Raw genomic sequence first — 144179 nt, 5'->3', positions numbered from 1 at the left:
ATTCGCTTACTCTTTCGGTGCCTTCCTGTCCTGCATTCATCACGTCCATTGCTAGTAGAGGGGACACTAGGTCACATCATCATAGCAAGCAGAGAACGATTGGGTGTTCATCAGTGAACAAGGATTCGATTACTGACCCTTTTCCACGATAGGATCCTCCGAAGATGAACACCATAATTAATGAGTTGGCTTGGACTAGTATCCCGTAATTGCTTCATGTTTCCAACTCGGATAGAGGAAAGTGGAAAGGCAATAAGTAGATTCTTATATTTTGTTTAAGCTTAACAATATGAATTTTCTAGAAATAGTAAATTCTTAAAAAGTCGGATAGAATAGAGTAATCATAAGGAAAATTCTCCCTTGAAGGCTTTGTATTTCACTACATAATAGAGCAAGGGGTTTAACTTACACATATACTCTAATTAACATATTACAAGGCTAATTTATTATAATGTAACATAGATATAATCATGTTAAACACTATGAAAATTTTACACCATGACAAAAGGTTTGATTACTTCTAAATAAACTAGTCAGAGCACAACTTACAATTTATGGTTTCCATGTTTTATTTCTATAAGAAGTCAACAGAATATCCATGTATTATTTATATTTCCTGACCAAATTTAATTAGGAAACTAAACATAAGCCAAAATGGTAACATTACTTAACTACATTTCAAAAGCTCTTCTTCTAATGTTTCATCATTTCTTATCATTATTTATGATTTCTCCTATTGCAGCCTCAAAGTTAAATCATGTTTCACATATATGTATTCATGACACAGGTAATTACACACAAAATAGCCGATACGAAAACAATCTCAACACCCTCATCAAAGGTCTCGTAGCCCATGCCTCCAAAACTAAATACTTTAACACCACTAGTGGGGAAAGCCCGGACAAAGTATACAGTTTATTCTTTTGTAGAAGTGATATCAGTACTCATCTCTGCAATGAGTGTGTACAATTGACAGCGAAGAATATTACACAATCATGTCCTAAAATAAAAACTTCGTTTATCTTTTACATGGAATGTACACTGCGATATGCAAACAACTATTTTGACAACAAGCCGGAAAGTTATGACGCTTGGATGAGCTGGAAAATTGGAAACACATCTGATTCGGCTAAAATAGAGGAGGTACTTCCAAGTACCATGGACAACATTATTATGAAAGCATCTTACAACCCTAATCATCACGGCTATGCTACGACATAGGCTAACCTCTCTCTTGGTGGGAAATTATTTTGTCTCGCGCAATGTACTCCTGATATACTTGGTTTACAGTGTGAAAGATGCTTGCATTTTGCTTATGGAGATATGTGGGATAATTGTTGTAGAAGCCAAGCATTGGCTATACTTCGGCCTAGTTGCATGCTGATTTATGATACTTCACCTTTTTATCCATTGTTGCCTCCAGCTCAGCCCTCTTCACCACTTCCACTAGGTACTAATTGTCAATAATGAATATAGACCTATTATTTAATGGATCAATTAAGGTAGTTTTGAATATATGATTGATTAGTTATGCACATAAGGCCGTCAAAATTACTACTCCATCCCTTCATCCCAAATAAAATGCAAATTGTGACATTGTAGTCTACAAGCTAAGTTTACTTCAAAAAATTTGATGATTATGTAATAATTATATTTGTAAAAAATTGATGTTTTGAAAATTTGCCTACAAACAAATCTTACAAGATTTCTCATTGCTTGAAGCTCAGAAATAAGTTTTATACTCTATCAAAAATGTCGCTCAAAGTTAACAACAATAATTATTTACCTTGAGGAGTCATATGTACATGTTATTGCAATTATTATGATGAGTTGTAGTATATCTCATCTTAAAACACTCCTTTGCTCCTTCATTTAGAATTCAATGGTGCTGCGAACAAGAGTAACGGTGCTATTTACTATATTATCAAAGCTGAATCCCTGTTGTAGGCTTCATAGCTCTTCTTCTTTGTGCCATTACTGCTTTCTACGTACATAAAAGGAGAAAGACGAAACAACGCTCGGGTAAGTTCCATCTACATTGTGTAGATAGATGGAGTTATTAATTAGCTCGTTTTATAAATAAGAGCTTATGCCATTCCTTAATGCATTACAGAAAATGACAATGCTACCATCGAGTCATTGCAATTTGATCTCAAATCCATCAAGGTCGCAACAAACAATTTTTCAGAAGATAATTGGCTTGGAAGAGGTGGATTTGGCATTGTCTATAAGGTGTTGGACCTTCGTCTATGTAAAATTTCCCATTATAATTCATAGTAAATAATTATTAATACTTCTAATTGAAGAAGTGTATACATGCATATCTTGTTTAATTTTCATTCATTTAGGGAAAACTGTTTGATGGCAAAGAAGTAGCCGTGAAGCGGCATGTTACGAAGGATTTTGGAAGGGGTGGCGATGAACAATTCAAGAATGAAATTCTTATATTGGCTAAGCTCCATCATCGAAACTTAGTGACACTTTTAGGATTCTGCTTAGAAGAGGATGAAATGCTTCTCATTTACGAGTTTTTGCACAACAATAGCCTCGATAATTTTATATTTGGTTAGTCATTAGTGTTTCATCTTTATGTCTAATACGGAGTACTCAATGTTATGTTAAATATATCCTAAAAAAAAAATTTGAACTGCAGATTCATCTAAGAGACATACATTTATACAATGGGAGACATGCTTTAAAATCATCAATGGCATTGTAAGAGGACTTATCTACCTTCATGAACAATCAAGACTTAGAATCATTCATCGAGACCTAAAAGCTGGAAATGTTCTCTTAGATGAGGAATTTAACCCTAAGATATCAGATTTCGAAATGGCAAGACTATTCAATATTGACCAAACTCAATCAGTGGCAAGCAAAATTGTTGGTACTTTGTAAGTATATATACTCCATAATATATTACAACTCTATAGTTAAAGATCATTGTCATTTAATTTCCAACCAAATGATCAATAAAATGTTATCCAATATTGGTGGAGTGGATACATAGCTCCGGAATATGTGCTTCAAGGACAAGTTTCCATGAAGTCGGATGTCTATAGATTTGGTGTTCTAGTATTGGAAATCATAAGCGGGCAAAAAATTAGCTCATTTCGATCTAAAGAAAATCTAGAAACCCTTCTTGAATTTGTAAGTTTTTAATACAATATCTCAACAACATTTACCTTATTTGGTTCCATTCCATGCTAAAGTTAAATTGATAGTAGTACCTAAAAAAAAATTAAGTTAGTCATCTTGATATTCAAAATTATATTGTGGTAGTTTGAAATTTGACTATTATAATGTTTTAATGATTATACATTTCATTTCATGATTGACTTATTTTTCTTAAAGTAATAAAGTACATTTCTTAGACAATTGTTCTTCACTCACACATGGGAAACTACCAATAATCTTGGACTGCTCGATCGAGTAGGTGTGGTACCTGGTTTTTAGTGGACAAAAATTAGTCTATAAAGGTTCCACTTAAGTGTCTGATAAGACTTATAAACAAAACTTAGAGTCGCCACCTTATTTTTATCCGAATAAGGACGGATTTTAAAACAGTCAATTTTAAGAAATAAAACTAAAAAAAAAATCAACTGTTAACTCCATAAAGATAAATAAGGCACAGGGTTCGGGGTTTAGGTTAAGAGAATCGAATGTCTGGAACTCGTCTTCCCTTTCGTTCTAAGGAACGAGCTCTTACTATTGCGTTGTTAAAAATCAAGTTTTAAGACATGTTAATCACAAAAAAAATGATATAATAATTAATATAAGGTAGGTTTGAGCACCAAAGTTGCACTACGTACCGATCATAATGAGATTTTGAATTCACTCACGGATTAAAACCTTCATAGTTCGGACTGATGCCATGTTTTAAGTAACCAATTCCATTGGGTTTTTGATTTGGGTAGTTGACATAAATGTCATTTTTTGTAAGTGGGATTTTTTTGATCTTTGACAGATTCACTCATAAAAGTAAAATGAACCACCTTGGTTGAGGAAAATCACCCCGATTAGTGATCACCAAAAATGTCTTTTGAACAAGACAATTCAACAAATGCGTCCCAATTGACGACTTTTTGGTGGGTCAAGGTATTTTTTGAGTAAAGCTGGAAGGGTTCACTGTATAATCTCACTCAAGGGTGATTTTTGTAAGGTTTTAAGGGTTATGTGTCTAGGCGTAATGGAACTGACCAAATAAAACACGACACCTGTCAAGACCTTACTTCCAAATAAAAGGGAACAATAAACTATTTAATCATATCCGATTGTCAATTAATCCATCGGTAATTATAATGGGATATAAGCTTATTTCTATGGAGATGGATAATTGCTACAACCTTATACAACTAAATAATTAATCTTAAACCTCATGTTTGGAAATGAGGCCATAACCTCATATTAACTATCATTAATTATTAAAACAAACAAGCAAAGTTATGATTCATTCGTGCATCGCGAAAGGGTTTGAAATAAGAAGGTTTACAAAATTAAAAAAAAAAAATTAAAGTTTGTTAAAACTCTTATTTCTGAAGTCATCTTTAGATAAAATTAAAGTTACTTAAAACTCTTAATAATTAAGGTTCTATAAATATAAATACATGATATAGGGTAATATAGGTTCCATGACACCATTAGTTTCTTGAAAATAAATTAATACAATTTTTTTTAAAAAAAAAAAAAATTCTGAGAATAACGTGCCTATTTTATCTCTTTGATAGTTTAAACTAAAAAAATCATTAAAAATCATAGAAAAATCGAAAAAATTATTGTGAGATACGGTCGGAAAGCTCTTGAAAAGTTCTATCACTTGAGCTAAAGAAATAGAACTTATTTTGGACGTAAGGGTTGTTTTATAGGCCATCTTTGGGACGTAGTAAGTAACTCTTCACTCTTGAACATCCTTTACATAAACTCTTAATTCCTTAGGTCTTTAAGCTCACTTTAAGAAGGAAATTTTTAAAAAATATATCTTAGACAAACACATGAATGTATTAACCTTTCATATTTAAAATGCATTAGAAAGAGATGCAATGCAAAATGCAATTAACCCCCCCTCTTTGTAACCTATCACCTCACCAATAGGCTTGGCTTTCTAATGTGGAGTAATGAAAGATTTAGGACTAATTTAGCACCTAATATCGTCATTACCCCTATTAGTATCATCACATGGAAACAAACACATTAGTTAGCATAATAATAACAATTAAGGAAATTAAGAAAAGAATAAAGATAGTACCTTGAGCTAGATGTAGCAATTTTTTGGATAACCTCTTTTGTTTATCAAGGATGAAAAGATGATAACTCCTTAATTAAAATGCAATAAAAAAGACTAAGTGATATTTTTTTGGAATTTTGAGATATTAAAAGAAATTAGTGCAAAATAAAGCTAATGAACGTTTTTTTTTTATTTTTTTATTTTTGATTATAGAAAATAAACTTGAAAAATAAAACTAAATCTTAAGAAATAAACCTTTTTTTTGGTTTTAATATAGAATAGGAATACTTAAATAATTAACTAATTTTTTAACAAAGATGAAAATAACAACAATTCTTGGACTTGAAATATTTTTTTTTTATAGGAATTGAAGATAATAACAATACTTAAATAAAATAACAACTTAATTATATGATACTTTTAATAAGCTAATAACTTAAAAATAAAGCTAAATTAGAGAGATTTTAACTAAAGAAAAATATTAGAGGAGAATTTTTTAGAGAGAATTTTTAGAGAGAGAATTTGTAGGAAATTTTGGTGTCTTAAAATGAGAAAATTAGGGGGTATTTATAGGAAAATAAAGGGGTTAATTTGTAAATAAAAAAAGTAAATAAAATATAATTCAAGGATTATTTTGGTAAATATCAAGATTTTGATAATAATGAGAATCTTAATATTAAATTCTTTCGTTTTATATGTAACAAATTACTTAATCTGTTTTGCAACACTTAAACTGATAAAATAAAGAAAATCGTAATTAAATCAGACTCTAATATTCATATAATAAAAAGGTTCTAAAATGCCATGGTATTAGAAAAAGAAAATATATAACCAAGTCATGTCACAAATCAAAAATACTCACATAGTATACGTATGACAGAGTGCTTAAATTTATTTAGTGATTATTATACTCACCAAGGTACTAAAACAATACTTATAAAATAAACATCTCCCTAAGATGTCAGCTCTAAAAGTTACACAAAGACATTAGGTAACAATACTAGTAGGGTTGGACAAAATATTTTCAGAGTTTAAAATAAAAAAAAATAATAAAATAAAAAATAACCCTTGCCCTTATTAGACAGTACATATAAATTACCAAAGAAACATCTAACCATACAACAAAATCTTATAAATACGAGCATTACAAACAATAACCCTTACTAAAAGTATAAAGTAAGGTAAATCATATAAAATCATAAGATTGACATGGTCAAAGTGAAATTACACATGTAAAATCATACAATATTAAGTCATACGACATAAATTTAAGGTAGTCAAGAGTAAAATATATTCCCTTAACCGAATGACCTTTAAAAAAAAGGGTAAACTCTTATCTTGCCTCACTCTACTAAAACACAAATTTATATTTATCATGGTCGTAAGAAAAAAAAATAATAAAAGATACAAAACTAGATCAAAACAACAAGAAAACGAATAAAACAGAAGACCAAATTCACGTCAGCAAAATAAAAGTAACGGAAAATACTGTTTGAATAGTGTCAAATAGTGTTTTGAATAGTGATATGCAATATGTGACGCGTATGAAATCTAGCTGTCCCAATTAGCGTCAGATAAATATTGATACAGTTGATCCAAATTGAAATTTATTGTATACGATATTAACCGCGGGGGATAAAAAAAAGGTAACGTTATTTCACTATTGACAATGTTCATCAAAATTGACGAAATGATACGAAAACTAGACTGAAATAAACAAGTCATAAAAAAAAAGATAAAAAATAAAAAAAGAAAAAGAAAAAAAAAAAAAAGAAAAAAAAGGAAAACAAAAGAAAACAAAAAACGAAATAACAACCAAAAGGAAGATGTCAGAGCCATGCATGGATCCACTATCAAATGGATGAATAAATGCAGTGAAGGGGTGATAATTCGCAGCAATGAAACACGATCCTAAATTAACGCTAAAAAAAACTATTCATCTAAAGCTACGCACAATTATACACGATTATACATACGTATTTCTCTTTTACTCTCGTCCATACAACACCTAGATAAATTTCGACGGGTTTGGTCCGAACTTGTATTTATCGGAACAAGTATTAACTGTGGAATAAAAAGACAATGACATTTTAACAAGTGTATATAAAAGGAGGTCCCTTTAGCACTACAACATGTAGTACCTATTTAGGTGTGGGAATGTTTGTCATTTCCCTACATTGGTTAGGCATGAGTCTTTAGTAGCGGACTTTATAGGTAAACTGGTTACAAATCGCAAAAATCACTAGATAAAATAAAAAAATAAATAATAAAAAAAAAACTCGAACAGTCTAAGTGAACATACGAATATACTTATTATCCTCTAAAGGAGTAAACAATTCTTGTTTATAAAGAAAATGACATATTCCCCTGGCAAGACAAAATTATTGTACTTTATACTATACGATTTTATACATATACGTATAAAAATACGATATCAAATACCCACTTTTACTATAAAAAGAAAATTACCCTTATCTAAAATCTCCACTCACCACTTAATTCTTATCTTCTTCCATCTCCCTCCTTACCAAAAAAAAAAAAACCAAACAAAAACCACCATTAATTTCGGCCACCATGTTTCGAGACAACCAGGAAGATCAGCATGTCTTACCTTTGAGGAAGACATGAGGATGATACGGGTGTACTTCATGTACATTGTAATGGTTGCATTAATTTACTTGTTAATCCACAAGTAAAGCCCGAAAATTACTTCGGTGGAGTAGGGTAAAAATACATGTGATGTTAGCTGTACTTTAGTATTTTGTAATTTAGTAGCTTAGAAGTACAAATTGTAACATGTATTTTGGAAATTATGAATAAAAGTCATTATTATTACTCGTTTTCTTTGTTTTAAATAATAAAAAAAACGTCATTAAGTTTATAAAAATATTTAGAAAAATATTAATAATTATTTACAAAAACAATAAAAATAATAATAGTAATAATTACAAAAGTAGGATCAAAATTTGGTGTCTACAGTAGGCATGAGTGCTCAATTTCTCTAATTGCTGATCTAGGAACATTTAACTTTCTAGGTGTGGTGAAATTGGATAGAAGGCACATCATGGAATGTTGTGGATCCTGCATTGTCGAACGCTCATAGCATGGAGATTCTAAGATGTATCCATGTTGGCTTACTGTGTGTCCAACAGAACCTAAAAGATAGACCAACTACGCCTTTAGTTGATCTTATGCTAAGAAGTGATCCCATCTCCCTGCTAGTGCCATCGAAACCCACCTTTTTCGACCGTGGCAACATGCTAGACAGTGCTCCATTATAGGGGAGTACTTCAAACCAATCTAGTAATAACAACTTTTTTGGGAATTCAACAAACGAGGTTTCTATAACAGAGCTTCACCCTCGTTAATATTCATGAATATCAAAGTTAATATTACAATGCCATATTTCCTTCTAAATTCTAGGAAAAATATTGTTAATGACACATTTCATTATTAGTACATAGGCTGCAAATTGAACATTGTTCGTCTTCTTCAGAAGATTGTACATGCGGTTACTTTGCTTTTAAAATTTCAATATTAATTTAGGATTTTTTACCGCATATTGGGAAGAATCATCAGCCACACACCATTTTATAGAAACGAGAAAATGGAGAAATATAAAAACGAAAAAATAAATAAAGTCTGCGAGAAACTGCCTAAAAGGCTACGAGTAATAAAAAATGTTGTAATTAACTACTCCACCTATTAAAATGTAAAGTGTTAGTTGTATTGTAGTACTACCTGCCTACCTTCCATCGGATTTCCACCCTTGACTTTTCTTTCCGACTTTGACCACCCCACGTAACCCTCAAGTGACTTTTAATACAGTAAGTCATATCCCCCGTTTTCCCCAAATCAGTTAATTCTATTGTTGATAAAAACGTTATTCTCTTATCTACTCTCCCTCCCTTCATTATCACTCCCTCTACCATTACACTGATGATATAGACTAAATTTGCAAAAGCACTAAAGATCATTAATGGAGCATTGCAGAGGACATTGAAAATTTGCAACAAAAATAAAGCAATTTCGTTTCATAAACCCTAATTTCATGAACACCCAGTTTTGTTGACAAAGAACAACAATTGAAAAAGGGTTTCAATTGAAAACAATAAAAAACATATAAATTGAAGAAATTCTACCTTAATTACAAGCAAGTACAAGGGTGTTGGGTTTTGGTGAGTTCGACCCACTGCGGAAAGAAACCCGAGCCAAGGTCACACTCACAATAATTATAACCATATAGCATAATTAACTTAAACACAAGACTAAGTAAGAGATTAATACCTTTGGAGCGTGCTTCGCTCACTTAATTGAGCTTTTACTTCCAAAGCTCTTAGTAACTCAAAGTTTCTATCACAAGATTTAAACTTTATGATTCCCATCTTTAGTACTTGTGAATCCTTGAAAAATTCCATCTTTAACACTTGTGAATCCTTGAAAAATTATATCTTCCAATATGAAGATAAATGAAATTTCTATCACAAGATTCAAACTTTATGATTCCAATAAACTTAATACATGATTAAATCAAAAGTTCAACCAAAAAATTCTTGGATATTAGTAACTCAAAGTTTCAATCACTTAAAACAATTAAATATTGAATCTTTAGTACTTGGAAGCAACAAAGAACAAACTTTTCACACTTAATGCAATCTGGGTTCGAGGCTGAAATCAACTCTAATATGGGTTTAAAATTAATAAAACCGAGCTACTAATCTAATTAGCAACTTAAAACCAGAAAAATTAAGCCATAAAAACACCTTGAAAAATATAATTATAAAAATAAATGAGCAATGCTCAGATACCGCTGTTGGGTTTCGGTGAGTCCGACCCACCGCGGAAGGAAACCCGAGCCAAGATCACACTCACAATAATTATAACCATAAAGTATAATTAACTTAAACACAAGACTAAGTAAGAGATTAATACCTTTGGAGCGTGCTTCGCTCACTTAATTGAGCTCTTACTGCGAAAGCTCTTAGCCCCGTTCACACGAGGACCTTCAACGAAGTCCACCTGCAACCCGAGCGCCAAAAACGGCCTATTGCTTAGGAGTTAACTAAGCCCGACCTAAAACCCGAGTAATTAATTGTGTTCAAAGGTTTTCACAATGGTGATGCTTTTTTCAACACTTACTCAAGCAATTTTCCCAATACCCCAACTTGGGTATTTATAGGGAAAATCAAGAGTGAGAAAAGCTCACCCATCAATGTGGGAGATTTGATTTTTCCATTTTATTTTAAATAAAAAATAAAATTAATAATCAAGCTACTAATAAATCAACAAGTGTCAAGCTCACATGGGAGGTTAGGTGAGGACCATTTGGAGAAAGGGGGGACCAAACTTGCTCCCCACTCCCTCTCCCAAAACTGGCCAGCACACACACCTAACCCCCATTTAGCTTGCGCCACGTGGCAGCCCCACTTGGGCACCAAGGCACCCCAAGTGGGCTGCCATGGCTGCTGCCACCCTCGGCCAACAGGCCCAACACTTGCGTGTGGGCTTCTGCAGTCGCGGGCTGCTGCTAGCAAGCCGCGCATCAAGTGCGGGCTGCTAGCCGTAGCTTGCTAGCAAGCTCCGCACTTGGTGCGACCTGCTAGCTTGGCCATGCCCCTAGCACTCGACTTTCCGATGCTAGGGGTATTTTGGTCATTATGTTGATTTATTAGTTATTTTCTCGTCTCGTCTTTTTATCATTTTTTTTACTCGACTTCCGGTGCTCGGTTTCGACGCTCCAAGCTTGAATATCCGACGTCTAAATATTAATTACTCGGGCGACTCATTAATTTCTTCCGAATTAATTCGTCGCTTCGGTTCGTTAGTTGCTTGGGTGTGACCCGAAGGGTTCAGTCAGGATTAAGCTGTAATATTAATTATACATTAATATTACTGATCGGAAGCGGCCTCCACCCAGGCATTTCGATCACTTGACCTCACTGAGTAATTATCTTTCTAATAATTCCGAACCCTCTATCGAAATAATACACTTGTTTGAAGACACCATTCCTTTCAATCTCCCACTTGTCCTTCCGGAAAAGTGCGTATTTAGTGTATAGCCTTTTTCCTATGTCACTTAATGACTCTTCATGAACTATAAGGTAAGATTTATTCGTTATCCTTATTATGTCCAGAAGTGTTTCTCGATCCCGAGTCCGACTATCAATAAACATATGATTTCTAAAATCCATCTGAGTACGGCCATGCATTTTACAGTCTCGCTCTTCGAGAGGCCTTGTAAACAACAAAGACATCTTCCCTATTTTTTTACTGGGGGACATTCCCAGTCTTGTAATGTAGCTTCTCTTACTGAGAGGACCTAGTCGCCCGAGTGTTGTCGTTATAATCCCCCATTACGGCAGACGTTTGACAACATCAAAGCGGACTAGTACTCAAACAAGAGAACTCACAATACTCATGGTCGAGGAAATAGGTTCCGATAGCCATAATGAGAAGTATACTTATGACGATTTTTAATCTCTTATAGTAATCTCATAGGTCGATCCAGTATGGTTTTAAACCAATACCTGTGCAAATGATTTATGATAATCATGTCCTTGTAGCACAAGAAATGGTGCTATAAATCAAACTACACACTAATCTCAAGTGGTCATTAACCGTCCATTGTTTAAATGACCTTGATTAGGGATAATTCTCGATTATAATATTCAATGTTCACTTACCAAGACTGATCTTGATACCCTATTTTGAATATTCTCATAATCGAATGGACTCATTATTTAATCTTAAACCACAATTAAATAGCAAATGGAGTGATAAAATATTGCATGAAATTAAATTACTTCCAAAATTTGAATGGTTTTTCTTAGTGTCTTGCATTAAAATGTTCAAATTTAACTAAAACACTAAACATGGAAATCAAAGCCAGTCTCCAACGTGCTTGATTCCCATTGCCTCAACGTGCTTGTTGTGCTTCACTTCAGGCAAAGGTTTAGTAAGTGGATCAGCTACATTGTCATCCGTTCTAACTTTGTAAATTCTGATTTCACCTTCTGATTTCCATTCTCGAATCATGTGAAACTGCCGCTTGACATTTTTGACCTTCTGATGTGCCCTTGGTTCTCTAGCCTGGGCAATAGCTTCATTGTTGTCACAATAGAGGGCTATTGGACCCTTGATTGAGGGTACAACATCAAGTTCACCAACGAACTTACGAATTCAAACAGCCTCCTTAGTCTCTTCAGCAGCTGCCAAGTATTCGGCTTCAGTTGTAGAATCTGCAGTTGTGCTATGCTTGGTACTCTTCCAACTAAACGCTCCTCCATCTAGACAGAACACATATCTAGATTGCGATTTGAAATCATCTCTTTCTGTCTGGAAGCTCGCGTCGGTATAACCTTCAACAACTAATTCCTCTAAACCACCATACACCAGGAATTTATCCTTGTTCCTTTTCAGGTACTTTAGGATGTTCTTGGCCGCAGTCCAATGGGCCTCTCTTGGGTCTAATTGGTAACGGCTCGTAGCACTCAAGGCATACGATACATCTGGCCTAGTACATATCATGGCATACATGATCGATCCAATTAGCGAAGCATATGGAATCTAATTCATCCTTTCCCGCTCATCAGGTGTCTGTGGACAATACTTCTTGCTTAGGGTTATGCCATGTGACATGGGCAGGTGACCTCTCTTGGCCTCCTCCATGCCGAATCGAGCCAGTACCTTATCAATATAAGTACTTTCGCTCAATCCAATCATCCTTTTCGATCTATCCCTATAGATCTTGATGCCTAGTATATACTAAGCCTCTCCTAAGTCTTTCATTGAGAAACACTTTCCAAGCCAGGCCTTTACATACTCTAACAACGGAATGCTGTTTCCAATGAGCAATATGTCATCGACATATAAGACTAGGAAGGCGATGTCACTCCCATTGACCTTCTTGTAAACACAAGATTCATCTGGACTCTTGATAAAACCAAATTTACTGATGGCTTCATCGAATCGCAGATTCCAACTCCTGCTTGCTTGCTTTAGCCCATAAATGGACTTCTTAAGCTTACAAACTTTCCCATCATTGTTTTGGTCGCCAAAACCTTCAGGCTATGTCGTATACACAGTTTCTTCCAAAATATCATTGAGGAAGGCGGTTTTGACGTCCATCTGCCATATTTCATAATTGTAATATGCAGCAATCGCTAGACGGATCCGAACGGATTTAAGCATTGCGACTAGAGAAAAGGTTTCATCGTAATCAATACCATGAACTTGTTTGTAACCTTTTGCTACCAATCTAGCTTGGTAAATGAATACATTTCCATCTTTGTCGGTTTTTAACTTGAAAATCCACTTACATCCGATAGGTGTGTAACCTTCGGGTAAGTCAACCAAGTCCCAGACTTGATTTTCAAACATGAAATCCATTTCAGATCTCATGGCCTCTTGCCATTTAACAGAGTCGGTGCTTGCCATCGCTTGCTTGTAGGTTGCCGGTTCATCTCCACCCATAATCAGGATATCCTGATTCTCGGTTAATACTAAACCAAGATATCTATCAGGTTGAGATCTCGGTCTCTAAGACCTACGTAGGGTAATGGACTGAGCATTTGCATTGTCGGTTTGACTTTGCACATTTCCATTATTTTGACCTGCGTCAACTGATGCTGTTTGATCACTTTGACTGTCATTCTGATATTGTTGTTCATTCTCACGAACTTCGTCGAGTTCGATTTTCCTCCCACTTGTCATTTTAGAAAGGTGCTCCTTCTCCAAAAAGACACCATCGCAAGCAACAAACACTTTGTTCTCCGATTTGTTGTAGAATTAATACCCTTTGGTTTCTTTTGGGTATACCACAAAGTAAACCTTGTCAGATTTGGGATGAAGTTTGTCAGAAATCAATTTCTTGACATATGCTTCGCATTTCCATATCTTTAGAAAAGACAACCTAGGAGGTTTCTTCGTCCATAGCTCGTATGGAGTCTTTTCTACAGCTTTTGATGGAGCACGGTTCAGTGTTAGTGCCGTAGTTAGAAGTGCATGTCCCCAGAAAGAGATAGGAAGATCACTAAGACCCATTGTTAATCGTACCATATCTAACAAGGTTCGATTTCTCCTTTCGGATACTCCGTTCCATTGTGGAGTTCCTGGAGGTGTCAATTCTAAAAGTATACCCTTATCTTTCAGATGGTCATCAAATTCTTGGCTCAAGTATTCACCACCTCGATCCAATCGAAGGGCTTTGATTTTCTTGCCAAGCTGATCCTCAACTTCACTCTGAAATTCTTTGAACTTTTCAAACGATTCAGATTTGTGCGACATGAGGTAGACATAACCATATCTACTATAGTCGTATGTGACGGTGATAAAATATCGATGTCCGTTCCTTGTGGCGGAGCTCATTGGTCCACATACATTGGTGTGTATTAGAACCAATAAGTCTCCTGCCCTTTCTCCCAACTTGGAGAATGGCCGCTTAATCATCTTGTCTAATAAAAATCCTTCGCAATTCTCAAACGATTCTAAATCGAAAGAGTCAAGAACACCTTCCTGTAGAAGTTTTTTGATGCGTTTGTTGTTAATGTGGCCAAGACGACAATGCCACAAGTAAGTCTAATTTGACTCCATGGTCTTAGCTCTTTTGGCGTTATTATTCACATTATAAAATTTTTTGTCCAAAGAAAGCACATAAAGAACATTTTCAGAATGTGAAATACCATATAAAATATTATCGAGAGAAAACGAACATTCATTGTTCTTTACTCGAAATTCAAAACCCTTGGCGTCCAACGCCGAAATTGAAATGATGTTTTTGGTAATGTTGGGAACATAAAAACGGTTTTCAAGTTCCAAAACAAGCCTAGAGGGCAAAGACAAACCGAGAGTTCCTACGGATACGGCTGCAATTCTGGCTCTATTGCCGACCCAAAGTTCGACCTCTCCCTTTGCTAGCTTCCTAATGTTCCTTAGTCCCTAAGGATTGGAACAAAGGTGTGAGCCACATCCGGTATCTAATACCCATGATGTTGAGCTAGTGAAGTTTAAGTCTATAACGAATATACCTGATTCAGAAGCAACGGTTCCGTTCTTCTTATCTTCCTTGAACTTGAGGCAATCTCTTTTCAAATTTCCTTTCTTCTTACAGTAGAAGCATTCAGAATCAGATTTAGAAGACGCTACCTTCTTCTCCTTGTTGTCCTTGGTAGCTTTAGACTTAGGTGGAAAGGTCTTCTTCTTACCCTTCCCCTTAAAGCCTTTCTTCTTCTTGCCTGAGAATTTGAACGACTTGCCCTTTTTTATCATGAGCATGTCATGCTTCCCCTCATCCTTGAGTGTTTTCTCGACTTGCTTTAACATACCATAAAGCTAGGTGAGGGTTTTCTCCATGTTGTGCATGTTATAGTTCATCTTGAACTGATCATAACCTTTGTGCAGCGAGTGGAGAATGATGTCAATTGCCATCTCGGTTGAATACCCCGCATCAAGCCTTTCCATGTTCTCAAACAATCCTATCATTTTGAGTACATGTGGGCTAACTGGCTGTCCTTTCTTGAGGTTGCTCTCAAGGATCTGCCTGTAGGTTTCAAACCTTTCAGTTCGGGCCTGCTCTTGGAACATGTTCTGCAGCTCAGAAATGATCTCAAAAGCTGTCTCCTTTTCAAATAAAGTCTTTTGAAGCTCGGGAGACATTGTGGCCAACATGATGCATTTGACATCCCGATTGGCACTTTGCCATCGGTTTAAGGCAGCCTGAGTCACCTCCTCATTGGGAGTCTCGGGCATTTCCTCATCAAGGACATATTCCTTTTTTTCTTGCATGAGAACTATACGCAAGTTCCTTTGCCAATCAAGAAAGTTTGGCCCACTCAACTTCTCCTTGTCGAGAATTGAGCGCAACGAGAATTGGTTGTTGAGTTATTTGAAGACATGATTCTACAATTGAAAGAATTTGAAATGAAAAACCATTCATAATACTTAAATAAGATTGAAATCATGCATTTTAATCAAACTTATTAAAACATCTTATTCATACATTAAAATTATCTCCGTTTTGGTGAGAATAAGTCGATTCCAAGATCCAAAGAAACAAAGAGTAGTTAAGCATGCTTTGGCTTGTCTTAACACTCAATCTCCTAAGGTAAGCAACGCTTTGCTAATGGCTCTAAGCCACTCTTGGTTGGATAAATCATCGCATCTAATGCTCTCTCAACAGCTTATCCACTTTGCCACGACATGTTAGGACTCCATCACTCATATCATTGAGTATAACCAAAACCAACTTGTATACCCGGTATGCCTTACGTATCCTAGGGAGTAATAGTGATGCCTCGCTTTGGCGTAGTCCATCACTACTCTCAATAGGTCGATAAGTGTTGTTTGGAATGGCAGTTTAACTCAATATTTTAGGGACCTAGGGTTTCTATGTTAGTTGATTTAAGTGAACTTAATTAATCATCACAACATTCGAAATCCTAAACATGCATCTAACATATAATTCATATATAAATATTCATAAATAGATATATTCGAAAACATAAATAAAGACGCATTTGGCAACTAGCATGACTCCTTGAGTCTTCAACTCTTCAAGGGACGACTTTTGCAACTTCATGGCTTCGTCTTCTAAGAACCTCCGTCTTCAAGACATGACCATAATTATGCAAATACTAGTATCTACGATTATGACTAATCTAAATATTAAGGTACAAAAATACTCAACGGTTCGCAGACCGTATTTAGATTTACAAAAATACATCACGGATCGCAGTCCGTATTTTCTATCCTAATCGGGCCCCACTAGTTGCCATTTTATAAAACCTGTGAGAGAATATACATTCCATTCATCCATTCACTATTTGTGAATGACCCATGTATTTTACAACGATAAAACAAGTAACAATGCATAAACACGCGATAACTAGTAACTAATCTAGGTGGTTAATCCGATTAACACGCCTAATTAAAAATAGTCAAAGTTGTTTTAACTGATTATGTAAATAAGCGCAATTAATATTTTAAGCTCCCACTAAATTCCACATCCAACTTAATTAATCCAATTAATTAAGCCGGTAAAACCCAATTATTTGCCAAAATAGAATTTTGCAAATGCCGCTCAAAAACCGAGGCCTAGCCTCCAAAATTATTAAAATAATTAAAACCAAATTAAATTAATAAGATAATTAAAACGGCAAAATAAGCAAACACGAAGCCAACCACACTCAAGTGGCTCACGCACTACATGCGTGCCATATGGACGCCAAGGTCGTCTAGTAACCCCGGACTACGCGGTTTGGCGCATGTGCCTCCACCACCCCACGTAGCACTAGCTAGGTCGAGCCTAGTAGCGTTTGCTACGGGTTACCTAGTGCTAGGCACATGCCCACGACTGCTTGCCCTTTCGAACCAAAGCACCAAGCATCAAGCATGTACTAGCCCACGACACACACATAGCGCACCAAGCCTCTGCCAGCTCACTTGGCATCCACATATGGGCTGCTATAAAGCCCGGCTAGCCAAGTGAGGCACTTGTCTCGGCTTGCGTGCCTTAGCTTCGGGTTTTCAACCCGATTTTTGCGTGACTTTTCCATTAATTCTAAATTAATTTTAGAACTAATTTAATGAGGAAAAAAGAAAAATTAAACAAGTCCAACTTTAATTAAAATTTCATAAAAAAGTGCACACAACCAAAATTATTTTCAAGAACCATTCTTTAATAAAATTGGTTTAACTTGGTGCAACAAAAATAAGAGGGCAATTACTCACTATTAATTTAATTAATTTAAATTAATCTTGAGATTTTGACAAAATAAAAGGGAGTTGGAAAAATGAACACAAGTTCAATAAAAATTCCAACTTTAATACTTGTGAATCCTTGAAAAATTATATCTTCCAATATGAAGATTAAACAAATTTCTATCACAAGTTTCAAACTTTATGATTCCAATCAACTTAAAAAGGATTAAATCAACAAAGTTCAATAAAAATTCATGGAGTTTAGTAACTCAAAGTTTCAATCACTTAACATAATTAAAGATTGAATCTTTAGTACTTAGAAGCCCCAAAGAACAAAGATTTCACACTTAATGAAATTATTTTGCAATTATGTGAAAAAATAAAACCAAACTTTCAAACACAAATTACTACCAAGTAATCATGTCTAAAGAGGTTTAAAATTGCATATAAAATAAGGATTGAACCAATTACATAACCACCATAAATATGCAATTAATTTTCAAGGTTAGAAAGACTTAAAAGTTTTCGTCAAAACAAAAAATCCCTCAAAAACGCCTTTTCCACCCAAAATTCACTATTTGTGGGTCGAAATATGGGTTCGGGAGCTGAACTCAGCTCTAATACGGGATTAAAATTAATAAACCGAGCTACTAATCTAATTAGCAACTTAAAACCAGAAAAATTAAGCAATAAAAACACCTTGAAAAATAATATGATTTTAAAAATAAACGAACGAGGCTCCGATACTGCTGTTGGGGTTTAGTGAGTCCGACTCACCGCGGAAACAAACCCAAAACCAAGACTGCACTCACAATAAATAAAACCATAAACATAATTAACTTAATGACAAGATTGAGATAATAATTATACTTTTGACGCGTGCTTCGCCCGACCTTGAGGGGCTCTTACTTCGAAAACTAGCCTCGAAATTACGACGACCTCCAACGGAAGTCCACCCACAACTCGAATACCGACAAGGGTCCAATGCCTTGGAGTTAGCAAGGCCCGACCTAAACCGGAGTAATTGAGTTCAAAGATTTCACAATGGTGATGCCTTTTTCAATTCTTGAGTTCAAAGGTTTTCACAATGGTGATGCCTTTTTCAACTCTTGAGTTCAAAGGTTTTCACAATGGTGATACTTTTTTCAACTCTTACTCAAGTGAACAATCCCAAGCCATGCCTCGGCTATTTATAAGGAAAGCTTCCTTGTGAATTCCACTCATCTTTCAATGTGTGACTTTTTCATAAAAAAGATCCCACATGGACACTACAAGAAAATAACCTTTTCGTAGCGATTATTTTAACCTTTAGTATCGATTGTAATTGCAACAAAAAGTTTTCCCAACGAATAATCATTCGATACAATATTCCTCGTTGCCTTAGCCTTTAGTAGTGGTTTTCAATATCGCTGGGGTTGGCCTCAATAATCGATATGAAAAACTACATCCAATCGTGGTGATTATTGTAGCGATTACAATCGCTATAAATGTTGAACTCATTTTCTTAAAAAAAAATAACATGCATATGATCTTTACAAGATTCGAACATGCAACCTCAAACTCTTATATTAAATGTTTCACCAATAAGCTATGATATATTTTATGTATTCATTGTCAAACAATATATATATATCTAGTGTAGAAAATGCTTTTCGTATCGATTATTGGGATTTAGTGGCGATTGTAAATGATACGATTTCTCAAAATTATATAAATGTGTAAAAATAGTGTGGATATGTATTATTATGTTTTCCGTATCGATTTTATATGGGAAAACCATGGCGATTGTAAAATGATACGACTTCCTTAATTATTTCACAAACATACTTGCATATTGTAGCGAATGTACAATCGACACAAAATAATCGCTACGAAAAGCCATTTTTCTTGTAGTGGGAAAGATTGATGAATTCAACCCTTAGTTAAATAAACCAAGGAACAAGTAACAAGTGTCACATGGTTAGGTGGGGACCACTTTCTCACTTGGTCTCCAAGGCAACTCACATGCATTGTGAGCTAACCATGTGTCACCCAACTTTGAGCCCCAAGTTGGGTTCGGTTGGGCCACTTCCTTTTGGCCCGTGTCCAGGACCCGTCACCCGGGTCCATTGCCCCCTTTTGCCACATGTCGCTGCCACCTTGGCGCGCTGCCAACGTTCAAAATTAATTTAAATTTAATTAATCATGAGATTTTGACAAAATAAAAAGGAGTTGGAAATATGAACAAAAGTTCAATAAAAATTCCAACTTTAACACTCGTGAATTCTTGAAAAATTATATCTTCCAATATGAAGATAAATAAAATTTCTATCACAAGATTCAAACTTTATGATTCCAATCAACTTAATACATGATTAAATCAAAAGTTCAACCAAAAAATTCATGGAATTTAGTAACTCAAAGTTTCAATCACTTAAAACAAATAAAGATTGAATCTTTAGTACTTGGAAGCAACAAAGATCAAACTTTTCACACTTAATGCAATTAATTTGCAATTATGTGAAAAATAAAACCAAACTTTCAAGCACCAATTACTACCAAGTAACCATGCTTAAAGAGGTTTAAAATTGCATATAAATTAAGGAAAGAACCAAATACATAACCACCATAAATATGCAATAAAATTTCAAGGTTAGAAAGACTTAAAATTTTTCGTCAAAACGAAAATCCCTCGAAAAATGCATTTTTGGTCGTTTTTTGGCTAAAGACACAGCCCAAATATTTTGTCAAACCATTTCCTTAAAATTTTTCGTCTCTGAAAGGGTAAAATCATTTCCAGAACGCCTTTTCCACCCAAAATTCACTATTTTTGGGCAAAAATCTGGGTTTGGGGTTGAAATCAGCTTTAATACGAGTTTAAAATTAATAAAATCGAGCTACTAATCTAAGTAGCAACTTAAAACCAGAAAAATTAAGCCATAATGTAGGGAATATTTCAAGCCATTAACCCCAAGCTTGAACCCCACTGTGATCATACACTTAAGCATGGTGGCGTCCAAAGGGAAGGAAGCTAGAGCTAAAGAGTCGCCAACAAGTTTTAGGAACTTGTAAACCGTTCACAAGGGAAGGTTACACCCCTTAACGATCCAGGAGATCGTCAACTCCAAAAGGTCTTGAACCAAATAAGGTTCGGGGATGAAGGTACAAATCCAACCTAAAAGAGATTGAACCTGCCCTAAAAATAGGCCTCTACTTCATTCTTCTCGTATTTATGTGCACTTTCTGACTAGCATGCAAACAATAGGTTAACCCTAAACCTGTTTATCTATGTTGGTTGAACTTAATGCACAAATAAAACTATTATTGGCGATCACTTGAATTATAATCATATCAGCCCTAAACAAGATTATTAATTATCTTATTAAGCGTGATTACAAGTACAAATTCCCTTTAAACATGCATAAAAGGCGTGATCAAGCAATAATAATGATATATATCAAGCAACATAATAATCATCATAAGCATCATCATAATTGAAATAATCATAATAATCACAATTATCATAATTATCATAATCATGTTAATAATAAAGCTTAAATATAATAGCAAGATCCTAGGCATGATACTAACAAGATTAATAACAAATCCTAGCATGTCACTAAGCAATAAAAATCAAAGCTTTAACCCTAACATGATACTAACATGATATTAGGAAAGAAAATAGGAAGCATCCTAGAAATCATAATTAATATAAGCAAATCACCCTAAATATCATACTAAGGAAAGCATCCTAACATGATACTAGGAACCAAAATAACAATCTTAACATGATTTCTATATCATAAGATCAATTAAACAATTAAAGTACTTACTTCGATGCCTCGTATCTTTTTCTAATGACAAAATACACGCGTTAGTAACTTCAAGGGAAAATAATAAAATCAAACAATCAAATTAAATAATTGAAAGAGAGATTAGGGACCAAACCCTCAGAAATTATAACCTTTCATGTCTAGGGCGAAGACAACTTCGAACTTGGCTAGGTGTTTCTAGATCTCGTGAATGCGGAATTTTGTTTATGAAAAGCTAGAGAGAGAAAGAAAGCTTTTAGCTTTAGAGAGAGAAAAGAAAGATGATTGTAGAGAGTTGATGATTATGATTGATGATTGTTGATGAATAAAAACGGAGGTTCAAGACCCTATTTATAAGAAAACAGCAGTCCGGAAATAGGTAGAATTTGATAAGGAATAAAACTCCACTCTGTTGCTGCAAAACCGACCTTGTCGCCAGGCGACAGGGTCTGTCGCATGGCGACAGGTTTGTCGTCTGGTGACAGCCTGGATTTCTACGCGCTTTCAAACACGGACTCCACTTATGAATCAAAATCAATTTGTAAAGTCCGTATGAAAATCGAAATCATATTTTCCATAAAATAATATTTTATTCCAAATAAAACTCATCAAATTATAATTATTAATTCTAATCTTATTAGGATTAAAGAGAACCTTCTAAAGAATTCTAGAAGACTATAATAAATTCTAATAACTTTAGGAATAATAATTATCATTGGGCCCTCCCCTAGATCATTGGGCCGCATGTAAAGATCAAACCGGGCCCAGTTTAGTATTTTGGTCATAACTTCCTCATTATTCATCGGAATTGGGCTTGTAATATATCGTTGGAAAGCTCTTTGCAAGCCCCATCCAACTACATTATTATTGGACCCTTGTCGTGGACCAAACTAAACTGGATTGGCTGTTTTCATAAAATAGAGTTGTTTTCGAAAACAGAAAGAAGAGATATTTTAATAAAAACATCCTCATCACTAAACCTTTCACACTTTCACCTTGTTTGATAATCATTCGACGCAAAAGGTATTCATCACTGGGTTTGGTTTTGGGGAGACACATTTGGGTGTCTACACATAAAAACACCTTGAAAAATATAATTTTAAAAATAAATGAGCAATGCTCCGATACCGCTATTGGGTTTCGGTGAGTCCAACCCACCGCAGAAGGAAACCCGAGCCAAGATTACACTCACAATAATTATAACCATAAAGCATAATTAACTTAAACACAAGACTAAGTAAGAGATTAATACCTTTGGAACGTGCTTCGCTCACTTAATTGAGTTCTTACTTCGAAAGCTCTTAGCCTCGTTCACACGAGGACCTTCAACGAAGTCCACCCGCAACCCGAGCACCGAAAATGGTCTATTGCTTAGGAGTTAGCTAAGCCCGACCTAAAACCTGAGTAATTAATTGTGTTCAAAGGTTTTCACAATGGTGATTCCTTTTTCAACACTTACTCAAGCAATTTTCCCAATATCCCAACTTGGGTATTTATAGGGAAAATCAAGAGTGAGAAAAGCTCACCCATCAATGTGGGAGATTTGATTTTTCCATTTTATTTTAAATAAAAAATAAAATTAATAATCAAACTACTAATAAATCAACAAGTGGCAAGCTCACATGAGAGGTTAGGTGAGGACCATTTGGAGAAGGGGGGACCAAACTTGCTCCCCACTCCCTCTCCCAAAATCAGCCAACACACACACCCAACCCCCATTTAGCTTGCGCCACATGGCAGCCCCACTTGGGCACCAAGGCACCCCAAGTGGGCTGCCATGGCTGCTGCCACCCTCGGCCAGCAGGCCCACCACTTGCCTGCGGGCTGCTGCAGCCGCGGGCTGCTGCTAGCAAGCTGCACATCAAGTGCGGGTTGCTAGCCGCAGCTTGCTAGCAAGCCTCGTACTTGGTGCGGGTTGCTAGCTCGGCCATGCCCCTAGCACTCGGCTTTCCGATGCTAGGGGTATTTTAGTCATTATGTTGATTTATTAGTTATTTTCTCGTCTCGTCTTTTTATCATTTCTTTTACTCGACTTTCGACGCTCAGTTTCGATGCTCCAAGCTCGAATTTCCGACGTCTAAATATTAATTACTTGGGTGACTCATTAATTTCTTCCAAATTAATTCGACGCTTCGATTCGTTAGTTGCTTGGGTGTGACCCGAGGGGTTCGGTCATGATTAAGTTGTAATATTAATTATACATTAATATTACTGATCGGAAGCGGCCTCCACCCAGGCATTCCGATCACTTGACCTCACTGAATAATTAGCTTTCTAATAATTCCGAACCCTCTATTGGAATAATACACTTGTTCGAAGGACACCATTCCTTTCAAAGGGAATTGGCTGGAAGGAGGGGGAATACAAAGTACAATTAAGGAATTTTGGGGGTTATAAGGGGCTAATCAATATAATTGGATACTGTGGCAAGATAATTTGGGGAAAAAAGGGAGAAAATGACTTACTAAAAGTCATAATACGGGTTTAGGCCGCACCCGCAAACCAAGAAAGAGAGTCCACTTCACAAGACCAAAAGAAGGTTCATCTCAAAACCATATGTCAATAGGAGGAGTAGCCCCCAAACCTTATAAAGTGTTTTACTCTCTCTTCTTTTCTCATTGTGGGACACTTATATGTGTTATTTGGTACGATATAGTTCAACAGAAAATTCGGTGAAAGGTAGTATATTACAACATTTTACATTTTAATAGGTAGTTAATTTTAACATTTTTTTACTCTATAGTTTCTCGCAAAATCTGTACTTTAATAGGTAGTTTTTGCAACAAATTCTTCAGGAGCAGGGGATCCCCGTGGAGGATCCTCTCAATGTAGAAAGAGCAGTCGACTCCTATTTACAACGGAGTACTTTCCCCGTCCGACTTGCATGTGTGTGTTAAGAATCTAGCTAGCGTCGACATCGAGGTGCAACGACAAATAATCTTTTAAATTATTAATTATCGGTAGCTAGCAGTCAATTAACAAACCAGGCTAACGAATTTGATGAAGTTGCTCATTATTAATTCAAAATGTAGCAAGCTTTAAAGTTGATAGAATTGACACAGTTGCATACGTGAAGGTCATGATCTTTACATTGAGTGCATACTGCATATGGTCTTCGCCAAAGTATTGTTTGTCTTCACAAACAATGGTCATAAAGTGAAAGAAAGTCAACCAACAATTAAGCTCACTCACTAATCCATCAGTATCTTCAACTTGGATTTTCATAATTAAGAATATCTCCAAAAAAAAAAAAAAAAAAAAAAAAAAAAAAAAAAAAAGCATTAATTGAGTGACACTTACTAAAAAGGAAATTTCTTCAAAACTTTAAAATTAGAAAGTTGCTACTTTTTGTAATCAAGAAACAACAATTTGTTTGGCGATTGACCCGATTGTCAAAGGACAGAATTTGTAACCGACTAACAAGACCCACTTGTAATTATACGGAAAGAAATAGGGTGTTTATATGACAATTGGTGTTGTCGCGCTAATATATACACTTTCTTTCTTATTTTTCAGCTCTTTTCTAGTTGACACGTTTATTTTATCATATTTGTCAATGCACAATAAAAAAGATTCAAATAAACCTCACATGACTATGTAATTTTGTCATAAATAAAATCACAATCAATAGTTTAAGTATAATTTTTGAATAGCATTATTTTAAATCAAAACATGTCAACTAAAAAAAAAAACTGAAGAGGTAGTAGACAAAAGTTTTGAAAGCGTTCAAGATAGGCTACTTATTTAAAACACATTATCTGAGTCTATTCTTGATCTTTAAATTATCTCTATATTCTCTAATATGCCTTTCATGTCTCAAAAAGTCACAAATTGTAGTCAGCTTAAAGTAAAAGTCAACTTGCTTGACAAATTCCCGCCAAACTTTATCATAATTTAGATAGCTAATCCATTCATTCATCAGTCCACCATATTCCAAAGTATCCAAACCCAAAAAAAAACATTGCCTTGATTTTTTTAATTTTTTTTTTTTAAAAAAACTCTAAATGCCAATTTTTCATTTTCATTCTACAATGATTTCACGTTCATTACCATTTCTAGTCCTCTGGCTATCAATTTCGCTAACCTCGGCTCAACCCACGGGTGAAGATCTTGCTAGGTTCTCTTGTAACAATACCCTAGGCACCTACAACGAAACCAGTGCTTACGCCACGAACCTTGAAAACCTTCTTACTGCCCTAATCACCAACAACTTAGAAAATTGTGGCTTCTTCAACCTCACTGCAGGGGACACTAGCAATGATACGGTCAATGTCATTGCCCTTCGCGGTGACCTTAAATCATCCGATTGCATGGCCTGCCTAGTCAATGCCGCTAGGTGGATCCAGGTAGATTGTCCTAACAAATTTGAAGCAATTGGATGGTACAATGATTGCATGTTTCGATACTCCCCACGTTCGATCTTTGGCACCATGGAGCCATTGCCGGGTGATGGGCTAAATAGTATAGGCAATACGTCTGATCCTGTCAGGTTAGTTCGAACTACGTCTATCGAATACAATATCTATATTCTCATAAGACAAGTATATTTACCTTCAGCTTGTAATTTTAGCTTCTCCATAAATATATATACCCCGTGCATTGTTTTGACTTTTTACAGTATTCATCTATTAATATTGAATATACTTCTTGACGTATATAAAAATAACTAAAATATTATATATTGCTATGTACCCTTTAGATTTAAGGTATTTTGAGAAAATAACGTTTGTAGAATTATAATTTATTATGTTCAACTTTGTGTATTGCATCAGGTCGTCGTTGGAAGATGTTAAAATTATTGTAAACATATTATTGTTAAACGATGTAACGTAATATTAATCTATATATGTTATTACTAACACTTTCTTCAAATCCGATCACAGTTTCCGGGAAACTCTAGGGACATTGCTTCGGAGTTTACAAGCCAATGCTGTGGCAGGGAATTCTTTGAAGAAATATGCTCAAGGGTCTGCAAAATTGAATCCTTTGTACGAGGTTTTCGCCTATGTGCAATGCACGCCAGATTTATCGAATGCTCAAGGTGTATAAAGATTACACTCAATTTTCTTGCGACGTGTTGTGCCGATAACTTATGGGCCATCCTTTTACGGCCAAATTGTATGCTAAGGTTTGGAAATTATGAGTTCTATACCCCTACTTATGATTAATGTTCGTCTCTGCCACCCCCTTCATCGCAACCCTCGTTGGACAATGCATCTTCGCCGTCTCAAGGTAAGTTATGGTCTCATTACCAATGGCTCACTTATAAACTATTAAGCCATTGCAAATGGCGTTATCAAATTTTTTATTTTAGACTTGAAAATGTTTTGATTTAATTACTTCCCCAAATCCTATGTACATGGGCGTCTTAAGATAACATTGATAAAACGAAGAGTTAGAACCCCTTACAAACCCTAACAAAATGTCATTCTAATCTTCTACCTCTGTTTCTTATTAGTTTCAACAAAGGAGTATTATTTGTGAGACATAAAGAAAAAAAATGTTGCAACTAATAAGAAATGGAGGTAGTAAAACTAATTGTCAATACCATATCAACCCTCGACTTCTAACAGGATAGCTCTCATGTGCAAAATACAATGGGATTCGATAAAGAGACCTTGATTACCAGTGGCGGAGCCACATTGTCCTAAGTGGGGTCCTTTGACCCCACATAAATTTGCTAAATAAAAATTTTCAAGTGTAAAATTTTGAATTTTGTCATATTTTCTATCAAAATTTGACCATTTGATCCTAATAGATTTTAAACAAAAGTATTTTGACCCCACTTGATTGTATTTCTAAATTCGCCACTATTGATTACAGATAATTACGACATTTCATTAAAAAAACACTTTGAATTTTCATGGAGCAGATCAAGACAAGGATGCAGTGTACTACTTAATCCGAGCGGGAATTCCGGTCCTTGGCGTCTTATCATTGCTTCTCAGCATTATTACTTTCGACAAGTGTAAGAACAGGAAGTAAAACCAGCATCAAGGTAAAAGTGCACACCCAAATGCTTTAACAGACAAACATAATATTTACTAAACTTGTTATGATATGAGTATATTCTACGTATATTCTCAATCAATAAACAAATAATCATGTGCAGCTACATAATTTTGCGATGTATTTGGGGTAATTCGATTTGCATTATCCTAGCTGATAACCTCTGAAACCTTTCTTCACAGTTGTCCAAGAATCCGATAACGGAGGTGCCTTGCAATTCAGTTTAGAAACAATAAAACAAGCAACACGTAACTTTTCCGATGCTAACAAACTTGGTGAAGGAGGATTTGGTGCTGTTTATTAGGTACGATTTTAAATCAAATTAACCACTCTATGAGAGGGTTTTGAGGGTTATTATTATATACAAAGTACTTCATATATAATTAATTTCTCGGGCATAGGGCGAGCTTTCAAATGGACAACAAGTGGCTGTTAAGAGGCTTTCTAAGGATCGAAAATCTGGACAAGGTCATGACAAATTTTACTAATGAAGTTCACTTATTAGCAAAGCTTCAACACGGAAATCTGGTTAGATTGTTGGGATTTTGCTTAGAAGGCGATGAAAGTTTGCTAGTTTACGAGTTTATGTCCAACACTAGTCTTAAAAAATTCCTGTTTGGTATGTCTTCTTTACACCAACTTTTATTTCATTTCCTTGTCATATTATACTAGTACTACTTCATGTAGTATAGCAAATACATATGAAACTTTAAGTGGTTGTTTGGTTGATATGAAGTGTAACATACTTTTGGAAATCTTAATTGCCTTATATTTGTTTCAATTTTCTAAGTACAAGAATATAAGATATAATGCAACATTGGAAGCTAAATGTTATAGAAAAACTCCCAATAGCTTAAAGTTTATGTGATCTTTTGAACATCTTACATATCAAACTAGGCGCAAATATCTGGATTGGGATACAAGATTAAAGATCATAATGGGAATTGCCAGAGGAATTTTGTACCTTCACGAAGACTCCCGTCTCAAGATCATACACCGAAATCTTAAAGCAAGCAATGTCTTGCTAGATGAGGAGATGAATCCTAAGATAGCAGACTTTGGCATGGCAAGATTAATCAAATTAGACCAAACACACGCCAGTACCATCAAAGTTGTTGGAACCTAGTAAGTCCTTGATCTTCGAAATACTTCTTAATATGTCCCTCTCATATATGCTAGAGTGTTGCGGATCAGACTTCTTAATCAATGTTAACGAATTATGTCTTGTAGTGGATACATCGCACCAAAGTACGCAATGTCCGCCGTGCTATCAGTCAGGTCTGATGTCTATAGCTTTGGGGTGATACTTTTGGAGATTATAAGCGGACAAAGCAACTTATTTAACCAACATCTTGGAGGAGACAACCTTCTAAGTCGCGTAAGATAATTACTACTAATTCTTGCATAGTCCTTTTTCCTTGCAAATAAGAATTCTAATCCTATAGATTCGCTAAATTATTTTAGGCACGGCGACTTTGTAGCACAGGAGCTGTAATGGAATTAGTTGATCCAGAACTAGGCACACTACAAGAAAATCTTTTGGCAACAACAGCTAGTTTTCATCAACGACTTTTCGTCGTTATGAGAAGGTCCGTGACCAAAGGTTTCTGCAACAACAAATTTTTGTTGCTAATAATATATTTTTGACAACGACTTTTTTGTTGCAAAAGTTCGCTCGTTGCCATTTCCACACCGTCTGTCTAAAGTGTATACAATACGTTTTGCAACAAGAATTTTCGTTTCCATTAAATTTATTTTTGCAACAGCAAATGTAGTTGCGAATAATTATTTTTGGTGACAACTTATTTTGTTGTCATAAAAATAATTTTGGTAACAAATTCATACAAGCTAAAAGACAAGAATTTGTGAAAGAATTCATACATGCAAAGATTTGAGCTGCCGAATTTGGGTTTTTGTGACCAAAATCTCCGTTGATTCCTTCGATGCACTTGTACTCTCTGCTCCTAGTTTCTGAAATTTGAAAAACCCACTTCAGTTTGAGGTCCATTTCAACAATATAATCACATAGATACACGAATTAGAGAAGAAATAGGTGAAGAACTTACTCATATGTGAAATGCTATGGCGGGAGGTTAGGGACGAGGGAAAGTTGAGGTGAGGGAAAGTCTAGGAAAATGAAATGTAGATCTAAAGGTAAAACCCTCAAAAAAGTTATTTTGTTTTAATTTTAAAAAAAATATTAGGAACATCTTTGACAACAATAAAAAGTTGTAGCCGTAATTTTTTTATATTACTGTAACAATAAGTCATGTTGCCATTTAAAATATTATTTACCGCAACAGATAGCTTGTTATTAAAAATGGCTCTTTTTTTGGGGTGAACCCGCGTCATGAAACTTGTGGAGGGAAAGTGCAATTTTATCTATGCTAACAACTTTTAGTAACAACCAAAATTTTTTGTTATTAATTATTATTTTTCAGCTACAAAAATTCCTATTGTTGCAAAAAGTTGTTGCCAAAAACCAATTTTCTTGTAGTGGCACAAACTACTCAAAAAACAACGTAATGAGATGCATAGAAGTAGGGTTGCATTGTGTCCAAGAGGATGCTTCGAGCAGACCTAATATGGCTTTAGTTGTTGTGGTGCTTAGCAGCAACTCCACGGATTTCCCATCTTCAACTGCTTCAACGTCGTCTTCAAATATAGACGATGACCAAGATCGTAGTGCACCTTGGAGACGCGGATTTGGTAATCTAGAAAGTGAACCTAACTATGATCAGAACTTCTTACCTATTGGAGAGACACTTGCTCCATCGTTGAACATCCTTAACAAACCAAGTTTTATCGCCCCTACCAATTCATTCTATAAATTCCTATCTGAAAGTGTATATGTACTGCGTTATTCTCACTTGTAAGTTTGTTACATTAGTGGCAATTTCTCAAAGATAAGATAAAAGGCAGAATCAAGTGTGTTCCTGTTGCAAATTTGGTAGTTAGAAACTACTCTAGTCTTTTAGGTCATGTAATGCACAGGTCAATAAAAGTCAAACCAAGAAAAAATATACTTAAATTATACAAAGTATTTTATGAGAAATTAAGAGAAATGGATGAACATTAAAAGATAATGGTAACAGATCAAGTCATAAAGGATACGATATAAACATCACCACTGATGCTTAAAGTATGTCTATGACTGGAGCATTAAAAATTGATATGAAATTTTCTAATGTGTTAGGTTTTAGAAAATTATGTTCAAGTATGTATATGACTGGAGCATTAAAAATTGATTATAAAAGAGAGAGATAGCATAAATCAACGCATAACCGAATTTAGTTTAATAGTTAAGAGATTTAACTGCTACCAAAAACAGAATCATCCATTGTTGATCCTTTCATCCTGAAACAGAGCTTCTTTTACTAAGGAGGCTTAAACACTAACTTCAAGGCCCATGGGAGATCTGCGTGCGAGGAAGGGATAACAGCTCAAGCTTACGCAACGGGAGGGTGAAAGACATCTTGTGAGGTATCAAAAGCAGCTTGAGGCACAAATTGCCAAAAGGGGACACCGGAGTAATTAACCAGGGGCATCAGTTTGCCACCAACTGCTTGACAGGGGATAGCATATGAAGTTGGAACTGAGGTAGGATGGAAATGTAAGCTAGGACAATAACCAACAAACTTAATTCGATGCTCCAGCTTCTCTTTCTCTGACACTAACCTATGCTTTTCAGCGTGAAGGGCTTTCTTCTCCGCCTGCATTAGTACAAAGTGCAGATAATTAAGACTCCAACATCCTTGATAAAGAGCACTAAGAAATTAAGGAATCTAATAATATACGAAGTATTATTTGGTATCAGGGCTGATTTGTGAGATAATTGCTTGGCTAGCAGGCTGATGTATAATCCTTAATTTGTTCAATTACAGATCAAAGCAAATATAAAAGAGTGAACCTTCAATTCATTGATCTTTTCTTTTAATTTTCCATTCTGGCTGGTTAAGTTACTAGTTTCTTCACGTAACAGCTTTACTTGCCGAATAGCATCAGTTAGTATAGCGGCTTTGTCAAGCTTGGGTGGTGTTCCAGACTCCAAAATTTCATTTAACTCAAGGAACCTACCAACAAAATGGTAATAAGTACATTGAGAAAAAGATAGGCAAAATGAGATCAGAATCCCTCAAATAGAACTGTACATGCCTTTCATTTAGATGATCTCTTTGTTGTTTCTCATGGCAAGCTTTGGAGCTGCTTGATGCAGTGACTGATTACACACAGACCCTGGAGTTGAATAGCGAAGAATTGTTAGAAGAAATGAATATTAATAGAAGAATACAATTCTTAAGATGCTTAATGACAAAATGACCAAGTACCTTTTCCTGCAGCAGTCATCAAAACCATACAAACCCTCACTATAATCTTGAGTGGCTGCACTGCATGGACAAAAAGAAAGCAAACTCAAATATATTGTATATGATCAACAAAAATAATTCCCAAGATACCTTACTTGAATCAGACTTTGTGTGGACTAACTCATTTCCACAAAGTATTCTTGCTTTGGCAAAACTAGATTTGATTCGAATAATAGCCCAAGAGGAACAGCTCAATGGTGCAGAAGAACAGAACAACAAGATCTTTAAACTAATACAAAACTATTGCCTAAAATAAGTACATCCAAGGACCAAATAGTTTATCATCTACAAAAGTTCAACTTGCTAATATATGCTAAAACAAAAAATATTGCGATCCAAAGATTCCAAACAGCAACAGTAATTAAATGGATAAAGTGAACAAACCTATGGAAGGTGGAGCTGGGATAAGAATCAAAACGAGCAATAGGCCAAGGAACATCAGGCTGCATGACAGAAGAGTCACAACAGGTGCTTGATATCATCAAGAAGACAGCAAATCCAGTTGAGATCAATGTCCTCTTCAAGAGACTCCTTTCTTTAACCTTACTCTGACTGGGAAACACCAGAATCTCACTACAGCTTTCCGGTGTATTATTGCAGAAAATTATTCTTTTTTTCTTTATTAGTATGTAGTATACAAGTACTAGTCAATACATTGATGCATGGGAAATAGAAAATTTTGTTATTTTGTGGGGCTATATGGAGAAAGGGGAAAGAATACACTATTATCAATCAACAAAAGAATTTTTAAAAAAGAGTGTGTTAGAGACTTTTTTAGAAGGAAAAGGTTTATCTGTTTATGCAGAATCTACGACACAGTCAGAATGACCAACCAGGTAGGCAGGTATGGCATAAACTTTCAGATATGGCACAATTGCAGCACATTATATCAACATAAAATAGATTCTATAGTCCTATTCTGGTAACTGTCTACAAAAGTAAACAGAATAAAAGAAATGTTCTGCCAATGAGCTGTAGGTCAGATATTAGTTGAATGGTCTGTTATTAGATCATTCAATGATCCCTGAGAGTTGCATTTCTACTGGGAGTGTGGAGGCCTTAAGCTTCCACTGAATACTTTATGTGGGATGTCAAAGTCAGCATCAAGAGTTGGTTACTACTAACATATAATGACATCTAATCACCATAACCGACTAAGAAGCCTCTGCAATGGGTCAAGAAAGATAGTTAGCAGAGATGACATCCAAAGCAACCTAATAACCATAACAGACTAATAGGCTTCTGTAAGAAGCCAGGACAGATGACACACCATATGCAAGTGAACTTTGGAGTCCATGCACAATGGCATTTCTTTGTTTCACACTACTATTATATTCAAAGGTAAACTGGACTATGTCAAGATAATTGCAAGTAACCAGGAGGATTCAGGACAAAGGATGTACAAATTGGGTAGAGCCCTTAGGCCTCTTACTCTATATCAAAATAAAAAGGGGAAACTGATACAACACTGTACAGGTATAATTCAGAAAGAAATGTGAAGTACGGTATATTAAAACTTTCAAGCACAATGAGTATGACTTATAAGAAGATTGTCTGATACATTCATATGTTAAAAATGCTGGATGTATCAAAGAACACCAGAAGCAATCAGGATTCAAGAATGCATAAATCCCTCAAGTCAGAACTCAGTAAGAATACATTAGTCAAAATCTCAAAAGATTAGGTTGTGTGGCAAAAATGAAGTTTATAACCTAAGCAGGGCATTTATAGCAGAATCTACACAAGAGAACTTCCAGGAACCAGCTACATGAGACAACCAACATAGATAGATCGAGGATACTTCCTTTGCAGTTGAGGCCATTGCACATATAGTTGATCAGCCATTCTTAGTTTGTAGAGCAACAAGCCACTCAAAGAGAGTCTTTTTACTCTTGCAATACTCTCCACATAGAATATTGATGACCATCTTATCCCTAGTACCTGCAGTAGCGATAGAATCTACTGATAAATCTCAAACTAATTAAAATGACATGACGACATGATGTCATATACTCATATTAGTCACAAATCACAATTTTGATATAGGTCCAGTAAAGAGCTCACCTTAAACATAAAGGCAATTGCACATAATGGTATACAAGTTCCAGGGCCATTACAGAGAATCTAGCAGAAAATATTAAACAATATACCAAATATCAATAAACAACACAGGTTATAATTGCCAAAAAAGTTGAGAGGGTTAAATAGATATATACCACTTGAGGTCTGATTTTAATCATTAACCACAGTGCATGAGCAATGGCAATGAGGGTTGTCCCAACAGAAGTTATATATGACTGACCAACTTCTCGACTTCTATATATCTGCATGTACTGTGCTGTATTCATCCCATTCTGTAATGAATTCAGAATCAGGCAAGAGTCTCCTTCAAATAAAAGGGAAGTTGCAAAGATCGTAGAAGCAACAACATCCATACAGGAAAGAAAGTTAGCCTTAGACAGTGTAAGTAAAGAGCATGCTTGAAGCACTGAGGTGTGATGCAAGAGATATAAATAGGCACTTCCAGAGATCAAAGTGCACCTCAAGAAATCACATTAGGTTAAAGTTGCTTATAGCTTTTAAAAGAAAAAGAAAAAATAAATCTTTACAAATGCTTTTGTTCTGTTTTGTAGCAGGTGGAGCTAAGAAGCATTATTGTGAAAATTCAGTGAGCATGTAACTCACATAGTAATTGTTTAGCCATACAACATATAACCTTCATGTGATTTATGCCTTATTTTAGTACTTTATCTAGTTAAGTGTCTTTTGTCTTGCCTAATACCTAGCCTTTAAGAATCTGTTATTTCACTATGCTACCTACGTTAAAAACAACAATTAATAGTCATGTAGACGGGTGATAAATCTTCATAATTTGATACAAGTATGCGGTCAATTGGTAGACCATCTCAAGGTCTCAAAGAGAGCAGCAGGTGAGACCAACAAGTTTTTTTTTTTTTTAAACTGGCAGACCACCAAGTCTAAAATAGCAATAAAGTGCTAATCGTGAAGCAAGTTATGTACAGTTTATTTAAGGAAAATATGAGAAGAGTGATGCATGCCATTAAGTCAAACATTCATACGGCAGTAAGCAGTATAAAAAATAATTTCTTCCACCAGATCCAAATCAACACATTGTGTCCAACAAAGCACATCAAGGCAGAGAAAAATAACCACATGTACAAGTACACTCCTCACCACAAAATCTACATGTTAGGTTCATAAACTCATACGAAGTATAACTTTATAATTCACAAATCATAAACTCTATAGAGGCAAAAAAAAATCTGAAGACCATAGAATACATGAAGGCTAATATGGACAAACAATTAACAAACCTCAATCAAGAATAATATGGCTTTCCACCCAAAAAAATCACAAGAAAGACATGCTATTGGCTACATCAGTACGTTCATACCCACCATATCTGACTCAACAGTAAATACAGAGTAACAAATATTCAAATGTTCAAAATTCAATATTCAAATGGCATTCACAGTGCAGGAACCACATGCTGATAAGAACACTATTACTACAATAAAAGCTCACTCATAAAGTATTTTCCTAATGTATAATAACATGGCTAACAGTCATACTTCAAGTTTCACAGTGCAGCAGCTGTAAGTTGATAAACACATTACTACTAAAATAAAAGCTCACTAGCACTCTCCAAAATTTAATCTTATTGGCTAACTCTTTAAAATATATGTGAGCTTATGCAATATGCATCTACCTTTTTCCTTGGTAGTTATAAGCCTAATGTATCCTTTCAGTGCTTCAGCAAGCAAGTTAACCCTTATCTCATGAAAACTCTTACAAATTATAAATACTGAGCAGTTCTATATCTTTCTACATCAATAAAACCATCAAAGTTGCTATGCTCATACAATATTCTCCAATGTGCTTAATAGCAAGGATTGAAAAAGAGGTAACCTGCACTATTCCAGTTCCCACATGGTGATTGTCTAAGTATCCTTGCATGATCAATCTATGAAAATGAATGTGAATGAGATGTACTCATGCTTGAGAATTTTGTAACCTCTCACCAAGCAAACAGTCTCAATTCACATTCTAACTTTCTCCAATAAACAATGTAATTTACATAACCTTTAGCAAAGATTTAAACTAACTGATTCCAAATCACTCAATAATCACAAAGCCAAGTGACAGAAAGGAATAGGCCCTAGGAGGTGTCAAGGGTTTAAATTTTCTTGATGCTTAACATTTGCAAAAGGAGAATTAAGCCCAAATCTAGCCCCAAGTCCCAACACCCACAGAGGCACAGAGAACAGGAAAACACAGAATGCTGTGTTTGCAATTCAGCCGTCGGACCTGTTTGCAATGAAAGAAGACACTTCATAAAATCTACAATATGTTTAGTTAAAACCCCAATTAATAAGTCAATCCTGATGTCTAATCCCATCTCTGTTCTACTACACTAATCACAGAAGAAGCCAGCAACATATTATATAACGACATACATGAAAATATGAAATGACCATAAAGGTGGCGTTAGACTTATGTGGGTGCTACTTACAACATCAGGTATACTACAGTAATAAGAGTTCATGAGTGAGACCTTCTAATGGAAAGTATAGCACAAAAGTAAGCTGCAGAAAACAGGAAAAAGTGGCAGCAGAAATATAATTACCTCATTATCCGAGGAGCTCTCGAATATTCGAGCTTTTTGCAGACTCATATCATCAGTAGCAGCAGCTATGTAATATCTAGGCATAAACCTGTCCTTTTGTAATGCCAACAAAAGATTAATCATCTCAGCAGTGTGACCACCTTCAAGCATAACAACAGACACATATAATCAGGTGAAGTATATTACAGATCAATCCCAATAAGTTCAAGCAAAAACTATGTCTTATGCCTTAATTTCAAATACTGTAATAAAAATCTAAATTTTGCCAAATTGATTTGAACCCATTATACCATCATCAGCTAACCATACAATATGAATAAAAAACACAAGCAAAAAATATCAAAAATGCAGATATACATCAGATAAAATACGAAAAGAAATTTAAAAAATTAGCAATTTTAACAAATTTAGATCAATAAGTTAACCTGAACCAAGAACAATGAGAGTACTAAGAGGTTTAATAGTAGTAGGTCGTAATGATTTGCCGCATCGATGAAGAACATACAACAATCGAACTTGAATCAATGTCAAAACAGTCACTACAATAGCTACGATTCCGTTTGATTCCGCCATTGATGTTAACCACTGATTCTCTCTCAACATCGTCAAAATCACCCAACTAAAATCACAAATTGATACGAAATAAACCCTAGAATCACAAGGAAACAATCAAATTGCACCTCAATTTCTGAAATTCAGAACAAAATATGATGAATTTTGCACAATTGGCATCATTTCTCAGTTTTTGATTTAGTTTTTCCAGAATTTTGATGTGTAGAAGAAGATACCTTAGACTGAAGGTTGAAGACTGAATTTCCGGAGCATCGCCGGCGGAAGTCACAGCCGCCGTTGTCAGTCGCCGACGGTGGGAAAGAGAGCGGTTGAGTGGGAGAAGATGAGAGAGTGAGTTTTTGGATACTGCAAATCTGCAATGTAATAGTCCACTAATATTGAAGCCCAATAAGACCACTACTTTTTCGTTTTTGCCTCTGTTTTTCCTATAGAGTATTAATTATTAGAGTGTAAAGAAAGTCGTAAAAGTTAACATTATTGACGTGATCAAATCTTGACTCTTGAGTTTTAACTTGAATTTCTAATCAATAAAACTAAATGTCATTTATGAATTGGTCTCTGGTTCAATCTTGTTTATACGTGTAGATATGATAAATTTGGGGTAAAGAGTTTGTTATATTCCTAATAAGACGAGCTAATAATTAAAATATACTCGTTTTTTGTTTTTTGTTTTTCATATACTTTGTATATATTTTACGAGTTAATACAAATTGAAGGTAATGAAGTTTGACAAAAATTGCACAAAAGGTACTGAAGTTTGAGAAGTTGTATTTAGAGTACTTAACCTATTACAGCAGGTAAAACATCCAAGTGGTAACTTGCTCCAACCAATTTCCCCCTTTTATTTCCTTTTTATTTAAAAAAAAAAAATTAAAAAAAATAATAAATAAAAAAGCTTCATTTCCTTCATCACCATTCACCAACTCTCAACTTTCTCTCTCCTCCATTACTGCAACAAAAATCCTTCATTTCCTCTATTTTCTCTCTCCTTAGAAAACCTTCAATTTAGAAGCAGCAAATAAAAAAATTAAAAAAAAAAAATTCATAAGCAGCAATTAAATTTTTTATTTTTTATTATTTTTTTTTATTGAAATTCTAACATTCCTGAATTAATTGGTAGATTAATTAAAAGTAGCAGAAACAACTAAATATTCAATTCTTTTGAGATTGAATTGAGGTTAAATGATTACTTCTACTACATGAAAAGCAGCACAAGAAATTTCAAACCCATAAATTGAATGAAGATAAGTTAATATGAGAAGTGCAGTGGATTCCATTTGTGGGTTTGTTGATTTGATTTCGCGATGAATTTCTTCAATGGCTTTTGAGAGGAAAGATGAAAGGGGTGTTGATGATTCTGGGGAATGAAGTCGAATTCCTGTGATTAAATCATCTAATGAGCGTTGAAAGAATGAGTCCATTATTGATGAATTCGCCACTGATTAACTGGTTTGAGCTTTTTTATTGATGATTTTGATTTGATGGGGTATTTCAGAATTGTGGGTGTGAAATATCAATCAAGAATATTTGTCTCTCCTTCATTCATGGCTCTTGGCCGAAACATATAGAGCAATACAAGATAAATATAGCAATTATCTTTTGATTATTATCTAGCCTATCTTTGCCAAGTAAATATCCTAACCAAATAATATCAAATCTTTCTAATATATCCTAACACCCCCCCCCCCTCAAGTTGGAGCATGGTGAGGATCGAAAATGCCCAACTTGGACAATAGAAAATTAAACTGTCGCTTGCCAAGAGCCTTCGTAAAGATATCCGCCAACTGAGTATCCGTAGGCACATATGATGGAGCAATAATGCCTTCTATGATGGCATCTCTCACAAAATGACAGTCAACCTCGATGTGTTTGGTTCTTTTATGAAAAACCGGGTTTTTTTGCAATATGGAGAGCCGATTGACTGTCATAAAATAATGGAATAGCTTTGGGATGATGCACTCCAAGATATATAACAAACCTTTTAACCACTTCAATTCACAAGTTGTTGATGTCATAGAACGATATCCGGCCTCTGAAGACGACGTAGAGACTGTTGATTGCTTTTTTGTCTTCCATGAAATAGGAAATTGGCCTAAAAACACTAACCAACATGTCACCGAGTGCCGAGTGAGTGGACAAGTGGCCCTATCTGAGTCACACCACCCTTTAAGTGTCAAGTCGTTGTCTGCTCGAAGCAAAATCCCTTGCCCGGGAGTACCCTTCAAGTATCGTACCATACGCAAGGTCGCGTCCCAATGCTCTATACGCGGACTCTGCATGAACTGAGATAATATGTGCACGGAATAAGTAAGATTTGGCCGTGTCACAGCAAGATAGACCAACCGGCCAACTAGGCGACGGTATGGCTCCGGATTCGCAAGAAAATCACCTGTCGCGTGACCCAATCTGTGATGTTGTTGCATCGGAAAATCACTAGGCTTTGCACCTATCAAACCTGCTTCTGAGATTATGTCTAGCATATATTTACGCTGACAAAAAAATAAACCTGTCGCACTCCGAGCAACCTCAATGCCAAGAAAATATTTCAAGGGCCCCAGATCTTTCATTTTAAAACAATCACCTAAATAGGACTTAAAAGCCAATAATGAAGCAGAATCATTTCCAGAAATAATCAAATCATCAACATAGACCAACACATTAATCTGAACTCGCCCTTGAAAAAATGTAAACAAAGAATAATCAGAGTAGGATTGATGAAACCCATACCCTTTCAGAGCTGCCGTAAGCTTTGCATACCAACAACGGGGAGCCTGCTTCAAACCATATAGTGACTTTTTCAAACGACACACCAACTTGGGATTGTTGCTTTCGAACCCAGGGGGCAACTTCATGTACACCTCTTTGTCAAGATCACCATGTAAAAATGCATTTTGCACATCCATCTGATGTAATTCCCAATTCTTGCAAGCAGCTATAGCCAAGAAAGCTCGAATAGTTGTCATCTTTGCAACTGGAGCAAAAGTCTCATTGTAGTCGATCCCCTCGATTTGATGATTGCCAAAAATCACCAATCTTGATTTCAATCTTTCAACATCACCATTGGACAAATATTTGGTCTTATAGACCCATTGGCTACCAAGTGCACGTTTCCTGGGGGGCAATTCTTCCAATATTCAAGTCCCATTATTTTCTAAGGCTCAGATTTCTTCTTGCATCGATTTCCTCCAACCTTCATGCCCCATTGCTTCCTTAAAGGATTTCGGATCATTACCCGAGATAATAGCTGGCAAAAAATGACGATACTTGACGGAAAAATTATCACAATTAATATAGTGTGCTATAGGATACGGGGTACCTGACTTGTGCTGCGGAATTGGTGTAGGCGAAGATGGACTTTCGGCAACAATAGTATGAGTCACGAAATCTCGTAAAAGAACCGAAGGAGTCTTAACACGCAAAACCCTTCCCAATTCACCTGTAGAATCGATTGACTGCAGATTGCCTTGCTGTTCCGTACTGTTCGGCAGTGGCAGAGCTGGCTGCGGTGGCTGCTGTGGTTGGCCCTGCTGCCTCGGCAGTACGGGCTGCTGCTGAGGGTTTTGCTGCGGTGCCTCAAAAGCACCAACCCCGTATTTTCGTGCTGGGCAGTGGAGTCCGCGGCCTGGTCGCGGCTCACCCCATTCTCCCGCGGCCAGGTCGCGGAGTCTGCTGTTTCTCACTGTTGGGCAGTGTCTTGGGATGTCGTAACCCCTGCACTTGCATCTTCTACAAAGTCATCATCCACTACAACATCATCATACATAGGAACAACTCTCTCTAAGCTAGCTCAATATTCACCACATTGGCATCAAGAAAAGGGTAAACATTCTCAAAAAATTTCACATCTTGGGACACAAAAAATTCTCGCTTTTCAAGATCATACAAGGACTACCCTTTCTTGCCAAATGGATACCCCAAGAACACAAGCAACCAAAAGTGCGGATGACATTATAAGATGGAGGATAGCCAAATAAAATCTCAAAGGGTGTTTTATTTTGTAACAAAGGTGTTGGAGTTCGGTTAATTAAATGTACAGTGGCAAGAACACACTCTCCCCAAAAATAAATCGGTAAGTGAGCTTTAAAGCATAAGGCCCGGACTACATTTAAAATGTGTTTGTGTTTGCGCTCAACTCTACCATTTTGTTGTGGTGTCCCAACACAAGAAGTGTAAAATAAAATACCGGTAGCGGAAAAACACTCACGTAAACAATTAAATTCCGTACCGTTATCACTTTGCACAATTTTTATATTTTGAGAAAATTGACGATCAACCATGGCAATAAAACTCATAAAAGTACGGAAAACTTCCGTTTTATCATCCAACAAATAAATCCATACGGCACGAGAATAATCATCAACTATAGTTAAAAAATAACGAGCTCCACGAGACGAAGGATGTCTATAGGAAACCCACAAATCACAATGTACTTTCTCAAAAATACGACTTGCTCTACTCTCACTAGTCGGAAACTTGTCCCTGGGATGCTTAGCCTTGAAACAGACCTCACAATTTTTATTTAAACGACCATTAAAACCAACTAAAGGAGAAGATTATAAGGTTTTTTTGGGTGGAAAAATGGAGGAAAAGGGGATTTGTAAGTGGTTTTGATTGTTCGAATTGAGGAAGAAGATGATGATTGTGAATTGTGATGATATGAATTCAATCAGTGCAGAAACAGTACCCTCCTTTATTTTGTCAGAATTTTATTTTTCCTTTTTTTTTTTTAAGTAAGTTTACCTGCTGTAGCAAGTTAAGTACTCTAAATGCAACTTCTCAAACTTCAGTACCTTTTATACAACTTTTGCCAAACTTCAGTACCTTCAATTTGTATTAACTCTACATTTTACTAAAGAAAGTAAAAAGGAGTAGTTGATATCGAACTAGTAATATAATTGCCCATGTTTAATAGTTTAACTTCTATTATTTGAAATCCAACTATAACATTGAATTTCGATAAAGGTCTATTGCTATTTTAACTACTTAAGTTTAGAATACGTTTTAAGGTGTTAATCTTTTGTAGTTTGAGGTGTACACTCTTCTAAACTGACATATAAATCACGTTACATCGAATACATGTTCATGTAAAAATTAAATAAGAAAGAAATTGAGGATTGAAAGGAATCATCGATTTAGCTTTTTTTCACATATAAACATTGATTTAACCAACTAAAAAAGATTGATGTTATACTCAACTGCTTCATTCATGTCAAATTCATGGTGTGTTCATGTGTTGCCATTCTACACTGTACTGGTTAATCCCCGCAAAACTAGCAAATATTCATGTGAAAAGAATGATGATGCTAGAAATGAACTTTGTTGCTGAATGCTGATTATATTGGTTGGGCTAACACTTTCTTTTGTAAAGACTACTTAAGATGACTGCCTTTCTACATCCACATTCCAAGCTCCGAAAATGTGCCTTGAAAATTTAGTTTCATGATTAGCAACCATCTTCAAAACTTTGGGTTTTGGAAATAAACACTTCTCTGCGGTATGCTATGGGTATTAAGCATTCATCTTGCAGTGTAGATGTTGAGACTTGAGAGTGAGCTACATGTTGTACTTTTTGTTGAGTGATCAAAGATTCAAGGATTAGCATGGAGATTGACCCTAAAATTTAAATCTCGGAATAGAACTGCAAGAGGCTAGTTTGATATCAAAACTGCTGCTACTGCATTAACTGAAGTCAAAATGCAGGTTTGCATAAGCCTTTGTACTGCACTCAGTTAGTCAGTCAGCGGTGATGATGCACCTTGCATCTTGCAGTGCAGATGTTGAGACTTTAGAGCATCCCATACTCTTTGTTAAGTGATTAAAGATTTGAGGATTAGCATGGAGATTGACCTTATAAGTCAAATCTTGGAATAGAACTGCAAGAGGCTAGTTCAATATCAGAATTGCTGCTACTGCAGTGACTGAAGTCATAATGCAGGTTCGTACTATACACAGTGAGCCAGCAATGAATTGATGTGCTTCTGTTCTTATGATACACTCTAGTGAAGCAAAATATGACAACTATGCTGACTCAATGACTGCAGCAGACACTTCAAGCTAACAGCTTGACAAGAAAATCTTCAATTCAAATATTGTGAACATGCCAAGACATTCAATAATAAAAAATAGAACAGATGAGAAGCGGTCATCAAGCAAAGCATAAAATACATGGAATAATTTACAATCAACCTTTCATACGCGTACTTTCATGTATATGTTTTCACTTGACAATCAGTACCACACCAGATTCGGAATACATTCATACATCAGAAAGCATTGGCATACGCATAAAGCTGTAATAGTTTTCCTATTTGCCAGCACACTGCTATAAGGAAATGAGTACGGTAGCAGAATGCACAACATGAAATACAAGACTAGGCCATATTAGCACCAATAAACTTTTCGACCCTTTTCCTTAACTCATCTTCGTTCGCTCTAACCATCTTGTCAACTACGATGCCATCCTTCAGCACAAGAAATGTTGGCATAGCTTTCACTCCCATCATTGAAGCAACTTCCTGTACAACAAAAGCCACAAGTGCAAACACGATAAGCAAAGAACTACAAAATGATCAACCTATATGAAAGTAGTAATTTTTTGAAATTGACCCGAGATATTATCATACTAATAGCACATTAAACATAAAAATCATATCAACATATCAGATACTCTAGATAAGCATAATTCAAAATCTTGACCAATCAACTGAAAAAAGGGCATTTCTTATGTATGGTGATGCTATAGAGAAGCAAACATAGTAGTGCTTAACATGACATAGGAATCAGATTTGGAAGCAGTCAGCCAGACACTACAATTTCACAAGATAGGACACTAATTATTGGAAAATTTCGCCTTTGCTAACCAGTAACGATCTAGACCGCTTAGTAAATTGTCTCGAACTCTCAACTACAAAATACAAATAACACAAACCCGACTGAAATTGTACCAAACTAACTCAATAGGAACTTACAGCATGTAACATCAACTGATTCTTTCATGATAAACTGATCGACAATAGACCTGATTATACACCATTTGACCCAAATCGAACCAAATTACTCGTTACACACATGACTCTACACAATAACAAAGATGAGCATACTGTAATTGATTGACAGAATCAAAACACAATCCAATAACATATTCATCATATACTACTATGAAATACGAAATCCGAAAGTATATTTTCTTAAGGCCAATTCAACAAAACCAAGTCATTTCAAAGGGAAAGATACTACCTTGACTTCATCAACATCAACGTTGACAAACAATACATCAGCATATTCTGAGGCCAATTCTTCAAAGAATGGATTCATAACAAATGATGTGACACACCATGTTGCTCCAAAGTGAGCCACAATCTGTAAAATAAAATTTGCCATTATAACATGATATAAACAAGTTTCACCAAAATTAACATGATATATCCAAGCTAAGTAATAAGTATCCAACTCTTCCTAAGAAATGACAGATTCATACTCCCCCTATTCCTCTCTACCGGCTTTGTTTGACCTCGTATGACGAGGTTTTCTAAACAAACATGGGCAAGTAAAAAGAGACAGAAATTTTACTATTTCATTACCAATATAACAACATTTTCTTCTGAACTTCCCAAAACACCCTTCATTAATATGATTCCTTCCTCCTCCCATCACCCCCACCCAAACCAAAAAAAAAATAAAAATAAAAATAAAAATAAAAATAAAAATTGAACCCATCAATTTTCATACCTTTTTTTTTCTTTGCTGAGTGGTCAAGGAATTCAATAAATATAATTGAATACATAAAATTTCCCCGAAAATACCATGCAAAAATATGATAAAACCCCAAATTAAGTCATGACCCCACTAGGCCATGCTGATAAAAAAAAAAACATAAGCAAGATTAGATCTTTCGAAATAATTCATATAAAAACCCAAAATCACAACCAAAACCACAACATATATTTGAACAATTTTAAACATTAATAGCATAATTTGAACAAATAATGTGACAACTAAATTTGGATGAAGGGGAGTAATAGAAATGAGCTTATAGGGGTACCCTGTTCCTTGGCTTTTTTGACAAGATCCTCCCATTGATCCTTGGATTCCACAGCTGAAACCTTTGATCTGCTGCTCTCCATCTCCTTCATCTTTGTTAATGTTTTTGAGTTTTGATGAGTTTTTCTTTATATGAAATCGATTTAAATAAAAATTGACAACACTTGAAAATATTCGAATAAGAAGTCCAACAAAGTGGATGTGAACGAACTATATATATCTAGATAAGAGACTGACATGAATCAACTTGAGGTGGACCCACCCTTTAATTTTAATTACAAAAAACAAATAGAATCTTGTTTGATATTTCGTTTACTTTTTGGGTAATTAAGGCAAATCAAATAAAATTGTTGATATTGATTTAATTAATATTTTTAATTTAATGCAATAATAAAGGATGTTTAGTGATTCTGGCCACAATAATACTGTGGGCTTTGACATGTAATTCTAGAACCACCTAAATTAAACCACAACATAATGTTATTTTATTTTTAGTAAAAAAAAAAGAAAAAATCATTTTCTCCCTAACAAAATCAAAATTAATTATGTTCCAAAGCCCTAGTTTGATTTGATTTGATTTGTCTCTAACATAACTATACTAGCTTAGAATTTTATAGACACTATGCTTTATTTAGAAATGTGTAATCACACTTGGGAAGAAAAAATGATGTCATAAATATATTAGGCAGAAAATAAAAACTCATAAAATTAGGAAAAATACACTTTATTAATCCCAACTATTGCCCATTTACCTACAACAATCCTAACTACAGTTTGTTTTTTAACAATCCTAACTATTGACCCATTTTGCCTAGAGCAGTCCATGTTGACTGGCAACCGGCTTCAAAAGTTAACCTTCCCCCAAATTTTTATTTTCGTTTTTTTTAAACTTAGTTGGAGTGTTGACCTGTAGGAAGACTTAAGTGGACCTCCTTATTTCAATTCCCTCCCAAAACCAAAGCCACGTCACCATCTCCCTCAATCACCTTTTGCAAAAATTAAAGCCCGCCATTAAGACTTCATCCCTTCAATGAACACTTTCAACCATAATTGGTAAATTTTGACCCAAAAAGAGTTTCCAGTTATAGAAAAAAAAGGTTAGAGCTCTGATAGGAGACTGTTTGTGACGCCATTGAAGAAGCTAAGTATACCAGCTTCAAGGTAAACCCTAAATCTCTAAATTTTCGCAAAAATTGTTGCTTTATGTTGCTAAATTATGCGTTTAATTGCCAATATTGGGTAGAATTATCTGTTAATGTGTTTAATTATGAAAAATTGTTGCTTTATGTTGCAAAAATTGTTGCTTTATTGTTGATTTGTTTTTTGTCGCATGTAATTGTTTTGGTAATTGGAATTAGGGTTTATTGTTACAGATTTATGTGCTGGGCGTAATTGTGATTAATTGTTGTAGTTTTTAGGTTGAAATGTGTGATAAATTCTGTTTGAAGTTCTGGCATAGTGTGTGGTTCAAGCATCTTAGTAATGGCGATTTGGTTTATGAGGGGGGCAGAGGTAAAACAAAGCAAATTGACCCAGATTTGCTAAGTTACTTTGACATAATAGAGTTAGCTAAGGAGTGTTGTGGTGTGAGTAAAGATGTTGATGGGTTGTATTACTTGTTGCCTGGGTTAAGCATGACAAATGGTTTGAGGAAAGTACATGATGATGCTGATGTTATGGAGGTAGCAAAGTTGGGTGTGAAGTACAGGTGTGTGGAGCTTTATGTGAAGCATAGAGATGACTCACTAGAGCTTGACCCTATGGTAGAACCTGTAGTTCAAAGACACTTCCAACCACTGACACAAGCTTCCCAAGCTTGCCCACAACCATCCAAGTCCAAAAAAAAGAAAAAGACACCTAAAAGGGGCCCACCAACTATGTTGACTCAAGTTAGGACAAGCCCTAGGACTAAAAAAGCACCTGCCCCACCATTAATTCAAAAAGATCAGCAGCTACCCATAAAAGCATCTTCCACCTCATCCAAAGAAACAAATGCCCCAAACTCCCCCCTCCTTACCCAGAGTGCTATTAATACTTCAGATCTAGGTTTTTTGAAGCAAACTACTCCACAAAAAACCACTGCACCTAAAAATACAGCCACTCCTGCTTTCACCTCAGAACCCCTAGCTGATGATGATTATGATTGGCTTGATAACAGGCCTGATAGTCCACTTAGGCTAGACCAGCTGTGTGAGGGTTTCTACAGTGATGAGGATGGCCAGAGAGACCCTTTGTATAACCCTTTAACAGATAAAGGGAAAGGTGTTTTAGTTGAGAGTAGCCAGACAGGGAAGGTTGTGGGAGGTGAAGATTCTTTTTTTGGTGGAGTTTATACTGATGAAGACAGTGCTGAGGCTGATGTTGATTTGGAAGCTGAGCAATATAAAAGTGGATTGGATGGTTTAGATGCAGAACTGGAGGATGAATATAATGAGGCAATTTTTAAAGATAGGGAGCTGTATGAATCTGATGTGAGTGATGAAGAATATGACCAAGCTAGAGAGAGAGTAAAGGCTTGTACCACACAACTAGTTCAAGCTGCTGCTCAGTTGGCTAAAGAAGCAATTGAGGGGAGGAAGACACCTGAGGTTGAGGAAGAACAAGATAAAGGTAGTGAGGATGAAACTGAGTATGAAGAGAGTGATGAGGAAGAAAATACACCACCACCTAGTGATGATGAAGGAGTAGAGGGAAACAAGAGAAAGAGATCAAGCTTGCTAGTGAGTCCAGACACAGATTTCTCACAGTTCAATTGGAGAGTTGGTTTGAGGTTTGCTAAGAGGGATGACTTCAAAGAAGCAGTGGCAAAGTATGCAGTTTATCAGGGAAAAAATTTAGTGATCTGTAACAGCAACAAGAACAGGGGTCAAAGAACTGAGGCAAAGTGCATTAAAGGATGCCCTTTTAGAGTGTATGCTTCTTGGCATACTGGTAAGGCAGCATTGTTGGTGAAAAGTGTGTGTAATAAGCACACTTGTTACAGAAACATGAAGAAGAACAGACAGTTGAAAGCAAAATGGGTTGCTGAACAATTTCTAGAAGTATTCAAAACAAGGCCCCACTGGCCTGCAAAAGAAATAGTGGACTGTATTAAAAGGGCATACAAGATAATAGTGACTACAGTGTTTGCATATAAGGTCAAGTATGCAGCACACAAGTTATTACATGGGTCCATTCATGAGCACTACACTAAAGTGGGAGGTTATTTAGTTGCACTGAAGAAAACTAGCCCAGGTAGTCACACTGAGTTAGTCACTGTGATGCAAAATCTCCCTCCACCAGTCTTCCAAAGGCTGTTTATGTGCTTTGAAGGTCTTGCAAAGGGTTGGATAAAGGGTTGCAGGAAGGTTTTAGCTGTTGATGCTTGCTTCTTGAAGACCTTCCTGGGTGGTTAGCTCCTCTATGCAGTAGGCAGGGATGCTAATGACCAAATGTACCCAGTGGCATGGGCTATAGTGGAAGGGGAGAACAACTTAAGCTGGGAGTGGTTTTTCAAACACATCCAAGCATGTCTCCTGTTGGGTGAAGGTGAAGAGGTTGCTATCATTTCAGATGAGCATCAAGCAAGTTCTGTTCATCTTTTTTCATTGTATGTATGCAGTTTCTGGATTGTGGTTTTACATATTGCTTGTCAATCTACTGATATCTGTTCTCCTTGGTTTACAAGGCAATATTAAATGTTGTCTCCACTGTCTTGCCCAAAGCTGAACATAGGCACTGTGCAAGACATGTCTTTGCACACTGGCATAAAACTTACAGAGGAGATGAACTCAAGTTGCAGTTTTGGAGGATTACAAAGAGTTACAACATGGCTGATTTTGATGAAAGATTGCAGGAGCTGGTTGTAATCAACAGTGATGCTGCTGAAGCATTCAAGCGCTACAATCCATCTTTGTTCTGCAGGGCTTATCTCAACACCTCAGTTAAAACAGATGCTATCACAAGCAACATAGCTGAGACCTTCAATGGATATATAATTTAGGCTAGGACAAAGCATCTTCTACATTGCCTAGAAGACATCAGAGTTGGGCTTATGCAAAGGATAGTTAAGAAAAGAAGTGAAATGATGAAGTGCACAACTGCTCTTTGCCCAAGAATTCAGACTAAGTTGAACAAAGAGAAGAATAAGTCTGCCTATTGTGAAGTCTTTCCATCTTCAGAGACTTCAATGTCTCTCACAATATGGATCAGGTGGTTGTCAATTTGGAAACTAGGAGTTGTTCTTGTAGAAAATGGGATATGCTTGGCATTCCCTGTTGTCATGCATGTGCTTGCATATTCTTCCTTATGAAAGAAGCAGAGCACTATGTGGATCCCTATTACACTAGGGAAAACTATTTGAAAGCTTATGCAGGTAAACTTAGTGATTTAATGTCTTCTCTATTACACTACAATAGCTGTATCTTGAATTGAACACTAAAATTGGCTGTAAACTTGTTTGAATTGTCACAGGTTCTATTCCACCTCTAGAAGGTGAAAGATATTGGCCCAAAGTCTCTTGCCCCCTTGCTCCACCTCCAATTAAGATTGGACCAGGGAGGCCAAGGAAAAATAGGATTAAGGACCCCTATGAGAATCCTAAAAAACCTGGCACTTTAACCAAAACTGGCATACAAATGTCATGTTCTTTGTGTAAGTCCACCCTCCACAACAAAAGAAAGTGTCCTCACAAGGATACTGCAGAGGCCCCACCTGAACCACCCACAAAGAAGCCTAGGGGAAGACCTAAGAAAGATGTCTAGCCACCCCAAGCTAGTGTTGCTAATGCAGAGGTTGCCCCACCACATCATGACATATCTGCCCAACCTACTCAACTTGGGAAAGGGGGAAGGGCAATAAGAGGGGGAATAGGTGCAAGAGGTGGTCAACAAACTCAGCCTGGGAGAGGTCAATCACAGACTACTACTACAGCTACAACACAGTCTGTTGAATTGTCTCAGTCTACAGAGGGAAGGGGTGGCAGAAATGGTGGGAGGGGGCAGACAAGGGGTGGCAGAGGTTCTGGGAGAGGCCATACAAGGGTGGCAGAGGAAGGGGAAAAAGCCAAGTTCCTAGAGGGGTTGGAGTTCTATTTGGTGCAGATGGGTCTGTACTACCTAATGTAAGTAACCCAAACAAACCTCACTCTATGTGCTTTCTTATTCATCACTGTCACATTTCACTAACCATACTTGTATAATTGTCCTCTAGGTTCGAGGAAAATCTGCTAAGGAGCTCTCTGGAAGGCTACCACCATGAGGACTAGATCATCATTGAGTCAGCAAGCCCATAATGTCATGACTGGAGATAGCTCAAGCCAGAAAATAACCAAGCATCATCAAACTCAGTAGCATATGTAGGATGTGTCTGTATGAAACAATGTCCTAGTCATTTTGTGTGTCCTTTTGTGTATGAAACAAGGTTTATTTTGTTGACAGTTCAATCTTGCAGTAACCTATGCATTTTGGTTACTTATTTTGGATATGTATGATTTTAAAATGATGTAATATGATCTACTGCTTTACTCTACCATGAATCCATCTGTGTATGATAAGAAATGAAGCATATATTGTTCAAATGTCAACTTTTATTTCATTGCATAAAAACTGACAAAATACAAAGGAAATCCAAACCAATGCTGATTTAACAACACATCACACACTAAAATACACCCAATTGACATTAGTACATAATGTTTCCACAAAAACTAAGCTACTTAGTTCATTACTAATCAAGAACCAATCTTTAAAATAAAAACCACAATGCCAAAGAACACCCATGAAGAAAACAGAGCCAATATCAAATTGGATTCATTCCTTGAACAACGCATGAGTTCAATCCTAAGTTGGGTAATTTCAGCTTTCATTTCTTGCAGCTCCTCCACGAAATTTCCCTTTTTTCCTTGCAATCTCTTGACTTTGTCTTCTAACATAGCCTTCTGCATCTCCAACTCAGCTATTGTTGTTTCCCTTTCAAAAATCTGAAATCTCAAGTCATCCCCATTGTTACAGTCCACCCACTTCATGAAATTGCAATCAGTATCCTGTACAATGTCAACAAAACCCTAGTTTCAGCATCATTTCAAAATTAAAAAACAACAACAACATCAACATAGCTTAATTGCCCAAAAAAGCAATCACAAAAGGATAAACTAACAACCAATTAACTTACCGGCCATTTTGGGCACCCAAAGAACTTACAACCAACATTTGGTCCTTTCTTCACTGTTCGAACAACAACATCTAGCCCACAATTGCATTTTATGTTAGCATACAACCCTCCCTTAGAGCTTGAAGAAGAAGCAGGAGACCCACCAAGTGAAGTCCTTCCACCAACCATTGATTAATTGAAGGAATCGCAAAAAAAAAAAAAAAAAAAAAAAAAAAAAAAATTAAAGGAATCGAAAAAAAGGAATTGCATAAACAGGGGAGAAGAAGAGAGGAGAGAAGAAAAAATAACGGGCAAATTTTTTTTTGAGACTCAGATTATTTAAAATGCCAACTAAGGTAGGAAGTCAAACTTTGAATTTAAAAAACAAAAAAAGAAATGCCACGTGTGATTTTTACCTCCTAATGTGGGTTAGTGACCTGTTGGGACTGCTCTAGGCAAAATGGGTCAATAGTTAGGATTGTTAAAAAATAAACTATAGTTGGGATTGTTGTAGGTAAATGGAAAATAGTTGGGATTAATAAAGTGTATTTTTCCAAAAAATTAACATGTGCCTGATGTCAATATAACCTATTTTAGTAATACGGAATAGTTAATAGATATGAATTTGTCTTGTCTAAAAATAAATTATTTTAAACTTGCCTTGATGTAAAATGGCACAGTTGAAGTTTAAATGTTTATAGTGAAATACAATAAAAAGACTCGTGTTTGGTAACTCATGTTTCAAACCTGCAAGTAGAGGTAGGCATGGGCCGTGCCGACTCGTGAGCGGCACGAGCCCGGCATGAGATTGCCCCGACATGGCACGACACGGTGACCGAGGAGAGGGCCGTGGGCCGTGTCATGAACACGATTTCGAAAATTCGACACAAGCACGGCACGAACCCGCGGGCGACACTGTAGTTTGGCCCGCTAGCATGGCACGCCCGACACGACCATAAAAATAACATAAATAATAATAAAGTACTTAGGAGTATAATAATAAAAATAAGAATAATAAAAAGAGCAATAATAATACATTTATAAAAAAACAAAACCATGAATTAGTAAAATGATTTAAATAGGAGTATATCCATTTTAAAAGATTATAAAAAAAAAAAATATTGATTTTTTTTTACATAAAAAATTAAAAATATTATGAACGGCCCGACGCCCGGCACGGGGCCGGGCCGTGCCGTGGGCAGGGAATTCCAAATGATGGCCCGGCACGGCACGCCAAGATGTAGGCACATCACGAGTCACCACCAGCGAGGCATACGACTCGGCACGGCACACTGCCCACCTCTACCTACGGATACACATTGTGATTTGAATGACTACAAAATTTTAAAAAAAATTTGATTAATAATTTGTTTTCCCAATCAAATTTCTATCTCTTTTCCAATCGTATTTGTCATTTCTACTTTTCACTATCTATTAAATTTTTCAACATGGATAAACACTTTGTTTTATACTCTCTCCGTCCCTTTTTGATAGTTACTTATGCCATGTTTGGTGACCCAAAATTTTAGTCACATTTGCTTTTTTCAAGTACCATTAATATTATTTTTTTTTTACCAAAATTCTCTCCCATTTGCAAAAATATTTGTGCAAATTTAAGTTTCCCATGTAAATTTTACTTTCCCATGTACTTTAATTACTTTCTCTCTCTACTTTTTTGCATACCCAATGTAAATTTACTATTTCAACATACTTTTGCTACTTCTTATTTATGTTTATTAATTCCCGTAATTTTTTTACCAAAAGTGACTATCAAAAGGGGACGGAGGGAGTACTTTTTTTGTAATGTCAAAACGACTTGTGGGCTATTTTCCACCATGTTGCATACAATTAATTTCTAAGCATTAGTAGATTTGAAATTCTATCCTTCATTCTTATAAATGAAGTAGTAGAAGTAAATTTATGACTATATGGATTTCAAAATTGATCATTATATTTCAATGCAATTATATAAAGACACTCCGTTTCAATACAAAAAATCAAGATCACAAGGCTTTTTTTTTATTAATGAACATATGCATGAGTTCATTTTCATACTAATTAATTACAAACTTACAATGAATCTATAGTAATTTGAATAAATCTCTTCAAATAATTATTGACTACACTGTAATATACTCTGAATTTGCATAAATCAAATTATGATTGATAATGTGAAGAAAGAAGATACATCAAAACGACACAGTAGAAACCCATTCAAATCAGGTATTACAGGCAAGCAGGAAACTTTGCCCTCAGATTCAATATATTACAATACAATCAGAATAAACCAATTAATGCAACCTATAGCTGCTTATACAAATCCAATACAGGCCCGTCATGTAAATATATGTAATACAGATTACAACTCTAGGAACAAATTTCGTACAGGTAACATAACCAACGGGAGATGTGGTTGTGAGATTAGATGTTAAGAAATAAAAAGAGAGAAGGAATCATGTCTTCAGCCTATGCTTAAACAAGAATCAGCCGATCTGATAGCTGTCTGACGGCGAGGAACTCCTATCTGACAAGTATTGACTCTGGCTGCAAACCGGAGGGAGCAAAGTGACTCGTTGACAGATGATGGTTCGGGAGAAAGATTTACAAACATCAACGTCTTGGAGTCTCCACTAAGGCATGGCTGATAACACAACACAGATATATTAATATGAATCCAGTTTCAATAAAAGCAACTGATGGAAATTGAGACGCATGAAACTAAGGACTCCATTCCAGAAGCAATAGAATGTATGCAGATTAAAGACAGGAAATATTCATGTCATTGTAATCAGAATTATGTCAGATAGACTCCATTCCAGACGCAATAGAATGTATGCAGATTAAGGACAGGAAATATTTGATAACATACTTTGTGATATCCGGTTATCAGAATTATGTCACATAACCGGATATTACAAAGTATGTTATCAAATATTATTAGTAAACTGCAAATATTAAAAATAGATCACTTTTCAATTTGCAGGTTTTTGCACATGATATTACTATTAGAAGTGATTTTAGAAAAAACACCAAGATAAGGTAGTTCATTTAAGATGAATAGTTTCATATTGCTACCTGGAGAAGATATGTAAGCTTTGAGTTCCTAAAAGGGACATGGTATTCTTCTTGGCCAAAGCGAATATAACATCAGCCAGGCAGGACAAGCTCTTGTTTATGGCCTGATCATAGCAAAAAGAAGTTAGATTCAGTTCAGTGCCCTGGAATAACAAGCTCAGAAACCCAAACAAATTCCTAAGCAGACATATATACCTGAGTCTCTTTCAATTAATCTCCTGTTGAGCCACTTTTAGAGAGCCGCTCACTTCCAGCAAGATCAATAAGATTCAAAACACCATGCTTTTCAGTGGTCTGGAATAAATCAACCACTCATGTTAGACAAGTCATACTAGGGCTACAAGAATGTAAAAGTGCTTAAATTCGAAGCCTACCGCATTTACTGCAGTTATCCGCAGGGTAAACACAAAGTGACTTCTTGATGATTGCTCATTCATGTGTGTCTTGCCAACCGACCTGGAAGATAAAACAGTAAAGTAAGAAAGCATGAAACAAAAAGGCAGAAAGAAGAATCACGATTAAGATAAACTGGGAAAGAGTGCCAAAGAAATTTCCTTTAATGTGTTTGAGAAAGGAAGAGAAGGCGAATGATAGATCTGTTTTTCTTTATATGCATAGATGTAGATGGGGGAATAAGCCAAACCAACCTGCCCCTCTACCTCCCTTTACCTCTTCCATTACTCATTAATCTCTAAACTTCATTAAGAAGTCAATATCTTAAATCCTACTAAAAATACTGACTAAGCTCGAAAATCATCATCACTGATACATTCAGTTCTACAACCTCTATCTAAGAAAGCTTTAGGGAAATCAGAACCTATTACTAGCCCTCCCACTTTTGATTTTCAGTCCAACTACCTTTTGTACACAGAGAAAGTAAAAGAAAATAACATTTACCGGCATTGACCTGCTTGATGCAGCAGAGAAGCTACCTCTTTTGAGCTGCAGACATCAATAATGGTAAGATCAGAAACATATGTTTCCCCATTTGCGTCATGCTTAATTGCATACTGCTTTCCAGGAATGCCATTTTCAGTATGTGTAGCATCCCAGCTTGTTCGATTAGGTGCCAGGAGATCCCTAATTGTTTCATTGTAAATTTCCAGTACTGATGCCTGATATAAACAGCAAGTTAACAATGACTTCTTCATCACTAAACTTACTACACTTCCATCACTTATGTAAAATATCTATTTGCGTGTGTGACTAAGTAAATATTCCAATTCATTTTACATAAATTGGTAAATATTAAGCATAACATTTACTACACTCTTATTAGAAGTATTTTCAGATAATACATGGAATTGAGAGTCAACCAGCCTACCTGCATTTTATACTTCCAGCCCTGAGCAGAGAGCCTTTGGCTAGTCTCAAAAATCTGCTCCAAAGAGCGGGGTATAAGCCCTTTCTGGTCTATGGACTGAGGCCTGCCCATCATGGTATATGTTTTGCCTGAACCCGTTTGACCATAAGCAAATATACAAACCTGCCCATATATAACACAGAAATTCCAATGGAATTAGATATCTCGAAAAGAATATGAAATAATACCAGATACTCTACCACATAAACATTCTTAAACAATTGAAAACATGATGATTGAATGTTCTGCATTTCTATACTACAATCCTACATGTTCTGTACCACAAACAACAGCTACCATACTAATAAAGAGAAAACTGAACATGAGAAACACTCATGGATCAGAGGATAGGTCATAAGCTTCACAAACTACCTTTTCATTCTTACACAAATCCAAAGGGCAAAAATTCTCTTTAACAAGTTCAAGTTAAGTGATAAAAATGTCTGCAAATGATTGATCTAAGCCACCTTAAAAGAGGCCAAAATTTAGTTACGATACAAGTTTCAACAGATCTCATTTTATTTTAAGTAGGAAATCCAATTGAAGCAACATGTCACCTTATATCCATCAAGTGCACTCTGCACCAACTCTGATATTTCCGAAAACACGAGTCTGTGAGGCCTCATGAGTAAAAACTTTGTCGAAAGTGAAAGCATACTTTTGTCCTGAAAAAAAAGGAGGAAAAGGTATCAGTAACTAGTTCTTACAAATTACAACGCATTGACCTGATATAATGTTGTACCGTGAATCAAAAATGTGAAGTCTATTTTTATTCTGTTCATCGTTTACAATAACGAAAATGTGAAACCAGGCATGCTTGGATAATAATGCAAAAAACGCCTAAAAACTTACCACTTTGTGTAAGATCAATTGCCTGCTCATGTCCTTCATCTGAGGCAGGATATGATATAACTGGTAAATCTGAAGCACAGCCATCCTCAGGTAGTAAAGGCCTCACGCCCTCACTCTGCAGAAGACACGAATGTTTCAAATGAAGGAGAAACATGATTATAAAGAGGCACCAATGGAAAATAGGTCTTCATCATAATACGAATATATTAACCAAATAATATACTATGCGGAGTAAGTCATGTAAAGATTTTCCCATACTTTCCTTCACTTACATTGCCAATCTTAATTGTCCCTTTTCCAATTTTCCTTTTCCCATAGTCCGTTTAAAATACTCTAAAACAATATCAACATATAAAGCTCGTCTATTTCCAGTAAATAATTACCAAAATAGTGTTGTGCAGCTTTCTCCTCAACATCTCCTTTTCATTAATTTGAAGTTCAGCATCTGCCAAACGTTTTCTCAATTGACATATCTCTTGTTTCTGCTCTTCATATTCAGTTTTTGTTTCTGAAACAGATAGATCAGCCATCTGCAAAGAACACCTTTGATATGAACAAAAATGGGCAAGGTACAGGCTAGATGGTGAATGTTGAAGTATACAAATTTGTAAACTAAGTCTTGAATTTCAACCTTAAGTTTCTCGGCTGCAGCAGCAAGCTGATGTTGAAGTATACGCAATTGTTCCCTTTGTGAAGCACAGGTTTCCTATCAGAAGATGTACAGACAATATTTACCTTATTTAGAAATGATTTGGCAGATAGCCTAGAAAAAAAATAATAATAATCAAGGTAATAAACCTCCAAGGAATTTGACTTGATCATCATGTTATCCAACTCTGCCACAGATTTTCCCGTACTCTCTTTAAGCCTTTCAATATCAGGAGTTAGGAGCTTCATTTGTGATTGCAACCGTTCACGATCTTCTCTTACTTGTTTCAACTCCCCACGTAGACGATTAGCTTCATTCATAAACGTCTCTTTTTGCTTTATGGCCTCATCTTGGGAAGCCTAGAGATAGGCAAGGAAACAAAAGCAATTAATAACAAAGCAGACCTTTTATAACCAGTAGCACACATACTCCTGACATTTTCAATTGAATGTCGTAAGATTTTGCATTTTGTGTATCATGTTTCAACCATCTTCATTATACAAATTTGATTCAGAGGAACATAAAATTGATTTTGAGTTCCTTCCATATACAGGACAATAAAATCTGTATCTAAGTTAACCTTTAGGATACCATTTTCACACTCCTTTCCCGCTTAGCTACAAGGAATTCTATACATCAAAAGCCCTATAAACTACTACCATTAAAATTTCCTTATTTCCTTGATATCCAAAACAATACCTTGTCAAAAGAATATAAGACATCGATAAGACACACTGATACATATTATAAAAATTTCTCAATAACTGAAGATCCATTTTGATAAGATACATCACTAATATCAGCAACCAATGCATGCATAAAAAACTATAACAAATGGCACACCACACAAGACAGCTCCATGTTAAATCAGATGATTTGAAAAGAAAAGCATTAAGTAAGCTGCTTGAGGAAGCAGCTTTCATCAAGCAGCTTACCCTCGAAGTTGTCAATTGATCTTGCAAGGAGGCGTAATGTCCCCTTAAGGTACCCAAATTCTCTACAATCGTGGATTTCTCCTTCTCCACCCTTTGAAGTGTTGCATTAGCTGTTGCAAGATCTGTTTGCAGCCTGCTATTATACTGCTGTAAGCTTGTATTGTACTCTTACAAGCGCGTGTACATATCATTGACTGATATTACCTAAACGATTTAATGTTTAAAATAAACATCATAAGAACAAGTACATTGTAAACATGTAGTGGCAGGAATACTTAGCTAATCAATGCAGCTGCAATACCTTTTGGTCAGCAGTCATATTTTCTTGACGGGTTTTCTCGAGCTCCTGAGAAAGGGAAGCATTCAAAGCTTCTGCAGCAACTCTCCCTTCCTTTTCTCGATTATGACATTCAATCGCATCCTACACATACCATGGTTGAAATATTTTAAAAAGGTTAAAGATTAAAAAATAATAGTGATAACAAATTCAAATTTATTATTAATTGAAGTAAGCATACCAGCATTTCTGACTCTTCTTTCGCGAATTTCTCCTCCAAAGCTGCAACATTATGTCTCAACTCTCCAACAATCGCGTTAAGTTCGTCCTCCTTGTTCTTCCTCTCAATCTCTAAACTCATACCACACATAAAAATGAGATATGCTATAATGTCAACATGATCACTCTTATTCTTCCTTGCCTAGCAAAGAACTAAAAACTGATCTCCAGTACGATCTCAAGAATGTAAAGGAACTTGCAATGTACACAGTATTTTACGAGAAAACCTTCCAAGGCCCAACTAGAAGTAAAACCTCGACCTTTCTAGGGGATTTCCAAAACCAAACCATTTCACTATAATAGGGCAAACGAACAAGTTACAACCTATTATACTCATACTTTTACTCACAAGTTCCAGACTGAATTTGCTACTCAGTAGGACCTTATCCTACTCAATCTAAGTCTCACACTTAGGTTCACTCGTACTCCTTGAGTACTACTCTCTCAGCCTCACACTAAAAGCTTACACAACTGTATGCAAAGATGTAAATCACACACTCACCCAAGAACCCAACCAATACAAAATACTTGACTCCTAGTATATGAAAGGCAAGCTAGGTATGAAACCCGAAACTAATATGACAAAGTTATAAGCTTGGCAAACTTACACAAATAAGCACAATTCGATCTCTTCGCACATAAACTCACAGAAAACAATAAAATGAGATTTCTACTATTTATACAAGACTAGCTCGTATAGCAAGTAGGGTTTTCAAAAGATAAGTATGTTAAATTAACAAAATCTCACAACACGGTTTTAAGTAAATCTAGTTTAAAGAAAATCTTTTTGGAAAACTTATTAAAGATAGATTATCAAACGAATTATATCTTTTGATAATCAATTTTTAAGAATTAAAACATTTTAGAAAATCTTTTCTTAAAAACTTACCTTTTTAAACTTTCCTATTTTAAGGAGCTTGCCAAGCCTCTTTGCCACGATCTAATAAGTCTCACGCGTAAACCTACTTAACATATTTACAGCAAATCTAAAAGATAAAATGTTAACTAAATTGCTTCGCCAATATTTTGTATGATAGGATACTTGGGCTCCACACAGACTAGGACTAAGTTCCTGCTGTCACTTGTACTTCAATTCTGAACTGGAACTTTGCAGGCTAAGTTCTTCCAGAACTTGCTGTCTTCAATGCAGACCAAGTCAACACTTCAACTTGCTATCTTCAAGTTCCTGTTAGGGAATGTTCCTGTTAGAGAACTCTTCTTCAATCTTATTTAACCTTTCTTTGGAACTTCTTCATGTCTTCATAGAATAAGTTACTCTTCCACTTCCAAAGTCCACTTCACCTGTTCTAGTCACACACTTAGAAGAACCTTTATAAGTCGAAGTTTGCTTGAGTTTAAGTTCATCATAATCAAAACCTTTAAGCTTCAACATCAACTATATTAGGAATGTCAACACCATCTCCAATGACAAGGGTCCTCCAATATGGATGATGTCCTTCGAATACAACCCCTTCCCTGCAACAATCGAGTCGTATATTTGGCACGCACAAGGTAAGCTGTGGGTAGTACGTAGAGCACACTCACAGCGTCGATGGATATCCGTACTCAACCCTCGCATCCTATTCGTCTCACCGAGAAGAATAGACAGACAATAGTGGGATACCTTTCCGTTCAGCTGATGCAAAGGCTTATGCTTGTACTTCTGACCATGACTTATTCTACATGCCTCTAATCCATTACGAATGACTATGATCTGGTTCTCAATCGAGCAGTGCACCTGAGCCCAAACCGTGTCTAAAGAACCTGTTGAACTGTCAATCCAACACTTCAATGTTGAATGCTGGCTCTCAACCCTGCAGTTGTTAACATTGCCGAAGTGTAGTACCTAGTTTGTCCAAAACAATACAAACTTCTCCTTGTGTACGAGCCAAGTGTCCACAACATAGTCAATCACTTTCGGCCATCGACTCCACTTGGTTTTCAACACTGCAAGTTCTCTGTTATATGCCTCTTCAGATGTAGCATTAATCACAAGCCTCCACCTTCCATTTTTGAACTTGGCACCAATCTCCTTTTTTTTCAAACATGGAAGTAACATTCGCCTCAACATCTTTGTTAATATGCCACACACACATGTGTCTTGTCTTTGGAAACACGCTCTTCAACGCTGCACAAAGGCCAAGCTCCCTATCTGTCAGTAGTACCGACGACTCTCTATGATGATCGATCAACAACCTTAAGCACTGAAGCACCCACCGATAACTTTCTTGGGACTCTGACCTAATGACGTGTTGGGAATTTCCTAACACCTTGAATAAGTCATATAATTACAATAATATGACTTTTTCAATTTTTCGAAGCTTCTCTCTTAACTTCCAATTGAGATCTAGTGGACGCTAAACTTACCTTAAAAAGATGAATTTCCTCCACTTTTTTAGTTGACTTAGTTTGACATTTCCACTATTCACACACTCACCTTTAACCTTGATTTGTGATTTATATGCAAAGAAAAACGAACATAGTCACATGTGAAGTTTTGTTTAAATTGTATCTCAATATATAAATTCTTTCAAGTGTTCATTCGTCATAACTTTTAATTATTAGGAAGTAAAGGTATTGATGATTAGATTTGTACATTGACAAGCATGATAGATGAAACAAATCAAATATAAAATAAACGGAGAAAATAGTAAATCTACATGTACCTGGTCAATGCATGTGTGCTTCAAATTTCAAAACATGTAAGGTATAATAACTCACAATGTATTTACATGGAAGAAAATAAAATTGTTTAAGGTTACATATATAAAATAAAATAAATTTAATGATACTTAAGGTATTTTAGACAGACACCAAACTTAACTCCTCAAAGGTATACGTGCAATTCTTAAAAGCCAAAAATTGCTCTTTCAAACAATTGCAAGCTAACCTAAAAATTTATCTATTTATCTTTAATATCTTATCGCGGATGTAGACCAGTGATCGAATCCTCATTTTCTGACATTGACCCTAAAGTTTTCTCCTTAGAATACACAGAGGTAGTAACACTGACAAATGGAGGATGAGAAGGAATTGAAAGAGATAAAGATTGGCTACTGAGCATCAACACAATAGAAGACATAGTTGGTCGGTCCTTAACACTTTCTTGAACACATAATAACCCAAATATGTATGCATCTTATCATATCAGTTCTTGATGCGGTATTTTCTCTCCAATTTCTCCATACCTATATGGCATAAACATTATTTATGCACCATTAAATTAGTTACATTACATAACATTTTTAGGGCATAAAATAATTTTATCATGGAGCATTTATACAAAAGTTGCCTTAGTATTTACAAGGATATATATAATAAAGGATTATTGACCACTTACAAAGCTTAATAGATCTTCTGTGTATTCCTCATTATGAAAAGCAGAGTTCTTTCGACCTGTAATAATTTCTAGAACTAGTACGCCGAAACTATAGACATCTGACTTTACGGAGAAGAATCCATGAAATGCATACTCTGGAGCCATATATCCACTGCATTGCATAAAGGAGGTTAAGTATAATAAGCTTTAATTTGATATGTAAAAGAGAATTTTGCTCATGTTTGTGATGGGAAATTCCCTGTTTTTCATGGGGGCATTTTCGTGAATAAATCAACAACTTTTTCATTATTGTAGGCTTCACAATTGAATAAAGTTGAATAAAATTGTTGGTTTATTTATGAAAACACCATGTGAGAAACAAATTTTGTTTCTCACTGTGAAAAACGGGGGGCATCCTCGTTTGTGATATTAAAGCTAAAAATGACCTAAAAATCTAACAATTTATTATATGCAAGCAACTTCATTTTTATTAGCATTATGATGTGCTTACTATGTACCAACTATTCTATTGGTATCCCCTTGGGTTTGATCAACACCAAACAATCTAGCCATGCCAAAATCGGCAATCTTGGGACTCCTATCGGCGTCCAAAAGTATGTTGCTTGCTTTAAGGTCACAATGGATGATTCGCACTCTAGAATCTTCATGAAGGTAAAGGAGTCCTCAAGCCAGGGGCGGAGCTACATGGGGGGATGGCAGAGGCCCGGCCCCCATAGCCTAGCCCCGCGGCCCATAATTTTTTAACTTGGCCCCTGCAGATTTATTGTATATGTATTATTAAGTGAAGACAAGTAACACATAAATAGTCTTACTTTAGTGGTAAAAAGGTAAAACGTGTTGCACAAGGTCACAAGATCAATCTTTCTAACTCTTTAACTTTGGTTGTTTTTTTATTTTTCCCCTTTTATAATCCAATTTATTTCTTTTCGGTCTTTTGTATTTTGGTTGTTTCTTTTTCTTTTTATAATCCCATTTCTTTATTTTATTTTAATAATTTATTTTTTTAGATTTATTTATTTTTTTAATTTTTTTTTTTTAAAAAAGAGAGGTAAAATGATGAACTTTGAATTTTGTATAGAATATTATTAATCATCGATTGCTAACATAAAAGTATTTTAGCCCTCGATAAAATAATAACTTTGGCCCCGTTACCGCTTTTCCACGTCTAAATATACTCTCTTGTTTACATCTGCACACAAGGGTGTATTTTCAGTTCATTATCATTAGTACATCAATCGATTATTTAGCTTAATCTTATGACATAATAATCCTCATGCTGTTTCAAAAAAAAAAAAAAAAATACTTAAATCCTCATAAGTTTAAGGAAATCAAAGCATACCAAACAAGAAGTGATCGAGGCTAGTGTTGGGAACAAACTCATAAATGAGTATCCTTTCTTCTTCTTCTAAGCAAAAGCCAAGAAGCCTAACAAGGTTCCTGTGTTGAAGTTTAGCCACTAACAAAACTTCAGTCTTAAACTCACTGTCACCTTGTCCAGAATCCCTTGAGAGTCTCTTTACTGCGATTTCTTGTCCACTTGATAATTTTCCCTGGTTTTAGCAGGCATATTTATATAACTCTGTAACCTATTCTTTTCACAATAAAGTAGTCAAATACTAGTTTTTTTAGTATATACCTTGTAAACGATACCAAATCCACCTCGACCAAGTTTATTAGCATCTGAGAAGTCGTCTGTTGCCACTCTAATTGTGTCCAGACCAAATTCCAAAGACACTAAAATTCTACTTTCATCATTTTCTTCTTGAGGAAGAGAATACGAAGCGACGACTAATTAAGATCAAAGGTTAAGAAAATTTGAGGGTTAGTATATTTATATATATAAAACAACTAGGTTAAGTCCCGTGTCATGCACGTTCATAATTAAACTTTACAACAAAAATTATAAATGATGGTGTTAATTATTCAACAATAATTTATCCAAAAAAAAAAAAAAAATTATAACAAAATAACTTGAATTTTAATTTATACCAATTAATACCAAATTCATAAAGGTTATTGAATTGAATTTTATTAAAAAAAATAAATAATATAGTAATAGAAATTTAGAAGCTATAAGGTTTTACATAAGAAAATGAAAATATTAGCTTATAATTTGTTCACACACTTTGACCCCATATATGAACTCATGTACATTTGTCCTTATAATTTGTTGACACACTTTGACCGGCATAATATAAAAATTTAGTTGATTTTATATTACTTTATGATAATTAGTATTATGTAATTAACTTTTTTAAAATATATATTTTTAGTGAGTAGTAGGGGTTTTACATTGCATAAATGCATAGATCAGAGTAATTAGATTGTAGAAAAGTGTTTGGTAAATAGCTGATTATTTAAAGCTAATTGATTATGTGAAATGACCAATAAACTAATTGTAGGGTAGGTAGTTCATATTAGAAATTTTAATTAAATGGGGGTATAAGTGTCATTTCAATATAAGAATTGAATAGGCTAATTGAAAAGGCTCCCAAAAGGAGCTTTTTGAAAAAGAGCTTATTTAGTGGAATAAGCTCTTTAAATAAGCTACTTACCAAACACCTTGAATTGACCTATTTAATAGTCAATAAGCTAATGTAGGTCAAATAAGCTAGTTACCATACACATCCTATGTTGTTGGATTATTGTCATAATGTTTACTTTTATAATTTTCTTTTTCCCATAATTTTAATAATATCTAATTAAAAATATAGTTGGTCAAAGTTGTGTCTCGACAATTCTAGCTTATAAAAAATGGAGGGAGTATAATATAATAGAATGATTTTATGATTTTGTTAAGTTGTTCTTGTAAACATTAGATATAATTTTAAGATTTATTCAAAGTATGCTACCAAAATTATTTTTCTATTTTTAATTTAAATAAATTAGATTGTCAAATAATAAAGTTGGAAAAAAAAAATTAATAATATTATAATAATCTTAGATAATGATGTATTTCAATACCTTATTTTTAATCTATAGTATATTTCAATATTTGTAATTAATAGATATCTCGTATATAGAAAGAATATATGTTAAAAAAATTAATTGAGTATGATTGGATTAAATGTGCTATCAAAATGGAAATAAGAATTATTTGTATGTTATAAAATGGAAGTCATTAAATTTCAACAACAAACACACACACACACAAAAAAAAAAAAAAAAGGAAAGTAAAAAAGGCGGGAAATTTTGTAATGACATCGTGACAAGTGTCACTTTAGGTTTGCTTTTAGTATAGGTTAATTGATGATAGGCAAAATATTAACATTTTTCAATTCAAGAATACTCGATTAAAAACAGACAAGAAATTATTTTGCTTACTTGAGCTTTCTAACTTTTTCTTTGACTTTCTTCTTCTACACAAGAAAAGGAATCCAATTGCTAGAGCAATTGAAACAATTCTTGGAACTACGATTACGATGGCAATTAATGCCGTATTATTGCTTCCATTACCTGCAATGATGAAGTTGGAAAGTAGATGAAGCACAAGTAAACGTGACCCGGGTACTCAAAGCTATCTTACTTCAATTATAAGAAAAGTACATATATATCAAGATTAATTATGGTGGTCCTTCTTGGTTTCAAAAAATCCAGGGATCGATTCTCATCGTCCGCACTTATGGCTCTCTAACACCAAAAAAATAAAATAAAATAAAATAAATAAATAAAAGGTGTTCATACCATGCATGTCTATTTTTCTGTTTTTATAGTAACTCAGAATATGAAGTTAGGAACTGAAATGAACTGAAATTAATATTTCCTGGTTCATTTTAGCTCATAAACAATTTATTTTAGCTCTATTCAGTTCATTTCAGTTCAGCTTAGTATAGTAACTCAGAATAGAGCCTAAATAAGATCGTCTTATCATCATAAGACAACTTTATAAGTGAGTTGGGCTAAAGTGAAAGAAAAAAGAAATAAAGTAAAAGACATGTTGTACGTGACTCACAAAAGTGGTCTTATGATGATAAGATGGTTTTGGACAAATGTTTGATAGAAGTAGTTCAGACGACTTATAACTTGTCTTAATTAATACGTCAATTAAAGGGAGACACTGTATAAGTATATATCTAAAGATAGATTATGTTGGCGACATCCAAAATTGAGTTGAGGTTTAATTTTTCGATTTTTACTTTTATCTGCTTTCCCTTATAATCCATTCAATTCAAGAATATATATCCTGCTCTTCTATAGAAAAGATGGAATCATTAGTCATTATATAAATATTTTCATCATTACTTTTTGGAGTATTTGGATAACTAGGAATGGAAAATTGTTTAAAATAGTCATTTGTCAATAGTTTTCCACCATGATAACGGAGTCGAATATCATGCAAGATGGCCCTCTTTACCCACCATGGGCTTCCTGTTTAGATATTACGAACAAGTAGGATTTACATAAGAGTTTTAGTGTATGGGTCCGGACATAAGAAGATCATGCATTCAGAAATGGGTGGCCTTCTCGAATAACAATAGGGATGAAGTTTTTGACAGGCGAAGACTTGATAAATCGAGAAACATTTGTGTAACCGACTTATCATCATAAGACCACTTTATTGAGTCACAATATATATGAATTTATCCCATTTTCTCTCTACCCTTGGCCCAACTCACCTATAAAGTGGTCTTATGATGATGAAGCGGTCGTATAAAAATTTGTAACAGTTCATTCCCATCACAATTCAATTTGCAATTAGTTTGAATTGGAAGCAAAAGCTGCTCTGAAGTCTGAAATGGGCAGCAGCACAGAATATACAAAATATTTAGATAAGTTGAATACTCTATTACTCGTACATGCATGGTATCAAGAGCCATATCCAAAATCAGCACAAAATTAAAACCTAATCTAGGTGAAACATCGTGTTCACGCAAGTACTCGTACATGGTATCAAGAGCCCTCTCTCTTTTTCCTTGTTCACCCACATACTCGTACAAAAACAATTAATTGAAAGAACTTTATTTATAAAAAAAACTTGAAAGATACAACTATATATGCCACATTCAATTCAAAGATCAACTTATTGATTATTATTAGACTTGTTCACACACACATTTAAGATCCTTACAAGATCAGATGAGGGAAAGTAAACCAAATACAAGGCCAAAGAGGCAGTAGTAGTCCATTAGTCATGTTCCATAAAACTCCATCATGTAACAAAAGATGCAAGACATAGCATAAGGCAGAAGCTCGTGTAGATAATAGAGTGATTCACAAAGTGACCAGACACATATATATACTATGATCGATCTCCTCCTCATCAGTAAACGTTCACGATGATCATCTTTGTAAACAACCAGGCCAGCATACATCAGGTTTACATGGTTGGCCTTATATTCAGCCTGCTTGCTACTTTCATGCCCAAAGACTTATCAGCCTGTAATAGTTGCATTACAATGCAATGACGTGCAGTAAGCAAAGTTAGTATTATGAGTTATATATGTTGTAATGTTGATATTAAAGGATAGATCAAAACTTTGCAGTAATTAGTAAGTACTTGTAATTATTAATATTAGCTAATTACCTGAGACAGGTATGAAACCCAAATGCTGCATATCTCATACGTGAGGCGTGGATCAGACAGAGCTTGAACAAACCTCGCAATGAATCTCTCTTGCCTACATACAAAGGTAGCATGAAAGGGTTATGTACCATTTTTCGGTATATTGATTAATCTTTTGACTAGGGGCAATAATACTGGCACATGCAGATGTAGATGTCACATGACTGTTCATTAAATAACAATATTCCTCTAATTTTTATTTTTAGGTACGAGTATGGGTCTGTTACAATTTCAATTTACTGTACGGATTTTAGGCCGAGACGAGGCCCGCATCTTAATTATAAGTGAATACTGTTATGCAAAGAAAGGGACGAGACTCACCTAGCTGGATCCCATGATCTATATCTCACTCCTGGCTCCTTGAAGTTGTTCTCCTTTGGTATGATTTGCTACATTTAATAAAATATAAAAAAGTTGAAATTTGCGTCAAAAAGTTGTTATGTCTCTCTCAAGTCCAAAACTCAATAATGGAGTAACAAATAATGCAACAACTAAATTGGCAAAAGAAGGCAAATGGATAAGCAGTACAAGTTTAACTAATTACCTTTTCACGCCTTCCATGTATGATTGCTGTTGGAATAGGGTGTCTCTCAGCTTCCCTTAGAGGATCAAATCTTGATGGGAAATAGTCGATCTGAAAACATAATTAAACAACATTCAATGATCGTGTCATTACTTAAAAAGCTTAAGCTGATGGTTAAATACCAATAAAATATAAAACTATCTTGGGCTTTAACCAAATCTATCAATATCATTTGCCGTCTACTAAATATATATAGGTACTGTGTGATGTATTTAGGTCTTATTTTTTCTAATTCAGTAATATAAGTAAAAATTAGATGAAAAGAACGAGCAATATAATATACCTCTTCATCCCTGTGCACCATGGTCATAGCACCATCGCGGTGCATGTTGGTATGAGGGCACTTAGGAGCATTAACAGGAAGCTGCAAGTAATTAACACCCAAACGATATCTATGTGTATCGGCATAGGCAAAAGTTCGAGCCTGAAGCATCTTATCATTAGAGAAGTAAATCCCAGGAACAATATGTGCAGGATCAAAAGCAAGCTGCTCATTTTCCGTAAAGAAGTTGTCAACATTTTTGTTCAACACAAGACGTCCTACAGGTTGTAAGGGCAGGATATCCTCAGGCCAAGTTTTAGTCGTATCGAGTGGATCGAAATCAAACTTATCCTCATCAGCAGGGTCCATGGTTTGGATGTAGAGCTTCCACTCAGGGAAGTTCCCATTAGCAATAGACTCGTACAAGTCCTGAGTGGCGTGGCTGTGGTTCGAGCCACCAACCCTGATGGCCTCCTCCTCGAGCAAGTTCTTTTCGCCACAAGTTGGGCGCCAGTGGAACTTGACATATGTTACTTTCCCTGCCTTGTTTATGAGAGTGAAAGTGTGGACTCCGGAACCATTCATGTGTCTGTAATTGATCGGGATGCCCACATCGTCGAAGAAGAAGGTGAAGGTGTTGAGACTCTCAGGGAGGTAAGAGCAGAAGTCCATGTACCTCCAACTCTCTTGGATGTGGGATTTGGGGTTCGGCTTAAATGCTCGGATTAGATCGAAGAATTGCATTGCATCACGGGTGAAAAACACCGGGAAGTTGTTTCCCACAATGTCAAAGTTACCCTGCAAATGATCAAACACAATTTTTATCATTCAATCTTATAATCATTAATTAATTCAGACCTACGTACTTAAGCAACATATATAGCTAGCAAAATATAAGAGTACTGAGTACATGCATATATGCAAAATATATGATCAGATCAGATCAAGCAATACGATCAATAATAAATATTTAGCGAACATGTGAGAGGGTAACATCATCGTATGGTGTTGCAAAAATAGTAAAGTATAGAGTAAACCATACCAAGTAATCAATTTAAGGCCTCATTAGTCATTACATAGGTTAGGTTAGTGGATTATATCATGCCATCGAATCATGTACATATATGCCCTAAATTAGGGGTAACAAGCTATATATATATATGTAACGTGCCATAAAATAAGTAAATTACCTCTCTAGTGTAGAACTTGACGGCGAAACCACGAGGGTCTCTGAGTGTTTCAGGACTACCACGTTCATGAATGACCGTGGAAAATCGAACAATAACAGGTGTCTGGACGCCGGGGGCACGGAGGAAATCAGCACAAGTGAGGTGAGTGATATCATGGGTAACTTCAAAAAAACCCTTAGCACTTGCTCCCCTAGCATGTACAACACGTTCAGGTATCCGTTCATGTGTCCAAGTTGCTATCTTTTCTATCAGATGATAATCCTCCAACAAAATTGGACCTGTTTATCAATCATCAATTAATACCGTGTATGCATCAACAAACATACATCAATCCATCCCTTACTGAAACTATACTTCCTCCGCTTTTTAAGTTGTTTCATTTTGACTTACCACGTTTGACAGTGTGCAAATTTATAATTTTTAGTTGTGTACGATGATAAAAGGGGATTGTTTTTCCATAAGGGGGGTTTGGAGAAAAATAATAATAATTAGCATCTCTTGGTATATGAAATACGGGGTGCTAAAAGAGTTGAGCGGAAATTTGATTTGGGTTTGAAGCTTTCCAAAAGGGAAGGGAGCATGAATATGGTCACTATCACTTGTCAGCATCAGCAAAGGGTTTTGATAGTGTAGCCATGGTTATAGCGGAAGCAAGAAAAGATGGATCAAAAGCTCATGATACCATGATAGAGTTATGAGAAATAAAATGTTGAGAAGCTTAAATTATATTGATGTGATTCCATGGGTATATATAGTACATGAGTAAGCAATATAATAAGACTAGATACATTAGGATACCTATCTAGGTACATTAGACAAGAATAAGGGATATGTTTGACTATCAACCTAAAGAGTAAATTAAGGAATTGTTAACTATAAACAATATCAGTAAATATGATTTGATCAAATCCTTTACATACGATACATATTACGGAGTGCTTATTTTTAAAATAAAGGCTAATCTAGTGAGATCCGGCATAATTTTGTTTTTCATTATATATACAAGTAACAATGGTCAAAGTTAGAGAGATGAACAGTTTCTGAATTCAAAATAGAACAACTAAATTAAAATAACAAAGGAAGTATATTTAAAACCGACTTTTAAATTGAAATGTTAAGCAGTCTCATCTCTTATGTATTATATGTACAAAATTTACCCTCAATCAGTATGTTTTTTTTGGTGAAACCCTCAATCAGTATGTTGTATGTAACATAAGTACATATAAATTCCTTTAAGGACATTAAATACAAGAAATTATACAATAAAAATTTAATACAAGTATCATAACAACAATTAACGCGTAATTTTATATAAGTTAAGCTTAAAAAAAATAAATAAATAAAAATTCAAACTAACTTGTTAATTAATACCAATCCTTTTTAATTTGTTAAACTTAATTAAAAATAAATTGTGTATTTACATATATATACCCTCATTAATATGTATAAGTTTTTTTAATGAATAGTGTTTGGACAATTATACCCTCTAAAATATTTAATTATGTACTTATTTGCTCTCATGCATTAATGTTAGTTGTATTAGACATTTATACCCATAAACATAATTGTTTACATATTTTAATTCTGCCAAAACTAAATTTGTGATTTTAAAACAAGCCAAAAGAGCTTCTAGATATGACTAGCTATGCGCGTGCATCGCGCGCGTTAGCTGCCCTAGTTAAAAAGAAAAGGCAAAAGTTACCTCTAGGGCCAACAGTTAACGCAGATGTATCGTTCCAAACGGGTGTACCATTATTTGTAGTTAAGTATGGGGCGTTGTAAGCACTTGCTGGTCGGTACTGCACAATAAACTCATATCAAAATAATTCAACTTTTCAAAATTCGATGTTCTTTTTATTATACTTTCATATACGTATAACTTTTGATGTTTTTTTTCATTATACTTGCATTAGAAAAAGGTTGGGTATTTTTGTTATTACAAACTTTAAATGAAAGAAATGATAAATTAACAAGTATGTTAATTACAAAGAGATCGATGGAGCGAACCTTAGATGGATCCATGGCAAGATGAAGAAGATAGAAAAGATTGGAATAATAGTAGTAGTGTAATGAAGTTGTAGTAGGAAAATAAGTGTGTGATTTAAAGTGAGATGACAAGCCACCACATTTATAGTCACAGTCACCGCACTAACCAAGCAAATTGCATCAAAATGACACCTAAATGCATAATAATAATTGAAATCCATTTAAGATTTTACTCAGTTGGTAAGAATTTTACTTTATATTTTAATTTTTTAACATCATTTAAGATTCAAAATTAATTAATTAAAGGCGTAAGTCTATAAGGATGCTTGAAGTTAGGGATCTCCTTACTTTTTACTCTTGTTTTTAATTATCTGGCTAACTAAATTGTATATAGCGAATTATAAAAAAATAAAAAAAAATAAAAAATTCATGAGAGTCCAGATCTATGGGTATAAGTACAACCTTTAAAAAAATTGAAAAAAATGGATGATAATTGAATTATTGGATAAGCTTAAAATGACAAGTATCTAAGGAGTAAGGACAAAGGCGTCTTGGAAATGTGGTCTTCCATCGTTATCAATTATCATGATTCATGACGATAGAATAGAACGGCGTTTTGGCAGTGTCTGTATAGTTGAGGGGTTAATTGTGGGACATTTTTAACATAGTACAGCCAGTAGCCTTGGCCCATGTTGTGGAATTGTGGGAGTCACGAACTTTGGCCCAATGCATGTTTCCCTTTCTAATTTTTCCTCGATGAGTTTTAGGCCATTAGCCCTTGAATTCTCCGTCTACCTTAAATGAAGTACGGAGGACATTTTTTTCATTTTTAAGATAATAAAAGGAGAAAAACTATAATTAAATCTAATCCTTTATGATTGTTTTAGTATAATATTCACGGGTTAGATATTTTGAGAGAGAGGAAGAGATTGGTAAAGATAAGAGAACTTCACCCTCAAAGTGGCTCTAGTGGCATTAAACTCTCAACTTTAAGGTAGGTTGGAAGGTATAATTTTTCTCATTAGACCAATCTGAACAGCCTGGAATTCTCTATCTAGTTAGGGGAAAATTAATCACTCCAGTTACATATAATAATAACCCGTACTGGCGTACTCCACTTGTCAAAAATAAATAAATAAATAAAACTTTCTATTCCATTACTTTATACTACCTTTATTTCATTTAGGGTTTGTTCGCTTCAGTTTAATTTCATTTCAGTTTAATTCAGTTCAGCTCCAATCAGTTCAGTTCACTTCAGTTTAGTTCTAATCAGTTCAGTTCAGTTTAGCTCCTAATTTCCTTCTCTCATAAAATATTCATTTCAGCTCAATTCAGTTCACTTCAACTCCAATTAGTTCAGTTCAATTCAGTTTAGCTCCAATTAGTTCAGTTCAGTTCAGTAAATGTGAACAAACCCTTAGTTCATAATATTATTCAAAACTTAAACCAACTACGAAGTATAAAAAATTATATCCACACGAATGATACAAATAGATAATTATAGATATTAATAGGTAAATTTTAAAAAATAACAATAATGGAATGGTATAGGGTAAAATACTTGATTAAACAATATTTTTTTATATATATATATAAATTAAGAGGTAGTACCCTATTGAAGCAACACCTCTCTCTCATAGGTTAAACTAACTCAGCTCCTTAAGTTAACGCTTGAGAGTAGTGGGGGGAGGTAAAATTCCACTACTCCTAAGCAAATATAATTGGTGGGGCTCGATCTAGTGACCTCAAAATCACAATACAAACAAAACATACATAATCTTTGGAAATTTTTATATATTAGTTTTCACAATAAATAAAAGTCAAAATATTGGTTGACAATTCTACTTTATCATCAAGATTATACTCCGTATAAAATTGAAAACCTTAAATACATCATATGTATCTCCTTCAAAATTTAGTTTGATTTTTCTTTAGTCCAATATTTGGGTTTGTTACCATCAAATATGTAGGTGATAATTGATCTATTTTATTTGTAATTAATATATACGAAGTATTATTATGATAATGTAACATTTTTTTTGAATCAAATAGTTTTTCTATATATCCATATATTGAATTTTATAATCTCTTTGTTAACCTTGTGATCAATTTAATTTACGGTATATATATTCATTTACAATCAAACTAACTGAATCAAAGCAAAAATTATATCAATAGCAAGAAGACATGTACGTGATAGTGTCATCTTTGTCTACAATGATCAATCCTAAGACATCTAATTAAGAAACTAATGAATTAAAGTTCAAAATCCGTATTTTACATACCTTATTTAATTTGTGTAATAAATTTGTATGTATTTTATGTCAAATGCATAATTTCAGCATAGTTGATAAATGATCAGTAGTTATTAAGGGACTAAGGTCAATAAGTGTACCTCATTTGAAAGGGTAGTAAGAAGCTTGTGGTGGACACAAACCCAATTGTAGTTTTTAACTTTGGATCTTCCCAACTTTTTCCCCACTTGATATTTCAAAGATGTCAATTTGTCGATGGGTGTGATGAAAATAACAGTAGATTTTTTTTCACGCTACCACACACTTGAAAATTAATCTTCCTTGATAGAGAATTTGTAAAGATTATCTCAATAGATTTAATTTAAATTATATCTTTCATATTATGTGTTTATTCAATAACTTTTGTGTGTGGCTAGGTGTGGCCACCTAGTTAACACACACCAAATAACCCCTAACAAATAAGTAACTCCTAACTGACGAGTAATCCCTAACCGATCAAATAATCCCTGACAGATCAAGCAATTCCTAACTGACTTAGGAACCCCTGACCAAGTAAATAACCCCTTGAGTAACCTCTAACCGATTTAGTAACCCCTGATCGAGTGAGTAACTTCTGACTGATGACCGAATAATACCTAACCAACCAAGTAACCCTGACCGAGTAACCCATGATTGAGTAAGTAACCCTGTAGCACTAATAAAGTAACCCCTAAAATAGTTGACCACACGGTGTGACCAGTCACATATGAAAGTTTGTATTGTTTATTTGGTTTCTAAAAAAATAATATGCGTTTATTTCTAAATAGGATTTTAGAATACAAAAGCACGCTATACATATTGATTAGACAACGAACTAATCAATCAATATATATAAGAAAATTCCTAATATATATATATATATATATATATATATTATATATATATATAAGAAAATATCACGTATATATAAGGAAATTTAAACAATCCTACATGATATCACAACATCTGATAAGTCTCCACAAAATTTTTCCACCCTTGATCCCGATGCCTACTCCTTATGCCACAGCACCCTCCACATCTCGGCTCCACCTCAGGCTACTACTATCTATGGTCGATCCAGTCAATCATTAAGGAGAAAACTCTTCACTCACGTCATAGGCTCATAATAACATTCACTAAAGTGGACTACTCCACTAAAGTGAACGATTGTATGAATCTATTAAGATCCTAACCTATTTGGGTGAAAAACTTTTGTATACACCAGCTTTACACTAATATTAATGTAAATCGAGCAGTATAAGGGTAACTTTTTGCTAATTTTAGGGTAGCTTTTTATATTTTTTGGATAACTTTAAGCATAATACAATTTTTATATAAATAGAGAACAAGAAAAATTCTATAAAGGTAATTTAATTACATTCAATCACTAATAATTGATTTTTAGCCATTCAAAATGTGATTCTTTAGTAATAAAGCGTAGATAATTTTTATTTGTATTGGGTTCCTTCTATGCATATTGGGGTAATTTTTATTCATTTAAGGGATAACTTTTGATCACTTTAGGCTATCTTTATAATGGATGTAATAATTATTGTACACCCGATTTTTTTAAAAGTTTGTGTATTTAGGTAGCCTAACTAAGCTTTATTATTTTCTAATTTAAAAAAAATTAAATAAATAAATAAGATTTTACATGATAATAATGTATTCTTAAAAAGAAATTATAAAGAAAAGTCAATTTTTTTTCTAAATTTAATCAAATCAACAATAATTAGGAAATTTAACTCTTCAAAAAAAAAAAAAGGAAATTTAGGAAATAGAGGGTTTGCTAAAGGAACGATTTGCCAATGTAGTGTTGAAAAATAAAGAAATTACTAGATAGTGTTCACCTAAAAATATTTCGCAATGTAGTGTTCATGTAGGTTCGGAATTTACAAAGCTAGGTAATGGTTAAAAAATCATTGAAGATATAACTTTTTTCTAATAAAATCCTAATAAATATGTATACAATCAAATTCTTTTTTTTTTTTTTTTCTTTTTACAAGAGTGTACCTTTTATTAATCACTCAAACCTTGATAAATCAAAGAGAACATCAGCTATTACAGTAGATGGAATTTCTCCAAGCAAAACTTTCATTTATGCACAAGATATCTTAAATAATGCTTACAATAACTTATTTTTTTTTTGTGCCTTGAGCCTCGTTAATTCATTATTAATGTTTTTGTATTTTATTAGTAGTAAAAATGGATACTATAAGCACTAGCTAGAGTGTGGATTATGAATACGAAGTAATAATAATAAATGTATAAAAACTTTCTAGCATATTTGTTATGGATATAAATTGTCAAAAAATATGTAACATGAAATTAAACATAATGCATTATTTAGTCGGACTTGAATTATCAAAGGACACTTATCAATCACCATAGTGTTCTTGAAACCTATTCTCTAGTTCTATAGTGTAATACAACTAAGTCAAAAACTCAATCTCTAAACACAAACTAATTTTCTTAGCACCATTTTTTTTTATGAATATAGACGAAGGTAGTGATGCCGGAAATTAATATGCTTCTTAGCACTAGCTAGAGTGTGGATTATGAATACGAAGTAATAATAATAAATGTATAAAAACTTTCTAGCATATTTGTTATGGATATAAATTGTCAAAAAATATGTAACATGAAATTAAACATAATGCATTATTTAGTCGGACTTGAATTATCAAAGGACACTTATCAATCACCATAGTGTTCTTGAAACCTATTCTCTAGTTCTATAGTGTAATACAACTAAGTCAAAAACTCAATCTCTAAACGCAAACTAATTTTCTTAGCACCATTTTTTTTTTTTATGAATATAGACGAAGGTAGTGATGCCGGAAATTAATATGTTTCTTAGTCAATGTTGCGTCTAACATCAATGTTTGGAACAAATGTGAATTAAAACCCTGAGAAAACTAGTTATGAGACTCCAATGATTTTTTTATTTAGACTTAATCACAAAACGATAAAAAGTTAGGTTTGGGTTTTTCAACCCTACATGAACACTACTTTGAGAAATATTTTAACGTGAACACTATTTTAGTAATTTTTTTTATTTTTATTTTTCAACACCAATTCGACAAATCGTTCTTATTAAAGTTTGTGATTTGACTTTGGTAAATGGGCTTAGGCTGCAACCTGCTTCGAGAGTACTTTATAAGTTCAATGATATTCTATTGTAAAATTATACGAAGTATGACAATAATTCAACAAGGGTGGCTTAATTAAGGAAAAAGGTAGGGCTGCATATAAAGAGCTAAAAATGAAAAGGATTGATAATAAATAAACATTTATTACACCGATTTACTCGTGAATTGTCGATAAATTCCCAACTTAATACTCTATACTAAAAAAGGAAGTATATTAAACGCTTATGTGCAATCCTAAAAGTAAACATATTTCTCTTGTTTAATTTCTTCAATATGAGATACACATCCCGAATACTAAGCCTCACTTTCACATTCATTTGTTATAGTTTTATAGAATAACAATTTCACTCACATGTGAGTTTGTTTATAGGCTCAATAGACTCCTATCTAATTATATTATAGAGTTTGTTAACAAATGTGTTAAACTGTTGAAGGGATCATCAATGAACTCCAGCCAATTTCACACACCAAGTCACCAACCCAAGCAAATGAAATTAAACTTTCTATGGGAAGTTTAATTTCATTGATTTAATTAGGCCAACTCTAGATATAAAGCACCTTTATATATGTTCATTTGGTTTGAAAAATACTTCCAAGGAAATTATATTGCCAACTAGGTAATTTCATTTTGTTCCACTTCATAGTACTGTCATTTTTAGATATACTTATGGACTAATATCAACTAAACAAGCACGTATCTAACTAGTACAACCTTTTGGGAAGTCTAATGATGTTAGATTTTGCAGTAGCATGTTATTTGGAACTTCTATTCCATGAAACAGTACCTTTTATTTTGGGAGGGGAATGCCTCCCTTTTGATGCCTGTAATACTGTTATTAATTAATGTTTAATTAAAGCCTTTTAAACAAAAAAAAAAAAAAACCTAAGCTAAATAGTATGATAATAGATACAAAATATCTTTCTTTTTTTTTTTTCTTTTTGTGAAGACTACAAAATATCGATTGTTATAAATAAATTAGCAGAAAAAAACGTACACTCTATTTACACATAAAATTCACCAATAAATAAATACGGTTACATGTCACAAACTTAAGTAATGAATAAAATAGAAAACATTTGTTCTTTAGAAAGTTGAACATAAAAAACTTGGGACATTAATTATTACATTAGTTGGGCTCTTTTTTCCTCCTCCCCTCCTTTGGAATAAAATTATATTTGTACTTAACATGCAAACAATAAAGTAAATGATCAAGCTTGATAGATAGATGCCATGCAATACAAAGTAAAGATAAATTAAAGGATGGGAGAAGAAAAAGAGGTAACTTAATAATTTATTAAGTTGTGCCAAATAACTTCTTCATCCGTGTAACTTCTTGATGACTTAGAAGAGAGATTTGCTCAGCGATCTCACCAGGTAAATTTCCCTCAAAAAGAGAAGACGAAGTGATTTGTAATCCTGGATTTGCACCATTCAAGCTTACAAATGCAAGAGCCGGAGTTTTACCAACGTTAACTTGAAAATGTAGCATGGCTTGTGGAAACATCATAACGTCACCAACCTCTAACTTTTTATAGTATGCAGTGTTGTTCGTATCAATAAACCCTGCAATAATAGTCCCTTTTGCTACAATAAGGACTTCTGATGTTCGGTGGGAGTGAATTGGGATAACTCCTCCCACTGCAAAGTCTAACCTCGCCAAAGCGATACCTAGACCATTCAAAGCTGGATATGCATTTGCAAATGCGAGAGTTAAATGGTTTCGAAAAATATTTGTGGTGGGTTTCTCACCACGAAACCCTGTGTAAACAAAGTCATCGCTAGTGACTGTAGCGGGATCTTTGCAAGCATATCCTTCTGGTCCCATCGGACGACTAAGGTCTCCTACACAAAAATCGTGTTGGACGGCATGGCTAAAAGATGCTACAAGAGAGAGGATTAAGAAAACTAGAAGGCTTTCCATCTAATTGAAAGATAAGGTAAGTAATGTGGATGTATGTATGTGCTATGAAGTTTTGGTCTCTACTTGTTGGTGTACTTTCATGCATATCAAAGTGGCAAATCACTCCCTACTATATATATATATATATGAGTTGCCTAATCATTTAATCATAAAGATTGCGCCCTTTTTCTAAGAAAAACATTTAAATTATGAATTTTATTAATCGAGTGAATGATATGATTGTGTTCTTTATCAATTAAATGATTACATTCCTGTACAAATAGATTCATGATGAATATTAGATACAAAGATGAATTGAAATGATGCCGAAGTTGACATTGGATAAGGGCAGCAAGTCAGCAACTTTATCATTTACCAATAAATTTCTTCCATTTAAAAACAAGTATATTGATTTGAGATCTACACTATTCACATACTTCCTCCGTTTTTATTTAGTCGCAACACACCCTTATGGCACGCATGTTAAGGAAGATATTAGACTAGGTAAACGGATAAATTAAATTACAAAATTTTAACACCTAAAAGAAGAAAGGGATAAGTTGTTAGGGTTTAAATTTCATAGATTAATTCATTCGTTTACTTAGTTTAATCACCTCATCGATAAGCGTGATAAAATATGTGTTGCAAGTATAAAAAAACAGAGGAAGCATCTTATAATTTGATGGTATATATTTCTAAGCTACTACTTTGTAACATTTAATAACAAGTGTTATAGTAACACATGTTACTAAAATTAATTCAATGTATAGATTAGTATATGAAACCATCCACCTTTTAAAATTATTACTAAAATATATTATTAAAGTAAAAAGTTATTGTTAAATACGAGATTGGGTTGCACCCGCAACTAAGTAAGAAAGTCCACTTTATAAGACCAAAGGAGATTCTATTCCAAAACCATATAACAATAGAAGTATTAGCCCCTTAGTCTTAAAGTGTTTAACTTTTTTATTTCCTCAATATATTGAGATACTTACATAGATTAAGGTACAGCAGCATGTATCTTGCTAAGTATAGACAAAAAAAAAGTAGAAAGAACATGTAACATGTAACTACTTTATATTTATTTTATAAAGAACATATAGCTGTCTGTAAAGAACATCTATTTTTATTTTTTTTTTATCTAAAGAACATGAAAATATTATGTAATAAACATTATTTATATATACCCACCATAATTTTAAAACAAAATTCAAAGAATAATACACAATAAGCAATGAACATTATATCATAAATAAAAGTATATTATATTGACAGTCAAAGAACGTGAACATATGTTCTTTTCACTCTTTTTTTGTGCAAATATGTTCTTCTTACGTTAAGTATATGTTTATTATATTTTAATAATACGTTCTTTTCATTACAGCTGTACGTTCTTTACATTTGTACAGTATGTTTTTTCCGCAAAATAGTTGTATGATATAAGGTACCCACGCTTATAGAAACCACACACTGTATTTACATGCGTTGTTTGAGAAATTTATACTTCAGTTCTACATTAATAAGCATAAAAAGTTGAATTTGTTCAATTAGTATTCGAAAGTGTGCTTATTGATTTACAAGTGTAATTATTCTTGTTGTTGTAGTTCACCCTTGAAATTTTTTGGACAAGAAAAATAACATTCAAAAGATTAATAATTGTTGGTGTTCCGGGTAATTCCGGCACAGATAATCTTCGTGGGTTGGTAAAGGTTTATCGTCCAATTACGCACCTGCACAGTCAACACAGATAAGCTAACCCGGGGGTTATCCGGGAATAACCTCTCCGATGCTAAAGTCAGCAATCCGATAAGAAGAAAGAACGAAGAGAGAGAAAGTGTTTTTGATGTGTAGAGAGAGAGAGAGAGAGAGAGAGATTCCACCTTTGGATGAACATTTGCTTGGGTATATATAGAGAAATAACCAAGCTGATGCCACCTATAACGATAGGTGGCAAACCGACCCCATAGGCAGCAGGTGCCTACGTGGTCTGAAGCAGCTCTCCACGTGGCCGTTTAGAAAGGCCGTTATGGACATTTGAGCTTTCTTACTAATCAGTTGTTTCTGTGTTATTATTGCATATTACCGGCTAATTAGCTATTACTACCGGTACTATCCCGTACAACTAGCCCCCCAAGTGAGGTCGTCGGTAAAACCGACGTGCTCACTTGTAAGTGTAAGAAGAATCAGAACAAAATGTGGTACCGATAGTATGTTGAAATTAGAAATGTAAGATTCGCCCCTTAAGTGAGCTAAGTACCGATAGTACTTTGGTCACTTTAAAACTGATTGAGATTTTACCAAAAATCTCTAATTTGCCCCTTAAGTGAGCTAAGTACCGATAGTACTTTGGTCACTCAAAAACGGATTGAGATTTTACAAAAAACTCTAATTTGCCCCTTAAGTGAGCTAAGTACCGATAGTACGCTTTGGTGTTATCATTTTGATGAAAAATTTAAAAACTGCAAAATTTCGTGGGCGGGAAGAGTTTAAAATGAGTGGGGCACGTGTCATTCATCCTACGTTTTAGGTTGCGAAAAGGCGTTTTTCCCCAGCCGTTGGATTGCATGCACAAACTGTCACTTCAACTGCCACTGTTCATGGGGGTATTTAAGCGTCGAAAATCAGCAATTTTCCTCATTTGCTCTTTGTTTCAAAAATTTTCTCCGACGCATTTTCTGCGAACACACTTAGGGTTTCGTCGATCGATTTGCATCATCAAGAGGAGAACGATTTCAATTGCTTGCTTGATGATCCAAGTCTCTCAAGTTTCTCACTTCAGTGTTTCTGTCCGTTCTTTCATACGAAGTTCATTTGATTCTATGAGGTAAAAAGCCCTAACTTTTGTTTATTTTGGTAATTTAGAGCGTCAGTTGCCTGTTTCACCTTAGTGTTGTTTCTGTGATTGTATTTGTTAAGTTTATGCCTAAATTTGTTCAAAACTCGACTTCGGGTAAGGCCGGCGAGGCTGACCCGTTTGCACCCTTGTCCCCAGCTCCGGTGAGCGAAGTTGAATATTCTTGTCAGCCTACCTGGTCTAATATTTTGGAAGACGTTGAGATCATCTCAATCTCCCCGATAAGCATTTGCCCTCAATTGCATTCTACTTTCGAGATTATTCAATACGGGTCAAACTTAGGCAAGATAGGTCGTAAAACAACAGCAATGCCGAGAACCAAAAGAACTAGTTATCAACCTGAGGAATGTGAAACCTCTGAACACCGTGAAGGCAAAGAACCTGTGGTTGAGGGAAATTCTGATGTCGGTGAGGAGCACATACAGTCTGTAGAGAGATCTCTGGAGGATATGGGTGAGGAGAGTGTAGGTAACAGTGAAAATGAAGGTGTAGGTGAGAGTGGAGATGAGGGATCCGGTGAACCCGGTAGTGGGGATGGCAGCCAGGATACCGAGGTAAGTGAGCAAAGGGTGAGAGTGAGGGAGGGTGAGGCCGCTGAAAGAAGCGATGCCGTCATGAAAGAAGAGAATTTAGATGAGGGGTATGACTCTGAAAACGACGATCCAAAATACCGAGAACCCCTTGAACTAAAGGCCGAGTATAAGGTTGTGTCAACAAAAGTTGACCCAGAATGGCTTGCGAAGGCTACCGAGAAAGAATATTGCCGTATTGGTGCTCATTTCTTCAACCTCCCTGACGGCTATGATTTGAAATTACCCGAAGAGGGTCAAACTGCTCTTGACTGTCCTGACGGTCATATAGTTGTATATGCAAAACATCTCGAGTATGGCTTACGGTACCCACTACATCCTTTTGTCGAGAAAATTTTTAGGGCTTGGAATGTGTGCGTGGCGCAGCTAACGCCCATTGCTATTCGTAATCTTATTTCACTGGTGTGGGTAATGATATTCATGGACTTCCCTCTTACTTTGAACTTATTTCGCACTCTTAACTGGCTAAAGAGAGATAGTCAGTCACCAGGGTTTTGGTCATTGTTCACGGCCCGGGGTAAATGCACGGTCTGGCCGAAACTGACCAGTTGTAAAGGCTGGATGGAGAATTTCTATTTTTTAAGTGTTCCTGAAGAATACAAAGTTCGCAGGCGTTTTTATCCTGCTCATAGCATGTTTGATACTATTAGGCGTAGAAGATTAGGTGAGATAGAGAAGTACGCTTGTAAGTTTTTTGACTGTACATATGTGAGGGCCGGTAGTAAGAATAAAGCTGTACCGGGGGTGTGGCTACCCAACTGTAATTATATCTTGGGTAACGCCCCTTTGTCTCATGTCGGTCTCTGCTGGACTGACGCATTTGGTACGTCTCTTCTCATATTAACAGCTTTGCTTTATTTTTTTCGTTTTCATCGTTATTATTACTATTTTTTATGTACATCGTTACTGTCTTCTTCTCTTTTCACTGTCATATTTTATTTATGTACTTTTATTGGAAATAACTGACTGCCCTGTCGGTATCTCGATTTTTAGTGTATCTAAGCTTCACAATCCTGTTACTCGTATTCATTTCTTGCGTGCTTGCTGTGGTGCAGGTATTGATAAGTTAGACTTCGCCAACTTGGGCTTACATCCTGACGGCAGGGTGAAGTATCAGTGCCCTCCAAATCCAAAGCACAGTTACGATACCTTACCTGTTTACTGCACACGTGCTCATAAAGGGAAGAAAAGAAGACGGCAAGACATGACTTCCAACGAGCAACGCAGGACCAGAGTTCCCCGTGCTCTTCTGGTCAAAAGAGGTGGAGCAAATGCTCAGAAAAGGTCCAACGACCTCTCCGGCCGTGACCAGAATAAAAAACAAAAACAGGAGGAGGCCGCTAAGGATCAGCAGAAGCCGTCAGATGCCTTCAAGGATCTGAACGTCGTGAATTTGGAGGACGACGCTCCTACCGGTGTCAAGAAGTTAAATATCACTTTGCGCCAACCTGCTGAGACAAGTGTGATAGCAGCAGAGAAAGTTGTTACAACTGAGAAGACGGTACCGGCGGAAGAGTCTTCTCTCAGGGTCCGACAAACTTGGTTGTCGGGCAAGTCCGCCAGCAGCAAGAACGCCTTTATACCTGTGCTGACAGGGGATTATATCGAGGTCCCCCATGTAAAGCTTCCTACCGAGGTGGCTGAGGAGTTCTTGGTTCCTAGCGGCAGTGCTGGCAAGCCGTGGCTTCCGCGCATTAACGTGAATAGGGGAGAGTCTGTTATCTGCGACGATCCCAATACCGGAGGCAGCATGGGGTGGAGAATGCTGAAATATTTGGCCACGCCGGCAGACAGGCCTGTTGACAAGCTGATAGCTCCTTGCGGTCAGATGATGAATGATATGCTCCGGGTAAGACAAAATTGCCGTCATGACCCTTGCTACTTTTATTACTTATGTTTTAATTCATATATTATTATTATTTTTTATTTTACTATATATATATTTATGTTGTTTTTTCTTTTTTTTTTTTTTTTTTTTTTTTTTTTTTTTTTTTGCTTTAGACAGTTAATTCGGCTGTCGAGGTGGTACACATGTACCGTTATTACCAGCGCTGTCATGATCAAGCTGAAGCGAAATTCAAGAAGTGCGACGACGCCCGACAAGCTGCTGTTAACGAGAAGGAGAAACTCAAAGGCACCGTTAAAACTATGGAGAACCAACTGGTTGCCCTAAACACAAAGCTGACCAATCAGGAGTCTATGCAGAGGAGGATTACCAGCCTCGAGCAGGAGCTGAAAGCAGAAAAAGAGGCTAAGGCAAGGTTGGAGGGATCCTTGAAAAAAGCTGAAGAGGAGAAGCCCGGTATCAGGCGCCGAGCAGTGAACCGGTTCCTACAGTCCGACAACTATCGGAATTTGCTGGTGGACCGGTATACTGGTGGGTGGGTAGCCGCTCACCGTTGCGTCTGCAAAGCCGAGAACTGGGATGCGGAGAAATGGCAGGCAGCTGAGGCTGCTTATGGTGAAGACATGCATCTCTCTCCTACCAGCTACGAAGGGGATTATTTTGACAACCCCCCTCCAATCGAAGTGCTGAAGAACCTGGATCCGCGAGATTTGCTGGAAGAAGAGTTTGCTGATGCTCTTATTGCTAGTCCTGTCAAAGAGGACATTGCTGTTGGCACCTCTGAACCTACCCCCGAGAAGGAGCCTGGGTCAAAGAAAGATTAATGGGGCAGGCAGTCATCACTGGAATCTTGCGGGTCCTCCTTATCTGTAATTTCCAAGGCTCACTGTTGAGCAGCTTATGTTTGTTTCTACTTGAAGACAACAATAATTTATTCTGTTTTTAAAACTTGTATTTTGGCCGATCTGACCCTTGTCTTTTTTGGGTGATGGCTGTCAATTTCATATGTATGTTCTAACAATTTTTATTTCCTGTTTGAGTTAAAACACGTATCTGTAATGTTTTAAACACGTATCTGCAATGTTTGAACTTAGCGTCCTGCATGCTTTGACTGCGCTGCCGTTCGACGGCTTCTTTATTGAGCCTATTTTCTGAATAATTTTACCGTTGATTTTATTTTACTGTCTGCATGTTCCTTTACTGTCTTCATTCTAATGCCGTAAATAACACTATGCTTGTCTGCGATTTCTACAACTGCTATTTACAAGTAGATTGTAATTTGTATTATAATTGCATATTCGTTCTTTTATTTGTACGAAAAAATTTATAACTTGCCCTGCCGTCTTTTCGACTCTTAGGCTTAGGCATATGCCCCCGAATTCCGCAATTAATTTCCTTAGAAATTGATTTCGGAATTCCTTATCAATCTGTTATTGCCGGTATTTTCCAGTATCTGCAGCCTTTATCAGGCCAAGTATTTGACAGTAGATCAGACCATCAATTTCAACTTGCCTTGAGGCGCAATAGTTATCCAACCTTCCTCCTTACTTGAATGAAAGAGACAGCTAGCTAGGCTGTTTATCAGATCATATCGAAAGTAGGGGATGGCTCCATATGTTATAGCACTTTCTTTTATTAATTAACGGCCGTGGCCATAAATCATCAAAACAAATTACAAGCCTGGAGGTTGGTTACAAAAATATTAAATCATGACTACATGCCATGCCGGTACCTAACATAAGAAGCAAATGCACAATCTAAACGTAATATTTTTTAAGGACATTTGTATTCCAAACATTCTTTAACGGTACTCCCTCTAGAGTCATTAGCCGATATGATCCTTGCCGAACCGTTTCATACACCTGGTAGGGGCCTTCCCAATTTGCTGTGAGTTTGCCTTCTGCATTCCCTCTACCCGTCGCTGCCGTTCGACGAAGGACCAAATCCCCATCTTCGAGAGGCCGATAATTAACTCTCTTGTTATACGCTTGACTCATACGATTCTTATATGTCGCTGACTTGATGGCAGCCGTAAGCCGAGTTTCAGGTAAGAAGTCTAACTGTTGTCGTAGGAGCAAGTCGTTTTGATCCTCACAAAAATGCTGAACACGAAACGTAGGGAGTCCTACTTCAGCCGGAACGACAGCTTCAGAGCCGAAAGCAAGGTTGAATGGCGATTCTCCGGTGGTTTCCCTTGTTGTCGTTCTATTCGCCCATAATATTTCCGGGATCAGATCGGCCCACAAGCCCTTTGCATCTTCTACTTTCTTTTTTAGTGCCGTTAATATCTGCTTGTTTGCGGCTTCCGCTTGCCCATTTGACTGAGGATGGCAGACAGCCGCATATGCAAATTTCACCTTGTATATGTAGGAGATTATAGGTACTAAATGCGGAATTAACATGAATCATATTCATATAGCACCAAACCAAGGATCTCATGCATAACACATAAAGAAGTAAGAATTATACCTTTGAAGCGTGATTCCACGGCGATCGAGCAAGAACAATGGGGAGATAAAGAACCTCAAATGCGATTCCTCTACTTGGTCCACGGGCACAGATTAAGACCTCCACTAATGCTAGTTAGTCGCGAAAGAACACTTCTATCGACCTTCTACGGAGATGGACGAGCGATCAACCAGGCAAGAACCACCGCGCAACCCACGTGAGCCACTAGGGGTGGTCGGCCGTGGGTGAGAGGTGAGGTGAGAGGCGTGCGTGTGAGAGAGGGAGGATGAGGGACTTTGGATGGTGGTTGCTTGATTCACAATTCACTGTATTGTTAATTGTGTCATCACATTCAACCCTAGGCAAGGCTATTATTTATAGATCATATCTCTAAATAATAGCCCAAGTCCAAATCCAAGCCCACTTCCTAATCCCACTCAAACTATACTTAGCCCACTCATGCTTATGACTAATTGATTGCTCATGAGGCCCATTAATGGGCCTCTAACTTGCTTAACCCAATACCCTTGTGTGTGACCAATATAGGATCCATTCTAAAGGGCTTTGGGCTATTTGACTAGCCCAAAGATCATCTCTCATAGTCTAGCAACAGAGGATGACGCCCCAATAGAATGAACTTATTATCTCCATAATAGTGATCCTTGATATATCTAGTAATTGCACTTATCGAAGACATAATTCCTTCAATCTCCCACTTGTCTGAGACAAGTGCGCAATATTCAAATTCCTTAAGTCATTTTGTGTCGATTTGATAATATGATTGCATCTTATGCGATCTATATTAATCTACAAATCGTTTCTTGAAATCCGAGTTAGAATTACAAAACAAATGGTTACTATATAACTCATTTGAGTACGGCCATGCATTTTCTGAATTCTCCCTCTTCAAGAGGCCAAAACATGACACATTCCTAATTTAATAGGAAGACTCTATCCAATCTTGTGGCAACCAAAGCTCCCACTCAACTTCTGAAACAACCAGGAAACACCCTTTATAATCTCCAGTTACGGGAAGACGTTTGAATGTACCACAGTTATTTCATCCATTGAATGAAACCAATGTTCCACTCATGTCAAAGGAATCCACTAATATATCCGGAAGTTCTATATTTGAACTTCAAAGTAGGTCTATAGTTCGATCCTGCATCATTCATGCATATCCATGTGATTGACCGAGCCTTATCACTATGCTCCCATAGCCCATGAAACCGAGCTATCCAATCAATCTTACATGCTAGTCCATTCATTGAAATCATTTATGTCCACTTTAATGATTTCGAACTAGGAACTTAAATAATATGTGGATTTTGTTCACCTGTGGGGTTTCATACACCAGGTCTCTATCGGATAGACAACCTGATGAGCCCATCAATCCATAATTATTTTTGAACATTTTATTTAATATTGAAACCACAATTAAATAAGAGAAAAGATAATTTCTGATTAAACATAATTCTGCAAATGAATGTATTACATATGTAATTTATTTTCTCAAAACAAATAACAACTTCTAATTACACCATTCGCTTCAATCCAGTTGCACTAGTATGCTTCTCATGCTTAGGCATTGGAAGGGGTTTAGTAAGCGGATCAGCGATGTTCTCATCCGTGTGAATTTTGCTCATCTTGACATCTCCTCTGTCAACGATCTCTCGAATGAGGTGAAACTTCCTCTCTACATGTTTGGATTTGAAGTGTGACCTAGCTTCTTTGGATTGGGAAATAGCTCCATTATTGTCACAATATATCTCGATACCCTTTTGAGAACTTGGTACAATATCCAGCTCAGTCAGGAACTTCTTTATCCAAACAACTTCCTTAGTTGCTTCAACAGCAGCCAAATACTCTGATTCTGTCGTAGAGTCTGCGACAGTGCTTTGCTTCGAACTCTTCCAGCTCACTGCTCCTCCATTCAGACAGAAAATGTATCCTGATTGAGATCTGAAGTTATCCCTGTCTGTTTGGAAACTCGCATCCGTATAACCTTTGACAACCAACTCATCTTCACCACCATACACTAGAAACATTCCTTTCGTCCTTCTCAAGTACTTAAGGATGTTCTTGGCAGCTGTCCAGTGTGCTTCACCTGGATTTGCCTGAAACCTGCTGCACATGCTTAGAGCATATGCAACATCCGGCCTTGTACAAATCATGGCATACATTATCGATCCTATTGCAGAAGCATAAGGAATGATAGCCATACGTCTCATCTCATCTGGCATAACCGGGCATTGAGATTTACTGAGCGTAATGCCATGGGACATGGGGAGAAAACCTCTCTTGGAGTTTGTCATCTCGAACCTGTCAAGAACCTTATCAATATAAGTCTCTTGACTTAGTCCAATCATCCTTCGAGACCTGTCTCTATGGATTTTGATTCCCAAAATGTACTCAGCTTCACCTAAGTCTTTCATGGAAAAACAACTCTTCAACCATTCCTTGACTGATTCAAGCATTGGTATGTCATTTCCCATGAGAAGTATGTCATCCACATACAAGACTAAGAAAACTATGCTGCTCCCACTAAACTTCTTGTATACACACGGTTCCTCTTCACTTTTGACAAAATCAAACCTTTTGATTGCTTCATCAAAACGAAGATTCCAACTCCTGGATGCCTGCTTTAATCCATAAATAGATTTCTCAAGCTTGCATACCTTTCTAGGATTTTCTGGATCTTCAAAACCCTTAGGTTGTGTCATATACACTTCCTCCTTCAAGAACCCATTCAAGAATGCGGTTTTGACATCCATCTGCCATATTTCGTAATCGAAAAATGCGGCAATCGCTAGAAGAATCCGAATGGACTTAAGCATTGCTACTGGGGAAAAAGTTTCATCATAGTCAATACCATGAATCTGTCTGAACCCTTTTGCAACTAGTCTTGCTTTATGGATGTAGGCATTTCCATCCTTGTCTGTTTTAATCTTGTAGACCCATTTGCAACCAATGGGTTTTACCCCATTAGGCAAGTCAACTAGGGTCCACACTTTATTTTCAGACATTGACTCCATTTCGGATTTCATGGCCTCAAGCCATTTATCTGAGTTGGGGCTCACCAAAGCTTGCTTGTAGGTTGTGGGTTCCTCATTCTCCAATAAGAAGATTTCAGAATCCTCAGTTAACAGAACCTCGACAAACTGTTTGTTTCTGATTCTGGCAGACCTACGTGGGGTAGGAGCAACAGTAGAAATTTTCTCTCCAACTCCTTGAAGATTTTCGCATGAATTAGATTCAAGTGGGACGATAGGAGTCTCGCTGGTGGAATTAGCTTGCTCCGACGCATGATTAATCGTTTCATGCGCCCTCGCCTCTGATGTGGTGTTATCCACATCCATTTGTTGCTCGTCTCGAAATTCTTCGAGAACCACTTTACTCCCACTTGGCTTTCTAGATAGAAATTCCTTTTCTAGAAAGACACCATCGCGAGCAACAAACACTTTGTCATCTTCGCGATTGTAGAAGTAATACCCTTTTGTTTCTTTGGGGTAGCCCACAAAGAAACACTTGTCTGATTTAGGGTGTAGTTTATCGCCTTGTAAACGTTTTACATAGGCTTCACATCCCCAAATCTTGAGAAAAGACAACTTTGGAGCTCTTCTATTCCACATCTCATATGGAGTCTAATCTACAGCTTTGGATGGGCTTCTGTTTAGTATTCTTGCAGCTGCTTCTAATGCATATCCCCAGAATGATATGTGAAGATCAGTAAAGCTCATCATGGACCTAACCATATCTAGTAGAGTCCTATTTCTCCTTTCTGACCCTCCATTTAATTGAGGTGTCCCTGGAGGGGTTAATTGTGAAAGTATTCCACAATTAATCAGATGTTCATCAAATTCTTGGGTTAAATATTCGCCACCACGATCCGATCGTAATGCCTTGATTGTCTTCCCAAGCTGGTTTTGTACTTCATTCTGGAATTCTTTGAACTTTTCAAAGGCTTCCGACTTGTGCTTCATTAAGTAAATGTAACCATATCTACTTAAATCATCAGTAAAAGTAATGAAGTAGCTAAATCCACCCCTAGCTTTTGAACTCATTGGTCCACACACATCTGTATGTATGAGCCCCAAAAGGTCACTAGCTCTTTCACCTATACCCGTAAAGGGTGACTTAGTCATTTTCCCAAGCAAGCATGACTCACAGTTTTCAAATGATTCATAATCAAAAGAAGAAAGGAGTCCATCCTTATGTAATTTCTGGATGCGCTTTTGGTTAATATGTCCAAGCCTACAATGCCATAGGTAAGTTGGGTTTGAACCATCTGTTTTCTGCTTTTTATGATCTATGTTGTAGACATGAGTTGTATATTCTAAAACATACAAACCATTAATTAACTTAGCATTAGCATATAACATGTTTTCTTTCGAAATAAAACAACGTTTGTCTCTTATTTCAAATGAAAAACCTTCAGTATCTAAAACTGGAACTGAAATAATGTTTTTAGTAATGCTGGGAACGAAATAACAGTTATTAAGTACTAAAATTAATCCAGAAGGAAGTCTCAAGTGATAACTCCCAATAGCAAGTGCAGCAACTTTTGCTCCATTTCCTACTCGAAGTGTTACTTCTCCTGGATCTAGCTTCCTACTTCCTTTCAAGCCCTGCACGTCATTGACGATATGAGCACCACAACCGGTATCGAATACCCAAGTGGAAGATGAAGTAAGATTAATTTCTACAACAAAAACATCAAGTAACACCTTACCTTTTGTTTTCACTGGTGTATAATGGGGACACCCTGGTGTATGGACTTGCCATCCACCACAATAGAAGCACTGGCAATCTCTCCTTATCAGGTACTCCTCAGCATGGTTAAGTAAGATGTTGATCAAATTCGCTGATGATCCCTCATCATTATGAGAAAGTCTCACAATGTCAAAACCAGCATGGAGCGAGAACAAAATAATGTCACGTACAGAATCATCATCGATCGGTTCCCGAGGACATCCATTTGGTCGATCATATCAACCAATTCATTAACATGGTTCCTCACAGACTGACCAGGCAAGAGTTTCTTTGCCATTATCTTACCATGAATCCGGTAAGTCTCATACCTTAAACTGTCAGCCTAGGAATAGTAAATATGAGGGATCGAGTTAACGATCTCTCTTACATTTGGATCGTTGACACCTCCGCTACCCAATGCCCCCATGCCACCCCTACAGATAGCACGAAGACATTGATATAAGTTGGTCACCTCATACCGTCTGAACCTATTATACCAACAGTTTGGAATAGATTCCAGTATTAGGTTCTTGACCTTTATTGCATCCAAAACTAATTTTGCATGCATTTCAGGGTCCTGACCAGGAGCACACTTGTTCTCAACGGGTACATATAGGCGAGCATCAAGCTTGAAGCTTGTGAGAACATTTCTCAATTCGCCCTCCCATTGCCTATAGTTTCTGAGATTAAGCCTTAAATTGAGTTTCATTGGTAAATCTGTGTTGTCATATAAGTTATTCATCTACAAACAAAAAACAAAACGAGGCAAAATTCAATAATTATGTTTAATAAATTTAAAGTACCATAAGTAATTTAGAATTTATTGGTAACTTTAAAGCATTTTATTCAATATTTAAATGATCCCTATTGAATAAAATGATTCCAAGATCCTTTATTTGTGCAATAATTAACCGGACTGAGGCCCTGCCATCAACCATTACATTTTCAAGGTGAGTAAACTCTTTACTGATTACAACTCTTTGTAATTCTTGGTTGAATAATTAATCCATCACATGTTTAATTATTACTCTTAGCTTCAAGGTTCTAAACTGATCTTTAGGTAACCTTGTTGAATATAACCAATTAAAAGTGTAGAACGTGATCTACCCCCACTTCCCCAAGATATATTATGACGCTCTGCTGAGGCCGACCCATCACAAACGATCAAGGTTTTCGTCGGGTTTTTAATTGGGAAAGCTGTATCAATATTTCTGGGATCTAGATTTATTATGTTGTGATTGTATAGTGAACTCTAGTGCATCATCAAGCAACATAAATAAACCTAAACATGCATAATCTACTAATGCAATAAAACATGACATAGTATGGCCCCTTAATCCTAAGAAAACTAATAAAGTAAAATGCTCCCACTTGGATCTTCATGGATCTCATCCATCTTGCTCCATTGGGCCTTCACTTCATTGGTTTTTGGATCAACTGCAACCTGTAATTTTATTCTATTCTATCTACTACTTAAATAAAATAAAATAAATTACAAAAATACTCAACGGTACGCAGACCGTATTTAGATTACAAAATACATCACGATGCGCAGATCGTATTTTAGAATCTATGGGCCATACTAGTCTATATATAGCAATAAACAATATCATATATTATAAAGTGCCATATAATAAATCACTCATCATGCTTTCCTAAACTACAACATCGAATGTTCACAATAAAGGAAACATGGCTATAAATATCTCATATTTTAATTAATTACTGTAATTAGATAATATCATATATTAATCATGACCAATTATAAAATATCATATATTTTATTTTAGGTATGAGATAGAATCAAATCTTATTTGAAATTATGGAATATAAATCATATTTATTTTCCATGATTATCCTAAATGATTTAGGAATTCTATCCTAATTACTTGCCAATCACATATTTTAAATCAATTATTATCCATAAATAATTATGAGATAATCACATTATTTAATCAATTATTATCCTTATAGAATCTTTTGCTCCATCATTATCCAAACTTAACAAAAATAACAACCTTAAATTTGTTAATTATCTTTTCAAAATTTAAACTTATCTTTAATATTTTTTTTTTTTATAAATTTGAAAAACTGATTTTATCCAAAATAATTTTTTTTTTTTAAAATAGGGCCGCGTCAGCCACCGTGGTGTGGCCAGCCGAAGCCGGCCACGGTGGCCGCACACCTTACGGTGTGCGCTGCCCCTGCAGTGACGCAGGAACAGCAGCAGCAGCACACGCAAGGGGCGGTGCACTGCTGCGGCTGCTCCTTGCTGCCTGACCCAGCCCCGCCCCCTCCCTCCTGGACCACCAGCAGCGGCACCACCGTGGCAGCGCCACCCAGCCGCGGTGCTGCTGCTGTTTTTTTTTCTCTTTTTTTTTTTTTTGATTTTAATTAATTAAAACAAAACATATTTTGTAAAAATTAATTAAACTTTATGTGGTCCTATTAATCCCAAAATTAAATCATATTCAATTTTGAAATTAGGGTTCTTAATGAAATTAATCCCCAATTTAATTTAACATTTAAATTAAATAATTTGATCATGAAAAATTCATAATTTTAACATGTAATCAAATAGATTAAATTCCTTAAACATATTACCATCGAAATAAATCAAAATTTAAACACAAAATTTCACAAATTAGGGTTAAAATTCAAAATTTTCGAAAATTAGGGTTTAGGGGTTCGAATTTTCGAATATTTTGAGGCAAAATTCGGATCAAATGATGGCTAATATGGAGCAAATTAAACACCTTTAATGATTCTATATTGTTAAATCATATTTAAAATAACAATTGACTCATAATTAAATTATTCTCCCTCCTAATTGAATTAAAATTGTGGATTATCAAAGAATTATTACTCAATATATGTAGATGCAAGAGGCTAACTGATACCACTGTAGGAGATTATAGGTACTAAATGCGGAATTAACATGAATCATATTCATATAGCACCAAACCAAGGATCTCATGCATAACACATAAAGAAGTAAGAATTATACCTTTGAAGCGTGATTCCACGGCGATCGAGCAAGAACAATGGGGAGATAAAGAACCTCAAATGTGATTCCTCTACTTGGTCCACGGGCACAGATTAAGACCTCCACTAATGCTAGTTAGTCGCGAAAGAACACTTCTATCGACCTTCTACGGAGATGGACGAGCGATCAACCAGGCAAGAACCACCGCGCAACCCACGTGAGCCACTAGGGGTGGCCGGCCGTGGGTGAGAGGTGAGGTGAGAGGCGTGCGTGTGAGAGAGGGAGGATGAGGGACTTTGGATGGTGGTTGCTTGATTCACAATTCACTGTATTGTTAATTGTGTCATCACATTCAACCCTAGGCAAGGCTATTATTTATAGATCATATCTCTAAATAATAGCCCAAGTCCAAATCCAAGCCCACTTCCTAATCCCACTCAAACTATACTTAGCCCACTCATGCTTATGACTAATTGATTGCTCATGAGGCCCATTAATGGGCCTCTAACTTGCTTAACCCAATACCCTTGTGTGTGACCAATATAGGATCCATTCTAAAGGGCTTTGGGCTATTTGACTAGCCCAAAGATCATCTCTCATAGTCTAGCAACAGAGGATGACGCCCCAATAGAATGAACTTATTATCTCCATAATAGTGATCCTTGATATATCTAGTAATTGCACTTATCGAAGACATAATTCCTTCAGTATATGCTAAGGAAGTTCTTAACCGGATTGCAATCAAATTGGGAGCCGTGATCAAATACCATGGCGACCGGTAGGCCAAATCGGGTGAATATACCCTTCCATATGAACTTCTTAACTTCACTGGCTGTTATCTTTGCTACCGGTTCTGCTTCTATCCACTTAGTGAAGTAGTCAATCCCTACTATTAGGAATTTTATGCTCCCTGTTGCTGACGTGAAAGGTCCGATAATGTCCATTCCCCACTGTGCAAACGGTATTGGATTTAGAATTGGTGTCAGGTCGTTTGGCGGCTGATTTATTGCCGGCCCAAATTTTTGACATTTGTCGCACCTTTTCGCGTATGCTAAGGTATCGGCATTCATTGTTGGCCAATAGTATCCTCTTTTCATTGCTTCCAAGGACATTGACCGGCCTCCAGCATGATTTCCGCAATCTCCTTCATGGATCTCTTCTACCAGTCTAGCTGACTCATAGGCCGATATACATCTTCGCAACGGTAACGAGAACCCCCTTTTATACAACATTCCTTTGAACATGACAAACCAGACACTGTCCTTCCTTACTTTCTGGGCTTCTATTTTGTTCGCCGGTAAGACGTTATGCACCTTGTAGGCCAGTATGCCATCATACCACTCTTTGCCGTTAACCACGCAATTCACTTGTTTTGGAGTGTCGTCGGGGTCAATGCTTTTACGTTCCAGAAGCTCCACCATCACAGTACGTTCTAGATCATTGAAGCTTGAACTTGCCAATTTTGCCAAGGCGTCTGCCTGTGTGTTTTGCGCTCTCGGCACCAATTGCATTTCGAATGATTCCAAGTTAGCCGTTATCGCTTTCAACTTTGCCAAGTAAGCCATCATTGTTTGTTCCTTGGCCTCATAAGTGCCGTCAAATTGACTTGCCACCAATTGTGAGTCTGTCGTGAGCTCTATCCGCCTTGCCTCAGCCGCAACACATAATTGCACCCCCGCAAGTGCTGCCTCGTATTCGGCTTCATTATTAGAGGCTTTAAACTTGAATTTGATGGCGTATTCGAATATGTCACCTTGCGGTGATGTCATGACAATACCGGCTCCGGAGCCTGTTGATGCTGCGGAGCCGTCAACGGAAACTTTCCACACTCCGTTGATTTCTTCTTCTTCTTCTTCTGTGTAAGATGCTTCCACAATGAAGTCAGACAGAGCCTGAGCCTTTATCGACACTCGTGGCTTGTAAATTATAGCATATTCCGACAACTCTACCGCCCATTTGAGCAATCTTCCTGACGTCTCCATCTTCTGTAGGGACTTCTCTAACGGCTGGTTTGTTAATACTTCAATGGTATGCGCATCAAAATATGGCCTAAGTTTTCTTGCTGCTGTTACCACTGCATATGCAATCTTCTCTATCAGAGGGTATCTTCTCTCAGCCGCGTTCAAAACGTGGCTCACAAAATAAATTGGCAGTTGAGCCTTCTTTCGTTCCACTATCAGCGCCGCTGCAACCGTCTTCGGAGATGCCGAGATGTACAACTGCAGGCTCTCTCCCTGTTCCGGCCGTGCTATGGTCGGGAGAGACCTTAGATGGCTTTTAACCACCTCTAATGCCTTTGCTTGCTCCTCTCCCCAGATGAATGTTTTGTTTTGCCGGAGGACTACAAAGAACGGTAAGGCCTTATCAGCTGATTTGCTAATAAACCTTGTCAGCGCCGCCATGCGGCCAGTAAGCTTTTGTATATCTTTTATCGACTTGGGTTGTGGTAGGCTAAGTATAGCTTCTATTTTGTCGGGATTTGCATCTATCCCCCTCTCACTAACCATAAACCCCAAGAACTTCCCTGAACGAACCCCAAAGACGCACTTTTCCGGATTAAGCTTCATTCGGTACTGACGCAAAGTTTCAAATGTCTCCCTTAAATCTGCAACGTGATCAGTGGCTAACCGGCTTTTTACGATGGAGTCATCAACGTATACTTCCACATTTCTTCCTTTCTGATTTGCGAAGACTTTGTCTACCAATTTCTGATATGTTGCCCCGGCGTTTCGTAACCTAAACGGCATTGCCTTGTAACAAAATACTCCGGCATCAGTGATAAATGCCGCTTTCGTCCTGTCTGGTGCATACAGGCTGACCTGATGGTATCCCGAGAAAGCAACCATGAAACTGAGCAGAGCATGGCCGGAAGTGGAATCTACCAGCCTATCTATTCGGGGCAGTGGATATCAATCCTTTGGGCAGGCTTTATTCAGGTCAGTAAAGTCCACGCACATCCTCCATTTTCCTGACGGCTTCCTCACCATGACCACATTTGCTAACCATTCGGGGTATGTACAAGGCTTAATAAACCCTGCCGCTAGCAACTTGTTTACCTCTGCTTGTATTGCTTCTATCTTTTCTGTCGAGAAGTTTCGTTTTTTCTGCCTAACCGGTCTGGCCTTTCTATCCACATTCAGCTTGTGCACTATGACGTCTAGGTGAATCCCTAGCATTTCATCTGCCGAGAAAGCAAATACGTCGGCATTCTCCCGTAAAAGTTCTACCAGGTGACAACGGGTATCAACATCCATGTCTGACCCTACTCGCACAGTCCTTCCCGATACCCTAGGTTGCAATTCAATTTCTACTGTCTCCCCTCCCGGCGAAGGGCGGGGAACTGCTGCCGGGCGCGTATCGAAATTCTCCATTGCTAAGTCGTGTGTAGATACAGCTCGCCCCCTTTTCTGCGTTTCCTGATTAACCTGGGGCTGTCGGTTGGGCTGCTTTAGAGCTGTTACATAGCACTCTCTGGCCATTGTCTGACCTCCCCTAACGCGCTCTGTCTTCCCCAAATTTGAAACGTATACCATTGTCAAATGATATGTCGAAACTACCCCTTGCACATCATGGATCAGGGGTCTACCGACAATGGCGTTGTACGCCGATGGCACATCAACTACTAAAAACTCCGTCATAACATCCCTGGCCGCCATGCCCTCGCCAATTCTAACTTGCAATGATATACTTCCTTCTGGCCTAACTGTAGAACCGTTAAAACCAATAACCGGATACGGTACCGGGGTTAGGTACTTCTGGCCTATTCTCATTGCATCAAATGCTTCTGCGAACAGGATGTTAGCGGAGCTCCCTCCATCGACCAGCACGCGTTTGATGTTGGCTCCATTGACCGTCAGAATTAGAACCAATGGATCATCGTGAGGAAAAACCAAGCCCTTGGCGTCTGCCTCTGAAAAGGACACTGACGGCATGGACGCGGGCCTTGGGCGTTCGTCTATACCTAGTGCATTTACTGTGTGTCGGTGCTTAGACAAACTCTTTTTCGCCCCGCTAACTGATCCCCCATGTACCGGACCATCGGTAATAACCTCTATGGTGATTTTGTGATTGGGCACGCCATTCCCCTGACGGTATTCCCCGTTGTGGTTTCGCCGGTAGGTGTCATCTTGCATGGACGAGTCACCCTGTCTTCGATACTCATTTTGTCTGGGTTGTGGGGCTGGCTGCCGGCTTGACCCTGCTTGTGCCCGGTACTGAGACAGGTGGCCCTTTCGAATAAGGTCTTCTATATTCTCCTTCAACTGAGTGCATTCCTCCGTATAATGGCCGATATCCCTATGGAACATGCAATACTTTTTTGTGTCCCGACCTTTGGTTATCATTGGTGCCGGTCGCGTCCATTCTTCTCGGTGTTGATTTATTGAATATATTGTGGCCCTAGGTGTGTTCAATTGCGTGTAACTGTTGTACCGGCCAAGACCTCTGGGTGGCCTGGCGGCTCTTGGTGGGCCTGATTGCTGCTGTAATCTGTTCGTTCCGCCAATGTAAGCGTGAGGCGCAACGCCGTCGTTCTGCCTTCGAGAGGGTTCTGATGCCGCTATCTGGCTACTGGTTTTCAACAACTCCTCGCTTTTTATGTATTCATAGGCCTTGCCAAAGGCCACGCCTAAATTTGGAAATGACTTTCTCGCCATATATTTTTTGAAATCACTATCCCATAGACCATTCATTAAGGCCATTACAGCTATTTCTTGCTGTAATTTCGGTATCGTATTAGCCTCACTGTTGAATCTCCTTATGAAATCCCTAAGGGACTCGTCCCTTCTTTGCCTGACCGACATAAGCTCTCCAGAAGTTCTTTGCCTTGCGCTATTGCTAATATATTGACCGGTAAACAATTCAACCAAAGTATCGAAGCAATCTATAGATCCATTCTCCAAATTGGAAAACCAATCCGAGGCTGGGCCCATGAGCGTTGTCGGAAACACCTTGCACCACACCGCATCGGTGTCGGTATAAAGTAACATATGGCTTTCAAACGCCGCTACATATCGCCTGGGATCTCCTTTCCCGTCAAAGGTACATGCCGGCATTTTTATCCTTTCCATTTGTTGATCCAGTACCTCCTGGGTGAAGGGTGATACTCTCGGCCTGACTATAGTCCTGGTTCCACGCCTTAGCGGCCCGCTATTGACCTCTTGCTGTCGGGACCCTGAATCCCCTATCGGCGTCCCATGAGTTGGTTGGCGTTCACTTGGAATAATTATTCCTCGATTTTGGGGCTGTGGCGGCGGTTGCTCGTCCGCCTGGTTGAACTGGCTTGCCAGATTCACAATCACAGGAATGGCCGGTGTATTAATTCGCCCCCTGTTGGCTGCAGCTTCAGCCTCCTTCCTTTTTCGGGACATCGCCTTCATTACCCTTGCCGTTACCTCTAACTCCTCTGGGGTAAATTCCTCCATGGGGTCCGACATTCGTGCGGGGCTTTGTTCTGGTGTTACCGGTGTGTTCACAGTATTCCTGTGGAGAAGATGAGTTTCATCCTCCACTTCAATCTCGGGTATTGCATTGACGGTCTTGTTTGCATTGACATTCAAAGTGCTGCTATCATACTGACGGTTTTCGGTTTCTGCTGTCGGTGTTATGCGTTCCTGGTTTTCTTCCATGACTGGCGAAGGTTATTTGGACGATATAAGTTATTACTATCCCCTCCTTCTAGCGCCAACTGTTCCGGGTAATTCCGGCACAGATAATCTTCGTGGGTTGGTAAAGGTTTATCGTCCAATTACGCACCTGCACAGTCAACACAGATAAGCTAACCCGGGGGTTATCCGGGAATAACCTCCAGAAACAACTGATTAGTAAGAAAGCTCAAATGTCCATAACGGCCTTTCTAAACGGCCACGTGGAGAGCTGCTTCAGACCACGTAGGCACCTGCTGCCTATGGGGTCGGTTTGCCACCTATCGTTATAGGTGGCACCAGCTTGGTTATTTCTCTATATATACCCAAGCAAATGTTCATCCAAAGGTACAATCTCTCTCTCTCTCTCTCTACACATCAAAAACACTTTCTCTCTCTTCGTTCTTTCTTCTTATCGGATTGCTCTTTAGCATCGGAGAGGTTATTCCCGGATAACCTCTCCGATGCTAAAGTCAGCAATCCGATAAGAAAGAACGAAGAGAGAGAAAGTGTTTTTGATGTGTAGAGAGAGAGAGAGAGATTGTACCTTTGGATGAACATTTGCTTGGGTATATATAGAGAAATAACCAAGCTGGTGCCACCTATAACGATAGGTGGCAAACCGACCCCATAGGCAGCAGGTGCCTACGTGGTCTGAAGCAGCTCTCCACGTGGCCGTTTAGAAAGGCCGTTATGGACATTTGAGCTTTCTTACTAATCAGTTGTTTCTGTGTTATTATTGCATATTACCGGCTAATTAGCTATTACTACCGGTACTATCCCGTACAGTTGAAAACTTGAAGCGGACACTTAATATAGAGGAATGAACAATTCATTGAGGTTGGAAAGTTGAAAATTTGTCAAAAACAAAATGATCTTTGGGTGGTCTTACAAAATAAACAACCTTTATTTCTATTATTCTAAAATAAGACGATCTTTGACATAGATCTGTTCAAAATAGAACGTGAGCGATTGATACCTAATTAATAGGTTATTGTGACATGTGTCACAGTGTGATTGACATTTTTTTTTCTTTTCCTTAAAAATTGATTTAAATTATAAAAAAAAAAAAAAAAAAACCAACCAATCCCCAAGCCATCTTCCACCCCTACTATCATTGGTAAACCCAACCCAGCCCAACCCCTACCCTTGTCCATGCCAGCGAATCACACCTAATCCCCACCCTTTTTCGAGTGGGGTTTAACAATTTAGGGGCTATGACCCTTGCTGGTTGATTACTAGGGTTATTTTCAGATGTGTTAGGGTTGGTAAGGGGGGTTTTGTGGTGGTTTCGGCTGATTTTGAGGGGGTGGGATGATCGAAAGGTGGTTGCGGGATGATTTTAAGGTGGTGTGGAGTGGTTGAGGGGGAGGGGGTTTGGGGTGGTTTCAAGGGGGCAGGATAGTTGACAAGCAAGGTGGTTGCGGGGTTGGTATCGGGGGTGTGTAAGGTGGGTTTAAGTGGTTACAACGTGGATTTCGGTGCTTGGATGGTTAAGCAGTGACTGGGGGAAGGGGTGGGGAGGAAGGAGTGGCTAGGGGGCTGCTGGAATGTTCAAAAGGGGTCGGCATTGGGATGGCGGTGCTTGTGTTGTGGGCCATATATGATTGGGAGAGGAGGAGATGACAAAAAAATTATTTTTATTTTTTAAAAAATGATTTTTAGTTAAAAATCAACTTTAAAAAAATTGAAAAAATAATCCTAGCTAATTGCAATACGACACGTATCCTATACCTTTTAAAATGGTTACCTATTAGTTTTTTGTTCTATTTTGAGCAGATGTATGTCAAAGGTCGTTTTTATTTTGAAATAATCAAAAATTCGTTTCATTTTTTAAAGACCGCCCAAAGGTCATTTTATTTTGGGAAATTTTCAATGGTAACACTAAACTTTTTAATTTTCTCAGTGATGAATTGCAAAAATACTTATTATCAATGGTAAACTCAAATTACCTATAATAGGCAAAAGGTAACATTAATGATATTTATATGCAATTATAAGCCTAAATCTAGTTAATTAAAGCATACTATGGTTAATTATTTATTTTTTAATAATAAAATTGTATTAATTTTTTTTTAAAAAAAAACAATCCCTCCCTACTCACCCAACCACCACTGGACCCCTTCCCTAGCCGGGGGCGCCAAGCTCCCCACCTCCACAGGCGATTCCCTACCCCTCCCTCCCTTACTTCGGCCATCCCCAACCCTCCCTCACCCTCGATTCCCATCTCCCCTCTCCCACTTCGATTCCCTTCCCCAACAAAATCCTACCCTCCGGTGTCCCCTTCCCTAAAAATGCCCCTTTTCCTTACTCCTTGCCACCCTGAACGCCAAATGCGACGATCTGCATCATTCCACGGATTCCACGCACACAATGTCTTTCAAATCAGCCTCTTTTCTTGCAAATTTGTTTGAACAAGCTTAATAATCTAGTGAAATTGTGATGGGTTTTGGGATTTAAGGACAAAAAAGAATCGATTCCTACAAAAATTAGAGTTTTTCCAAGTTTAGTGTTGGTAGGTTGCAGCCCAAACTAGGTGAGAGAGAGAGGAGATGAACGACAATGGAGGAGAGAGAGAGTGGAGTTGAGGAGAGAGAATGTAAGGTTTTTGAGGAGAATTGTGTGTGTTTTCATGGCGGAAAGAGGAGAAAGAAAATAGGAGAATTTGGTGGGCCGGGGTCGTCGACAGGGGAGATAGGGGCAGTGGGAGGTAACGGTGGGCATGGGCCGTGCCGGGCCTACCGTGGGCCGTGCCTAGGCGGGCCATGAACAGTGTCGTGCCGGGCCGTGCCGGCCCACGGTGGAGGCGGGCCGTGCCGTGCCGTGCCGGCCTCAAGCTTCCCCTGTCCATGGCACGGCACGGCCCACCGTGCCGGTCGTGCCGTGCCGGGCCGCCCGTCGTGCCGGCCACCGTGCCGGCCCACGGCTTACCCTTTTTTCTTTTTCTTTTTTAAAAAAAACAATTAAAAAAAACTTTAAAAAAACTTGAATTTTTTTTATGAAAGAAAAAATTGAATTGAATAATTATACAATTTAATATTTGAATTTAATAATTATTAAATTTTTTATGGAGTTAAGTTATATTAAATATTGTTTAAATTATATTAATATTTATTGTTCATTCATAATTTACTATATATCATATTATTCATATAACTATATAAGTATTAGACAAAAATTAAATAACAATATAACATATTCCATAAAATTAAAAGTTGAAAAAATTCATTCATAAAAATTTATTAAGTAAAAGATAATATGAAGTACAAGTGTACAACTAACAATAATTGATGAATAACTTATTTTGTTATTTTATTATACGGCTAATGTTAATAGAGTACATAGCCAACATAGGAAATACTAACATTTTTACTAATTAATAGAGTACATAGGAAATACTAGAATTTTCGCTAATTAATATTAATTCTCGAGTTGTTGGTAATCTTCAATCAAGGTCTTCATTATCTTCTTCGTCTTCATCTTCGGCTTCATGTTCACTAGCTAATGCGGAGGAGCTAGTTGAACCAGAACGATCGGAACCATCGATGTTGTCGTTGGCCGTAAAAGTACGATCTTGGATGCGTTCTTGGGCATCCATCCAATCCTTCAAGCAAACACACATTTCTAGTGTTTCGGGCAACAAGCTTGTTCTTCTATCGTCTAGAACCCTTCCCGAAGCACTAAAAGCTCGTTCGGAGGCAACGGAGGAGGCTTGGATGCTGAAAATATCACGTGCCATTGCCGCCAAAATTGGATGCTTTGTGCTTTGGGATTTCCACCAATCTAGGATGTCCATCCCCAACCTCGAATCTTCGTCCAAGCCTTTCATGAAGTCGTAGTTTAAGTACATTTGCAACTCCGAAACATCGCTTTGTGTTCGCCTTGATGATGATCCACTACCTGAAAACTTAGATAACATGTTAGCAGCTTGGGCCGCCAAACTTTTGCCCGTTTTACTTACGCTTTTGGATGTTTGAGAAGGGGCAAAATGAGTGACGGTTCCATATTTAGATTCATAAACTCTATATAACTCAAAAAATTTATCTTTCACATGATTTTTATATTCTTCGGCACCATCACCGAGTTGCATGCATTCATAGTAAATATCAATTAGCATAAATGTGCCATCATACTTTGATCTAGGATCTAAAATAGAAGCAAACATATAAACCATAGGAAGCTTAGTGTAATATTTACGCCATTTAGCCTCCATTTGTGGAACATAATCATTGTAATCTTGTTGTGATCGATGTTGAGAAAGAAGTTGAGCAAATAAACATGCATTTTGAAGGAAAGAATGAATGCAAGGAACATAAACAGAAGAAAAACAGTGAGTCATACTATATAATAATTGTAAAAATTGCATATATTTTTCACAATTATCCCAATCGGAGTCTGCTATCATGAATTGTGGATACTTATTATTGTAAAACAATGAAAATGGAACTCTATACGAAATTGCCTGACTCAACATGTCATAGGTGGAGTTCCACCTAGTTGGACAATCCGTTTTTATTCTAATAGGCTTTATCTTATTTTGCTTAAGATATCGCCTCCATTCTTGATACCTACTGCTAGAAGACATAATAGACAAAACAGCATTTCGAATTTTGGAATAGTATGGACCAATTGCTTCTTGTCCATCCTTAACACACAAGTTTAAAACATGACAAATGCATCTAATATGTAATGCATCTCCATCCATTATGACATTATGCAAGTTTGGTTTAATTAGATTAGCACTAGCTGTCATGGATGTTGCATTATCAAACGTCATGGACATGATTTTGTCCCTAAGACAATATTCATCAAGAGCACTCATAATACAATTAGAAATATTAAAGGCCGTATGGGGGTATTCAAGCATTTTGAAATAAATAATACGTTTTTGCAATAACCATTCACTATCAACCCAATGACAAGTAACACACAAATAATGTAAACCATAACCACCATCCCATGCATCAGAAGTTATAGAAACTCTTGAAGTAAGAGTTTTAAGTTCTTCAATTAATTTCATTTTGTATTCTAAGTAAGTTTTCATGGCAGCTGTTTTAACGGTTTTTCGGGAGATTTTTTTGTGTTGGGGTTGTAGTGCTCGTTTAATGTAATTGTTAAACGGATCACTTTCAGCAAAAAGAAAAGGTTGTTCGGCTTGGACTATCATTCTCCCAAGTTCATCCCTATCCCTCTCATAATTGTAAGTGAAGCCATAAGGATGGAATTGAGAAATTTTTGGTTGAGTTGGGTCAGTACTAGGGGCACCACATTTTTCACTGTGTCGGTTTAGGTGCCCTGTACCGCCTTTGGCTGGAGCCGAATAAACATTACCACAAGTTTTACACTTGGCTTTTTCACCATCTTTACTTAACAAGAAATATTGCCAACATTTACTCTTTCGGTTTTTCAAAAGGGTCATTTCTTCTTCGGTGTACCATTCAATGAATGGGTTATCAGATGGGGGAATAGTATTTTGGACGGATGGGTCACTAGAGCCGGCAGGTTGTGTGTTGCTTGCTTGAGTTGTTTGATAGTTTAATTCAAAAGGCATATCATGTGCGGAGGCATAATAAGGTGGAGATTGGGTCCTTTGCCATGGTTGGAATGCCCCTTGTTGATCTAATCCGGTGGGAAAACCGGTAGAAAACCCGGGGTGGGTGGGATTGGCCATTGTAGGGATTTGCATAGTAGGGATTTGCATTGTAGGGAGGGGCATAGAAGAGCCTTCCAATGATCGTTTAGATTTGGCTTTTTTAGAGGAGGATTGGTTCGGGTTTGATGTCATGATTAATTAAGATTATTAACTAATAAATAATAATTAACAACAATATTAACAATTATAACAAATTAACAATTATAAGTTTATAACACTAACAAAGTAACAAATTATAACAAATTATAACAATTAACAAGTATAAGTATAACTAGTAATACTAACAAATTAATAACAATATTAATAACAAATTAACAAGTAAACAACAATTAAAATAATATTAATAATAACAAGATAAAGATAAGAAAGATCTTACAACCGTGCTTCAAAGCTTTCCACTAAACCGAAACCCAATTTTTTTTCTTAATTATTACTTAATTAGTAATTTAGTATAAGAGAATAAGAGATTAAGAAATATTAAGAGATTATAATTTATAAATTATAATATATGAGAATAAGAGAGTAAAAGAATGAGATGAGAAGATGAGTTGTGGAAAGAATTGGAAGTTGAGGGTGGTATTTATAGGTGAAAATAGAGTCGTTTATAGCCGTTTATAGCCGTTGGAGGGAAATAGAGCTGCTGCCAACTAGCCGTTACCCACGGGCCGTGCTGCGGGCCGTGCCGGCGGGCCATTTCACGGGCTCGTGCCGGGCCGGGCCATTTTTTGTTTTTTTTTTAACGCAGCCCGCACGAGGCACGAGGGGCGTGCCGTCGTGCCGGGCCGGGCCACTCAGCGGGCCGTGCCGTGCCGGGCCATCCTCGAGCCGTGCCCGGGCCGCCCGCGTGCTGACCCGACCCATGCCCAACTCTAGTGGGAGGTCACCGATGGGAGCTAGGGGTCGCCGGCGAGAGCTGGGTGCCGCCGACCGACAAGGGGTAAAGTGGTGGCTGGTGGGTAGGCTATGAGATTGTTTTTTTAATTTTTTTTTTCTAAAAAAAAATATTTCTAAAACTATATTATTATTAAAAAAAACTTTAACTATAGTTAAGAAATTAATAAAACTTAATCATTAACGTTACCATTAGGCATAAGTAAATAATTAGAGTTTACCATTGATATTAAGTATTTTTGCAGTTACCACTTAGAAAAATAGAAAGTTTAGTATTACCATTGATAATTTCCCTTTTATTTTTGACAACTTTTCTTAAATATTACCATTAACTAAAACCATATATTTTTATATTTGTGAGATAAATAGTCAAATAAAACAAATATAAAGGAACGGAGGGGGTAACAGCTTATTAGTGCAAAATATATAATGTGTGGAGATTGTTAAGCCTAAATCATTTATTAAAATAAAAAAATAAAAAAAAATCTTTATTGCTCCACTGCAGCCTCCCAATCCCACCAATGCATGCAAATGTAGGGAGGATATTATGCGAATTAGTCGATGCATGTATTTTTCTTGGTATATTTCTTTGTTCGGAAATTAATTTAATATACAAGTCATGCATGATTTATGTGCATAATTGTAAGGAAAAATTAAAACTAATAATCCGAATTTTGGCATATCTTCTCGAAACAATTCCGCCTTTGCGTATTCAGGAAACAATTTCACCTTTATACTCCATATTTTCAAAAAGAGATTTTTACCGGTATGAGGAATTAGCAATCAGTTTTAGAAGGTGACTACCACGTGTCACGTTCTAATTGGTTTTTTAAAATAATTTTTTTTAAAATAAAGGAATAAAAAAATTGCCCTTCCTTCCCCTGCCTCCTATCGGAGCTCCCCTCCCCTTGCCGGACTAGTTGCATGCCGAAATTAGCCGTCTTCTCCTATCAGACCCACCTCTTCCCAGATTCCTTTCCCTACCGGACATGCATGGCAGCCACCTCGCTCCTTCCCTCTTCCTCGATTCCTTGTCCTTTCCCCTTCCATCTTTCTCGATTTCCTCCCGTGCCGGACATGGTAGCCACATCCCTCTTCCCTGATTCCTTCTCCTTCCCCTTTCCCCGATTACTTTTCCTCCCCCTTCCTTATTCCCCTCTTCCTACCCACCTCACCCCTTCCCCACCAAAAAACAACCCAGACTCCTTCCTCACCGAACTAAAAACCTTGCTCCTTCCCTAAACCTTTAAGACTAATGGTGGGGGTAAGCGTCATATCGTTTCTGGCTAGTTCGGGGGTGAGGATGAGGGTAAGGGTGGAGTTTTGGGGAGGCATGAGATTTTGTAGTGGTTAGGTGATGGTTATGAAGGTGATTTCTTGATGAAGAGTAGTGACGAAGGAGGAGAGAGATAAAAAGAAAAATTAAAAAAAAATAAAAAAGTAACCTCTTAAACTAGTAATAAGTAAAATGGCTCATTTTGAGAATATGGGGTATAATGGTGTGTTTTCAGAACAAGCAAAGGTGAGATTGTTTTGAGAAAATGAGCCAAAGGTAGGACTATTAGTTTCAAATTTTCCTAATTGTAATTATGCTCGAAATTTCCTCAGATGAAGGAAGATGAAAAAATAATTTAATCAAACCGTAAGATTATAATTTGAGATTTTCTCAAACTAAATCGTGCTGATAAAATAGCTGAACCATACCGCAAAATATATATGGAAACCACAAAAAAAAAAAAAAAGAAGTTATTCTTTTTATCTTTATGTCGGATAAAAACCAAAAATTATATATATATATATATATATATATATATATATATATATATATATATATAACTTCTTTTTTTATAGAATGACAATTTAGAGCCTATTCCACATTTACTGAACTGAATTGAATTGAACTGATCTGAGCTAAAATGAATATTTTACGAGAGAGAGAAATTAGGAGCTGAACTGGAACTGAACTTATTGGAGCTAAACTGAACTAAACTGAAATTAAGCTGAAGTAAACAGATCCTTAGTTTCAATAATTAAAAGGTTAATTTATATTAGGCTTGTTCATTTCAATTAAGTATCTCAGTTGATATTTGCTTCTTTAAAAATAATTAGATCAGATCATATCTTTTTATTTGTGCTTAATTGTTGGTAAATATTTGTACACTATATATTACCCCAAAAAAAAAAAAAAAAAAAAAACCATTTATAATGTGTTTGTTGTTGATATGGCTTGGTCAATAAATCATATTTGCATTAAATTGCAAATTATGGGGTTTTTTTTTAAAAAAAAAGAAATAAAAATCCATTGGAAAATTGCTAATTATGTTATGTTCAGTAAATTGTTGAATGTTTTTTCAATTTACTTCAGGGTTTTGTCAATATTTTTTAATTTCGTGTTTTATATTCCAATGATATATAATTATGAAGTTCATCATAAATATGGTGGTTGAGGCTTATGCACAGTGTTTATCTTGTAGCACTTGAACATCAAGCCTAAATCCAAAGAACATGATTTGAACACTGAGCTAACTCTAATGATCTTAAACTTCAATGAACAAAACAATTATGTTCATTAAGGCATATGATCTTTTGATTTAGTCTTCATGCTGTTTGGTTTATGTTTGATGTTCATTGTGCATATACCGCCACCATCCAATTATTAGATGTTTATTTATCTATTATTACTAGTTATTTCAACTAAGACGACCATGTTTTTAACATTTGAAATGGAGCATATGTTCTTTGGATGAAATAAATGGAATATGTTCTTTAGGTTTGAATCATATGTTCTTTTACTGTAGTGTTATTTTATTTTATTTTATTTATTTTATTTTATTATTTTTTTTATGAAATATAAATATTCTTATATATGTTCTTATATAAATGGAAACTATGTACTTTGTATTATTTTTTCTCCGTATGTTTTGATGGACCCTTTGTCCTTTGATTAAGCATTTTTCTTTCAGTTTGCCTCAAAAAAAAAAAAAAAAAAAAAAAAAAAAAAAAAAAAAAAAAAAAAAAAACTTTGTATTATTATTAAGTTTTTAACTACATGTTCTTTGTATATGAATGTTATTTTTGGTGTTTATGCTCTTTGGTTTCCCGAATTTTTATTTGGAGTTTATGGGTCTTTACCTAATTTGTTTTATCCCTAATGTTCATATGAGTTTATGTGTTTTTTTTTTAAAGCAACTCTTATATATATTGGGGTTTAAGTTCATCATTGAAGTTCATCGTATTTTGTCTTAATCCTTATTTATTTGAGGATCATTTTATTTTATGCTTGGTGTTATTTTAATTATTGAGAAACATGTGTTTTATTACTTATTTTTGTTCTAAAATAATTGACACAGTCAAACTTGATACATATGTCAATTTACTAATTTGACTTTAAATATATATGATTAAATATTACAAAAAGCTGATATTATGTAACTTATATTAATACTTATTTAACAACATATTTCAAAATAAAGTTTGTGTTTAATATAAAACCAAGAAACATGGTCAAAAAGGATTAATTCAAGTGGTTTGAGCCCCCCTCTCAATTTCAAAATATTTCGGGATCGAATCTTATCATTCGTCCATATGGCCTGTATTTATGGGGTGTCGATTTGAAATGGATGAATAGTGTGCAATGTACATCCGCCTTCACAATTCAATTATTGTTGGAGATAATGTAATAGGCAAGATGTCTACTTTTACGGGAGCGGAAAAGTGTATGTATAGATTGAAAAATTACCATTAATTTTGACTTTGAAATCATGTACAAAACGACAAACATGTTCTAAATTAGTGAAATAAACTGAATCTAGATAGATTTTTGTTATTATAATCAATTGAATCAATGATGATAAAATGGATTTAAAATCATAATAATACAAAAAGAAAAAGTAAAAAAATAATTTGGGTTAAGAATGACTTTAAGCATTATCCATTAACTAACACTTGTTGTTGAAAAAGTTTGCAAGTTGCCCAATAAAATGAGGTTGCCAATTTTGACGGCGTTTTTCACTGGTTCATCCAAAGTCTTTCCCATCTTTACCCTTTATTTAATCAACACGTTGCTCGATTATGATTTTAGTTTTTGATAAAAGTTTTCTTATTATTATTTTTTTTAACGAAAAAAAGTTTTCTTATTCAAATATGCATGCAAAGAATCCTTAGTTTTAGGTGATGATTGTTATATTAAAGACGATAACCAACATTTTCTAAACCATTACGTAATGTTATCACGTTAACATGATCTAATTAATCAATAATACACAAACTAGATAACATGATACGTGTATATGTTTGATGGTGTTCTAGTTAACGTTGTAAAAAAGCTCAATGGCCAGCGACCTAGACCAAATTGAAGCATTTGTGATTTGTGAAGTACACACTTACATTATACTCCGTGTGTTATAAGAGACCATTAACTATGTAATTTTTCTCAACACCACATACAATGCATTGACATTACATTGGGAACCACAATTTTCATCAAGCATTTTATTGGTGTGGATACAAGAAACTTAAAATATAGTTGGTCTTCTAAGTTTGGGATGTAGGAACATATACACCGATTAAAATTGCTTATCAATCTTATTTATTAAATGAAGATTATCAATGAAATCAAATAAAAGTTTTAAGGGTTATCCAATTATGCTAATAATCCCATGTAAAGAGGGAAATTATTTCATTGTATTAAAACAAGTTGAGATTTCATGAGATAAACACGTCATGTTCTTGTCTTGTCAAAAAAAAAAAAAAGAGATAAACACGTCATGTTGAATTAAGGTTGTGAAGGTAATTGATTTAAATTATTAAAAAATTCTAGGGTGATGTCATCACATAAATTTGTGCTAATTAAACAACTTATATTGATGAACTTAATTATAATGATTCAACTTAATTATACTACACATATTCCTCCGTAGGAGCATTCAATAAACTAAAACAATGTCCCCATTGTATTAGAAATTTAAAGAGAATGGATCATATAGTTTAGAAATAGCTAACTATTTTTTCCCTTGAAAATAACAACGTATGTAAAGTCTTAAAGAAAAAGAGAATTAGGTTAGAGAGGAAGTGATATGTAAATTGAATGAACAAAAGGACTTTTTAGATTTATTTTTAGATAAATCAACATAACAAAGAGTGGAATAATTTTTTCTTGTCATCTTCCTTTTAAAATTAAGGATTGAAGCTACAGTAGTATTGAGTGTATCAAACAAATAATTTTAGAGGAATGTGACAACTTACTGGTATTAATTTATTATCAGTTATATATAGGTCATATTGACATAAGATTAATTCATGAAATATGTACGTGAGATTATAATAGGTGTTTTGAGTAACCATGAATTATACACCTAGTTACAAGGAGTTACGACCATTTCAAAAGTGGGGAATGAAATTTTTGTTGTTAGTCACAATAAAAGATTTTGTACTTTCCTACTCTTCGATTTTGCTTTAATTTGTTATTCTGCCGATCATATATGGCAATTAAAAAATTATTTTCTCAATTTTCTACTTAGATTAAATCACTTTCATACGGCGTATTGTTTTAAGGTGTGTAAAAATACATAAGATAGGATTACTCTATAAAAATCACCAAACATTATGATAATTTTTAAAATCACTTTGAAATATTACAAATACAATCTATAATCAAATGACTTGACAACACTTTTTTTTTTGTCAAAAAAAGTATTTAACTCTTATAAATTAATTTCTTTGTAATGCATGTTTGAGTTTCTTTTTATATGAATAAAATAAAAACTCATTATGATTTTCTATAAATCAATAGAAGGTAATTTCAACTAGTTTTTACCCCCTTTTTTTTTAATTAAAAAAATTATTGCCTTTTAGTAAATTTAATTGACAATAATAATCTAAAACTCAAAGGGACTTTCCTAAGATATTGTGTTGGAATTTAATGAAATAACTTTAGTGGTTGTAAATTAACTCGATATTTTGCACATGTTAGGAAATCATATGATCAAGTATCAACCCATGATGTTTTTGTTCAAATGATGATTATTCCATCAACAAGTTCATTATTGATCACATATTTTATTCATCGATAAATTAAATTTATTTTTAAGAATAGTCTCTGTCAATCTGTCATTCTGATCATGGGCCAATTTTTTTTTTATCAATGTTTTATTATATTTTTTTTTGAAAATTATTGTTGATGATCCTAATTTTTGGAGGTGGTTGGAAAGAAAGGACATGTGCCAATTAGGTGATAGCTACGTGCGAGAAAAAGTTGGAGTAAATGGCAAACATCAAAGATTTTTGATAAGATTAATGGGCCTCCCTATGTTCATCTTAGCCCCATAATCGACATTTTAATACAATTATACTCCATAATATGTTTAATCACAACTTAAAATAGTCTACGGAACTTATCTTGTCTAAATTTATACATATACTATGTAGTCCGGTTCATAAGATCAAGAATGTATGTATTTGCAAATGCATTTGAACTTAATTTGTTTTTGACTTTATTTGAACTAATTTGAACCTAGTTGTCTTAACCAACTTAAGATTTAAGTTATTGTGACTTTGTGAGTTAAGGAGTATTAGATTTTTATGTTCATTTGAATAATTATCACCTTGTTATTGTTAAATTTATCATCTTACCTTCTTTTGTATCAATGTGAACATTTGTATAGAGTAATTCAAAACATTTAATCATTTACTATATATATATATATATATATATATATATATATATATATATATATAACAACATGCATAATATTACTTATTAATCATATTAATGAATAATGATCACACAGCAGATGCAAGTTCAATGGAACATCAATCATTTATTCATTTGATCGTGCAGTTGATGATACAACAAAACAGAAGTTGCTTAATTCCAGATAAAATTCTTGCTAGTTGTTGCTAGATCAAAGGTTTTGATAAAAAAAAAAAGGCAATTTAAAAAGATTTTACAACAAATTCACGGAATACTATAAATGTTACTCAAGATCCTAGATTAGTACAGTCTATTACATTAATATATATGAGTGAAACTACAACAACTTCACTTATTTTAGAGAAGTTTCATGGAGGCAATAATTGTGCAAATTGGAAGAGAAAAATAGCATTGGCACTATCAATGAAGAATGAAATGGCATTCAATGATGGAAATAATCTGCCAAAGTCAGAAGAAAATGATCCTCAATTTAATGCTTGGACAAGGTGCAACAATATGATAATTTCATATTTTTTGAGATCTTTGGTTAACACTATATCTAAAAGTGTATTGCACTGTTATTTTCTACTACATATGAAATTTGGGAAGAGTTTAACGACATATATTTAGTAATTTCGATCTGGTCCTCAATGATACTCATCAAAACAATCTTTGAGTCGGATTAATTAGACAATGTTCTACTTAAGTTGTTAAATTTTTCACTAAGATCATATCAAAAGGAATTTAGCTAGGATCAGCTAAGTATCTGTTCACATTTACTGAACTGAGCTGAACTGAATTGAATTGATTGGAGTTGAACTGAACTGACCTAAACTGAATAGAGTTGAAATGAATATTTTATGAGAGAAGAAAATTAGGAGCTGAACTTAACTGAATTGATTGGAGCTTAACTGAATTGAACTGAAATTAAGCTGGAGTGAACAGGCCCTAAGTAAGAAATAAAGGTTTCTCTTCTCTAAAAATTTCCTTTCTTGTGTTTCTGCATTATTGTTTTGAATTTTTTATTCCATATAAGTGTTTGCTAGTTTAATTCTTATTTTTAATTGTGCTTTGCTTTGCTTTAATTAAAAAAAAAAGAAGAAAAATTGAAAAATGAAAAAACTTAACCTTCTGCTTTACTTTGTTATCCTCATAAGTTTGCTCAGTTTGTCATCATAAAAAAGGGGGAAATTAGTGACCCTTATCACCTTATGAGGTTTTGATGATGATGTTGATGATTGAGCAAACTTCTGTCTAATAAAAGTTCTCTAGTGTTTTGATGTTTGCAGGAAAAGTAATCTCTGGGAGTTGAAGTGAGGACTAGAACAGTGGAACTTTAGAAGACCAAGGATAACAAGTAAAGCCAAAAGAAGAGTTCCAGATAGAAGTTCTCTGAATTAAGTTGGATGGAACTACAAGGTGTTCCTTAACAGAACTTATCAAACTCCAGTGTAATGCTGGAAAAGAGCGACAAGTTTTAATGACCTGGTTCTAGTGTAATGCTGGAACGTGACCTCAATAATCAAGAACCAATGCAGAGCTCGAGATATCAACCAAGAGATAGACTTCATAACTTAGGTTGTATTAAACATAAGTTTATCATTTAGGTTGATGCAAATATATGATTGATTGATACGCATGGGACTTATTAGAAATCAGATAAAGCTTGGCAAGCTAATTAATTCGTAAAAGATAATCTTGAGTTTATGAAAAAGTATTTGAATTGATTTTATCTTAAAATGTGTCTTACTTGGTTTTATCTTTTTCATATACAACTCTATCTTTCATAAAAACGAATTTGACTGAAAAAAGGTTTTCTTAAACAAAATTAAGTTTGTTTTGATTTCTGTTTCAAAAGTGATAAGTCTGAATTTCCATTTTATCTTTAGCTTATCATTTTACCAAAACCCTACTTTGTTAGTTAACGATTTCTATTAATAAAGAAGAAGTGCTCCGAAGAAAAGTGAGAGTTTTAAGCGTGAAAACCATTAAGTGCTTAAGAGTAAGTTTGCCAAAAGGTTTAAGCTTTATCATTTTGATTTCGGGTTTCATGTGTAGCTTTCCATTTATATATTAGAGTGAGTCTTTGTGTATGTTGTAATTGATTTTTGGGGTGAGTTTGAGTTCTTGATAATTCACGTTGAGTTAAGGCCAGTTTGAAAGTCTCTAAAATTCGTGTGGTAGTTGTGAGTACACAATGACAGAGCTTTATCATTTTGATTTCGGGAAGTGCTTAAGAGTAAGTTTGCCAAAATGTTTAAGCTTTATCATTTTGATTTCGGGTTTCATGTGTAGATTTCCACTTATATATTAGAGTGAGTCTTTGTGTATGTTGTAATTGATTTTTGGGGTGAGTTTGAGTTCTTGATAATTCACGTTGAGTTAAGGCCAATTTGAAAGTCTCTAAAATTCGTGTGGTAGTTGTGAGTACACAGTGACAGAGCTTCTAATGTGAAGCCGAGTGTAGGCACTTTGGGAGTGCTGAGTGAACCAAGTGTGGGACTTAAGATGGGTAAGATAGGGTCCTATCAGGTAGCAAGTGTCCACTGAGGAGCTTGTGATGAGAAAGGTCTGTGTGTAATAGGTTGTAACTAGAAGTTGCCCTATTATAGTGAAGTTTGTGTGAAAATCCCGAGAAGGGTCGAGGTTTTACTTCCAGTTAGGCCCTGGAAGGTTTCCTCATAAAACTTGTTGTGTTCTTTAAGTTCCTTTTAAATTCTGTTTTCATACTCCGCAAAATATTGACCTAATTGGAACCTGCTACAATTAACCACCCTCTCGTAGTAGTTCATCTAAACTAACACATGCATATAATAAATAAAGCATTAAACACATAAGAAGATAAGAAATTATACCCTTGACATGTGCTTGATCTACTCATGAGCAAGAACCTCGAATATCTTGGCGACAGCTAAAGAGAAAGAACCTCACTTGCTGCTCCTCCAACAATATCCAGCCCATGCTCAAATGTGGCCGGGATTAGTGGCTAGCTTAGCCTAATACCCAACATGACTCAAGAGAATGACGTACTGCAAAGGTTTTCTCACTTTTATATGGAGATGCCTTTTTCAAGTCCAACTCTTACCTAAATCCCCAAAGTTTGGTTGGGTATTTTTAGAGTTGACATCTTCAGTCCCAAGGTATTCTTTTCATGTGGGACTTTCAATTTAATTTAATTCCAAAAAAAAAAAATTAAATTCACAAACAAATAATCAATCAACACATGTCAAAATACAAGGGAGAGGGTAGGAGAGGACCACAAGCCTCCTTGCTCCCCAAGCAAAAACTTGCCCCAATAAGAACTGTCCAGCTGGCGGGCCTTACCTTGGGCAATAAGGGTGCCTCGTTGGCAACCCTTGTGCTTTTGGCTAGGCCAGTCAGCAAGGCTCTCAAGGTGTTGTCGAAAGCACACCCAGCAAGCTTGTGTCTTGGTTCCAGCAGTAGCTAGCGAGGCCCAACGAGCTTGTTAGCTGATGGCCTTCTTAGCGTATCTAGCTTGCTTGCGGGTTTGACTTGCTTGCCCCACCAGCGCGTACGCGCAGCTGCTGGGCTCTCGGCCAAGGCCTCGCACTAGGCTAGAAGTCTTGGTAACCTAGCTGTATCACCCTAGAAATTCCTTTCCTTTAAAATACCTGTTTTGCCCTTTATAAAATATAAAATAGGGAAATCTAGGACATTACCGCCATCGTGAAAACGACTAAGGAAATTATCAAAGACACACAGCGGAAGACTATTTTTAAAACCATTCAAAACAAGTCAACTTAAAAGTCAAACCAAACGAAACCAAAGTCAACTTACAACTTGGAACCATTGTAAGCCCTTATTAAAACCAGAATAAAACTCAAAACCTCTGCGTTAGTCTCACAAGCAAAATATAATAATATAATTAAAGTAATAAACCACTCATGCCCATCATGAATATGTTTCATCACCTGAAAAGCTTGTCTTTATTTTTCCCCACTACTCGCCATTAGAAATGGGTTGTCGTAGGGCCAAGATAAAGACAAGGCCATACAAACATACAAACACACAATCAGCAATGCTAAGTACATAAGCGTAAACAAAACCCACTAACATGCTTTGTTCCTATCAACACACAACTTACCTTGTTGCACCTGTATACAAGCATACAACACAATCAACAATAGCTAATTAAATACAATTTCTCATTTAATTTGATTACACATCGAACGAGTTTTCAACCAAATCTTTGCCCTAGATAAATTGAGGTAAACTACACCGGAAGCTAACCAATGTCATATGAAGTGACGGACGTTCTGCGCATAATAATAATAAAAGGAAAATGCAGCGCCCTGTAATCCCAGTAGAAGTTATGGTCAAATATAAAGTTGCATAACTCCCCCCCCCCCCCCCCACATGTTCATACTCAAGTTATATACGTTCCAAGAGTTTTAGTGCGTAATCTCTTTCACTTTACGTCGTTTACATATTTTTAGGCTTGGTGATGAATCTCAAACCATAACATATTCACACATTACAATCATTCAAGCAATCAATCATACCACTTTAATTCTTGAATAATTAATGACCACATAATCTTTAATGTTGAATCCATTTTAATGTACCTCAGTGTCAAAGACACCTTAAACGCATAATGCGCCACAAATCCTATCCCTCGGTGTTGAAAACACCTTAAGTGCACATAGCCACCGCAATATATTTTATACCTGTGTACTAAGACACTTAATATCTCAATTCTCATGCTTAAAAGCATCAATAAAAATTATATAAACCAATAACCAAAACAAAATTCCCTTTTTATATTCCAAACCAAATTAAGCATTTAGTTTAATTAAACATGCTCTCAATCATGCTACTAATAAAAGTGTGGTTCATATCCAACATGCCAACATAATTAATTTCAATCATCTATTCACCACAAATAATCCATACTTCACAAATCATTTACCAACATCAATCCATACAACAATTCCAATCAATACCTATCATGATACTACCTTGGAATGAATTAATCAAAGCTTATCATGCTTCTACATACTCAAATAATTACCAAGTATGCGAACGTACCTTGAATATGATCTCAAAATCGCCACGACTAAATAAATTCACTCACTTTAGATTCTCCTACAACCCAAAATTACAAAGAGACATTAATACCTATTCAATATAAATTTCTAGCAATATATACACTCTTTAAATCACTTATAAACCCTCTATAATAAGCTGAAAATTAGTTTAGAACCCTTAATTTTATTCCCAATTAATGGGTAATTAAAAATCATTTCAAGAAACATAGTTATAACCTTTATATAAAAATTCCAGCTTTATAAAAACATGTTAAATTGTTGTAATTGTGTTTTAAAACACCTAATTTAATAGTTTCAATCTACTACAATCAAATTCCTTCCATCAATATACATAAATTTAAAAACATAGGGTTTTCAATTTGGGGCTTTTTAATTCAAAACTAAATTTGAAAATTATATACATAATAATTATAATCAAACATCATAAAAATCATCACACAATCCAAAAACAATAATGAAAACAAGGCTAGATTAATTGAAAACAAGAAAGAAGGTTTTTTATTTATTTATTTATTTATTTTTTTATTGTCGCACAACCCGACACACGGCTGGGCTGCTGCCCCACACCCACCTGTGTTGCCGATGTTGCTGGCATTCGCTGGTGGTTGCGGTGGACGGCCAGTGGTGGCCGGCCACACGTGTGTGTGTGCGTGTGAGTAAAAATTAAGGGAGGGGGAAATTAAAGGAGACAGAAAAATCAGAGGAGAGAGAGAAGGAGAGGGAGAGTTACCTTTGGGTATTCTCCACCTTGGGCAATGTTTAATTTTCCCATGTGATGGGTATTTATACCCCCTCTCTAAACCCTCCTAAACTTAGATTCCCCTTTTACCCTTAATGATACATTCTCCTATTCAAACTAGTCTTTTGACTTTCTTTAAAATCCCATTGACTTTAAAATTCCCTTTTATAAAATATATGCCCAAAGCTTCCAAATCATGAAATTAAATATTTTCAAAGGTATTAAACAAATAAAAGTGAACCTTTTAATTAAAATAATCCTTTTAAATAAATAAAATACCATAAATAATTCATTTTGAATTATTCAAATACTATATGAAATACTTATTTAAATTAAAATACATATAAAAATACGGTGTTTTACACTAATCCTCGCATGGCTAGCTGCTTGCTAGGTCATTGTGAGGCTACGCCTAGGTATGTTAGTTGACTCCAATGTGTTGTTAGTTTGACTTATTTTCTCGTCTTGTCGGATCCTAGAAAAGTTTCGACCTTTGACGTTTGACTTCGACGCTCTAAGCTCGGAATCCGACGTCGTTTGAAACCATGTATCAGTATAATACACTTGTTCGAAGGACACATTCCTTTCAATATATAGTGTACTCAAATCTTAAACAAAACAAATAATAAGCTCATATTAACTTACTAGGGCTTTTTCTTGAGTGTTGGATTAAAAGGGTAAGTTAAATCCTTACTTCAAAGTGCCCTGTCATGAGAAATCCTGAACCATTAGATTAAAGGAAATTACACTATAAAAATATTTGGTACGTGGTTTATCAATAATGCGTATATTGTATATATGTTCCAAACGATCAACAAATTTAGAATGATCGACATATGATAATCTAAAATTATCTTAGGTTTCAAATTGTTAGAAACGTATATATGTTCTCTAACTCATATTTTAATGAACTATCAGATGGCTAGGAAGAACCCTAAAGGAGCTAGTAATGTAGAAAATTTGTGTTAGACCCCAATAAGAAAACCGCGATACACATTTTAAGAGTTGTGCGCCCAGCTACATGGTCACGATTGTGTAAAAAGTTTAGTAGCATGCTCGCCACACAACTACACGGTCAAGTACCATGAACAATTACAATTTACAACCATACGACCATGTGTATCGCAGAGTATAGTAGTACGGGTACCATGAACCAAATGGTCATGTACATATTTTAACAAAGATGTACCAAGTATAACGAAATATTACACGAAGTGACGAAGATCAAACTAGGATGAAGACACTTTTAATTTATTTGTACTAGAAAAGTAATAAATGGGAAGTATTCTACAATAATATTATTCGATTGTTCTTATCAATTACTGTAGTATCATTCATCACCGTTCAACTATGGCTGCTACAACTAGTACATAAGTCTACGGTTACATCTTACATCAGATCAGTTACATACCCCACCTTCATATATAAATGGTGAACGTCCTTTTAAGTTGAAAAAAAAATCCTTTTTAGAATTTATCTTTACGGAGTTGCTGATTAGTTCATAGTACTAGGATGAGGATGGATTTAAGATTTTTTGGAGACATACTTCATTATTACTGAAAGTAATACTGTACCTATTTTTATGGCTCATAGTCAATGACTTTAAAAGTTTAGATACTTCATAAGGGCTTAACGAATTTTAAAGCAAAGTTTCAATCTTAAATTCACTAATTATAATATACTACCTCCTTTTCTTTTTAGTTGACACGTATTTCTTTTTAGAAATTTTTTTTAGTTGACACGTTTCCTTTTGGGGTAACTTTTTTTTATCTTGCATTTACAAGCTACCCCATTTGCTTTTTCATTCTCTTTCACTCTCTCTCCTCTCCTTAATAAATGGGCCTAAATCAAACGCGTCAACTAAATAGAAACGGAAGAAGTATAAGAGTAAAAATTACTATGTATAAAAAGTTAATATAATGCAACTATACTATGATATGAGATCTAACCCGATGCCGCGCACAACCACTTACCTACCCACACCACACCACACCACACCCATACATACACATGCATATTTAGGCCCCGTTCTCTTCACCTTATTTTTGCTGAAATGAAATTATTTTTGCTGAAATGAAATTATTTTTACTGAAACAAAATTATATTTGCTGAACTTAAATTATTTTTACTGAACATAAATTAATTTTACTGAACTGAAATTATTTTTAATGATTTTCTATTATAATTCTTCTTTAAGAAAACTGAATTTTACTGAACTGAATTTATTTTTACTGAACTGAAATTAATTTTACTGAACTGAACTTATTTTTAATGAAGTGAAATTATTTTTACTTAATATTATTTTTTTAAGGTGAAGAGAATAAGGCCTTATATGGTTAAAGAGGATCATGCAAATTGTGTCAATGTCCAAATAATTCAATATTTCTAAACCGGATTCATTTTAATTTTAGTTTGTAAAGGTGAAAGTCGAACCGAACATAACATGTAAATTGAAGTGTGGAACATGTATAGCTAAATTTTACAAATTTATAAAGCTAAAAGGGACAAGTAAAATATAAAAATGTATATATATACTCGTATACATAAAAGAGATTTTCAAGAGAAAAACTTCCTAGACCTAATAGGATATTTAAATCCTCAACAATAAGAAATAATTTTGACTATGACTTTCCACTATATATGCTAAAGTGCTAAACAGCCCCGTTTCATGTATAATTATACGTAGTATAACTCGGGCCAATCGAATGCAATTTGGTTTTTTCTTAAATTTTTTTTTAATGATCATGAAAAAACAATATCGCTTATGAACATAGTATCTCAACACACATTTGACTACTCTTATAATTGTGGTTCTCCTACAATTTGATGTGCACACACCATACTACTCGTTAGCTAATAAATTTAGATCTATTTATAAATCCATACTACCCGTATATTAAAGTTGATTTTAACTAGGAGTTGAAGAAGTTACTAATAAATATCCTACGAGGACTAAGGGCTTACATGCATATTGCATATATATTTAACATTTAACAACATGAGAGTGAGAGATGCCTCAAGTGGTTAGCTTAGAACTTCGCTCTCAATTTCAGGGATCCAATATCGATTCTAAATTTCTAATCATCCGCTTTAATGGCTCTGTAAACACAACAATTAAGAAAATAAACATTTAACAACATTTCTTTTTTAAAAAACATTTAACGACATAAGTAAATTTAGGTGGAAACTAGAAAGTAAGCCTACTTGTTTATTTTTATTTTATTTTATTTTAATCTAAGGGCTTGTTCGGCATTAGCTTTTAAGGTAGCTGTTAGTTTTTAGACCTAATCAAAATACTACCTTAAAATAATATTAGTGTTTGGTGAAGTAGTGTTTTAAGTAGCTGTTAGAGGTAGAGGTAGCTTTTAAGTAGCTGTTGTTGAAAACTAAAAAAGATAGCTTTTGAAATTGTAAAGTAGCGTTCAACCTTATTTTTTTTGTTTTTGTTTTATTTTATTTTTTTATTTTCTAATGAACTTTTTTTTTTCTTTTTGACTCAGTATTATTTGTTTCGGTCAACCATAATATCAAGTTTTCTATTCCATGTCCTTTTTTCTTTTTTTCCCCCTTTCATTATGAGGAGTATTTTTTTTCTATCTTATTTTTAAAATTGATTATTTATTAGCAATATATATTATACTATATAATATTTAAAATTATCAAACATATGATACATAACATGTCACACTAATAATAATAATAATAATAATTGTATTTTATAGTTTCAATTGCTACTTTTACCGAACACTCATAGTATGAACCGCTACCTTGACAGCCGACCTCTAACAGCTACTACTCGTTGTAGGGAATATTTCAAGCATTATGATAACCCCAAACTTGAACCCCATTGTGATCATACACTAAAGTACGGTGGCGTTCCAAAGGGAAAGACAAAGAGCAAAAAGAGTCGCAACAAGTTTTAGGAACTTGTAAACCCAAAAGACAATCCAAAGGACCATCAACTACTCCATAAGGTCTTGAACCAAACAGGGTCCGGGGATGAGGGTACGAATCCAATCTACAAAAGAAAGGACCCGCCCTATAAAAATAGGCCTCTACTTTGTTCTGCTCGTATTCATGCGCGCTTTTCGAATAACATACAAACATTATATTAATCCTAACCTGTTTAATCTATGTTGGTTGAATATTAATGCACAAATAATACTATTATTGGCGATCACTTGAGTTAAAATCACATTAGCCTAAACCAAATTAATAATTATCTTATTAAGCGTGATTTCAAGTACAAATTCCCTTTAAGCATGCATAAAAGGTGTGATCAAGCAATAACAATAATATAAATCAAGCAACATGACAATAAACAATAAATAATAATAACGATGATAATAACATGATAAGGCATAATAAAGCTTAATAATAATAGCAAGATCCTAGGCATGATACTAACAAAATTAATAACAAATCCTAGCATGTCACTAAGCAATAAAGATCAAAGCTTTAAATCTAACATGATACTAACATGCTAATATAATATTAGAAAGAATTAAAGGCACCCTAAACATGATACTAGAAAGCAATAAATAACATCCTAACATGATACTAGGAATATTAAACAATAATAAGCATGCAATCTACATTGAAAGAGAGTAATAAGATTACATACTTTGAAGCCTCGTACCTCTTTCTAATAACAAAAATACACAAGTTAGTAAACTTCAATGAAAATAATAAACAACAATTAAAGAATTAAATTAGAAATCAAATTAAATAAAGTTTTGACTAGTTTTGGACCAAACCCTCAGAAAATATCAACCTTTCACGTCTAGGGCGAAGGCAACTTCGAACTTGGTTAAGAGATTCAAGATCTTGTGAATGCGGAATATTGTTTGTAAAAAGTTAGTTTAGAAAGAGAGAGAGAGAAAGCATATATTGCTCAAGAGAGAAAAGAGAGAATTAAGAAAGAGTTGATGATTGTGAAAGTTGATTTCTGAAAACAGGAATTCGGACCCTATTTATAAGAAAAATAGTCCGGAAAAACATAGAATTTGATAAGGAATAAAACTCCACGCTGTCGCCAACAAACCAACCTTGTCGCCAGGAATTTATCCTGTCGCCAGGCGACAGAGTCTGTCGCGAGGCGACAAGCCTGTCGTTCGGCGACAGAGACAGTTTTTGCGGATTTTGTTTTTATCATATCTTTTGATCTAGAAGTCCAAATAAGTCATATAATATCTAGTTGGAAAGATCGTGAAGTCTACTTTCTAATGCAATTAGAATCATATTAAAATATTTTGTAGATAAAAAGATATGGACGAAATAGTGAAAGGGTGTCAGTTTTGGATAGAGTTTCGTATATCTTTAATATCTTTTTCGTTATATCTCGGATTTATTATTATAATATATCATTGGAAAGATAATTTCAAGATCTATCCAACCATATAAAATTTGGATAAAAAATATGAGGCACGAAAATAATATCTGACTATCTTGAACATGTTTAAATCCGAATAGAATTAGGAAAGTTTTAAAATAGGAAAGTTTATATTTAAATCAAATTCTATGATCTTATCTTTTCAAAAAAGGATAATTAAGATATTTTAGAAACTTATAGAAGATTCTAATCAATCCTAATTAGTTTAGGAATAGGATTAAACCTTTGGGCCCTCCACATGATCATTGGGTCGTAGGTAAAATCCGGTTTGGGCCCAGTTTAGTATTTTGGCTATAACTTCCTCATTATTCATCGGAATTGGGCTTATAATATATCGTTGGAAAGGTCTTTTCAAGCCCCATCCAACTACACCATTATTGGACCCTTATCATGGACCAAAATAAACTGAATTAGACGTTTTCATAAAATAGAAATGGTTTTCGAAAACAGAAAGAAGGATTTTAATAAAAACTAACCGCAACACTTGACTTTTCACACTTTCACCTCATTCGATTATGTTTCGACGTGACAGGTATTCATCACTGGGTTTGGTTTTGAGGACACACAAATGGGTGTCTACACTCGTCAGCTCACAACTACCTCTACAGCTCACAGCTACTCAAACGCTAATAGCCAACAGCTACAACTAGTTTTGCCAAACAGATCCTAAGAGGCAAAAGATGTCTACTTACTCATCATCAATTTGCGCTAGAAGTTTAATTATTGTGTACATGTTGAATAAAAGACATTGAAGATATTTCTCAATATTCTTCTTTTTCTTCTTCTAAAAAACACGAACTCAATCGCACACATATCATCTCAACTCTTAAGCCTAGTTACGTATGGTAAATTCAAATAGAGGGGAGAAGAGACAAAGATAAAATACGAGCTTGTTTTTATAGCACTAGTAATTAATCGTTGTTGTTTCAAGGTCAATCTATTCACCCGCCTAGATAAAATTTTTCCTTGTTCACTAATAAATCGACTAATTCGAAACAGAAAATTGTATTGAAATTGAATTGGATCAATACTTCCAATCGAATCAGTAAGTTTCTTCGGCTTGGGTTGGGTTAAAAGCCCGGAATGTATTTGCCCATCACCGTCTTCAAATAAAGTATTTTCTACAGTAGCGCCAGAAAGGAAAGACAAACTTTCATGTATTTGATTGACTAAATATAGTAGCATTACAAGGTTTTGGATAGACATAGACTTACACATCATATAACTTATTGATAACTACTAACTAGAATTAAGGAAACACAAGATGACTTAATTAGTGGGTAAATGTGCATGGATCCACTAAGCTAAGACATACGTACATTAACTCAACTAATAATGATAGCATGCCTGCTACTCTAATAATCTACCAATATTATTCGCACATGTTCCTTAGAACTTGGCACTACTTTGAATCACAATCACTAATCCAACAAATGAGAATGTTGTTGGGACAAGGGAGACAACTTGTGCGCTAGCTTCTTTTCTGGGCCAACTAGTAAAGCCCAACAAATTTATAAGAGGTGATGCAGCCCATTGTTGCTAATTAGTGAACACTAGACCCTAGTGTAGGTAGGACACCCTACTCTCCTTCTAAACGCGTCGTTTAGAGTACTACCCACACCCCCACTAATTTTCATTTTATCTCTCCTCACCCTTTTTTATATTTTCTCTCTCCATACCCATTTCTTTGCAAGTTTCTCTCTCATCAAAAGCTTTAATTGCAAAATTGTTTTTAAATTATCACAAAAAATCTTCAAGCACTATGAAATTCAATAAAAACAAGGCGCGAAATCTGAAAAAGTAAGTTATTTTGTTTAAATTTGGAATGAAAAGGAGTATAAACCCTATGTTTTACTAATTTTTTTGTTGCGATGTATTTCGAAAATGTAATCGAAACATTAACCATGAAAAATGTATATCAATGTAAGTATTATACTATAATCTTAGTAATTTTTATTGAAAAACTAGTAAATTATATCAGTAAATTCTTCAGTTTTGTTTGTAGAGCAAAGGAAACCGTTTCAGAGAAGAAAAACAAAGATTATAGTTCGTAGTTTAGTTTTTATTTTTTATTTATTTATTTATTTTTTAATAAATTTTTATGAATGTTCATTTTCATTTTGTTAAATGTTCATTTATTTATTAGTATAACGTCATTCAGATTTTAATAAATGATTAATATACATGTTAATTTATATTTTAGTACATAGTCATTTATGTAATAATATTCGTCCTTTTTCATATTTTAGATTGGAATATTATTGTGATGAATGTTCATATTTATTTTAGTAGATATTCAATCGTATACAAGTATATGATCATTCACAATTTCACATATAAATATACGGTTATTAGAATTTTGATAAATATTCATATTTTAGTCATTCTCTTCAAATATTCATGTTCATTTCAATTTTGAATTTCAATATAAGTTTTTTCTTATATGGATATATGGTAAATCAAACATTAATAGATTCAAGAGTTTAATTATTCAGTGTATATTTCATGTTCATCGATCGTTATTTTTCATGGTCATTTTCAAACTAATAAATGTTCAATTATATATTAATAGATATTCATTTCCATATTGAATTACGTAAATATGTTCATTTATGTATTAATAGTTGTTCATTTTCTTATTAATAGATAGTCATTTCTACACTAATATATGTTCAATTCATTTATATATTAATACACGTTCATTTATATTGATAGATGTTCATTTCCATATCGATCATGTCAATTGTTATACTCATCCATGTTCATATTCATATGAAAATTGGTTCATTCTAACACTTATTCTTGCTCAAATCTAATAAAGTAATTTATATTTTTTTGTCTGTTAGTTAAACAAAAATTTGTGGATATAATGAGTTGAACCACACAATGGCAAGGAAAAAAGTAAGACGGCAAAAATAAAGAAATCGAGAAGGCATGGAGTCGCCAAGCAATATGAACCAATAACACGTGCTTGAATTCTTCAAATTTGAATGACCGAGAAGTTTATATTTATAAATGCAAAGGAATAGGAAAAAAAACCTTAGCAATAAGATGAATATCTTCATCAAGTGATATGTTGGATCCCATATTGCTTTTACTATATATTATTAGTTATTACATATCTTAACCATTGAATATGTAAAATGATAATTAACATATATCAAAACCCCACCTCTTTACACAGTATACATGTTATATGCTTATTAATTTCAAAAGATAAATTAATTTTTATTATATATAAATTTTAATTTACATATTGATAAATGCTCATTTTCATTCTTATTCATGATCATTTCATTTTTAACAAGTAAATGCATTATTTTTAAAATGAATATGTACATATACTTAAAAGTTCATTTTTATACTACTAATTAAAGCACCCAATTATATCATGAAGTAGTTATTTTTACAAATTTAATAAGGAATTTTAATAAGAGTGTATGCTATATTGTAGTTGTCATGGAAATGATTCTTACAATTACATTAAGGAGTGTGTGCTACCTTCAAAAAATTTTCAATAACAAGTACAAAAAATATAAATTTTATACATTTTTCATCTATAATAATGCTCCTTAATTAAATGTTCAATTATAAATAATTGTATGTTCATTTACAACTATTAAATAAATATGTTCATTTTTGAAATATTATATGTTCAATTATAAATAATTGTATGTTCATTTACAAATATTAAATAAATATGTTCATTTTTGAAATATTATATGTTTAATTATAAACAATTGTATGTTCATTTACAACCATTAAATAAATATGTTCATTTTGGAAATATTATATGTTCAATTATAAATAATTGTATGTTCATTTACAACTATAAAATAAATATGTTTATTTTAAAAATATTATATGTTCAATTATAAATTTATATGAGTATACTGTTTATAAAAAAATTTATAAATTATACACTTCTCATTAAAATCATAAGCAAGCTTTATCAATGGTGGTTTAAACTTCATTCTTTACCATTTTCTTTCTCCTTCTCAATCATTTGCAATTTGTCTCCTTTAACCCAACCTCAACTCCAACCAAAAGAACTCCAACCAAAAGAACCAATCGAAGCTACAACAAAATATCGAACACCGCCGCTGCCACAAAATATTGACCACCACCCCTGCCACAAAAACCTATGTTATCTAGCCTTCATCGCTGCCACCACAACATAACAACAAAATTGCATTTTGCTTGTAAATTGTAATTACTGCGATTAGGATCAAAATCATGAAGCAAAGATTAAAAACTGAAGAAACAAAATCATAAAAAATCAAAGATAAGAACATAATAACTCACATTGATGAACAATTGAAACTACAATTCCAATTCTAGATGGAAACACAACTTCATAATCATAATTAGAATCGGAAATCAAAATATTATCTATTAAAGCAACACAATTAAAAGAATCGAAATGAGAAGAAGAAAAAAGTTGATTAATAATGACGATAAAATCAAAGAAATTAAGAGAAAAAAATGTTAGGAGAGAGAAAATGGAAAAATTAATTGAAAGAGAAAGAAATTTAGGCTTTAAAATCATATGTAACAGAAAAAGAAAAGTAAAAAATAAAATAAAATTATAAGTAGTTTAAAATGACATAAATTTAATTGTTGAGGAAAGGATGTAGTGAGGTGAAGTATAGGGAGATATGGTGGGAAGAGGGTGTAGGCAAATGTACCTACAAGAGGGTGTAGGCAAATGTACCTACAAGAGGGTGTAGGATATTTTCTACTTTGGATATAAATACTCCTTATATTTAGGAAAATCTAACAAAACACCCTCTGTTTTTATCTAAAGCATCAGGTTTTGCCGTTTCGACACATTTGCTAATGTAACGTTGACGGATAGATCAAAAGCTCGTGTGATACACAGTTTTAATGCATATATATATATATATATATATATATATATATAGTTAGATTCTAATTTTTTTTATTTTATTTGATTGATTCATATTTCAATTTGATAGTTTTAGAAAGAAAAAAAAATCCACATAAGGTGTGTTTGACACTAGCTTTTGAGTAGATTTTAGTAGTCAAACCACTACTTAACAAAAAATATGAGTGTTTGATAATGTAGCGGTTGTGGTAGCTTTTAGTGGTGAAGGTAACTTGCTTTTGTCAATTAAAGTTAGAAATATAAGCTTTTTGAAATTAGAAGTAGATTTTGAGTTAGTTGTTTAATTTATATCTTTTATATGTAACATCTAGTTAACCGCTAATTTACCAAACACTTGTATCAAAATTATTTATCTTCATAGCCCATAGAGTATAAAACATATTCCAAGGCCTCTACCATCAGCTTAAGCTTTTGGTTGAGTTGGTCCTTTAACATGGTATCGGAGCCAACGTGACACAAAGGTCACGGGTTCGAGTCTCATCCAATCCTCCACTTTCAAGTGGAATATTAAGTGCTGGGGATGAGTAGGGTCCATGTTGCATTCACACTTCTAGCCCAAACGGGCTCTCGTGTGAGGGGGCTTGATAGAGTATAAAACATATTCCTGAGCCTCAACTATCAGCTTAATATAATAAATTAACTAAACTTTTTTTAATGTAATTTATAATGCCACCTTATTCGTTGTTATTAGTTACATGCCAATTTTTTTTGAAAGAGTTAGGTATGTGACCATTGAATTTATTAAATATAAATAAATTGTAAATATGTTATCTTACTTGACACATATTAGGATAGAATCTTTAATGTGAAAAGATACTTTTTTTGTTTTTTTTTTTAAAATAATTTAAATCATAAATTACTATTCATTGTTTTTTTACATCTGAAATAAAATTCTTAAATCTTATTCATTTTTTTTTGCTTACATGCTTGATTGTTTTTTTTCTTTTTTTTTAAAAAAAAATTCTAAACAAAGTACAAATCTCTCTCACTCTATTTTTTGGTTGAAATAAGCTCATGCTTATGTGGTGTGCCGATGGTCCAAAAAATGCACATTTTGTATATTTCTTGTAATCTCTTAATGTCTTACATTTTTGTAAGTTTTTTGCTAGAATTTTTTTCTTTATTTTTTTAATTATTGATTAATTTTAATATCTCATTCATTAGTTGCATATAAAGAACTTGGATTTATTTAATTGAAATAAATTATAAAAATATTATTTTTATTAATCGGATATTTAGATAAAATCATTAATATCAAGGAAAAATACATTTTAATAATCCCAACTTTACTCGTTTTACTTTAAATATTCCCAACTTTTGATTATTCTACAATAATCCCAACTTTCAACTCTGCTTTCTTCCAACAATCCGAATTCGGTCAACAAAAGTCAGCAACCTATTACTGTAGGTTACTTGACACGTGTCGACATATGAGTAGTTTAAAAATAATATTAAAAAAATTAAAAAAAAAAGAAAAAGAAAAATTATTAAACTCAGCCATAACTGCCACCCCTTTAGAGCATCTCCAATGGCAAGCTATTTACCAAATTAGCTTGCCATTGCCCCATAGGATTTTAAGCTACTCCATTTTCTAGCTAATTTGTGCAATAATGGTTAGCTAATTTCTTAACATTTTTTTTATTCAATTAATATTTTACTTTAAAAAATTATTTTTAGAAAATGAAATTATTGCCAAAACATTTTTTATTTTCATTGACTTTTTACGGTCAATTTTTATGTATGTCACTCTCATAGGAGGGAAGGGGCTAGACTGTAACGACTCCAACTCTATACGTTTAAAATTCTTAAATGGAGTGTTACTTTTCTCTAGGAGGATATAATTTCAAAAAAGGAGGATATATTTCAAGTTGCGACCATGTGATATACATTAGCTAGAAAATATATTGATTAATTAAAAAAAAAAAAATCAAACAAATAAATATAATAAGACCAATATATACATATTCAATATAATGTAATTAAATAACATAACAACATAAGTTAAACACTAAACCATATAATTAATAAAAAAGTTTATAGTAACAGCGACAATTATAACAATATCAAAAGTTAAACGCTATATTATAAAATTAATAAACAAGCATATTATCCATTAAGGGATTGCCCATTAAGGGATTGCCCTCCGAAACAACTCCATATATGTTCCACTAGATCCGCCTTTAGTTGATGATGCATCTATCTATCTCGAAGGGTTGCATCCCTTTCAAGAAAAGCTCGAAAATCTAAAGGGTGCCCTTGATGAACATCATCGACAATTATTGGTGTAAAATCATCCCGAGAAAAGTTTTTTGTGTATGTGTGTCTCTCATCTTCAACAGTCATATTATGCAATATAACACATGCTTCCATTATATCATGGAGCCTGCGTTTATGCCAACAACGTGCAAGTCCACGAATTATCACAAGACGAGATTGAAGTACTCAAAAAGCTCGTTTGACATCTTTCCTTGCACTCTCATGTTTTTTCTTGAATAAAAGCCTTTTGGGATCTTGGGGATGTGAGAATGTTTTGACAAATGTAGCCCACTCGGGATATATACCATCTGTAAGATAGTACCCCATGTTGTAATTAGTTGCATTAATTGTGAAATGAACCTTGGAGCTTTTCCTTGCAACGTCTCTTGGAACAAATTTGATCTGCTTAAAACATTAATGTCGTTTGATCCTGCAACACCGAAATAAGCATGCCATATCCAAAGATCCACTGAGGCGACTGCCTCAAGCATAATTGTTGGATACCCATAATCACCTCAGGTGTATTTCCATTTCCATGAGGTTGGGCAATTTTTCCATGCCCAATGCATGCAATCAAGACTACCAAGCATTCCAGGAAAACCATAACACTCTTCATGCATTTGTAGAAATCGTTGGACATCTTCAGCTGTAGGCCTCCTTATGTACACATCTCCAAACACCTCGATAATATCACAACAAAATTTGAATAAACATTCTATAGTAGTGCTCTCGCCTATTTTAATGTATCCGTTAACATCATCAGCAGGGGTTCCATAGGCTAAAATGCGAATAGCAACAGTGAATTTTTGAAGGGGAGACAATCCCATTCTTTTGGCGGCATTAACTCTTTGTGTAAAATATTTTGAATGATTTCCGAGGGCTTCCACAATACGATTAAATAACTCCCTCCTCATCCTGAACCTTTTGCGAAATAAGTGCTCTGGATATACAGGATTGGTAGAGAAGTAGTCTTGGTATAAACATTCTGCACCACCTTCACGATCACGGGGTACATAATCCCTCGAGGGAGTTTCTAACTGCTCAAGTAGGAAGCGTCCCATTTCTTCATATGATTCATCAATAAATTCCTTTGCCCAAAATTTTCTCCAACCAATATTGTAGCATAAATTGGGGTTTTCAGACATTTTGATTTGGAGTCTAAGAATAGATCGAAAAGAAGTAGATACTAAAAGATGTTATATTGTTAATGGTGTTATATAGAAAGAGAGAATAAAATAGCTGAGATATAATAATTCTATAATTATGTAGAAACTAGTAGCTAATATTAAACAAAAATGTAGAAAACTATAATACTAAGGACTAAGTTTTTAAAAAATGTAGAAGATCACAAATACTAATGGCTAGATAGCCGGTCAATATTATTAATAACTAAATACGAGTATTAAGGAGTATTAAGGATTATGAACTGACAATAAACTATAGTAGTACTGATTCACTAGTCACTAGATAGTCAATACTATTTTGTTTTTGCAAAAATCAACCTAACATATATTATCATGATGCCAAATTGTTCTATCATGGCTACAATTCAATAATCATTATCGGTACTCTACTTTGATTACACTTTTTGAGGATAATATCTTGTTTTATCTCCATCCTATCCTACCACTACTATATGATTACTAGCAACACTTTGTTAAGTGATCAATACATAATAAGGAGTTACGTATATAAACACATAATTATTATTTTGGGACATGCTCAGAAAATATAATTCACAATTTTATGCATAACCCAAACTTTAAGTTTATTATCTAATAATCCATTACATTATAGCTCGAACAATCATAAATCCCAAAAATTTTCTAAAAACACGACATAGCTAAAAAAAGTCAACCCTAAATAAGCAAAAATATTAATTGCTAAAACTTACTTCATAGATTAATCTCTACAATTATTATCTAAAACATTAATAAATTTAAATATGCTAGATCTTAATTATTAAAACATTCCATACTTGGCCCTTAACATTTACATACTTGTTCATGATTTTTCTTTGTTCTCTCATCCATATTTGAAGTATCCTTGCATAGTGTAGGGAATATTTCAAGCATTACCCCAAACATGAACCCCACTGTGATCATACACTTAAGCATGGTGGCGTCCAAAGGGAAGGAAACTAGAGCAAAAGAGTCGCCAACAAGTTTTAGGAACTTGTAAACCATTCACGAGGTGAAGGTTACACCCCTTAACGATCCATGAGATCGTCAACTCCAAAAGGTCTTGAACCAAATAGGGTTCGGGGATGAGGGTACAAATCCAACCTAAAAGAGATTGAACCTGCCCTAAATAGGCCTCTACTTCATTCTTCTCGTATTCATGTGCGCTTTCTGACTAACATACAAACAATAGGTTAACCCTAAACCTGTTTATCTATGTAAGTTGAATTTAATGCACAAATAAAACTATTATTGGTGATCACTTGAATTATAATCATATTAGCCCTAAACAAGATTATTAATTATCTTATTAAGCGTAATTACAAGTACAAATTCCCTTTAAACATGCATAAAAGGCGTGATCAAGCAATAACAATAATAATAAATATCAAGCAACATGATAATCACAATCATAATTATAATCATAATCATAATAACAATCATAATAATTATAATCATCATAATCATGTTAAAGCATAAGATTAATAGCAAGATCCTAGGCATGATACTAACAAGATTAATAACAAACCCTAGCATGTCACTAAACAATAAAAATAAAAGCTTTAGCCCTAACATGGTACTAACATGATATTAGAAAAGAGTAAAAGACACCCTAAACATGATACTAGAAAGCAATAATAACATCCTAACATGATGCTAGGAATTAAACAAATTGAAACATGCTTTCAACAAGAATAGAGCAATAAGACTACATACTTTGATGCTTCGTATCTCTTTCTAATGACAAAATACACGCGTTAGTAACATCAAGGAAAATAATAAAATCAAACAATTAAATAATTGAAAGAGAGATTAGGGACCAAACCCTCAGAAATTATAACCTTTCACGTCTAGGGTGAAGGCAACTTCGAATTTGGCTAGGTGTGTCTAGATCTCGTGAATGCGGAATTTTGTTTGTGAAAAGCTAGAGAGATGAGAGCATAGAGAGAATTGAGAGAATAGAATTGATTGATGGATGATGATTGTGAATCAATGAAAACAGAGGTTTAGGACCCTATTTATAAGAAAACAGTCCGAAAATAGGTAGAATTTGATAAGGAATAAAACTCCACGCTGTCGCTGCAAAACCGACCTTGTCGCCAGGCGAAAGGGTCTGTCGCGTGGCGACAGGCCTGTCGTTTGGCGACATCCTAGATTCCTACGCGCTTTCAAACACGGAGTCCACTTATCAATCAAAATCGATTTGTAAAGTCCGTATGAAAACTGAAATCGTATTTTTCATAAAATAATATTTTATTCCAAATAAAACTCATTAAAACATAATTATTAATTCTAATCTTACTAGGACTAAAGAGAACCCTCTAGAGAATTCTAGAAGACTATAATTAATTCTAATAACTTTAGGAATAATAATTAACATTAGGCCCTCCCCTAGATCATTGGGCCGCATGTAAAAATGAAACCGGGCCCAGTTTAGTATTTTGGCCATAACTTCCTCATTATTCATCGGAATTGGGCTTATAATATATCGTTGGAAAGCTCTTTGCAACCCCATCCAACTACACTATTATTGGACCCTTGTCGTGGACCAAACTAAACTGGATTGGCTGTTTTCATAAAATAGAATTGTTTTTCAACAACAGAAAGAAAGAATTTTTAATAAAAATCAACCGCAACACTTGACCTTTCACACTTCCACCTCGTTCGATAATCATTCGACGCAAAAGGTATTCATCACTGGGTTTGGTTTTGGGGAGACACATTTGGGTGTCTACACATAGTAACTCAAAGTCATTTTGTCGAATATGGTCCTCCATTAGTGATACTCTCTTCTTAGCCAGATCTTCAAAGTTAGTCCACTTATCCGCAACAGTGTCATTGCCCTTATTTTTATTGTTCTTCCTTTTTGTCGCTTCCTTAGTAGCCTTTTGATCTATTGGACGTTCATCTAGCACTTCCACATCTTCAGTTGCATCATGATGGGATGAGGGAAAATTTTCACCACTTGATCTTGCAATTTTTGATTTCTTGGACGAAGCATCGTGTTTTCGAACAAATTCTTGCCACTTTGGATCATTCCGAAGGATTTGCCAAGCATGTAGATAAGAAAACTTTCTATTATCATTACAGTTTGAATATAGTACTTTGGCTTTATTTATAATGTCGTCTTCATTATGGCCGCTCGGATGGCTATCCTTTACTTGAATGTAGCATCCATTAAACTTATTAACTTCGCCACTCATTTTGAACCAATGATTGGAACCTTTATCTACAGGTACCTCTGGACCTTCTGTCCTCCACGCATTGTAATATTCAACAATACTTTTCCAATACAGTTCCTTAGTTTGATCGTTGCCCTTGATTGGATCTTTTGAAATGGTTATCCAACTTCTAAATAAATCGACATCTTTAATTTGGGTCCACGTCAACTTACTATTTTTGCCTTTAGAATGATCATTGGCTTCCTCCGAGTCAGCTTCAGTTTGAGATTCAAGACCCAACTTAGAAGTAAGAGACTTTTCTTGTGTGCTTGAGCATTCTATGCTATCCCTTCTTATGTTTTCGTGGACCTTAAATGATTCACTTAAATATAAAGGGCGAGGAGTATAACTTGGATGGGTAGGTTGATTACCCGGCCTAACCATAGGAGGATTATAATAGCCATAGTGATTATTCATTTGAATATTTGGGTTATAAGGATTTTCATGATGTTGATTATCATTTATGGATGAATGGAGAGTTGGCCGGATTGGAGACATTTGATGATTAGAGAAATTAAGAGATGGTGTTTGAGTGTTTTGATTTTCACTGTTTTGGGAGTTTCTTAAATAATTGTAATATGAACTATATGGATCTTCATAATCCATTTGAAAATCTGACATTATAAATACAGTAGAGGAAACAAAATATGGGAAGGTATGTTATTAATGATGCAAGTGGTATTTATATAAAGAATATGTATAAATCTTCATATATTTGTTAATTGATTGATCATAAAGTCAAATTTGTTTATTTGTTATGTGTAAGTTTAGGAATTTAGCTATCATATTAATTTTTTTTAAAGTATAAAGCTATCCTAAAATAAGTTTGTTACATATGAATTTAGTTTTACCGATTGATTAGTTCAAAAGCAAAAGAGGTACTCCGTACTACTAAAAGATAAACATTAAAAACAAGATAGGATAAAGATGAAAAACAAAAGTTGACTGCTAGCTACATCTACCTAGAAGAGTTCATCAAAGGCAGAAAAGCTAATGACATGCAATAAGTGTTGATTTTTTCAATATTTAAATAAAGAAAGACAAGCTACAACAATAACCAAGCGCTTCTGCCACACGCAGGACAAAAACTTGTTTCGTTTACTTCACGCGACGCTATAGCAATTCTTCCTCTTAATTTACTTGTTTCTCCAAGCTAGTCGCCTAGATAAGCGAATTGCTTAGTTCAGTGACTTTCTTTCTACTGCTCCAATGGATAGTAAGTAGCTTAGAATTTTTCATAAATTGCAAGCAGGTCCCCCAAATTCATCCGTTGGAGATGCTCTTAGCTTTGCCCGACAACCACTCCTCCTCCTGCCCCCACCGCCGAGACCACCCTCCTTCCACACGAACTTGACCGGAATATCCCCGTACCCCAGCCCCGCCCCCGAAACCACCCCAAACTTAAAGCCCCACCCCAAACCACTCGAAAACCACATCACCATAAACCAATAAAAACCACCCAAAATCAAACCCCTACCTCGAAATCACCCTATACCCACTCGGGAAACACCCACAACTCGAAACATCACCCCAAAACCGCCCTTAAATCACCCCGAAATTCAACCAGCTACTGGTGGAGGACCATTAGATTTAGGGTGAGGAAGGGAGAGAGAAAGAAAGCGGGGAATGGGAGGTGCTGGAATCCTTGGGTGGGCTGGACATAGAGGTGGAGGTGGTGGTTTGCGGTTGGGTTGGAGTGGGGAGGAGGAGATTGAAGGATGGAGGTTCACGATGGGGCTGGTATAGGGAGGGGTTTTGTTGGTTTTTTTTTTTTTTTTTGGGTTTACATTTTTTAGACCAATAAATGCTTGACATGTGGCATATTAGAAAAATTAAATTTTTTTTAACCTTTTCAGCAGGTTGCCAGTTTTTGGAATTGAAGAAAGAAAATGCAAATGAAAGTTGGGATTATTGCAGAATAATCAAAAGTTGGGATTATTTAAAGTAAATCGTGAAAAGTTGGGATTATTAAAGTGCATTCTTCCTAATATCAAAAGATATATTTTTTTTATTAGCTTCGGGCTAGAAAAGCTGCCCAAACCCACCCAGAATTAGGTTGGGCCACCTATGATCAGCTCTAATCCTCTATGATTTTTTCCATTTTCCATTTGGGTATCCCAAAATAATCTTTTCATTTAATTTTTTCTATTTTTGAAAACTATAAAAAAACCAATTACATTGCCTTCATTTTTTTATTCACTCAACTACCTAAAATACACTCATATTTTCTCTAAGAATTTATGCCCTACTCTTGGGCATGTACTTTTTTTTTTCCCTTTTTCACGCAATTTTATTTATGCCGCACTCACATTTCTTGTACTTAACTTTTTACATCTGTGAATTCTGAGAGGCAATGGCCATAGGTTCGAATCCTGCTGCCTTTCTTGTGGATTTTTCATGTTGTACTTCGTCCTCCTGTTTCTTAGTTTCCATGAAAATTTCGTAATGTGAAAAAAATAAGAGACGAGGGGAGTAATTTTCTAACATCAATCAAAGAGGATGCATCTAGTTACTATATATGAATCATATAAGGAGTCCTTATTCAGATTCAACTACAGATCGAGATAAGAAAAGAATCTAGCTAGATTTAATAATAAATAACTTAGAAATTTTACATGTACATGTTTCAGCTAAATTTTTGAAGTACGAAGTATATATGTAACAGGGTTAAAAAAACAAAAAGGTATATAAGTAACATCTCAAAGAGGTATATACGAGTATCACGAGACAAATAGTGATTTTTATTATTTTTTTTTTCAATTTTTTTTTATATAAAAACAAATACTAAAATAAACTTTGGAAGCTTTAAGTAAAATCGGTACCATATGGGAACCTCGCTCTTGTTCTCTATTTGGACACTCTTTTATTATTAGATGATATAAATTATAAATAGCATGAATATAAGCAAAATAAATTAAAACATACTACATGTATAAATTAAACATAATATTGGTATATTAAGCTGTGCCAAATATCTTCTTCATTCGCTTCACTTCTTCATGACTTAGGAGAGTAATCTTTTGAGCTATCTCACCAGGCAAATTGCCGGCAAATAGGGAAGGTGTAGTGAGTTGTAATCCTGGGTTTGCGCCATTCAAGCTAACAAATGCGAGAGCTGGAATTTTACCCACGTTAACTTGGAAATGAAGCATCGCTTCTGGAAAGATCATGACATCACCAACCTCGAGTGTTTTGTAATAAGCTTTGTTGTTTGTGTCGATAAATCCTGCAATTATTGTACCTTTTATTACAATAATAACTTCTGATGTTCGGTGGGAGTGTACTGGAACGGCTCCACCAACCTTCAAGTCTAACCTTGCCAAAGAGATGCCTAAACCATTTAAGGCAGGGTAAGCATTTGAAAATGCTAGAGTAACATTGTATCCAAAAGCATTAGTGATTGCTTTTTCACCACGAAATCCAGTGTAAACAAAGTCCTCAATCCTGACTTTAGAAGAATCTTTGCAAGCATAACCTTCTGGTCCTCTAGGAAGACTAAGGTCCCCAACACAAAAGTCGAGTTCAATAGCAAGAGTGAGGGATGCTAAAAGAGAGAAAATGATAAAAACTACAAGATTGTTCATGTTGAAAGCTATAGAAAACTAGTAGCAGTAAGTGAGGTAAGGCTAGCTTTAGTTTAGTGGATTCAGATAAATTCCTTGGTTTGGATTTCTTAGCAAGAATTGGTATCCTATTTATAGGAATGCCATAGTAGACTCCGTCAAAAACAATAAAAATAAAAAAATTGCCATAGTAGACTAGGTATAGAAGCACCTCCTTTAAGATTATAAAAATTAAAATATAATTAGAAAACCCTTTTTCTAGATTATTAGACTTAAATTAGGCCCTGTTCACTTCAACTTAATATAATAATATTAAATATAAATAATTTAGTTCAGTAAAAATAATTTTAGTTCATTAAAAATAAGTTTAGTTTAGTAAAAATAATTTTAGTTCAGTGAAATTCAGTAACTTTAAAGAAGAAATATAATATAAAATTAGTAAAAAAAAATTAATAACTTTGTTTCAGTAAAAATAATTTTTGTCCAACAAAAATAATTTCAATTCGGTAAAAATAATTTTAGTTCAGCAAAAATAAGATGAAGTGAAAGGGCGTTATTGTCATACAATTATATACCCGAGTATGTTTTAACATATCCACATATTTAATTAGGTAAAAGAATTGGAAAAACAAAATGTTTGTGTTCATACGCTTGACGAAATGCGGAGACTAATCTAATTAATTTTGAAAACTTTAAAGTGTAAATTGTATCTTTTCTTATGTGAATTTTATCCTAATAAAACCAATTATAATAGAAGGCCGGATTAACGTTTTACTCGAGCATATAAAGTGTTTTTTTTTTTCTCTCCTTTCTTTACTATTGTACAGTTTAAATGTCATGAGATATCAATACATATGACGATTTGTACGGGTCATTGTAGTTGTTGAACAAAATCAGATCATGTGATAGTAATGTGAAGGGGGAAGGGGGGAGGGATTTAGCAAAAGGTTGAAAGATGCAACGGACGTAGTTGCATTGTAAGATTAACTACCCATGCAAAAATAATTTTTTACCTTAATTTTCTTTTCTCCTTTTGAGAATTGTAGACGAACAATTCAACATTATTGATTATATTGATTATATAATCTTAAATAGGAATTATATTGATTATATTAAGTTCCTCTTCCTATCATAATTACCTAGAAATTAAACGGTAACATAAAAGTTTATTGCTCCATATTACTTTAGTAATGAATACATAATAAACTTATTTATGGACAAGTCCACACAATTGGAATTTGCAAAAAAGTTAAAACAATAGCAGAAGTTGACTTTCGGTAGGAGTAGTTTTTTGAATGGTCCTCCATATGTTGATAATAACCCCCATTCAAATTACATACTCGTATTGTTAAAATTTTAAACAAGGTCTAACGAGAATCAATACTAAAACCAATTGATAATAATAGGAGTAAGTCCTCTACCTTATAAAGTACAATCATCTCCCCTCTTTCTTCAATGTGGAACACTCTCATACATGAGCGGAGAGAGAGGGGTACAAGGGGGACACTTGTCCCCCCCCCCCCCCCCCTAAAAAAACTTAGTTTTTTTTTTTTTTTTTTTTAATCCAAAATTGTAATTATTTGAAAGTTAATATATATATATATATATATATATATATATATATATATATATATATATATATATATACACACACGTAATACAAAATATAATATTTTCATTCCTTTCTTACAAAAATAAAATACTTTTTCCTTCCAAAATAATCATTATGTTTCTTCCTTATATATTATACTGAAATATTAATTATTTCATTATTTGATATCCTTATATATTATACTCACATATTAATTATTTCATTATTTGATATGTTAAGTATCTTTAATTATTTTATATGTGTATAATTTTGGTTTCCTATCTTTATCTAATAATTACATACTACATAGATTAAGGGTCTGTTCACATTTACTGAACTGAGCTGAACTAAACTAATTGGAGCTGAACTAAACTGAACTGAACTGATTGGAGCTGAACTGAACTGAATAGAGCTGAAATGAATATTTTATGAGAGAAGGAAATTAGAAGCTGAACCGAATTGAACTGAACAGATTGGAGCGGAATTGAACTGAACTGAACTAAAATTAAGCTAAAGTGAACATGCCCAAATTATTACTACTGTAAATCCTATTTTAAACATATTATCATAACTTTTTAATTATTTAAAATAGGAATTATATGACTGTAAATCTTATTGTGATATTATCTATGCGATAATATGACCTTTTTAAAATTATATTTATAAATTTTAAAAGTGGTCAATTTTATATGAAAAAAAAACTTTATATAAAGATAATGTAGATGAAAGGCTAGCTATATACATATTTATAAAACTATTATTTGTTTGTCAAAAAGAAAATAGTACGGAGCATCACTTTATTGTGAACTAGGCTAGATCCCGTGCCATGCACGGTGATCTATAGTTATAAACTAAATTAGCCCAGTGCGATGCATGACATAAAAAATTTCTTTTATATATGTACCTCATATGAAAAAAAATATAGAAACATAATCATTAATTGCAATGGTATTTAGATCTAAATAATTTTGGAGATAGTAAAAATTTAACCAAATTATGCAATAAAGAGTACTCTTAAACCGGGAGTAATTATATTTGGAAGCCAGATAGTTTTTATAAATCCATAATAATGTAAAAAAATAATAAATAGAAAATAACATAATATAATAATTGTCTTCAAAAAAAAAAAATTATACTTCGAATATATAATTTAATAATTTAAGGCAAAATATAAGAAGGTTTCAAAAAATAAGTAAAAATAAAAATAAGAATATGATGTCAGCAATTGATTTAGGAGGAATTTTTTTTTTTACCACAACTTGACATTTGTACAATTTAAATAGGGGATGATGTCAGCGGTTGTTACTTTAGTTATATTTATAGATTTTAAAACACTCATAGTCAAAGGAGCATTTTTACAAAACTCATTTTGTTATTAAGCTCTTTATACTTCGTTTGATTTTTCGTGTTTTATTTTAGTAAATATTAGAAATAATAAGAAGGTAAATATATCGTAGTTAAATTTTTCATGTGATTTATATTAATTTTTGACAATTTTATTTTTGATATTAAATACGAATTATTATGTTACAAGCACTAACGATAAATATAATTTTAGTGTTACACCAATAATAATATGAAAATTACCGTGCATGGCACGGGAATTAACCTTATATATATATATATATATATATATATATATATATATGTATGAAATTATTTGGATTACTTAATTTGTTTTGTTAAAATTTAAATCACACACTTGTTTTAGTATAGGTATAATCATAAAATTTATTATCTTATTAAAAAGTTAGGGTTGTTCAATTGTTAATTTGTTAATTTGTGTTGAATGGTTTTAATTATTATTTTTGAAAGAAATATTGATTATAATTTCAATGTATGACGATATGATAATTGAATTATTAGTTTATATTTTTCAAATTAATTACGACATGTCAAATGTTCACTAAATTCAAACGATTCCAAGACAACGGGAAAACTACCCGATCTTTAACAGTTCATGTTTTAATATATCCCCAGAAAATGATCCTCTTCATTTAGTTCTCACAAACTCAATAAAGTGATGTGAAAATAAGTGGTTTAAGTACTAATAAGTACCACTAGAGGAGGAAGAATTGATATGTATAATGTTTAACTTCTTCCTTATGATCCGAGAAAGAGTGAACATAATGGATTATACCTCAAATCAAAGAAGTATTGTGACGAGATTTTATATTCTTAAAAAACCTTGCCAACCACACAAACCCATCTCTCCTGACCTTATAGACAAGTATTCGATTTATTAATTTTTTTTTTTTCATTTTTTTTTTGGATTGTATAACCAAAATATTTTGGATATTGTTTAACTATCTATATGTGAAGAATTTTTTTGCTACATTCTTGTAAAATTATACGATGTTTATTTGTTCCCCCGGTATAAAATTTTTGGCTCCGCCACTGCTCACATATAGGCTACAATGAAATTCAACACGTAGATAGTAACAAAATTGCCTCGTAACTTTGTTTTCATGCATCACATATTCATATTAATTATCTATATAATAACGTACACTGACGTTTTTTTTTCTTTTCAAAATCACATCCGAACTTAGCTAAAAGTAAAATGTAAGAAAATTCGTTTTCTGAAAAGAAGTCAATATTAAACAAGTTTATTATTAAAAAGAGACACTATTACTGACCCATTACATTTAACAAAAAATAAAAATAAAAATCGAAGGTGCTCTAATTAATTAATTAATTAATTAATTGTAGAGTACTCTAAAGAGGAAAAATGGCGTAATTGAT

General features: G+C 34.9%; 9 protein-coding genes and 5 pseudogenes across 10 annotated transcripts; 3 read left to right on the top strand and 11 right to left on the bottom strand.

Moving 5' to 3' along the window:
• LOC145592305 (cysteine-rich receptor-like protein kinase 44) overlaps nucleotides 1-152 on the top strand; it is a 2228-nt pseudogene extending 2076 nt beyond the window's left edge.
• A 502-nt stretch (nucleotides 153-654) lies between these two features.
• On the top strand, nucleotides 655-8505 carry LOC145592304 (cysteine-rich receptor-like protein kinase 44; annotated as a pseudogene).
• Nucleotides 8506-25742: 17237 nt separating this feature from the next.
• Nucleotides 25743-30596, top strand: LOC145592303 (uncharacterized). The gene is made up of 7 exons (XM_081648746.1): nucleotides 25743-26200; nucleotides 26484-26540; nucleotides 26595-26678; nucleotides 28618-28845; nucleotides 28951-29098; nucleotides 29185-29309; nucleotides 30218-30596. Exons 1-7 carry the CDS (start codon nucleotides 25743-25745, stop codon nucleotides 30594-30596), a joined length of 1479 nt encoding a protein of 492 aa, XP_081504872.1.
• A 279-nt stretch (nucleotides 30597-30875) lies between these two features.
• On the bottom strand, nucleotides 30876-32212 carry LOC145592302 (transcription factor ILR3-like). Its single transcript, XM_081648745.1, has 5 exons — nucleotides 32209-32212; nucleotides 32049-32108; nucleotides 31876-31939; nucleotides 31631-31793; nucleotides 30876-31433 (listed from the first exon to the last, which is right to left on the bottom strand). Exons 1-5 carry the CDS (start codon nucleotides 32210-32212, stop codon nucleotides 31170-31172), a joined length of 555 nt encoding a protein of 184 aa, XP_081504871.1. The 3' UTR covers nucleotides 30876-31169.
• Nucleotides 32213-33569: 1357 nt separating this feature from the next.
• Nucleotides 33570-37730, bottom strand: LOC145592492 (UDP-N-acetylglucosamine transferase subunit ALG14-like). Of its 2 annotated transcripts, none has more exons than XM_081648960.1 (6): nucleotides 37524-37730; nucleotides 37161-37384; nucleotides 36736-36875; nucleotides 34304-34441; nucleotides 34152-34211; nucleotides 33570-34028 (listed from the first exon to the last, which is right to left on the bottom strand). In XM_081648960.1, exons 2-6 carry the CDS (start codon nucleotides 37336-37338, stop codon nucleotides 33852-33854), a joined length of 693 nt encoding a protein of 230 aa, XP_081505086.1. In that variant the 5' UTR covers nucleotides 37339-37384; nucleotides 37524-37730; the 3' UTR covers nucleotides 33570-33851. The 2 variants fall into 2 exon arrangements, with proteins under 2 accessions (XP_081505086.1, XP_081505087.1); XM_081648961.1 differs by having other exon boundaries at nucleotides 37161-37354.
• A 5710-nt stretch (nucleotides 37731-43440) lies between these two features.
• Nucleotides 43441-45506, bottom strand: LOC145591014 (thioredoxin-like protein CXXS1). Its single transcript, XM_081647402.1, has 4 exons — nucleotides 45350-45506; nucleotides 45150-45163; nucleotides 44545-44667; nucleotides 43441-43823 (listed from the first exon to the last, which is right to left on the bottom strand). Exons 1-4 carry the CDS (start codon nucleotides 45438-45440, stop codon nucleotides 43680-43682), a joined length of 372 nt encoding a protein of 123 aa, XP_081503528.1. The 5' UTR covers nucleotides 45441-45506; the 3' UTR covers nucleotides 43441-43679.
• An 8342-nt stretch (nucleotides 45507-53848) lies between these two features.
• Nucleotides 53849-60978, bottom strand: LOC145592301 (kinesin-like protein KIN-14C; annotated as a pseudogene).
• Nucleotides 60979-61827: 849 nt separating this feature from the next.
• LOC145592300 (cysteine-rich receptor-like protein kinase 26 pseudogene) lies at nucleotides 61828-62961 on the bottom strand (annotated as a pseudogene).
• Nucleotides 62962-63575: 614 nt separating this feature from the next.
• Nucleotides 63576-65938, bottom strand: LOC145592299 (cysteine-rich receptor-like protein kinase 10). The gene is made up of 4 exons (XM_081648743.1): nucleotides 65932-65938; nucleotides 65572-65703; nucleotides 63884-64035; nucleotides 63576-63797 (listed from the first exon to the last, which is right to left on the bottom strand). The coding sequence occupies exons 1-4, from the start codon at nucleotides 65936-65938 to the stop codon at nucleotides 63576-63578; spliced, it is 513 nt and encodes a 170-aa protein (XP_081504869.1).
• A 1311-nt stretch (nucleotides 65939-67249) lies between these two features.
• Nucleotides 67250-72008, bottom strand: LOC145592491 (catalase-like). The gene is made up of 8 exons (XM_081648959.1): nucleotides 71853-72008; nucleotides 71548-71644; nucleotides 69846-70123; nucleotides 68677-69453; nucleotides 68355-68444; nucleotides 68132-68199; nucleotides 67772-67865; nucleotides 67250-67624 (listed from the first exon to the last, which is right to left on the bottom strand). Exons 1-8 carry the CDS (start codon nucleotides 71865-71867, stop codon nucleotides 67565-67567), a joined length of 1479 nt encoding a protein of 492 aa, XP_081505085.1. The 5' UTR covers nucleotides 71868-72008; the 3' UTR covers nucleotides 67250-67564.
• Nucleotides 72009-78314: 6306 nt separating this feature from the next.
• LOC145591013 (auxin-binding protein ABP19a-like) lies at nucleotides 78315-79235 on the bottom strand. The gene has a single exon (XM_081647401.1). The coding sequence runs from the start codon at nucleotides 79176-79178 to the stop codon at nucleotides 78552-78554; it is 627 nt and encodes a 208-aa protein (XP_081503527.1). The 5' UTR covers nucleotides 79179-79235; the 3' UTR covers nucleotides 78315-78551.
• An 18310-nt stretch (nucleotides 79236-97545) lies between these two features.
• LOC145592298 (uncharacterized) lies at nucleotides 97546-100263 on the bottom strand. Its single transcript, XM_081648742.1, has one exon. It carries the CDS (start codon nucleotides 100261-100263, stop codon nucleotides 97546-97548), a length of 2718 nt encoding a protein of 905 aa, XP_081504868.1.
• A 31071-nt stretch (nucleotides 100264-131334) lies between these two features.
• On the bottom strand, nucleotides 131335-136901 carry LOC145592297 (uncharacterized; annotated as a pseudogene).
• Nucleotides 136902-139217: 2316 nt separating this feature from the next.
• On the bottom strand, nucleotides 139218-139882 carry LOC145591012 (germin-like protein subfamily 3 member 3). Its single transcript, XM_081647400.1, has one exon. It carries the CDS (start codon nucleotides 139862-139864, stop codon nucleotides 139238-139240), a length of 627 nt encoding a protein of 208 aa, XP_081503526.1. The 5' UTR covers nucleotides 139865-139882; the 3' UTR covers nucleotides 139218-139237.
• Nucleotides 139883-144179: the final 4297 nt, after the last annotated feature.

The sequence above is a fragment of the Chenopodium album genome, chromosome 18 (genome assembly GCF_948465745.1).
Source record: "Chenopodium album chromosome 18, dcCheAlbu1.1, whole genome shotgun sequence".
Taxonomy (NCBI): domain Eukaryota; kingdom Viridiplantae; phylum Streptophyta; class Magnoliopsida; order Caryophyllales; family Amaranthaceae; genus Chenopodium; species Chenopodium album.
This window is presented reverse-complemented; position numbering and strand designations above follow the sequence as displayed.

Excerpts from the sequence above, each read along its gene's own strand:
- LOC145592299 (XM_081648743.1), bottom strand. Across the intron at positions 64,036-65,571 it reads GAAAAAGTTAGAAAGCTCAA|TCGTCGCTTCGTATTCTCTT; the intron begins GTAAGCAAAATA and ends GATCTTAATTAG. Across the intron at positions 63,798-63,883 it reads GATTTGGTATCGTTTACAAG|GGAAAATTATCAAGTGGACA; the intron begins GTATATACTAAA and ends TGCTAAAACCAG.
- LOC145592491 (XM_081648959.1), bottom strand. Across the intron at positions 69,454-69,845 it reads TCAAGTTCTACACTAGAGAG|GGTAACTTTGACATTGTGGG; the intron begins GTAATTTACTTA and ends GATCATTTGCAG. Across the intron at positions 67,866-68,131 it reads AGATCATGGGATCCAGCTAG|GCAAGAGAGATTCATTGCGA; the intron begins GTGAGTCTCGTC and ends CTTTGTATGTAG.
- LOC145591013 (XM_081647401.1), bottom strand. The coding sequence starts at position 79,178 with ATGGAAAGCCTTCTAGTTTTCTTAATCCTCTCTCTTGTAGCATCTTTT.
- LOC145592298 (XM_081648742.1), bottom strand. The coding sequence starts at position 100,263 with ATGGAAGAAAACCAGGAACGCATAACACCGACAGCAGAAACCGAAAAC.
- LOC145592302 (XM_081648745.1), bottom strand. Across the intron at positions 31,794-31,875 it reads AGAGATCATCTAAATGAAAG|GTTCCTTGAGTTAAATGAAA; the intron begins GCATGTACAGTT and ends TTTTGTTGGTAG. Across the intron at positions 31,434-31,630 it reads AAAAGATCAATGAATTGAAG|GCGGAGAAGAAAGCCCTTCA; the intron begins GTTCACTCTTTT and ends GTACTAATGCAG.
- LOC145591012 (XM_081647400.1), bottom strand. The coding sequence starts at position 139,864 with ATGAACAATCTTGTAGTTTTTATCATTTTCTCTCTTTTAGCATCCCTC.
- LOC145592492 (XM_081648960.1), bottom strand. The coding sequence starts at position 37,338 with ATGTTGAGAGAGAATCAGTGGTTAACATCAATGGCGGAATCAAACGGA. Across the intron at positions 34,442-36,735 it reads AGAGCTCCTCGGATAATGAG|AATGGGATGAATACAGCACA; the intron begins GTAATTATATTT and ends AATTCATTACAG. Across the intron at positions 34,212-34,303 it reads TTAAAATCAGACCTCAAGTG|ATTCTCTGTAATGGCCCTGG; the intron begins GTATATATCTAT and ends ATTTTCTGCTAG.
- LOC145592303 (XM_081648746.1), top strand. The coding sequence starts at position 25,743 with ATGATTTCACGTTCATTACCATTTCTAGTCCTCTGGCTATCAATTTCG. Across the intron at positions 26,201-26,483 it reads AATACGTCTGATCCTGTCAG|GTCGTCGTTGGAAGATGTTA; the intron begins GTTAGTTCGAAC and ends GTATTGCATCAG. Across the intron at positions 29,099-29,184 it reads GAGACAACCTTCTAAGTCGC|GCACGGCGACTTTGTAGCAC; the intron begins GTAAGATAATTA and ends AAATTATTTTAG.
- LOC145591014 (XM_081647402.1), bottom strand. The coding sequence starts at position 45,440 with ATGAAGGAGATGGAGAGCAGCAGATCAAAGGTTTCAGCTGTGGAATCC. Across the intron at positions 43,824-44,544 it reads TTGATGTTGATGAAGTCAAG|GAAGTTGCTTCAATGATGGG; the intron begins GTAGTATCTTTC and ends TTTGTTGTACAG.